The 130,140-nt window shown below is 38.7% G+C and overlaps 2 protein-coding genes across 2 annotated transcripts; one reads left to right on the top strand and one right to left on the bottom strand.

Annotated features, from left to right (window-relative positions):
- Positions 1–19,701: 19,701 nt before the first annotated feature.
- On the bottom strand, positions 19,702–38,215 carry LOC140236056 (NAD-dependent protein deacetylase sirtuin-2-like). The gene is made up of 9 exons (XM_072316029.1): positions 38,030–38,215; positions 36,580–36,826; positions 36,051–36,209; positions 34,758–34,993; positions 32,595–32,695; positions 31,961–32,011; positions 28,660–28,776; positions 26,106–26,345; positions 19,702–20,139 (listed from the first exon to the last, which is right to left on the bottom strand). Exons 1-9 carry the CDS (start codon positions 38,136–38,138, stop codon positions 19,702–19,704), a joined length of 1,698 nt encoding a protein of 565 aa, XP_072172130.1. The 5' UTR covers positions 38,139–38,215.
- Positions 38,216–49,938: 11,723 nt separating this feature from the next.
- LOC140236171 (low-density lipoprotein receptor-related protein 6-like) lies at positions 49,939–127,561 on the top strand. Its single transcript, XM_072316138.1, has 23 exons — positions 49,939–50,065; positions 71,012–71,414; positions 88,633–88,834; positions 89,108–89,303; positions 91,317–91,448; positions 105,823–106,023; positions 107,264–107,459; positions 108,084–108,334; positions 108,811–108,951; positions 109,861–110,150; positions 110,551–110,777; positions 111,434–111,615; positions 112,159–112,362; positions 112,992–113,132; positions 113,317–113,510; positions 114,094–114,299; positions 114,604–114,794; positions 115,750–115,947; positions 116,423–116,671; positions 118,706–118,936; positions 124,792–125,046; positions 125,409–125,694; positions 126,493–127,561. The coding sequence occupies exons 1-23, from the start codon at positions 50,011–50,013 to the stop codon at positions 126,830–126,832; spliced, it is 4,971 nt and encodes a 1,656-aa protein (XP_072172239.1). The 5' UTR covers positions 49,939–50,010; the 3' UTR covers positions 126,833–127,561.
- The last annotated feature ends 2,579 nt before the right edge of the window (positions 127,562–130,140 follow it).

Raw genomic sequence — 130,140 nt, 5'->3', positions numbered from 1 at the left:
TAAGTATCATGTATTATGGTACAGATTGTAAATTGTTTGTGACAATAGCAGTGGTGGTCAAATTTATCCCCTAGGGAGGTAAGGCCCCCATGCCATACAACGGAGAGCCTTGAGAGCCCACTGAGAGACCCAAAATTGGCAAGATTTTTCACAGAGATCTCTGTTGGACAGTGAAGATTGCTGAACGTTCATGGAGAGTACCAGTAAGACTACTGAGAGACCAATCAAGATCTCAGATAGACTAGTCTTTCAATGGTCCCTCAATGATCTCTCAATCATCTTTCAGTAATCTTCTTCAAAAAATGTGGCAGTTCTTGAGAGATTGCTGAAAGATGATTTAATGACTAGGAGACCCTTGAGCACTCATTGAGAGATTGCTGAAAGATAATTTAATGACTAGTAGACCCTTGAGCGCTGATTGAGAGATTGCTGAAAGATTACTGAAGGACCATCTTCATGAAAGACTGCCACAGACTGTTTTATACTATTTCAACAAAAATTGGAGACCATGAATTTACTGAAAGATCACTTGGGAATCAGGAAAGACCTTGGAGGTAATTGAAAGTCAGCTGAAAGATCATTGAGAGGTGTGTCAATTTTTATGGTCTTTCAGAGGTCTTGCCCCTATGTGGAAAAGGGGTGTAACATTGGTAGGGCTGAATGATAAATCCCTGTTTGATCTTTATAAAAAACATCCATATTCAGTCTTAATAAAAATGGTGGCATGGTCATAGTTGATCAGTGCTTGGAGGAGTCAAATTTTGTTTGAGCATTGGGGTGCACAAACTTGTTCAAATCCTGGAAATAGCACAGGAAAAGGGCCACAAAGTAATGTCTCAAAGACCTAAAGCGCTTATGATAGCAAGCACCTTCTCTAGATCAAGTAGTACCTTGCAGTAGTATTGTTTGTAGATACAAACCATACCTATTAAGGAGAAATAATAATTTCCGGCACTTCGTTATGGGACTCCCGAGGAAATATGAACCCTTTCATCATTTCTTTTTTCTTTTTTTTTCAAAATGAATTCTGATCAGATTTGACAAGAAGCTTCCCTCTGGATAAGGAATGCAGATTCACTGTATTCAACAGGTTCATGTTGATCCCTATTGAGATTAGGGTTAGTTTGCTGTGTGCCAAAACACTCAATATTTCAGTAAGGTGTCCAGTAGAACAGGAAAGGTGGTCTGGGTGTAGCTTCGATTCTCCAGTTAAAGAATAACACATTGTTATTGTAGGGCTCATGAAGAGGTTGTAAACAATATTATAGTCATTGATACACTCTCAGGGGCAACCACAAGGGGCTGCAGCAGGAAAGAGGTATGTTCACTATGGGCAGAACTAGTAAACACCTGTTAATATCTTGTGGAACTTTCCAAGCTGTATCCCAGACTTAAGTAACCATTTACTATCATGGCTATAATTGAAGGTGCTAATTCTGGTTAGATTGGGAAGATATAGAGAGATGGAGAGAGCGAGAGAGAGAGAGAGAGAGTGAGAGAGGAAGAGGAATAGGAATGAAAGGAAACATTTGTACGATTTGAGCTGATATATTGTAAATAAGTGATGATCAAGCTATCGCCTGGAAGAACTGAATGACATCATGGGGACGTACAACAGAGTAATCATTTTTTGAAGTTGTAATGATTAACTTTTGATTGTGACGATTTTCATTAAGAAAGAAGTTCATGTATCAGAGATATCTAATGCATGTCAACTTGGTCACCTGCCTTGGTTTGCTGAAATCATTTTCCCCAGCAATTCCCCCCCCCCCCCCAAAAAAAAAAAAAAAAAAAAAAAAAATAAAATGAATAAATAAAGGGAGATGGCTCAATGTAGATATAATATAGGAGAACACACTTCTTTTGTCTGGGATAGTTTGTCTTAGCATATTTGGACCATTTTGATATTTTTCATGCTGAATCTTAAAAAAAAAATAGAAAAGTTGAAAGGAGTGACCATGCACATATTTTATGAGGAATACATGTGCAACTCATTTGTCACATTGCCAGAATAGTGCAGTAATGTTTTTACAGTGGTCTAAGACCTGTGTTATAAATGTTTCTTCAAGTGTTCCAGTATGATTTCACACAAGATGTAATTTTTCTTGAACATTAAAGGTTAAAGGGTTAAAGGGATGGTACAGTATTGGTGGAGATGAGAATTGGGCTTTTAACTTTTTGCGAGATACCAAGAAAACACTTATGATATAGTACAGAGCGTACCATTTCTAGAGGAATTCAAAGTTTATTTCATGAAAATCAGGTTTGGAATGACTGAAACATCCAAAAACAAAGTAAAACAAGGCGATCGTTATAAAGTGTGGGTCCCACACTTTATTAGAATCGCTCTTTTTTGGATATCTCAGCCATTTCAAAACCAATTTTCATCTAATGAATGTTGAATTCCTCATAGAATTACATGCTCTTTCATATTTCATAAGAGGTTTCTCATTATTTCACCAAAAACGTTAGAAACCTGAAATTAGGTCTCAACCAAAACTGTATGATCCCTTTAAGATATAATATCATCAATAAAGGCTAACATAAATTTCTTTCAAATGTAGTCTCACCAATGTCATATGCACTTATTCTTAAACCATGCAGTCCTGTGGAATTTTGTTGCATATCCTATATAGGATTAGCTAGAACTCATTATATTTGCACAAAATCAGAAAAGAAGTATCGTTAAATAATTAAGAAATAACTTACGTAATTTCATTGATTGGTTCCAAAGTAAGCAGTTAATCTTTTAAAATGTGACAAAAACAAATAACTTAGCAACAAAGGGCACAATGATGATGTTTCTTTACTCTTCTTAATTAAACACTTACAATGAATAGTAAATAGTATAAAAAGATACACAACCAAAAAACAGAAATGTGGTTTTAGGCCATGATTGGAGATGAAAGAATAATGCCATATACCCTGAAGTGAAGTGATAAGGCAGATATATAGTGTAAATTATCTTATTAACAACCATGTATCTGTTACCAAAATTTGAACTAAGCATTATTCCCATATAGTTTTGGTCAAATTTTTGATTGTCTGTAGTGACAAAGCACAATGTATAATTTGGCTCTTTCAAGGCTTGCAGCTGATAATGGGCTAATGTTTAATTTCTTCCTAGCTGTCATGCATCTCCCCAATTAAAAAGAAATACACTGTAGTAGCAAAGGATTCTTGAATATTTCTCTCCTCTTTTTCACAAGTAAGATACCATTGCCCTTTGCCATGATGGGGTGTCAATGGGAAATCTAAATACTAATTGGTGAATATGCTGAATCTGTAATTGTAGGAGTGGTATTAAAGGCTAATTCCCACTAGGAATCTTGAGAGTCGCGTAAAGAAAGGCAGCAAATAAGTTGTGATGTCTTACATGATATTGACCAATCTGTAGGCCCTACATTAAACATGTCTTTACATGTAAATTGATTTCTTTGACATCTCACAACGTGCAAACACTGGTGAAATAGAAATTACTTGAATGATAGTGAAGTATGATGAGTTCATATTTTGAATAGGCACGGTTTCCAATACAGTCTATCTAAAAACACAAACAATCTGGATCTTCAATTAATATATTAAGATATATGATATGTCTTTGATTATTTTCATGCTCAAAACGTCAGACTTTTTTTGGGAGTAGTTATTAAGTAAATATGAATGGTAATTCAGCTTGATTTATATTTTGTTTTGAATATCATCTAGACTGACTTTTGATTTGTGCACTGGATACCCTGATTAGTGTCAGCCATCAGGAGGACTCTCATTCCATTATATTTATGCTGAGTTCAAATTCTGCTGGTTTAATCTCCCATTCTCACGCAGCATGTAAAAAATAAGATGGAAAGTTATATTTGCTAAATAAATGCATTGTTTTATTAGAAATCATAACTTGTATCAATTAAAGACCATATGACTAGTTTTACTATGTATTTTTGATATGCAAGGCAAGGCTTAATTTGAGCTCTTATGTTTGTATATGAAAAAAGCATTTGAATACTTAATGTTTATCAACTTTTAGGCTTAACTCAATCAACATGCAAATTAACAGTGGTTATCTTTTGTTTACATTGTTCTCACCATGTGTACTGAGTTTAGTGCAATATTTTTGTGAATGGAATATATATTTTAACTTGTTTACTATTTGTTGCTCTTTATTGCAGCTGTAGGAATGTTGTGTACCTCATTCACTATCAGTTTCTTCCGTTCTACTCTTTTTCAGTCTATGCCAGAATATGCCAAAATATGTGTGCACTAGTGAATGTTATTTTTCATGTGTATTTTTGTGATTGAGGGGAAACTTATAGTAATACAGTTGGTAATTTGTGAGGCTTTGCTATTAAACAGTGCATAAGTAGCTGTGGATGAGAGTAAATAACAGACCATCTTATTTCAAATGTCTTATAGAATAGTGCTTATATTGCTGGTCATTTCATTTTTCCCCTGTAAAATGAACTACAATATATTATGAAAGTGGATATTTCTGCACAAGTATTTTTTTTTTTTTTTGCACTCAGTCAGGAAACATGAATTTTGTGTTTTTAATTCAATGGTAACAAAGCATTAAAAATTGGAACATATTACAAGCAAAACTATTTGCATGCTTTTATTTTCATGCTAGCTTCTGGTTTCGTGAAATGCGCAAAAATTTCCACACCGCGAAAATTTCCACTTTTACAGTAAATGTCAAGTAGTAGATAGTGAAACAGTACACAGAAGGAAATGTTTTAGTGTAGATCCTGACAGATGAAGTAACCTGTAATACAACTCGTCCATTTATTCTTTCATTCTCATGCTGCTGTAGATTACAAATAAAGATAGAGTTAGAAGAGTTAGACTTGGTCCCATGCATTCACAGAGCTGGTATATTAAAAAATGCTCATACTGTGTCTGTGCATCTTCAGTGTAGGCTGTAAGTTTGAAATCCACATGCTAAGGAATTTGTATCACTGATATGCTAGTCAAATATCCAGACTCTTATATAGCTATACTTATTTTTTCACACAAATTCATAGAAAATATATGAGATTCCTCATTAGAAGTTCACATTATGTGTGATTGAAGTGATCTGAGATATTCAAACTGCTCTAGGCTCGTGTTTAAATAGATCAGCATGGTAGGCACGGAACATGCACTGAAATTTCTGCCTTGCAAAGCTGCACTGTTAATGTATTGTGTTTTACCAGGCACAAGCTATTTTGGTGATCTATGACTTGGTCTATTACTTCTTTGTGTATTAATTGCCATTTAGTCTCAACCCATGTCTAATCCCATTTTGTCTACAACCAGTCTGGCTAATGACTATCTAGTCCAGTTGCCACTTAGTCTCCTTACCACTGGTCTACTGATGGGCCATGCCCATTTTGTCTAATACTCAGTTTATTAGACAAAATGGGAAAAAATCCATGAGACAAAAATTGCAGTTAGACCATCTGGTCATTAGACGAAATGATAATTAGCCAGACTGGACATTAAACCAAGTGAGGATTAGACAAAAGGGACATTAGACAAAATTCATATATAGTAGACCAAAAGAGTTTAGCCGTAGTGGTGTTAGACGAACTGGGAAGTAGACCATCTGACATTCGACCAAGTGGCAATAAACCACTGTTTTGACTTTCTATCTCTATGGCAGCAGTCACTGGTATACAAATAGTGAATGGTCATGAGTGCGATGGTACAAGATGTCGCACAACATGAAAGATAGAAGCACTCTATTCAGTGAGGTGAAGCCGAGTTGAATAGTGCACCTCATCTTTCATCGAGTGTGTAATCTTGTTCCATTGCATGATTAAAGATCACACACTATTTGTTTGATACAACACCTTGGACGTCAACAGATGTGGTCCTCACACATTTTTTGATTTAGTACAGAAATGGCAACCATTTTTTTTTTGTGTGTGTGAAAGGGAAATGAGAAGCACAGTCACATTACATGCGAAGCCGCTTGGTTTAAGTTGTTTGCAGTAAAATGAGTGGCAGGATGCATGCTTGTAAATGTTGAATGTGCATGGCAACTGTTTGTTTATTGTGACATCAGAGGCGTGCAATGGAACAAAAACTCTCAGTCGATCGTGAGTTTAACACAGGAGTCAAAGGAAATTGGCGCCGTCAGCCATGTGATATCGATTACACACAACTTGTATTGCTCAAACAAAATTGCATGGATGCTGGCAACAGCATGCAGTGGTACATGTACTTTTAACTGTATGTCATGTCAAAATTGGATAGCTATGATCTTTTTACATGCAGGTGTTGTATAATGCCTGATAGCATTAACAGATATCCTATGGAGATATGTTCATTCCTTCCATCTGAATTTTACCAGCAAATGTCATCCTTGACAGGAGAGGGCGAGGTTCATGCCCGCACAAATCTTGTAACATGGCAAGAGATGATGTGGATACATTGGGCCATTTCTAGCCTTGGTATACACATGTCTGGTATTTAAGGCACTGGCCTATTTATTCTCACTTCATCTATCACATAACCTGTATAGATACATATTAATGACATTTTGTCAGTTTCTTGTTTATTCCCTTTCCACTCAAGTTTTTTTTATGTCAACCATTTGTGGCTGTTACATTTGCCAAATACTGAGTGCTACTTACGTGGAATAATACCATGCAGCCACTGGGCATTTCATATCTCTGCAACTCTGTTCATGAGAGCTTTGAACAGTGACAAAGATGACAGTCACTGTAAGATTATGAGTTTTGTACCCTTCCCTTTTGTGTGTACATAGTTTCCATCAGTTGAAAAGCAGTTTACTTTCCAGCAAGTAGGAACTACTCCATATTATGAAAAAAGGTGATACTAAACTTGTGTCGATGCAAGTTTAGGTATGTGAATGTAGCAACCGCTCATTGATTTTTGCGACCCTCTTCCTTTTCATGTTTAAATCACACACATCACTGTATCAAAAGTGGAGACTGTTTTCTCTGTATTTTTTCACATAAGGATTAAGTTACATTGGTTAGTCTCTTCTCTGTTGCTTTTAATCATAGATCCAGTTAATGAATGTTTTAACTCTTTATGTGCCACGTTCGCATGTCTGACTCAGTCGACAGCGTGCCAACTTAGCATATTCTGCTCAAACGCACTAATCTGCCTAATCCGATCGATAAATTGCCGAATGCTGCTGTACAATGAAAACGTTTCTCGCGCTTCCGTTCCTCTCACATATAGCTTGCATTTCATGTAGTGATTGACTATCAAGAGGTGTTTTCTACTGGATTTGAGAGTAATTTCTATGTTTCTGTCACTGTTTTGTGTGCAAAAGTCATGCCTTTGCAGTAATGTAGCTACTGGTCATGTGAAAGAAAAACAATCAGATTTGTCATACAATAATACATCAGTGCAAAGCTTGGCATTTTCTCTACAGCTTTACTCACTGTTTGCCCCAGCTTAATAGAAATCTAAAGAAGTTACATAGACTTGAAAAACAGAATGTTTTCTCAAAGCATGAAATCGTTAGTGTCTCAGAATAATGTGGCACAAAGGGGGTTTCCACCATGGCACATGAAGAGTTAATTATGACAATTATATGAAGTTTCTTCTTTTATAAGAAATTATTTTTTTCTTTTTGTTAGAGAAAGTTCTTTGATGACACAAAAATGTGCTGCCCATTTTTTTTTTTTTTTTTTTTATCTGGCTAATTTCTCTCCTCAATATCTGTTGTTTTGCTACCCCTCCTTGGTATATAACTACAGTTAAACTCGCCTAAGTCGACGTCGCATATGTCGAATAATCGCGTAAGTCGATGATTTTAAAAAGTCCCGATTTTTCCCCATTGACGTACGTGTATTAATTCACTCACAAGTCGAATTTTGTAAGTCGAATACTCGCCTAAGTCGATGAAATTCCAAGAACACTTTCACGGAAAAACCATTGAATTCACTGTGCCTAAGTCGAATAAGATTTTATTGTGTAATAAATCACTGTCATTTATTATTCATTATTTATTACTCATCATTATTTTGTTTGTCAGATGAGTTTGAGGTGACAAAAAAAAATGATCTAAAATCAAAATTCAAAGCGATCGCATGGGATCGTTTAACTCTCTTCGTATTTGGAGGTCCGCTGGTACAGCCCTGTCAGCTGTCGCGCTACGTACGTACAGCGTTCGTACAGTACACATGGGTTCATTTACATGTACAGTATTGAGCTTGCAGTGTACATGTAGCTTGGCACTTGCAGCGCTGTGCAGTGGAGTGGTATGGATGAAGCTGCTGAGTTTTCAAAGCGGAAAGTAGGGGGAACGTTACGGGCACGGGTAAATCAGAATTGCACCTCTACACGCATTTCAAGCCACGGTATGGTAAACTGGAATCAATCACTGCTCAAATATCGTTCATATTCACTTCCCCAAGGTTTAACAAGGGTGTAAAGTAACCGGACCTGTGCCAATACTAATGCACTGTCGCATGCAAAGTTAGCCGCGGCCCTGCTGGGCGACCCGTGCAGCGGCACACCGCTCCAGCTCTCGGCTCCAGAGTAGACAACATACATGTACATTAAACATACATGTATGTACCTGTGGTGAAACTGTAAGTCGATTTTTTTTCGACTTACGCACAAGTCGAAAATCGCCTAAGTCGATGTGTTTTGCTCAGTCCCGAGAAGATCGACTTATGCGAGTTTAACTGTAGTTTAAAGTCATGTTCTGTGAAACCAAACTTGTTATGCCACTTATGGAGTAGTCATGCTTGTGGCTGATGAATGACAATAATTTACAAAAGTGTTAGCTTTCGTGAGAATAATAAGATTTAATTTTTTTTTTTCTAATGAAAAATGATTTGCTCATGTCTAAATGGTGATCTTCCTGACCATTGTAAAGAATGCCTCTTCAAAAAGAAAAAGAAAAGGAAACTGACCATTTTGAACATTCCACATTGTCATGTAAAAATATGCAGATGATTGTGAATACAGAAATGAAGTTTATACAGAAATGTTTTTTTTTTTCTCTGACATTCTAGTTCACTTAAGATTTTTTAAATAGTCATCTATCTTGTATTTCCTCCTTATTTCCATGTCTCTTTCAGTCGAGATGAGTAAAATTACCCCAATGTTGAAAGAGCTATCTTTTTTCCCCAAGAAGTTTAGAAAATTTGTTCACTTACATACCTAGTTGTCACTACATTTCTTGTGTAACATGATCCAATACAAGTAGAGTCAACCTTGCTTTTAAAGTCAAAAGTATGTGGACTGAAGAAATAGCTTCCACTATAGAGAGAAAATTCAACTCTAATGAGGAATTAAAATCAACAGAATATAAAGAGAAGCGGACTTGAAAAGACCTTTGACTTGGGTGATTATTTGACTTATCGGCCGTAATCTGGCAGAACTCCCTAAGTTGATTTTGGTCGATTTTCAGGTTTTGAGTGTTTTGTGTGTTTTTTCTCATGCTCTTTCAAGTGGGCCAAAACATAAGTTGTGATTCGGTACAGAAAGTATTTTTAGAAAGTACTTTTGGCAAAATTCCTAAGGAGAGAGGGCAATTAATCTGGCAGAACTGCGTTAGGCGAGATACGAAATGAATTTTCCGATGTTAATCAGGCAGAACTGCGTAAGTCAACTTACGACAACGCTTGGACCAAGATGTTTCTGCATTCTGCATGGACATGGCATATCCTGACATGCGCGTGCGCGGCCTTGGTAGCGACGAACACGCTGCGCGTTGTTTTGAAGTTAACCATGCAGCAGTACAGTACAGTACAGACGTGACGACAGTCACGCTAAAGCAATGGATCTAAAAGCAATGACCCTCAACTCTTGGGGGAAATTGCCACTTTCTTTCCCTTTGTAGACTGGCAGGCTTCAAAACAGGTCAATATGCGGTATGCCTTACTGTTAAGTTTTGTTACAAGCTAGGGTTTATTAAGCCTAGAGCATTTCTAGATCTAACAAACGTTATAGTTTTCATCTTGTCTGACATCACGCTCCAGTCAACTTTAGGCCTAGGGTCTACTTAGCACTGCAGCACTTGTCCATTGTTAATGTACAAGTTTGTACGTGAAATCAATCAATGTACTGTGCGGTAGGTCACGCAAACAACAATATCTGTAATCCATAGCTTCTCATTTTGTTTTTCATTGTAATAAGCGGTTAGTTGTCTTGGATCTATGAGATTGATCTCGAGAAGTTTAATGAATATCTAGGATACCGTCCATAACAATGGCATTTTCGATCCAATCCTAAAGATGTCAGAAATTGGCCAACACTAACGCTTTTACAAGTTCACTTTCTATACCGGTACCGGTAGACTGGAGTTCACTAAGATTTAGGAAGATCTCATCATGCCGTTAGGCTGAATCGCCGGTTCTTCTGTTATACTTAGTTTTCTATTTAAGCCTGTAATATAAAGAATCTAGAATCTACAGGATAAAAGCTAAATTATATCCATAGATCTAAAAGACCTAGATCTGTGATCCATACGGCAGGTAGGTTAGGCAGGTTAGGCCTTACGTTGTTGTTAGATCTACTATCGTTAGTACTAGATCCCCAATAGACAGGCTAGCTCTAGATTTAGACCCTACCTAGTCTAGATGTAGATCTAGAGTCAAGACTAGATACTAATTTTCATTGATTTTAGTCTGTTAATGGTGCCCCAATATAGACATCTGGGTGTAACACTAATTAGACCTAGTGTAGACGATCTAGTAGAAAGAGTTCTAGAGTTCTAGTATGCTGTAGGCCTGCGTAGAGAGTAGAACACAACAACTAGGGCCTACCCTAAGTAGTACTGTAGTAGGATTGGCTAGTACAGTAGAAACTTTACTGCACAAACGAGACCTAGGGTCTATTTTCTATTTCTAATAGAGCTGTAAATAAACCTTGATACGTTAGTCAGGCCTAGTATTCTTCAGTTTAAATAGAGTTTAGGCCTACACATAGGGTCTAGGCCTACTCTTATGTTTGAGCATAGAGTAGGAACGATGAGATCTGTATCGTATGCATATCCCTCTACCACTCTACTAGTCTCTAGATAGTCTAGTGTAACGTTAGGCCTGAATAGACTACATATTTATGGTCTAGATGGTCTATAATGTAGTACTTGTAGTCTTGATGAACATATACCTTCACATCTAGTCTAATATTATTCTTAATCCAAACGTAATGCTTCATGAGATCGACAATGACCCAAGTTCCTGTAGCAGCCAGGCTTTTGATGTAGCGGTACTTCTTGTGCCACTAAATACGACTGAAACAGAATACAGAAGGACAATATTTGGGGAAAACAAGTTATTTTCCACATACGATTGAATGGATAAAATGAAATTAAATGTGAATCAGTAATGATGACTTTATACAATGTGAACAAATAATTCAAAACACTGTACTCGATCTAAAATATTCATTGTTTTGACACTGCATCTGCTGAATAGTAAGGGGGATGGATGGTAAAATCTGCTAGACAATCCGCAGAAAATACTGAGATAGTAGTTCTGGCTTATAAACCACATGTTTATCAGCCAGAACTGCGTATCTCTAGGAGATATGCACTTCTGGCTGATAAGCACGTGGTTAACCACAAAAAGAGATACGTACATATGTAGTTCTGCCTGATGAAACACGTGCTTACAGTGTATTATTAGGCAGAACTGCGTATCTCCTAGAGACACACAGTTCTGCCTGAAAAACCCCCTGCATGGTCAAAAACTGAACGCAGTTCTGGCTGATCAACCAGGGCACGTGACCAGAGATATGCAGTTCTGCCAGATTACGATCGCAAAAATTTGGCAGCGATTAATCTGGCAGAACTGTGTAAGTTTTTAAAATTGTTTATTTTTGGTACTAAAAAAAGGTCAATTGTCATTTTTTTTTGCTGGAAATCAATTCTTTAGACCAATTATGACCAAGAAAAGAAGAAATATGCAACTCATCACATTCCAGTCTAGAAAGGTGTAACATTGAATCTTTAAAGCCGATTTCTGGCGTAATGGGTTAAAGGAGATACGCAGTTCTGCCAGATTACGGCCGTTATGCGAAGTTGACTTGAGCAAGGTCGACTGTATGAAGGTATAGCTTCACACACAGTATTGCTGATGTAATTCGATGGACACTGGACAGCCAGTAGTCAAAGGTTTATTGGCTGCAAGCCTTTTGGTGCCACTTGGTTTCACATTATTGAGACTACCATGAGGAGATCAGGAATAATTTGTGCACAAGTACATGTAGGATCAAATGTGTACCATATTCTTACACATGGGGAAAACCATGTCTGTTATAAGTGCAGGGCTGCCAACTCTCACGCATTGAGTGTGAGACTCACGCAATTCAACCAATTTTTACTGTCTCACTCTGATAAACAAAATCTCATGCTAAACCCCCAAATGGAATGTACACGACTACAAAAATAAATATATCTCTAAATTCTCTGATATTCCGAATATCGATATGCCCAAGCCCAAAATTTCGAGATTTTCCCGCGCGGGTGTAAAGCTTAACCAATAATCGTTTTCGGTTCGTGCACAAAGACGAGCTATTGGATTACGATTGGTTTCTATCACGTGAGCGTAGCTTGTACTTTTGGCAAATTACAGTACATGTATGGCTATGACGTGTGCTTTACATACACTGACTGTGTACATAGTACATGCGTACATGTACGTACGGCCGCACAGCAGGCCGCCAGGCGCTAGCCAGGAGGTCGCTCCGCTCCCTCGCAGTATCTCACGCCAAACTCTCACTCAAGGTTGGCAGCCCTGTAAGTGCACTGCAGAGCATATTGTACAGCTTAAAGGTGAATGTACAGCCTGTGTAAAGTTGCAGCGTGGCCTTTTCATTCGCTAGTGCATAAGAATCCAAATGGATGTATATAAGCCATGTGTATGGATACAAAGTGTGAAAATGCAGGAGAGCAACACAAAGCAGTAAAGCCTCTAGAGGATGATATGTGTACACTAAATGTGAGCTCAATGTGTACCGTGATGCCTATCACCAATAGATAGTAATGAATGTCCAGTTTGTACATTATGAATGTGAGCTTAATGTGTACCGTAATGCCTATCACCAATAGATAGTAATGAATGTCCAGTTTGTACATTACATTGTGTAGACATGCAACTTACTTAGGCCTGTTGAATAAAAAACACTTTCACAATTCTGCACATCTGTAAGCTGTCCCTCTGCAAGTGCTTATGTGGTCTGAAGTCCTTGTCTTGTAAGGCACCCAGTATTTTTAGGTCGTAGATATCAATCAGTTGACAGATGATACAGTTCAACTACCGCATCTAACACATTGTAGTATGCCATAAATGGAAGTCTGCTGCATTCTTGGAGAGAACAGTTAAAGCCTTTTCCTTGCCAAAGTGGATTGATAGGCAGATCTCAAATTTTCCCTGGTCATGCCAATGTCAAATACCTCGTAGCTGGTCATGCAGAATAGTATTACTTTTATGGAAAAGAGATGACACACATGGACCTCTGAAAGGTACACAGTAAAACATCTCTACACTTTGCAGTCATCTCACAAAATACAGAGGACAGAAGAACTGCTCACAAAATCAAATAAATTCAAATCTTTTATTCCTCATTTTTTTTCCCTACAGCACATTCAGAAATAGAGGGATAACATTTTATCATGTTACGAGAAATAAACAAAACATACTCTAATGTACCTCATAATGTGAAAATTCAAATGACATTTAAAGTCATAATGTATTCAGCTTAAGGCCGAGTGACCGACAGGCATGGAAATTTATGGCAGTAACCTCCATACCCGAAGAAACAGTGTGTATTGGACAGAAGAAAGCTCACAGTATTAACTTCATTGAGCAAGCGATTCCAACTATTGTCACACTGTAATCTACGGGCAAATGTGTGCAGCTAAAATTTCGCTCAAAGGCACTTCAATAACTCAAGATACATGACAGTCTACACCATTGCCGCATTGTCAAACTTAATTCTGCAGTTTGACAATAGAGTGGTACAACTACAGCCGTACTACTAAGAGAAACTGCAATTCTTTTTTATTATTAAAAAAAAAAAAAAAGTCGTCTATTCAAAACTTGGCACTAAGCCAGCAGGAGGAATCACAGGGATACACAATGCATTGTGGGATAAGTATTATAAGCTCACCTGAGTCAAAGACTTAAGTGAGCTACAACCTGTATTGTCATCACTCATCATCCGCAGTGCATAAAGTTTTTACATTTTCATATTTTTCATGAAAACTCCATGACGGATTTCCACCAAACTTGGCAGGAAGCACCCGTAGGGGAATGGGATCTCATTTTATTTGAATGGGCATTATGCTCCCCTGGGGGCTCTTAGGAGAGGTGCAAACCCCCAAATTCAGGAATCTTTAAAGATCTTCTCTAGAATCAAAAGTGATAGAGCCAATTTAACAGTGTAAGTGAGTACATTGGTGACTAGTTTCAAGGTTGTTCTGGGGGTGCCCCCCCCCCCCCCCCCCCCCCCCCCCCCCCCGGGGGCCCAAATTCTACATTTTCATCTTCTTGAACATGATTGGTCAAATTTCCACCAAACTTGGCAGGTATCGTCGCTAGAGTGATAAATTATATTTGTACAAATGGTCACTGCTTCCCATTTGGGGATCCCAGGGGCAAAATGCCCCATGTGTGTGTGTGTGTGTGTGTGTGTGTGTGTTGGGGTGGGGTGGGGGGGGGGGGCGGGGAGACAAAACCCCCAAATGAAGAAATCTTACAAATCTCTCAAACCTTAAGTGATAAGCTACATGTAAGTGCTAGAAGTGAGTAGATTGGCAATTGCAGTTTCAAGTTTGTTCACACAGATCAGGGGATGTGTTAGGTTGGGGAGGGGCACCAAATTTGGGCCCAATTTTCAAATTTCTTCTTGAATATATATGCATAGTTAGATTTTCACCAAACTTGGTAGGTGCTATTGCTAAGGTGAAAGAATACATATCTGTACAAATGGGCACCATGGGGCCCCCCAGGGGAACAATGCGGGGGGGGGGGGGGGGGGGGGTGTTAAGTCCCCAAATTAAGGAACCTTTACAAAACTTTTCTCTAGAACCATAAGTAATGAGCTAAGTTAGTGTTATAAGTAAGTTGATTAGTCTATAGTTTCAAGTTTGTTCTCAGCAGAATGTGGGTGGGGAGAGGACCACACTGGGGCCTAATTTTCACATTTTCATCTTCTTCTTTAAATACTGGGTACATGTTTAAATTTGTCACAAAACTTGGCAGGCAGTATTGTAGCACTAGGGTGACAAAATACATAATGTATATACATTGTTCTTGCATGAATGGATATCCCCCCCCCCCCCCACACACACACCAGGGGACCCCAGAACCCCCAATTTATGGCACAGTTTACATTTACATCCAGGGGTTGCCTTATAAGGATCAGGACCGGATGAGAAGACAATTCTTACACTTTGATCTTCTTTTTGAAAATGCATGATCAGACTTTCTACATACTTGGCAGGTATTTTTGCCAATGTAGTAGAATATATACAAATGGACTCTATGCCCCTGGAGGCCCTCCTCAGAGCTGCCCTCCCTCCCATGTTTGATATGTTCTTAGGTAATAGTCTGCAAAAATACATGGAAGGTGAACTTGCGATACTCAGATGAGTGCAAGACTCCTGGCTCTCTTGTTACAATTCCACATCTGTATGAGATTTCAGTCACAACTAATGATCACAGAATTTATACATCAATACACAAAGCCAATGCAAAGCAATATTACAAATGTATATACTGCTTCCAGGTTGAGGTGTGTGCATGCACTGAGTTTTTAGTTCCCTGAATTGGGGAGCTAGATAAAATTAAAGCTACTACTATTACATGTAGTCGTCTATTTTTATTTTGCATTACTACCGGTATGATGTCTGGAGCAACCATCTGGCCTCAAAATGATCAAATCTTGTGGATGCACTCATATTGTGGGATTTTATACAGTGTATGCCACACTGATAGGAGTTTCACCCCCCCCCCCCTCCACTGGTTGAAGCCCTCTAATCCCCCAGATATCTAACCCTGCCTATTGTAAGCAACAAGAAATCATGGTGTCTGTCCAACAATATTGATTTCATGTGTGATAATTTTGAACACTTGCAATCTCCATGTACATATTCACATCATTATCACAACAAGTCAAGACGTGTTCAGAAATCACTTCTCTCACCTGAAGAGGTCAGAGGTCAGATGTCTGAGGTCATCATTTCATTCCAAACTGCTACAATACATGTATTTCAAAAATGAAGGCGATGGCATCAAGAATAACATTCTTCCTACAGCCATAGGTATCAGATGGCTATGCTGATAACACTACCACATAGAATAAGATTAAATGTTTTCCAACCTTTTTTTGCACCAATGTACACTTACAATGATATTTTAGTCTATACATTGTCAGTTCAGTAGAGTGTGGCAGTTGGCATATCGCCAACTCAATTTCTAAACAAACTCAACCCAACGCAAATACATATCTATGAGCAAAACATGCACACAATAGAATATACAGTCCATTCAAACCTGTTATTTTGTTCAGAGCTCCATGATTCTGATGCAGATTCAGAGTGAAAGTTGCACCTAGCATGTATCAGAATGAATCATATAGTCTGTAATGTGACTAACAAAAGTTAATTGAATATCATATATACAAAGACAGTCATGTCAACATGATGGTACACAACTACAGTATTTCTTGAGATAGCCAGAACATGGCAATGTATACCTACTGTCAAACAATGCCTTGAATACAACTTTCACCGAGTAGATTACTGTCAGTGCATTGAATCAAACTGCCGACATGAAGTTTGCCTCTTGCCGATTTTGAAAGCAGCTATCTAATTCAGATTTATGATGGTAGTCCATTAATACCTCCTTGAAGAGTTTCTTCTCCATATTGTGAAACAAATCATATTTCTGCAATTTTGTATACCCAAAGCTGCAACAGACTTTGTGATCACTTTCATGTGCATACCAAAGGGTATTATGAATGTCAAATGCCTTCAGCCAGTGAAGATGCATTCTGTAAAGATTATCATGGCCACAAAATTAGCACAAAATAGGGGGACTCTTATGTACATGAATATTAAGGCCGCACAAGATCTTCGCCATGATTTTATAGAATCATACGTGTATTAGCACCCATTTTCTTCTCAAACAACAAAAGCGTAGTATTATATCTTTCCACAAGAGAAAACTGTGCATCTATACCACCTGCAAACAAATGTACATGCTACTAAGACTCTGAGTCTTGACCAACATTTTCAAAAAGAAAAAGAAAAGAGGAATAAACTGTATTATACAACGTCCAAGTAGATCCTTGTAATTTGATTGGAGGATTGTTGGTGACATGATATTAAATAAGCACTCCATTCAACGCGCCGTGCAATTTTGGTTCTATTTTTGCGTGCAACTTGGTTCAATTTTTTCGTTCTATTCCATGGTTCGAGAAATTGTACGGTACTGCGTGTACTGTGTGTTGCATATTGAGGATTGCATGCAGCTAGCGCAGGTACGTGATGCGCGTACGTAGGCCTACGTAGTGCTAGTGTACGTGTGTATGAGCGCTAGTATAGCTGTGACCTGTATCTACACTGATTGCACAAGCCAGAAAGAGAATCGCAGTGGATCCACATGTAAGTATGGCTATATTTTTCATACATATAGGCCCTATAGACTTCTAGGCCTACTTAGACCAAAAAGATCTACTTGGACGTTGTATAAATCAAATAGTGTATGGTCTTTACTCGTGCAATGGAACGAGATTTCGCACTCGATGAAAGATGAGGCGCACTATTCAACTCGGCTTCGCCTCGTTGAATAGAGCGCCTCTATCTTTCACCTCGTGCGAAATCTCGTACCATTGCACTCGTGACCATTCACTATTTGTATACCATTCAATGTTTGTGTAGACACAGTAGTACACGCTATTGATCCATTAAGGTGGGATTTCACGGAGCACGCGAACGATTTGCGAAGGACGCGAATGACAAAATCCAACATTCGGAAAAGTTTTTCTCCGAACGTTTTCCGACAATGAAGCCGGAAACTATTCTTGCGCAATTTGTGCGAAGTTTCCATGACGTATGTGCGATTGTCGTATGTATCATTGCTAAAGTACAGCATGTTACGTACACGAAGAACACGCGACGGAAATGCGAACAACGAAAAATTTTCAATAATCATGAGAGAAAATGTAGCAAGGAGAGGTGGAAGCAATAAAAAAAAAATCAACTCAAATCAGCTTTCTTGAGTTGATTTTTTTTCTTTCCTCTATTTCTCTTTTCGTTTTCTCTCATTTCTCTATCGTGTGTTTGCCTACATTTTTTTTCCCCTAGGACGTATATCTCCACTAGTAAAGCATTTGATCTTTTTTTTTTTTTTTTTGCAGTTCCTCCAACACATAATCTCTATAGTTCAAATGAAATTTACATACTTAAGATTGATTTTAAGTATATTCTGCGATTTTTTTTTGTATATCAAATATTCTTTCTCTTTGCTAGTCTATAATTTCTTTTGTTACTATAGTTGTTACTAATTATTTGATGTTTAGATGTATGCTACGATTTCTATTTGCAGAAAACGTACAGGGCATACATCCCCCAAACGTGCGCTAAACGTTCGCGAGAATGTCTCAAAAGGTACGCGAACAGTTTGCGATTACGTCGTAAAATGATCGGAAAAACTTCGCAGATTTCGCGTAACATACGCGAGACATTCTCAGAAGTTTCGGAGTCTGTTTGGGGTTTCACGAACATTTTGCGAACATCGCGCGTGTCTTGCGAAGGTCTTGCGCATATGACGAAGCTTTAAAGACACTTTCGAGAACAATTCACGAGCAAATCCCGACTAAGTGTGCGGAAAAGGTTCGCGAAAAATTTCAAACTTTTTTTAAATTCTCGCCGAAGTAAAAACGACATTCGCGAACAATTGACGACGCTTCCGAACCCTCACGTTTGTTTGGCGATCTTTTGCAGACTAAAATGCGAATGTTGGATTTTGCCATTCGCGTCATTCGCAAATCGTTCGCGTGCTCTGTGAAATCCCACCCTAAATCCTATTTTTGTCCTGACTCTAACCTACAGTACCCACACTCATCCTTGTACTGACCCGATTCTCACTACTCACAGTGAAGATGTTCTCAATGTTCCATTTCTTTACATTGAACACTCCACTGCCTATTGTCAGATACTCATGAAACATAATACCATTACTCTCGCTACAAATTTTTTGTTTGGGTACTCAACAAAGTTGCATCATGAAAGAAATGTGTCTCCCACATGTGAAAAATCCCACTGCAGTACAGTTTAGGACAGACACATATAAAAAGCAAACAAAAAGAAAGCAGGAAGCACTCCTCAACCTTGCATGTAGCTTGACTGCTAATAACCCTCACATTCTTGTAACAATTTGTGAAATTTCCTAACCATGCTCTGTTGGATATCACTCCACACCTTAACTGGCAGAATATAAGGCATAGTTCAGATGACATCTTTACAAATAATAACAAGCACAATTACAGGCATACACACTGTTAAATATTCTATCCTCTTTTCACACTGAAAAATAATCCTACATCTTCCTACACTCCACAGAAATATTCAAAATACAGAACTCTTCCAATTCAGCATGCCTGTTTTGGTGTACTAATATTCCTTGCTAAGAATAAAACATTCAGAATTACTTGAAAGTCATGTGATTTCAGCTGCATACATGTTGATGCATTCAGGTGTGCATTGCCAATGCCTCAGCATCAACTGTCTGATGAGTCATCCTCTGAGCTTTCACTATATGACGTCTCACTACTATCTGATGACACAACTGTCTTTGTGCGATACACATTGCTTGTTTTCCTGTTTCTACTGCTGATTGTTGGTAGCGTAACTGAGGACCGCTGGCTTACTGAAGATTTTGATCTCTGATGCAAGGTCGGTTCCTTGATGGCATTGCTAGAAGAAGCAGATCGCACCGTTGAGTTTGCACGGTTGAGGCCATCTGGAGCAGTGTGGAGTCTGCGTGTGTTGCTGCCGTCTTGGTCACGCTGTAGATTTGTGAGTCGCTGTGGGCCTGAGTTCAGACTACCACCACTGATCCCATTTCCACTCAGGCTGTTGGTTTTGGGTGGTAATGACTCCTTTCTCTCCTGTTCTCGCTTTTCCTTCCTAGCCTCAGCTGCAGCTATCATTTCATCCTGGAAGTTGTCCAGAATTCAAACAGACAGCAAATAGCATACTAAATCATCATAATCATCATTGCTTAAGGTGACTTGGTTGAAGCCTTGATAAGACAGCAATCAATGCATTTATTTTGCTTCATATGCACTACCCACTAGTATTTCTATGCTTTCCACTCTACATATGGTACTTGTACTGAAACAGGCTCCTCCAATGATCATCAACATTTAATGATTGTATCCTTTTCCAGCTATTCACTAAATGAAGCTCTTGCTTTGATTTTCTAAGTACAGTACCAGCATTCAAACCATAGGAGTTTGAAAAACTCATTTAATGTTTAAGATTTCATGAGTTTTAACAAACTCAATGATATTCAAGATTCCATGCAAGTACCCTGATCAGAGCATTGAACTAAGCCACTAATATCTCCTTTAACGAGTCCTGAGTATACTCGGGCAAATGTCTATGGGAAATATGTGTTGTAGCAAAATCAGCCCGTCCTCAATGGGTTAAAAATTTGATTTTTATCAATTGTCATCAGGGATCTCGCCAGCGTATATCACCCTTGTCGCCGCCGACAAGCGTGCGCTTCGAAGAAACAATTGCCGACAAGGGTGATACAAGTGTACCACGCGTGAACTTGCTTGGACGAGCTAAGTTCTCGCCTTTTTTTCTCTTGATTATCTGGCTAGAAAAGAAGCTAGATGTTGAAAGGAGCAGCAGTTTACAAGCGCAAAAAGTTATCCACACAGTCACAGATCACAACAACGCGGCTCTACATAGCACACCACACACTCGCTCACTGACATATCTGATTCGGGATACACACACACAGCATGCAATTTGTGTGAAGTTGCACCTAGCCACATACAGCCGCCTGCATGCCTTGGCCCGCCACCCACCCCAGTACTCGCGTCTTGTGTGTACATGTGTATGCATGTGAGAGGGAGAGAGAGGTCAAAAAGTGAGGGTCGGAGGCCGAGGGAGGCCGACAAGTGCTCGCTTGTTGTCGGGTTACGCAAAAACAAACGATATGAAATGCATGCCCACCTCCGCCAAAGAAGGTTGTATTTTTTGCTGCTTTGGTTTGTTTGTTCGTTTGTCTGCCTGTCTATCTCTCTATTCGCAAAATAAGTCAAAATTTGGGAACAGATTAGGATGAAACAGTTGGTTGGTTTAATGGCGCAAGGAACAAATGATTAATTTAGGTAGTGATCAGGATTACCGCCGGGATTCACCGCCAGGATCCAGGATTTAAAAAAAACAAATTTATTACTTTGTTTCATATTTTTGAAAGGGTTTGTATCAATTCTTTTACATTTAGGAAGCTGGCCATCGGCAATGACATGAAATTAGATGCATTCAGAGCACTGCCGCTGAAAAAAAAAATACTTCCATCTTTCGTTAAAAAAGAAAAAAAAAAAAAGTGCGCTGGAGTAAGCAAATGCAAATTGTTTTTTTTTTTTTTTTTTTTGGGGGGGGGGGGTAGTTTCAGCGGGTTATTTTTTATTAAAAAAGCCATGCATTCCATTTGAGCCTTTTCACTTTCTAAGGATTCGTAATCATTCGTGAATATTCCATTTTCCTTCTCCTGGCCGAAATTAGTAATTCTGTCATGATGGTCTTTCAAGTTCAACATACGTAATGCTTTACATGCTTCTGGCTTTGTTTATTATTATCAACAGAGTTACGGGCCTGCATGGGCAGAAAATAAATGACTAATCATTCATGTTCATCGCTGTTCCCAGCTGGTTTCCATGCTATTTACACGCTGTTTACAACCACTGAAGTAATGTGGGAGTACGCGCGGCATTCCTCTGTCTGACACCTGGCTTTCGTGGAAATTTCCACAAGCCATGATATCAAGTTTCCCACTGCCTCTGGTCGTGTTTTTTGTTATTCTTCATTACGAACATTGATTTGCTTCAACTTGAAAAGTGTAGATAATTTGCTGCGAGCATGTGTTTCTTTTTTTTTTTTTCGCAGCGTCAGGAACCTTTCGTTTTGTTCATCGTCCGTGGCAGGGGTTCATGGGAGGAGAAAAAAACGAATGACAGGGGAGAAAATAAACTGAAAGAAGGAATCATCTGTTGAGAAAGCTGTCTTTGTTTTTTTTCTCTACACCAGCATCAGTTAACCCGTTGAGGACGGTTTGATTTTGCTACAACACGCATTTCCTAAAGACACCTGCCCAAGTATACTCGGGATTCGTCCTCAACGGGTTAATATCACCACCAAGGGGTTAATGTTTTGTTTTTGTTTTTTTTCGGTGAGATAACTCAAAAAAGTTATGTGCGGACTTGAATTCAATTTTCTAGGAAATTTTGATAATGCAAGGAATAGTTTAATTTAGGTATAATGATCCGTAGATGGGCGGAGTTCTGATCCCTCTCTCTCCCCTCCCTCTCTTTTCTAGTTCATTACTGAAATATTTGTCCTCCCTCACCGATATGATGTTTGCTCTCCTTTCCACTTCGTACTTCCATCCCTTCTCTGTCCCAATCACTGCAAATGTGTGAAAAATGAATTTGTGTGTGTGTGTGTTTATTCATTTTTTTTTATCACGCTCTTGCTTCAAGGAGCTACGCTTTCCCCGCGTAAAATTAATCATGGATACCGCACGCAGAGGCCCACGTTTTGACGTGAACAACCAAACATTCTTTGTTTATTCATAATAAGTTTTTAAGCAAAGTAATAAAGAATGTTTGGTTGTTCACGTAATGTAAAAAATATTATTTTGACATTTCATGCGCTTAACTGTCGAGCATTTTCTTCTTTTTTCATTTACGGGAGAGAGCGAAATGTTATTCTCTTTAGCAATGTCAGCCTAGGCATACATATCATATTTGTGATGCAGTTTTGATTTTCAGTAACATATGAATTGTTCTCCTTCCAGATCAGTTCTTGATTTAGTGAAAGTTAACAATGTTTTTCACATTCACAAAAGGCAGTTTGGTTAGCCAGTGTTCAGTTCACTGCCAGTGAAATTTCGGAATAAAGCGATGGCCCCAAAACGGTGTTACTCTGACGGTTCGTTCCTCCGAAAGAAATAATGATAGAATATTTTAAAAACTACATTCCTTATTCTGAAAGTTTGTTAATCGGAAAATAATTAAGAAACAATGTCCGTTAATTTCCAAACTAAATCAGTTTTGTCATTTCGAACGTTCTGCCAGTGAAATTTCGGAATAAAACAGTTACAGTTTTCTTACCCTGTCTGAGGGTTCGTTACCCTGACAGAAAAAAATAATAATGAAATAGTACTAGATTCTATATTCTGAAGGTTAGTTAACCGAAAAATAATGAAGAAAAAATGTCCGTAAATTTCAAAACGAATTCAATCAGTTTGTCATTTCGAACGTTCTGACAGTGAAATTTCGGAATAAAACGATTGCCCCAAAACAGTTACAGTTTTCTTACTCTGAGGGTTCGTTACTCCGACAGAAATATGATAAACTAATGCCTAATTCTTTATCCTGAAGGTTCATCAATCGAAAAATAATACAGAAAAAAAAAATGTCCGTTAATTTCACAACGAAATCAGTTTTGTTATTTCGAACGTTCTGCAAGTGAAATTTCGGAATAAAACGATGGCCCCAAAACAGTTAAAGTTTTCTTTTACTCTAAAAGTTTGTTACTCCGAAAGAATAATGATAAAATACTTGGATTCGTAATTCTGAACGATCATTAATCGGAAAACGCTAAAGAAAAAAAATGTTTCTTAATTTCAAAACGAAATCAGTTTTGTTATTTTGAACGTTCTGCCAGTGAAATGTCGGAATAAAACGACAGCTCCAAAATGGCTACCGTTTTCTTACTCTGAAGGTTTGTTTCTCCGAAAGAATAATGATGATAAATAATACTATAGATTCTTAATTCTACATGATTCTTAATCGGAAAATGATAAAGAAGAAATGTTTGTTTGTTTATTTCCAAACGAAATCAGTTTTTCAAATTCATGATTTTCTTCCGTCGAGATGTTTTCATTGCAACTGATTGACAAATTGCCCTACATCGACGTAAATAGACACTGAATTGATCAGTGTTTTTTAGTGGTAGCCATGATAAAAAATCATGGGCGTACCCGCTGCATGCTATAAGGATTAGAACCAACACTTGCTTTCGGGCGAAAGCTCGGTGGTCTAGTGGAGATGACGCCTGTCCGGTGATCAGGAGGTCGTGGGTTCAAATCCTGCTCGAGTATGTACGCCCATGATTTTTTTATCATGGCTACTACTAAAAAAAACACTGATCAATTCAGTGTCTATTTACGTCGATGTAGGGCAATTTGTCAATCAGTTGCAATGAAATCAGTTTTGTTATTTTGAACGTTCTGCCAGCATAATTTCGGAATATAACGACGGCCCCAAAACGGTTACAGGTTTCTTACTCTGAGGGTTCGTTACTCTCAAAGAATAATGATAAAATAATACTCTAGATTCTTCATTCTGAATGATCGTTAATCGGAAAATGATAAAGAAGAAATGTTCATTTATTTCCAAACAAAATCAGCTTTGTTATTTCGAACGTTCTGCCAGTATAATTTCGGAATAAAACGACGGCTCCAAAACGGTTACAGTTTTCTTACTCTGAGGGTTCGTTACTCCGAAACAATAACGATGATACTAGATTCTTTTCTGAAGGTTCGTTGATCGGAAAATAATAAAGAAAAAATGTTTGTTAATCTCCAAACGAAATCAGTTTAGTTTATTTTGAACATCCATTTACAGTATGGACCTTTGCTGTTGTTGTTGTTTTCGATGAATGAACCTTCGAAGTACTCAGTAATGAATCGTTTCACTTTATGATTAAACAAACCTTCGAAATAACGACCATCACTCGTGTAATCAGGGAGGTACATTTTTGTATGATATCTCTTTGATGTCATGGCCAAACTACCGTAGTATACCCAGAAAGGAAAGTGCAACGATGTCCCGAAAGTTCTCGCTTCTCGCGCATCTGCATGCAGTAGGCCTACCATGTGGTGGAGCAAAAACACTACACGGCGCGCGTTGTTGCGATGCAGAGACGGTTAATATTGTCATGCAGTGAAACAGGAAAGGCCTAAAAGAAAACGGAACCTTCACCATCGGCACCTACCTCTCTTTCATTTATCATTTACGAATTGCTGCCAACAAAAGGTATGGAGTTTCTGCATTGTTTCTGTGAGAATATGCCCCTCACAACGCTCATTACATCTCTGTGAAAATGTCGCATTTAGTGGCATTTTAGCGGCGATTTATCTGTGTTGTATCTGTGATGTATTGAAGGCTTCCGCGCTTCGCGTACCCGTACCCACCCCCAGAAAAGCGCTTATAAGTGCCGATATAAATATTAATCCCCGACAAGCGCGGAGAAATTCCTGGCGAGAACCCTGTGTCATCACCGTTGTCATCATCACATATTACATCATAATCCTCATCATCAGTAAGAACCTCACTTGTTTTCATCACCTTCATAATCTCTAGTCAAAATAAGTAAATCACCCTCACAGTCTCTACAATCATTCCTCACAACATAGTTTCAGTATCATCACAACTTCTCTGAATCCCAACCATACAAATCACCATCTTCAATACCATGACATTTATGATAATGATATGAAACATTTATATGGCGCTTACCACCAAAACGCTTCTAAGCCCTTTACAATTAACAAGAGACACAAAGATATAAATCGACTAGTACAAATAATCAATAAATTACAAAATACATATACTGTTGATCAAATAAGTTATTAAAGTCATCCTTTCTTAGTGACTAATTCTCTCTACTAGAGAAGAGAAAACTCTGTTGCCGTACAAGTAGCTGACTCAAGTGGTCTCATTATCAACAAGCCTGATGCAAAAGAAAGAGATGCTATTCACCAATAAGCCATATATTGGCTCACTCTAATGCACCATGGCTTCTGCTTCTTGCCATGGTGGCAACTTATCTCACCACATTTATCTCAGACATTGAGGACATTTTGTTGGAGACATACCAGTGCAGCTTCATTCTCTCTTATAAGGTCCTCCATTGCCTTTTTCCAGCCAAGGATGCGAGCAAACTTCTGCACACACTCAACGAGGTCACCTGTGACAGCCAGGTCATTGGTGAATCGGCCATTCATGGCAGATGAGGAAGAGGAAGGGCGCACAAATGACCCTACAGCCTCCCGGTTGATCAGCACACGGGGGATAAATGGCCTTACTGAGTCCATGATTCCTGCAAATGGATATACCTGGCAAGAAAGAGAATAGATATTGGGTAGTGGAAAAGTTCCTTGTAATATACATACAGCATCCGTTTATTAAACGTACATGTCGCATCTATCTTGAAGGAAATTTGTAAAACAAGAATTGATCAGGGAAGCTGAATTTAAAAGTATAGTAAAATAGAAAGTATCTTTGTGCAATTTCATGTGAACTACATGTATGTGCATGAGCGTTTTTGTGACACGTGTTTGTGTGATTGAATGTGTGTGTGTGTGTGTGCGTGTGTATGTGTGCTTGTGTTGCATCTGTCCTATGTAAATATGTTACTATTATACTTCTTATTAATATGCTTAAAACTTTAGTATGTTTTGTTTTATATGTTTATCCGGGACTCATTTTTTACAAGCTCTGCTTCTTTTGGGGTCCCAAACCATTCATTATTCTTAATGCTGTATCCTTTTGTAAAATGTCAAATGTTTAATGAATTGGTTAAATAAAACTTGAAACTTGAAACTATTCTTCACATGGGTTCCGTCTTGTCTGCAGATTCTCCTCTGGACAGGCCATACCCTCATCTTTACTTCTTCCCACATCTTGCCTCATTTACCCTCACTTCACCATTTCTTACAAATGAACTTTAATTTCATAACTTTTACTGTCATCCCCATCATTTACTTTTATTTCTCTTCTTTATGCATCATTCTTTTACTTTCATTTTCTTTTATTTCCATTTATTTTTTAGGGGGATTATTACAGTGATCAGAAATAGAAAAAAAAAATTATATGTGGCAAATCTTTATCACATATTGTCATCGCATCATCATGCCATATTTTTACTGCAGCAATGCTTTGTTCCTCATTAGGATCAGATAAATGATACAGTGGTCACTGCTATATCAGGAGGGGCTGGTGGACAGATTTTCTCCTGTTTAAGCAGGAGCCCCACATAAGCGGTGGCTGGTATTGGCCAGTGCAAACCATCCAACATGAAACCTAGTATGCGGGCATCACACTAAACCATATGCAGTTATGAAACTCATTCATATTCATGACATGTTTGTTAATTTACAGATCAGCAGTTGCGATCTTAACAAATTTGATTTGTACTGTAGAGGGAGACAAAGTGAAGAAACTCGCACCTGAACCTTCACCCCTCTGAATAATATCTTTCTTTCTTTCAAGTACACACATGCTACGACATGCATAAGATAAAAAGGACAAAGCAGTCTCATAGTATGGGCAACTGCATCACTAGAACAAACCTTTCTTCATTTGATCCAAAAAATAACCTTTTCAGAGTTCACAGTACAAATCAAGTAATGATGCCTATGACCCTGCCAATGTAGAGAATCCAGCAGCACTGCTTACTTGAATGTGTTTCCATTGAACAACATGCACATTATGACACTTTAATAGCGACAAACATATTTTCCTCATATATCATAAGCATCTTTCCTTCTTTCTCTGTCTGTTTGTGGACGCGTGCGTGTACACATGTCCACAAACACACACACACTACATGTACAGACGCACAAAAGGGACAGTATAGGTCATACTTGGGGGAAGGTGACTCTCCATACTCAATGAAGGGGTGGTACATGAGTGCATGTCAGTGCATGAGTTGAAGCTGATGCTGCTCATTATGACGGCCACAATTATGTCCTACTGCGCAACAGCAAATGTTTATACATGTACTGTGCAGTTCGCAGAATTTATCTGGGATTGATTAGAAAATATCAGTTCTAGAGAGGAAATGATATCACTGTGACTTTTTCTAAGGATTTAAATATCATTTTTAGACATTAATGGATGGAGAACAGAAGTGTTTCAACCAAAATATATCGTGATTTTATACATTGTAGGTCTGATTAAGTGGTCAAAATAACACATAAAAAAGTTTGTTACATTGAATTTTGTTGCATGTAAGCAAGGTTCCCACTAAAGTGATTCTGATTATTGGATGAGCACTGTATGACTTAATAATACAGACAAATTATAGCAATGAGATCTTATTTCCTGAAAATAATGGCTTTTTCCAAACACATCTCAGATAGCTTGAAAGATTGCCAATTGCAGAGTCTTAACATTTGCTGTTCAGTTGCCCTGTTGTGTTTGTGTGTTGCAGCAGGTGTTTACCTGTTGCCATGGACACTCAATATCACAATAATTGTGCATAATATGAGGAAATCTTGTTATTAACAAGGTCGTTTACAACCATGAGGTACTGCTTTTAACAAGGCAAATTTGGCAGTCATGATTTTCCATTTCTGTATTTGGGTGGTCTCTTTTTAGTATGTTTATGAGATAATGAGGTAATGAGTTTTCTAGCTAACATCTCACCTCCAGTGATGTGCCCATGATGATGAGAAGATCACACTGGGGCATGTCTTTCATGTAGTAGAAGAAACGCTTGGGGAGATCCTCACCAAAGAAGACAATGTTTGGTTTGACCACACCCTGCAGAATAGAGAAAAAGATGAACAATGGCAAATAATCATTGCAACAGGTGGAAGCAGAAATAAAAAGATGGAAGCAAAAAATTCAAAAACCTCAGAGTGCATTTCTCTGACTACTTTTAATGTGTCACTGGCAGCTGGTCATAGAGAAACAAATTCAATTTAAAAGTTACACCTGTTTCACTTCATCTAATGATCCAGAACTCAGTTCTATGATAGATCTTTTAAGGACTGAAATTGTCATCATGACAATAACAATAAAAGGACATTTATATGGCGCAGCTACTATAATGATATACTCTACTGCGCATTACAAAATGACATGCATACAAGAAATCCAAACAGAAAATACACTACTTAAGAGATGACCTCTGTAAACAGCCCTCTCATTTACAAGACTCCCCTAAAATGGTCGGGGGGGGGGGGGGGGGGGGGAGGGTTGAATCAACCCCTCCTTGACATTTTCCATGACTATTCTGCCAGGCAAAATTTTTTGACCGCGCCACTCACTGACCTTTTACTTTTAAGTCTCGCACATCTTTTGACACCATTTTTGCAAAAATCAGGAATGTTGATACCACATTGCACAAGCTTTTATACATGCTTCTCAGACCTAAAATGGCTCAAAAATGTGATTTTGTGTACAAAGTCTATGCAATGGAGTTTTCTCACCTTATTCAAAAAGATATGATTATTTTAACGTTCATTGGCTGAAATCAATTAATTTCAGTATAATTACTTACTAATGCTTGAAATAGGTTCTGTCATAAATTTTGCAAAAAAAAAAAAATGAAATAAAGAAATACATAAGAAATTCATAAAACAATACAATACATACGATATCAACTTCGATACCAGATTTCTTTTTCAAGTATATTGTCAGGAATGCTACAAAGAATGTTATCACCAAAAAATTAGGATTCTAGGAGCTTTATTTTCTGACTTAGAGCAAAATGTAAGATTCTATGCATATATCAGCATGATTAATTAATATAATGAAAATTTCACTGTCTTTTTTTATAGTTTGGTAGATTATGCCCCAGGTAACATAAGTGCCAATTTTCATGGCAACTGCACGATCGACAGTCAAGATCTCGGGGGTTGATTCAACCCTCCCCCGGCCACAGAAGAGCCAAAAAAGACCGGCCTGGTTAGGGTTAAGATTTGAAATAGAACCCTATCGCATTCAGAAGCCCCCAAATGATGTAGGCAATCCTGTTGCGTAAATAATACATCTTTATTTCAATTACATTTCTGACTCCAATTACATTCATTCCTGCAGCAACTGCTGACACCTTCAAGTTCTCTTTGTACCCAAGAATGATAAGGGTCTGGATCAACCTGCCCAGCTCAGCTGTCAATTCTAAAGTAACATCTAGTTTCAAGTAGGTTTCAAGGGGGATGCCCCCCCCCCCCCCTCCATCAAGAATGATGCAGCCACCAACAAGCAGGTTCCCATATGATTTGAATACATTGGATTGGTTTTTATTTGCACTTGACCTAACATTTTTTACTATGAATAACATTAACTGCTATGTCTATCCACCATTTCTGCACACTATGACACTCCTTCCGACAGCTCAGTTCATCCATCATCCCAGTATTGCCTTCTATGTGAGCTTCCAAAGGGACTACCTCATCAAGAATCAAGCATTCAAAGAGTCAAGACGAAATATGTTAAACCAACTACTGATGACCCTGTACCAAACAATTCCACTCATCTAACATACCTAAATCAACAAGGACAGTGTATGACATAATTTTCAGCAAATTATGATCCCCCCCCCCCCCCCGACTACACAGTCCTGAAATATCAGTGACCTTGCACATCATTTTCAACAACCAAACAAATAACTGAAGTTGGGAAACTCCTTTGAATAAGGGGAAGGGCAAGTGTACTTGTGACACTCAATAGGTACCCTACGTTAGCCTACTTTCAGACCTGCGTTTTTTTCTGAACATCTTGATCTGCACACACAACAAAATCAGTTCAACCATAAACCCTCTCCTAGTCAGCGATCTCATAGAGACCATCATTATTGAAGGCGTAGACATGTCAACGAAATCAAACACATCCCCAAATTCATACTGTACACCCTTTGACACAATCATACACTCATTTGTGCATGTGAGTTTTTACTTTGCAAGCACACGGTGGTATTTATTAAAACACACTGCTCAGCAATTTCTCCGAGTTTTTTTTTCTTGTTCTAAATCACAGTCAAACTATCTGCTGATTCACACAAGTCAATTAACAATGTTTTCCTCGATTGGGACTTTTAAATCATGTTGACATAGCACTTTGTTCTCCTATGGATGTTGCATTACACATAACAGTTTCATAAGAATTTTTACCGGACTTTTTCATTGTATCAATTTATGGTATACATTGTAAGCGTAATCAGCTTTGTTGTCTTCAGCAAGGTTTACAGCATAATAATCAGTACTTGCAAACTACAAGTCTTGTTATTTGCTATAATTACAAAATAGCCATGTCAGAGTAGGACTCTTAACATTGTGGTCTTTATGACTTTCCTGTCTTAATCTTGAACACAAAATTCTGGACTGGGTGCGTCCTTTCATGCACTGTAACAGCGAGACAATAGTGAAAATTGCATTATCATCATTATTTGTTTGTTTGTTTGTCTAGTAGTCTCCAAGAACCTGTTCTAAACTTATCATATTAGCATCATCAAGTTGCCTCTAAATAAAGCACCTTAACATCATGGAATAGCTAAAAAATTTACCATACACAGGATTTGTTGAAATTTATTTACCAGATGGAGTGCGCATTGAAACCTTTGTCTACATTTTGAAAATGATGGATACTGTGCTGTCCTTGATTCAGCCATCTGATAAGCAGCTTTTTTTTTTCTTCTAACATGTGGGTAGGGTGAATGGGTTGGGGCACAATTGTGAACATCAAAATTACTACGCTCAATGACAAATGTGGGGGGGGGGGGAATTTGGCATTTCATATCACAAATTAAAGGAGAATCATGTATTCACGATTTTTTCATAATTTGACAAATGTGTGATGTTCATAAATTTCAATTACCTTACCACTTTTTTCTCCTTCTTTCGTTTCCCTCTGTTCTAAGCAGTAGGTTGAGTGTTAATTAAAAAAAAGAAAAAAAGTTAGTGTTGTATTAGTGTTTTTTATGCTTTCACTGACGTTTACTCACCATACAGGTTTGCCTTTTGCACTTTGGTACTTTGTCAGCAAAAATCAAGTCCTGCAAAAAACAGGGATATTACATGCATTCACAGTAAAGAAGCTAAAATCATCATTAAAGCACTAAATGTTCTTAGAAAGTGTTACATCCTCAATTTACACAGTATTTTTACATTTATGACTGATCTACTTCACTGTTTTTCAGTTCAAGTCTGTTATGTTAAGTCTGTTATGCTAAGTTACAGATGATGGTGTTACATCACAAACAGATTTTCTCCATACAAAAATAATTGATGTGATAATGATGCATTTCTTTACAACCAAAAATGTAGATTTTTTTTTCTCTCAAATTGTTGCAATACACTTCATTACACAGCTAAAGAATAATACTGCCACAATAATGATGATGACAAAAAGTGATACTGATACTTACAAGCAAACAACAACAATAACAATGCTAATAAAGTTTTGCAAACACTAATATCATAATTACCATCTTCCTCTCTGTCTTCATCATTTTTGGACAAATAATATACTATGTGTATATCAATCATAGCAGACCGGCTGTATCAGTGTAGCAAAATGAATGAGAGGACAAAAGAACACATGTAGCAAAACATCATACTACCGATAAATGAGGTTACCTTCACTTCTTCCCCATCGTGTTCAAAGCCGCACTTGGTGCAAGTACAGGTGGTGAAAGTCCCATGGGCTTCAACCAGTTTTTCTCCTGGAATGCCTGCCACTAAAAACAACCCACATACACACAATTGAAAACGCAACACATTTGAAGCTGACCCTGCATATATGTGTATTTTTACAATACTGCAACCAAAAGTGTGACATTGTACTACAAATTAAATTCCACTAGAATGACCTCAAAATAAGCTTCATTTTAATGAATAGTGACTTCTTGATATTCAGGGTTGTACAGAGAGATAGTGCACAAAAAAGCTCTGTAAAAAATTAAATCAGAAAAATGTTATTTTGTGTACATTCCTATAGGGAAATCCATTGAAAATGCTTGGTGTCCTATGTAACATCCGTTACATAGAATATTGAAAATAATTTTAAACACATATTGTTGATCACAAAATATTTATAAACTTGATTTGTTGATAATGTAACTAATGTATTGTGATAACAGTGCAGAATTTTACTGTTTGTACTTATTTAGGCATTTTCCAAATATGCATAACGCGTGTCGCAACGCGCGTCGCGATTGGACACTAAAGAGAAAGAGGCAAATAGTTTCTTCCCAAATATTTTATATAATTTATATTCTTTTCTTTTGGATACCTATCCTGGAAAGGAACTCAGAAAAATCAGAAGGGCCAGTAAATAGTATTGGAAATGTACAAAATAAAAGATCAAATCTTCATGTGTAACGGTGGTTACATTGGACACCAAAAAATTGCTGATTTACCATTGTTAATTTTGACATAAAGATGTAAATATTTTGGAACAAAAGTCACATATTTTTCATCCCCCATTGAGCTCATTAAAACAGCAAAAATGCATTGATTTTCAGAATTCTGATCAACCTTTTCTAGGATCTCTGTGTAACGGTTGTCGCGTGGACACCAAGCGTAACACGCGTTACGCACTGTTTATAATGGCATTTTAGGAATGAAAAAGGTTTATTAACAGGGTTTTCTTTACATGTCATTCCAAATAGGCATGTTCTGGAATAAGATCAGTCAAAAACACTTATAGAAATATATAATTTAGTTGAGTATGATACATTTGATCTTAGGGGTACTTATCATGTCACAAATTTGGTGTCCTAAATTGGTCAATTTTTAAGGCATATTGTTTAAAATATACATGAAAAATGTAAGGTTTCATATGATTTTATCTCCACTATCTCTCATATATGTGGGCTACATATCCTGAAAGTTTTAAGTCTTAATTATGTTTAATTTTTGAATTAGGGCTAATCAAACTTAATCACCTTAAATCTCTGCAGTATTGTAAAAATACACATATACATAAAAGATTTTATCATATTCATCAATGTTACCAAAACAGAACTGAAAAGAGCACATCCTCTGCCCTCTAGCCTGCTTGAACAACATTGTTCCATTTGCATTTCATCAAAGAGTCTTCAAATGAATAAAGAATGAATAAGTTAACTGTTGCTAATAATGCAATCTCAAGGGATGAATGTATTGCTGCATGCAGTTAAGAGCCAAGAGTGCTCCATTTAACACCCAAAAACAGCTTCACATTAAAACAAAAATCTTGGACAGTACTTGGAGCATCATGGCAGAAGAAGCAGGTTACTGCTAATGAAACAGAATATTAGCTTGAGCTTCATAATTCACACTTTATTTTCAATACAATGTGATGTTTGTAAAACAAATTGTCTTAAGGACCATACTACTGTATTTTTCATGTAGAGAATCACTGACCATCATGTACCAAAAAATTGTGAGACGTTAACAACACATATTAGCATTTCAATTTGGTATGACAAATAAAATTTGATTGTAACCTATACACATGACTAACATTTGTGCTGCTTGTCTATCTGATTGAATGCCCTATTTGTATCACAGGAAAAAAAATCACGATTATAAATTGATCAACCTAGTTGTAGAGTCCATGATAGATGCCCATATTTTGATTACATGCAAAAATGACAAAAGATCTGCAGCCAGTTTGAACAGAAACAAAAATATCACAGAGAACACTGCTGCTTTTCTTGAAAGTAGGATGCATGAAACCGTAATGCACTTTTACTACAAAACTCTGGGAATACAGTCAGACAAAATATAATGTGGTTCACATTTTGAAGGACTCACGTCTCTCTAGTCCGTCAATATTCTGTGTGTACATGCGTAGCAGGATGCCTCGGTCATGCAGCATACGCACAAAGTAGTGGACGTAGTTCGGACGGTACTTGCCAGATGGGTAGAGCTCCTTCGCTAGTGTAAAGAATGGCTTTGGGTTCTTACGGAAGAAGCCTATGTCAAAAATAGCCTCTGGATATGGGATGTGGTATTGCTGCAGGTTGTCATAGAGTCCTGAACCAGGTGATCTGGTGAACACGCATATATAGAAAATCATATTGACAATGAGAACACAGATGCTGGATATTCTATGAACCTGCAGACACTTATTGGGCATTATAGAGCACACATGTACACTATGTATACTGCTGTTGGTCCCCTAGTCAGTCCCTCCATAATAATTATTTACCGATAGTCCCTTAATACAGTGCTTCTCAACCAGACTGCTGCGAAGTTCTTGTAGGTGGGCCCTGATGTCTTCCCGAGATAAAACTAAAAAACATTTGTATTTAATCTACATGTTATGTAACTGGGCCTCAACAAATTTACAGGAGCCGAAAGTGGGCATCGTAAATGTTGAGGAGCACGACTTCATACATTCCTTCGTTTGATTGTACACTCAGGCACTGCTTCATTCATTTCATTTCATTTCATTTATTTCATTCCTTCTTTCTTTTTCGTCAAACATAACACGAAATGAATCAGAAGATATAACATAGGCATGTATTCGACTTTACATGGTAGATAATGGTTAACAAATACGAAATTATACATGCATACCGGCAAATAACAAAGTTATGTTTGGAGGAAAACAAAAAGAAAGAACTGAGAGGTTCACTGAAAAGCATGCTTGTAAATTGTGAACCACTCAATGACATACTGGACACACTGTATTCAATGACATACTGGACATACTGAATTCTGAATGCCACTTTAATATGAGCTTCTTGCAGATTCATTTCCTCAAATATGCAAATCAAAATCTTTCATATATATACACAAAATCCATCCATATGCTCAGCTTTACATCCATTCATCTATGTAAAAACTTGTTTTATAGAACGGGTCAAGAAAAGCCTGCAATCTCATTTGCATGTTGATTTTTACTGGCCGAACCTTGCCTCGCTAACGATAATCACTAATTTGTATACTGTCATGCATGTCTTTGTTGACTCAATAGCTACTTGTAGTCCACTCATTCAAAAACTTGCATTTACTACTTGGTAGCAACTAGAGTCTGCATGTCAACCCCCCCCCCCCCCCCCCACCACACACACACACACACACACCCTTTCTCCCCTATACCTGAAGTCAGGAATGCCACTTGGAGTGCTGATGCCAGCTCCGGCCATCACTACTACATTCCTACTCTTCTTAAGGAGGATCCGTCTTGCCACATCCTCCAGGCTCTTACAGGCACCTCTACTCCCTGCAGATGTTGACTGACTTCTCTTGCCTGGTGTGCTAAGTATGACAACAAAAATTGGGAGTTCTGGCAGATGACACCACAAAGTATATTGATACAAAGCAGCATACATGTTACATTCCAATTGATTATTTCTCCACTTTGTACACAGAGGTGTCGTCATATTTTGCCTAAATTATACAGTAACTTGCACTGTAATAAACCACCCACATCTTGAATTTTTGAAAATTTTGTCAAACACATATTATACTGTATGTGCACAATTTATCTCGCACACTTCTAGGAAGACAACTTGATACATGGTGAGCCTTGTTCCAGTTTATTCACTAGTGACCCATTAAGAGAAATACAATAATTTCATTGCCAATGCCTTATGTGAAAAGAAGTATGTTATAAAGCCCATCTTACCTCTTTGCATTTTTCTTGTCATCAATAGAAAGTTTCTGAAATGCCTTGTTTAGACCTCTTGCAGATGAAGCATTTCCTACTGTGCGGAGAATGTTACGATTCACATTGACACTGCTCGCACTACTCGATGAAGTTGACTTCCGTGCTGCAAGAGAAGTCTGATTGGGTAGGCCAGGAGGAGGTAGCGTTGAGTGAACACGGACTCTAATCCTTCCTCCTGTCGAGTTTGGAGCTGATGATATGCCAGCTGTTTGAAAGTGGGTGAAAGAAGTGGGGCAATGGGGGTCAGAAAGTAAAACAGTATAGACAGATTTTGTGTCAATGGTTTATTTCATTAGTTTGATAGAATGATAGTCTTAGAAATAAGGCCAAGCACAAAAAAGAAAGCACTTTCTTTCCCTCCTGTGCATCTGATTTTGGACGCCGCATCATTTTTACTTTTTACTATTTTTCATGAAAATATGATAAATGACAAATTTGTGTTTCTCAACCCTGCTCACATAATTTTGTTTTGATGCATTTTTACAAAAACATTGTTCTTGTAAATCCTTAGATATCACTCTCTTATGGGATCCATGTTCTTAACTTTTATGTTAACATGCTCCTTGAATGTTCAGATGTTCTTTCACTCCAACATAAAGATATGTTCAGATGCTGTCTATGACATTGCTCATTACAACTCTAAGATGTTTTATTTCATCATTTTTCTCAAACAACCTTTATCTGCTCATGAACTCAGTCGCCACGTCTGCACTCAAGCATTGCCGCACCGCCGCGCCTGGCGACACTCACGCCAGTAATCGCTCGCATTTCAGCATTCGCATGGGTCGTTTGACATCGCATTTAAATCCATGATTTTAGATATGATGCCTCGAACCGATTTTGCTCAAATTTCGTAACTAGGAAACTTGTGAAGCTCAATTATGGACATAATCAAGCGAATTGCCGCAGTCCTTTCATTTTCGCGTTGCATTGCAAAGAAGCGTGGAGACTCCTTATAAGGGGTGCCCCGGGGGTTACTTATAAGGGGGACGGGGTTACTTATAAGGGGGACGGGTTACTTATAAGGAGGGGCCCCCCCTTGTGAGTGGGTTTCCCGAACTGATCTAACAGTTACACAGTCTAAAACTAGCCATGTCCGGCATATAGGCCTAGGTCAGTACACTTCACTAGACTAGTCTATAATCAAGTGATAATGATATCCTATGATTTTGTAGACAGAAAGATCCGTCTGTCCGGAGGAGTCTTTTATTTTTTGACGTTATCGCTCTCCTCCGTAAGGAGGGGATCCGTGACCATGAAGCCAGACGCAGTCTCCGCGGAACATTTCCCCGACGACCAGATACAGACCGATCTTTCGGTCAAATGATTTTGGTGCAATTTGGGTTTCTATAATTCGACATATTGCCCAACATGGATACTGAAAGCATATTAGCCCCAAGAAGTTTACCTCGTAATGCTGCCGCTTCATTTTGAAGTTTAGACCTTGTTTCTCTGGCCATGCTCCGCGGCAAGTTTCGGCTTTGCGTTGCCATCATCAACCACACTGTCCACAGCATACTTGCCCCAAGAAAGCCGCACGGAGCGTTGTCCCTATGCGAATACTACTCGGCATTCTACATAGTCCCAGCTTTTCACAGCTGTAGTCCTTGCTCTTCTAGTAAAAGTAAGGAAAACCGGCAAACATACGGTAGGAAGGGAATGGCATGATTCCCAAATTCCCGATGCAGAGATCTCAACGATAATCAACAAGAGGAGAAAACAAAATAAACAATCTTACTTCGTCAACCGACTCGCTTACTGCTAGCTAGCTATTTTACCACGAGCGAGATCGAGAACTCAGATCAGATTCATCATATCTCAGACGTTGAGGGCAGCATCTTTGAAGCGTATCCACTCTCTCCAAAGAGATTTTTTTTTCTCCTCGCAAGCTCTGATCTCATCACACATTGCATTCACCCATGTGCAATAAAACCATTTTGTGTATAATTGTGAATGCACATCTTTTTGGTAAGAGAAAGGAAATAACAAATGTCATTTAAAACAAAACAAAAAAACACGGAACAGCGCTGTGATCATGCTGATCTTACGAAGATCGTTCAATTTATTTCTTATACGCGTTCGGGTCGATACGGGGTGACTACAGTATATCTTACATGATGCTGGCATCGTTTCATGAAAGTTGTCAGCCCTGACAAGCTGTCAGTTTCTGACAATCATCATGGTAACAGTCAGACGCCAGAGCTTCTCAGCCAATCAAAACCAAGGATATTACTGAAGTTGCCAGAGACTGACAACTTTCATGAAACGGTGCCCAGAGGACTATACTCTGTCAATGAAATCGCAAATCACGATTTTATTTCAAAATATTTTTTATACTTTTGTGATAATTTAACATTTGTAAGGAAATGATAGGGAATAAGACAATTTCCAAGACATGGTATGAAATAAAACATTGATCATAAGACAAGACATTTTCTGTCAAATGTAGGTCTATTTTATACTTCATCAATCGGGGCCTACAAACCATGCATAACTAATGAAGACGTCGGGGATGGCGTACAGTTGTAGTTTTGGTATAGAATGGCCGGATTCAAGTTTTTGCGAGATTATAAACCGTTTGTATGAAATATTAAAGAGCATACTACTCCAAGAGGAATTAAAAAATCTATGTGATGGAAATTCGTTTTGAAATGGATGAGACATAAAAAACAACAACAAACAAACAAAATAAAATATAGTGGTCCTATAAGAAAAGACGGGTCCCACCGTTCATTAGGACCACTTTGTTTTGGGATATTATTATTATTATTATTATTATTATTATTATTTTTTTTTTTTTACTCCAGTAAACATTTGAGTCCTCTTAGAATTGTGGCCCTATGCTCTTTAATATTTCTTATAGGCCTAGGTGGTTTCTAATCATCTTGCCATGAGTTAAAACCTGAATCCCCATCTCAACCAAAATTACACTCCGGATATTTTATCTAAATTCTGAAAGATGTATATACAATATTGATCAAATATTTGGGAACATCCCACGAGACCAACACCCACGAGTCATACGGCCCACGAGACCGACACTGAAAATATGTCCATGAGTCATACAGCCCGCGAGTCTATACAGCCCATGAGTTCGATACTAGGCAAATAAAGTCCGTGAGTTCGACACTACCCCCCAAAAAGGCTCATAAGATCAACACTAGGCAAAGAAGACTCATGAGACCGACAAATCGCAAACAAAGCCCACGAGACCGACACTACTAGTACTTTGATGCAAAAGAGGCTCACGCGACTGACACTAGGTATAAAGAAGGCCCACGAGACCGACAGGATGAACAGCGCCATCTTGATATGTCAACGATATACAACTTAGTGTATTAATGTCATAAGAGGGGAAAGGGGGAAATACTGGGCTTCAAGTTCAGGCCTTTCATAATGACATCGTGCTAATTTTAATAGGCTTCCCCCAATTCTAACTAGAAGATACATGGGCATGGAGTGTAAGATTTCCCCCCCCCCCTTTTCTTCATCGCTCCTGTCCTCCTACCCGACTGATGAAAACTGTTAAATATCACAGCAGTGCATCCTCGATTAACATGTGGCTTGTGTTTGTACCACAATATTATTCCCCTCAAAACGGTATTAAAAAAAGGAATAAATCGCTGTTTTCATAGATGCATCTCCTTTTTCTGAATCATAATACAGTGCGTATAAAAAAAAAGTAATCCAACTTTGGAGGGCTAACATTTCTTAATATGTCGGCTATGGAGAACACAATGTTAGTTGTGAGGAAAGAACTCTTCCTCTTTCCGTTCGTACCTTATCTGTTGACAAATCTCACGCAAGACTGAGCACATGAACCTTAAAGACAACAATGACAAATTGCACTTTTTCCAAGTTTTGAGTGTCACATGAAGGAACAAGGAATGTCTCACTGAATGGATGAGATCTGTCAATGGAAGTGGCCAAATAAACAGGCCAGCCTGCACGAATGTACGTTGTGTTTAGGTTTGTGTTCAGGGTTTCTTCTGACATTTTATGGTCCATAACCTGCAGAATGACTATCAGTCAATAACTTGGTCACTCCCACAAGGCCAACCCAAGAGTTCATTTTTTCTCTGCTCATATTCAACACATACCTCGTAATAGCGACAAACCATGTTTTGAATATGAAGGGACAAAATCGATAACGGGTTAATCTTTGTGGGAGTGACCAAGTTATCGGCAACGTGTCCGTGTTGAAGGTTATGGACCATAATAGGAGAAACCCTAAACACAAACCTGCAGTCACACAGGCTGGCCTTTTCATTTTGCCACTTTCATTGACAGATCTCATCCATCCAGTGAGAAGTTCATTGTTCCTTTGACATGTGACACTCAAACTTGGAAAAAGGGCAATTTGTCATTGCTGTCTTAAAAGTTCATGTGCTCAGTCATGCATGTCATTTGTTAACATAATTAGGTATCACTGGAAAGAGGAAGAGTTCCTCTTTCCTTACAACTACCATTGAGCTCAGCCCTCCAAAGTTGGATTACTTTTTTTTATACGCACTGTAAATGCCTTGATAGACGATTACTTTTTTCCTGTGAATTCACACTAAATCCACACCTTCGCTGATGACTATACGTCCTCTCCAGATCATTGCAAAGCAGGTGTACGCTACGACATTGACCATGGTATTTGTGATATATTTCCTTGTAAACTTCATTTCACAACTGGATGTTTTCCTAGTACAGCCGATCTGAATATGCATATATTTCACATCTTTTTATTTTTGTATTTTTGAGTGAATGTATGTTCTGCAGGAAGGGACAGAACGGCTTCGGGGGATAAATTCCTCTATCTTCTTAAAAAAAAAGGAATAAAAATCGACGACGAAGGTTTTAATTATAATTATAATATAATTTTTTTTTTCTTTCATAAAGAACTGAAACCAGCACACCCAAAATCATTGTATCGAGGCAATATTAAAGAATTTGATATTTATAGCAGTCATATTCTCTCCGAAGATCTCACTAGACTGTAGGGCCTAATAACCATGGCCATACACATACATCTTTTTTAAGGGGGGGGGGGGAGGGAGCAAGAATACCTAAAAAGGTCCTGGAGTTAATACAGAAAGAAAACACACGGTGCTTTTGCATTTAGGGGATTGAAGTGGAAAGATCTGGTGCACACATTCTTTGAATTTCATTAATTTTTGCACAAACACTCACACACAAATAGGCCTAAAGGTCTTGAAATTTTCAGGCGGTGAAGGAAACTGACGCGGTAACACCCTGGCAACTCCCCTTTCCCCTCACTCATTTCTTCCTTATGCCACTGTCGGGACACCCTTACAATCACGCACTCTTCATTGGTTTACAGATGGCGTTGTTTATACTGTAGGTCCGAGTGTATGGGCCTTCATTGCGTAGTGTCGATCTCGTGAGCCCCCCTTTTTTGCCAAGTGTCGAACTCATGGGCTGTATAACTCGTGGACCTACTTTACTTGATGTCGAACTCGTGGGCTTTGTTCACCTAGTGTCGAACTCGTGAGCGTTTTCACCTAGTGTCGAACTCGTGGGCTATAACCAGTGGGCTGTATGACTCGTGGGCTGTATATGGATGTCGGTCTCGTAACGTGCACCCAATCTGTCAAGGGAGGATCTCCAATAATCAATCTTATGTATGCAGTGTCCATTGGATTCTAAATTGTTTTTTAATCTACAGTCAAAGTGGCCACATAGCGGCCACCCAAGGAAGACGAAAAAAGTTGTCGTTATTATAGACAGGTGGCCGCTATAGACAGGTTATCCAACTTTGTGTGCATTGCTTACATATATATACATGCATCATCGTTGTGTCTTAAAATCTATATAAGTACTTACATGTACATGTGTTTTACTTATGCACACGTGTGTTTCAGGCATTGAACAATGCCGGTGTTCATGAAATTGCTGCACAGTATAGCCTGTGTACAGTAGTGAAGAAAACTTAACACTAATAATAGTGCATTATTATAACTAAATGAGTGATGAACGTTGCCCATGTATGACTGGCACGGCTACAAAGCAGAAAAACACGCTAAATTATCTACTCGGCTACGGCTCCATCGGGTCTGTGGTCGCTATAGACAGGATACCGCGGGAAACAAACTTGTGGCCGCTGGCCGCGTTAGACAGGGGGCCGCTATACACAGGGTCTTTAACAGGGCTTTTCTCTCGAGGGTATTTTTCAGTGGCCGCTATAGACAGGTGGCCGCTAAGGCAGGTTTGACTGTATATTTAAAGGGATGGCACAGTTTCGGTTGAGACGGGGCTTCAGGTTTCCAACGTTTTTAAATTTTGATGATGATTTTTTGAGAAAATGGAAACCTCTCATGAAACATGAAAGAGCATATAATTCTAAGAGGAATTCAAAACAAAGCAATCCTAGTAAAAAACTGGGACCCACCTTTTATTGGGATCGCTTTGCTTTACATGTATTATACTTTCTTTTTGTTTATCTTGGCCAATTCAAACCGATTTTCATCAAAGAAACTTTGAATTCCCCTACGAATCATAATTATGCTCTTTAACATTTCATAAAGTGGTTTCTGCGTATCTCGCAAAAACTATATATATAGAAGCTGACTTTTACTTGCGATTCAAACTGAATTCAGAAACTGAATAGCATTTAAAATTACTAAGAATGTCAAGCTGTCAAGATTCTGATATCACGATATCAAAGTGATACAACTTACTTGAATACGTTTCAGACAGCTAGTGTAATTTATGTAGGTGTATACAAAATTATCATATGCATTTGCCCACCATTTCTTCACATACAGTGCAGTTTCACACCTTCAAGTAAAGTTAATCAAGTTCGATTGGACTTTCAATAATCGAGTCAATTCAAACAGAATGGCAGAAGTTTCATCGAACGCTGAAGAAAAAAACTTTTAAGATTCACATGCTTTAACAGAACAGTAATTTCAGTCGCAACCATTGTTTGCAAATTAGACGAGGTGATGTCATTGCCTTAATACATGTACTTACAAATCTCATTTTCTATATAACATGAAATAATATTCATATAATAGGGGAGTTGGAAGGTGATGACATCAAATCTGATCAAATCTGCATTGTGTTTATATCACTCTTCTACGTTGTTACGTATAGTACATGAACAACATATATTGACTTTTCTTCTCTTTTTGAAGACTCGGATGATGGTGAAATAGCCTCACACGGTTTTCTATGCACCAATCTGACGATCTTCAAAAATATAGAATAGTTGCCGTTACATCTGAGATCAATTAAACATTTATAGGACTATCCTCTAGTGATCATAATGCATGGCCTATAATGTATTTAAACTATTTCAGAATGTTGGCCTGTTTGACACCGCATGATACGTACTATTAAAAAAAAAATGACATAACTTTTTATGACAACATTCCCCGGGATATTTTCCAAGAAGCGTATGATTATGTAACCCTGTATTTGTGAAATTATGTCACAAAGCAATTGTGACATCGTGCATTACTTCGCAGACGATAACAATATTGTGACGATTATGTTTACATGCTATGAATCTTTAACAAAAAAAAAAAACCCAAAAAACAAAAAACAAAAACAAAAACAAAAACCCAAAGACGTCCTGCTTCGTACGGTCACTGTAAAATCTATCTACAACATCACATCCAACACACGACTTCTATAATGATTATCATAGCCTCATTTTCCCTACAGGCCCCTATTCTTTTGTCTAAAGTTTTGATCCAAACTATAAAACAAATACACTCTGCCTAATTTCGTTTCAGTAGCTAAAACTATGATATGGGCTTCGGTGCCTCCAAGCGAGTACTATCCCATTCGGGGCTGCGGCTCATAGGGCCTATAAGGTCCTATACTATTTTGGAGTCATCTCTACAAATTATGTTGTATTTAGGTCCTACCTCATTTGAAAACTCCTCGCGGATTCTGATTGGCTGAAATCGCGGGCATAAACCCGTGCCGCAGCTTTATATTAGGCCTACATCTACTCAAACTGTCCCTATTATGTGCTAAGCGGCCCTCATTAGTACCCTAACTACCCTCTTCCCCCCCCCCCTTTATTTGTGAGTACGTGCAAGGTTGAACGCGGACGTGTGTAACTATAGCGCATGGCCGGCGGAACCGTGGGGGCCGTGGGGACTCGGGCCCCCACACTTTTTTTGCACCATACAAAGGAATACATAAGGTGTCATCACTTTGGGCCCCACACTTTTTTTAACCCGGAAGTACATAAGTGGCACTAAATAGAAATGCCAGTAGAGTATAAGGTTATGATTGTCAACTGAAGAAACCCGGGAATGGAAGGGGAGAGATGAGGTAAGAACCTTTTTTTTTTCTCTTGTTAGCTCATGAAACCCGGAAGTGGCCCCCACACTTTTGAAAACGCTCCGCCGGTCCTGTAGCATTCTGTAAACGCCTGGCTTTCAAAGCGCGAGAGGTGATCCTTGGGCTTTGTGCTACGCGATCGCGTAGTCGTGCCTGACTTCCACAGCGCTAGATGATAGGCCGTTGTATATTGTCCAATGCGATCTCTATGCAAACGTTTTAGAACAAGCCATCAGACCAGTTTAATGCTGGAGGTCAGTGGAGCCATAGCGCCTGCGTGAACTGGGTGTGCCTATAACGCGATCGCGAGCCAAGAGAGCCCAAGATGAATTAGGCCTCAATAATATTATTCAATTTAAAGAGAAAATCCACCTCAAAGGTATATAGATAATTGAATAATCCAAAAGAAAGAGAAAAATCCCCACAGAAAGTTTAAAAAAATGACAAAAATCGGATAAGAAAGAAGGAAGATATGACATTTCGAAATTTCACCGTTTTTTTTTTCGGAAAACATTTTCTTGAACAGTCCTTATGAATATTCAAATGAGCGAGTTGATGATGTCATGTCCTCACAATTTTTCATGGTTGTCATAATATGAAATTCTGAAAAATTGCTATTTTCAGCTATTAGTGTATAGGCCTACATGTAATTATATTCCCATACCAAAATAATCTTATATCATCACCAGAATAACATTTCTTCTTTTTGATTTCGGGTGCATAGTTAAAAGCAGGTTTTATATTTATAAGCCTATTTATACAACTGAAATATGAGATTTTTGTCATGTATATGAATGAATAAGATTAATGAGAGCATGACATCATCAACCTGCTGATTTGAATATTCACAACGACAGGTCAAGAAGTGATTTTCGAAAAATTTTGAAATTTCAGTTCCATTCAATTCAATTCAAATGAGATTTTGGAATGTCAGAATTTAAGAATATCAAAACTTCGTTATTTTTCATAATTCTTTCCGATTTTGATCATTTTTACGCTGTCTACATGGATTTTTATCTTGCTTATGAAATTGATATAATTATGGAGTTGAATTTCTTCTTCAAAGGGGAATGAAACCCACCGGCGCTGATTGAGTGAATGCAGCAATATCAGTTGAACACATCAGCGAAGTTTGAGGAAACTTGGACGATCCGCATGTTCAAAAGTTATGAACTTTGAAATTGTTGGTGCAGTTATTGTCTCTTACATAAAGTGTTTGATGACAGGCAATAAACCGCTTTTGTCTGCGATTTAGGAGAATGAAAAGGGATAAAATATAATGACAGTCTAAACAAACAAATGAAACTCAGTACAGTGCCATTAGAAATTGTAATGGTTAGTCTTTCCTAAGCGCATATTGAGGTATAATACATCGTTGTTATGCGCTACTGAGTATAATAAGCGTTGTTAACTATGTATTCTTCTTCTTCCTTTTGATGTTATTATTATTATTATTACTTTCATAATAATTTTTATTATTACTATTACTATTTTGACATAACGATCACCCTTGGAAGAAAAGGGAAGATGATTAGGCCTAGCTTACTTGTAAAGAGGCAAGATTATCACATAGAAGTATGACCCGAACAACAATTATTTATATGACTTTGTATTCAATCAAGGGATGTCTCGTGTGTGTGACCATGTTACGGCACATTTTGGTAAATTACCAAAATGTGCAGTTACCAAAATGTGCAGTTACCAAAATGTGCGATAACTATGTTACGACACATTTTGGTAATTCATGTTACGACACATTTTGGTAACTGCACATTTTGGTAAATTTACCAAATATTAATGCAGGACATTTACTGCACATTTTGGTAACTTTCTGCTCATCCACAATCATCACAAAAACAATGTTGGTTTTTGTCCCCACCGAATGAGTTCGGCAGCCTAAAGGACGTGTCACACCTTTCCGGGCAAGCTACGCGGGCTTGTTGCGAGTAAGATTTTCCCTGCACGCAGGAAAATTATCTCGCCCTTACTTGCCCGGAGTTGCGCACGCAAGTCCGATTTACCCGCAGCCAAATTTTGAGCAGCACCTCGCAGGCAACTCCCACTCAGGTACTTCGGCAGTCCCCGTATGCGGTCAGTGCGGCCAAGATAATGACATTCTGTCATATCTGTTGGACTTCTACCACTCCATCAGATGAATTTCTGAGTTGTCAGCCCCCACGTGCCTGGCACGCAGGTCACACAGAATACCCGCAAGAAGAACATAAGTAGCGCGCATCCAACAAATAAGACACACATGCACAACTCGCGCAAATCCTTGTCCGCCCTCAGAAATTGTCCGGTATGCTGGAAAACCCTCACACGCAACAAGCCCGCATAACTTGCCCGGAAAGGTGTGACAAGGCCTTAACATGGTTACGGGTAAAAAGGATTTGCGTGCGCACCTCCGGGCGACTACGGGTGAGATACGTGCTAGGTACTGTTACGTGCAGGTCATCTGCGGGGACCTTTGTGTAGTAAAAATTGTTCTTCGCAAGTCGCACGCAAGGCTTGCCCGGAAAGATGTGACACCTTTCCGGGCAAGCTACGCGGGCTTGTTACCGAGTAAGGATCTTTTTTTTTTTTTCAGCACGCAGGAAAATTTTCTGCGGGCGGACAAGAATGTTTACGAGTTTCGCATTTGTGTCTTATTTGCTAGACGCGTGCTACTTACCTTCTACTTGCGTGTATTCCGTTTGACGTGAGAACTTTGAAACCGATCCGGTTTCTGTTACGAGCGACTTACGGGTACTGCGAAGTACCTGCGTTGGAGTTGTCTGCAAGGTGCTGCCGGTAAGGGTCTCCTACTGGCGTTCTGCGTGTACCCCCGCAACTCACTTGGAACATCATATATAATATATTTTGAACATGCTCAAGGCCTTGTCATACCGTGTCTGGGGAAGTTTGACTTGCGGGGAAGAAAATTTGCTACCCGGAGCTCTCCGCAGTTGGTCCGCACCTGACAGTACCTAGCGCGTATCTCGCCTGTATTTGCCCGGAGGTGCGCACGCAAGTCCGATTTACCCGCAGCCAAGTTTACAGCATGACCGAAACATTTTCCGGGTGAGTCGTGGGAAATGCCCGCAGAGGTACACGCAGTTCACAACGCTAGTAGGAGGCCCTTAGCTGCAGCACCTCGCAGGCAACTCCCACGCATGATTCGCAGTCCCCGTGTACTATAAATGCGGCCAAATTAATGACATTCTGTGGTACTTCTGCCATTCCTTCAGAGGAATTCCTTCACTGAGTTGTCAGCCCCACGCACCTGGCACGCAGGTCACACAGTATACCCGCACAAAAAGCAATCGCAATAGCTTACTCGAGCCTTCAGCTCGGGTGAGCTAAATACATGTATTAGTGTCTTGCCTGCCTTTACTGCTGCAGCAGGACCATATCATAAATCTCAAGCCCATCCATGGGGTTTTAGTTCAGTTACCAAAATGTGCAGGCAAATACACTTTTAACTGCACATTTTGGTAACAGTTGATCCCGTCAGGTATAGGTGCACTATCGGCACATTTTGGTGAATTACCAAAATGTGCAGTTACCAAAATGTGCCGTCACATAGTGACGGCACATTTTGGTAACTTGCACATTTTGGTAATGTGGCGATTTACCAAAATGTGCCATAACAGACCCTATTAAAATTGGCAAGCAGAATGTTTGCGGGAAATTCTAGATATGACGTACCTCACGCGGTTAACATATCAACACAAAGCTGTTATTTCTATCATTAGGAATAGGTTTTTTGCTTCCCGCGGCTTATATATACTGTATCATTTGAAGCTGCGCTGATCATTTACACTGTGTTGTGTTATCAGCACTAAATCCACTTATGGTATGGGTATAGGCCTATTTTGCCATGGCCTAGTAATATGTCGTCATTGCATTCTTACAACAATTATGATTATATGTTCAGTTTAAACCTTTAAAATTGTAGCAAAGGTACACTTATCATGCTTTCATTCAGTTACTAACACATACCAATGATACATGTACCATGTAGCCCCCTCTATCACAGAACAAAGGGGTTTACTCTGTGCGTGATCCAGGGTATCTGTTTTATTTGGCTACTTTTGATAAAGTGTGCCCTATCCCTCCTAACTATTCCCGGTGTGCAGTATACAGACCCTCTTTTTATACACATTGCCAAGGCCAGATATTCGAACAATACGTGAGGATTTCCACTTTTCCCCTTAAAAAATCTCTTCCGCTGCGTTTGATGCGATAAGAACGATTGATTCATTGCTCCAGGATCAAAACGTCTTTTGTTGACAAAAGTCCTGAGAATGCAGTCAAATGTGTTTATATGTCACCGTCTCGCAGACAGCAGTTCTCTCACATTTCATTTAAAATTTGCCACCCGAACAGTTCAACGATATTCACCAAGAAGGCACCGTGTTTAGTCGCCTTGGAAAAACAAACAAGCCAATCCTGTATTCTTTCCGCTTGACCAAATTTCTTTCCTTCGTTGTTGTTGTTATTGGCTTTTCATCTTGCATGGTATTTAGGATCGTGAGAGATTAACAAAAGATTCGTCTGTCAATCATGTTTTGGAAAAGGGTCCCTCAATCTTTAATTGACACATGGACTTTAACACCCTGTGCCAGTAGTGTATGTGCGACAAAAAAAGATAAACCCTACTTGGTGCCGAAGGAAATGTTCCTCTAAATCAAAGACAACGTGTTGCTTGTGTACTTTATACTATTTATAATTCGTTGAGTTTTAGAAGCTTTGCCTCGAATGGTGATTTATTGACAGAGGTCACTCGATATTCACTAAACATAAAAACTTCGTCTCGAGATTGCGATAGACGGCGCACATTTTTAACACTGCAAGGCGTATTGATACGCTGTGTTCCGCTGAAAGTAGTTCGGCCTGGTATGGTGACCCAGAGTTCATTTGTTGTGTGATAGCATTGATATGTGCGAAAGATTCGTGTACCCGGGCAAGTGCGTGAGGAGGTGCCCTCTGTATTGGAAATACCGTCTAAATCGCTGGATTTTTGTACTCTGAAAATCATAAGGCTGTGGAAGAGTGCAACAACCATGATGTGTTCGAGGTGATATTCAGCGATTGGCAGAAATGGGCTGCCTCGAAATTATTGTGGGAATTTTCGGCCTCTTGGCGTTTGTACGCGGTAAGTAGTGTCTCCTCGACTAGGATAGTGGCGATACAACCCTGCGGTAGTGAGTGGCGAGCGTTCCCAAGTGTATGTACTGTACGTAAAGCTAGCAGTGCATTCAATCACTGTGCGTATAGCAGTATGTATCGCGATGCTTTGTATCGTGTTTGGTGTACGGCGGTTATGACCCTTGTCCGAGTGTGGCTATCCATGAGCCACAACTTGTGCCAAATTTGACTCGATTTCCCTCCTGCATGATAAAGAATTGATCAGAGTGGGAATCTTTTAGTTACACTAGACACATCTTTGAATATTGAAATGTACTAGTTAAAATTCTGAGTCGACTAGATGTGATAAATACGTGACATATACAGGTCTAACCTTACGTGTTTTGGTATGGTTTCTTCCGTGGTCAAGCGGGCGAGCTGCCGGTGGAGACACCATTCAGACCGTGTATGGCTGCGTATGTAATACTAAAGGTGTATGTTGTTGTAAGAGGCCAGTCAGTGAGACCTATCTTCGCGGCATCAAGCGCACTGGCTTCATATCACTGGGCAAGGGGCACAGCATGCACTTGCAGAGTTTTGGCACTTCCCGGGCTCAATACCGAGCTGATCGTCACAATTCCTATATATTGCAGGGACCATTAGACACTAGGTTCTCATGATGATCTGTCAAGTGGTTTTCTTATCATGTTCAGCAAATTGAAAGTAAGAATAAAAGATCTTTGTAAAAAAAGAAAAGAAAAAGGAAGATATAAATTTAGAGGTCTAGCTCTCAATAGTCATAGTAAGGCCTACATGATGTAGGGTAATCTAGTCTAACATTAGAACTAGAAGTAGATCACCTAGATAACCTTTGTAGGTATTAAAAAAAATGCTGTGGCATCTGAATCAAAATGAGCTGAGTGGATACATTTATGCACTTATGTAGGCCCCTATGTTGTTTTTTTTGTGGGGGGGGGGGATATAAAGTGCACTAACTTGTAAGTTGTAGATACCTCTAGTCTTTATTTCCCTTTCTGGCTTTATTGGTGCTGTTCACTCAAAGCCTACTGCTGTATACTAGTAGTAGTAGCAGTCGGCTATCTGTCTTGGATCTCCTCTCCTGTGGAAGTTCATATCAGTGTACATTTGTGTACAAATACACATGTACTGTACGAGCTGAAATTTTCGTGGTGGTTTTATTTTCGCGAATTTCGCAAATCGCCTTTGAACCGCGAAAATAACAACGTGCGAACAGATAAGCATAGTTATAGTTAGACCTGGCAACCGCGAAATTAACACGTGAAAATGTTCTCCTAGGAGCAATTCGCGAAAATATCTGTACGCGAAAATTTCAGCTCGTACAGTAATACACAGGTGAGAGTGCATTTAGTGGAGATGCAGCGCACTCGAGGGTATTTACAAACATTTTGTGAAACGTGCACAAGGCGAAGCTGAGTGCATGTTGCACTACATTGTAAATACCCAAGAGTGAGCTGCACCTCCACTATCGTCACAAACTTAAACCTGTGTATTATTTGATTTATAAAATGGGTTGAAAATTAACGGCAAGATGTCCAAAGATGTTCGTTCGATCCAAACATAAATGCACAAGTTCTGAAAATCTGAGCTCTTCCTTTAAAGATGCATAGTCCCGGTAGTGTAGAAGGCGCCATTGATGATACTGCCGATCACCGTTAGCGTTGATACAAAGATTGCCGAAGTTGAGCTGTCATCAAGAGTAAAGCGCGTAGGTGTTGCTACCGAGTAACGTTGCCTTTGTTGTCTTCTCTGCGCATCACGCAGTCTGTAGTAATGCCAGGGTGCGTGCATATGTGTTTCTTATCATGACATCACAAAAGAAGTTTGCTAAAGCTGTCATCCCCTCAGCTGAATGATCATGAGCCGAACTGTGATCGGACTCGGGGAAGTGGGCCACAGCGTAAGCGCTAAAGAGGAGTCGATAGCGTAGGTCTCTATAGGAAACTTGTGCCTTGCGCCCGCATCTGCATTTGACTAAACCACTGGCACCATGTACCTTTAAAAAGACACTTCTATTTTCATACAATTGACGCACAGATGAAAGATACATATACAATGTGCAAAAAACAAACCCCCTCGAAATGCTATCACACACAGCCGTATTATACAAGATACTATATTGGTACTCAACTTTTAATCAAGATGTGTCGCTCGTTTTCCTCTGTATTGTGAACTGGTGGTGTAATTACCGTATACATGTAAAATTGCTAAAACTAGTGTACATGTACCTTAGATACATTTAAATATCAAACATCCAGATACAATATTGTATCTGTAAGGTACTCCTATGGAATATCTGTACAATTGTACAAACATTTGTAGGAAAAGTGGTCTCTCTGAGTTACACTTGGGATATTAATGTAGGCCTGAGTAGCAAAACCAGAGGGACTGGATTTTTCTGTGTAGTAACGACTTGTTGAAAAACATGAGATGACTAAAATGTACATGTACACTACAGTGTATAAAATTTCAGGTTTCATTTTCAAAACTTTGTTCGAAGGACTCACTTTCCTTTTGATATTGTCATTCCTTGTTGCTACAACTGTATGGTATACCACTTTATATTTTGTATCTACTACATAAAAGTACATCCTGTTTTGATAAATAAAACGAACTCTTGGTTTACATGGTCTTACAATGTACTAGTGTACAATGTATACATTGTACATAGGGAGCCTACAGTTTATCAAAACACATCAAGAAATGCACCAATGCAAAATTTGCCAATTCTAAATATTGATTGCATACATTTCCTTGCCCTCAAACAGTAATAGCTTTTTACAGTCCAAAGTATGGGTTTGAGATAGATCTGCATACATTGTACTATCTATACAGCTATATGTACTGTACATTATTGCTGCTACAGAAAGCAATGACAGGTTTCTATTGCAGTTTGAAACTACTGCACCATGATACCGTGTACATCTGCTTTGGTACAACACCCAAAAAGAATGTAGCCATCCAATTGGTCAATTGCCCATCACGTGACATGCAATTAAAAGTACCATCGCACGCTCTCTGGATATCGCACAGCTGACGTCACCAATTCCATGATTGACTCGGAAGTTTTTGTTCCATTGCACGACTCTGATGTCACAATAAACAAACCTTTGCCATGTGCACTCAACAAATACAAATGTGCTTTACACATGTATATTTTATCACTCATTTCTATAAACGACTTCAATCGGTTTTGCGTACATAAGTTCATGACTAGCTGACTTTGACTGTGCTACTCATTCACCTTTCATGGCAAATGATCGCCATTTCTGTGCTAAATTCAAGAATCTGTGTGGACCACATCTGTTGACGTCTGAGGTGTAGTATTAAAATAGTGTATGGTCTTTCCTTGTGCAATGGAACAAGATTTCGCACTCAGTGAAAGATGAGGCGCACTAGACAACTGTGCTTTGCCTTTTGGAATAGTGCGCCTCTATCTTTCACCTCGTGTGAAATCTTGTACCATCACACTCGTTACCATTCACTCTTTGTTTAGAAAAGTGTGTAGCAACCATGCTATCAGTAAAAGTGAAACTTAAAGTGTAGTGAGTCCAAATGTCTGCAGGATGAGAATATTGGCAGTCTGCTTTCCCTGTGATGTTTCATGAAGATGAGAACTGCAATTTGTACAATAATGTGTCCAATGTATGTGGAGAAATTACAAGATTCAGATTTCAGATTCAGATCGTTTATTGTCATGCACTACGGCATAAAAATCTTTGCAACAGTCTCCATTAAAAATTTCACATGTAAAGGAAAATTTTCATATAAAAAGGAAAATAAAATACAACTAAATATCTACAGTTGTATGACTTGTGAAATATTTACTACTGGAAATACTTGTGTTCCAGGTTCTTTGTGAAAAAATAAAGTAGAGTGTGTGCACAGTGCACATACAGTGCACATGTGGTTACAACAGATATCACTGTTGAATGTAGAAATCTGAAATGTGAAATTTGCATGACTTTTTTATTCTACATTGTATGTGTGATTGTATAAATTTTCTACCACATTGCTACATCTGATTTAAATGTAAGTATGAGTCTAACTACAAACTTGTGTTCATGCTGCTACAACTACAATGCTCTGAAGGAGGGAACGAATACTGGCCACTGGTGCAGTAAATTTTCGGATTTTATAACTCAAAATAAGTTAACTTTTGTGTACAGATGTTCGTGTGGGACTTAATGTACAGCTGTAAACTCTTGTGGGACTCATTCATCCTTGAAGTTAACCAACTACAAGTTATCTTCATGATGATTGGGCTTACAGTGTAGGATAAACTGAACATGTAAAGTACTACAACGTTTTGTACATTTATGGTGTAGTTAGGCCCCTAGAATGTGTATGAAATTAACAAAATATGTTCTTGGTATTGTTAGTAAAGATATGAGTCTCTTCTCCTATTAGCCCCTCAACTTCAAGCAAGAGAAAGTGACATCTCAGGTTGGGAAAAGTTTGACTACAGGTACTCTACAGTAATATTGGTTATGGATTTGGTTATTGATGAAATAACACATCAAGATTCAAGCGAACGATTACAATAATATGCAGTACATACATACATCTACTGTATAGCTTGTTTGGAAGGGAAACTGAATCTGTATTCTCAGGGCACACAGCAGCGGTATGTCATTGTACATGTATTAAAGCCTCTTGTGCATGGTAATCACAGGGGAAACATTTCTTGTTTGCTGATACCCATTCCAACTATTTCCAAGTAAAGGGGCAATACAGTGTACACTGCACACACAGTGAACAGAGGACTGAATAATCTGAATGATCGTACATGTTCGGATTTTGTGTATGTGAGCTGCACCACACATGTTGTGTACACATGTACTTGTCCATGTGCAATGAAATCAAGTGCACCACAAACTCCTGGTCAGAATTCACATAGATTTTGTGTTTTCTCACCAACTTGTCTCATTCCTTATGGTAATCCATACAAATGTACAGTTGTACGTCATAGGCAGAATGAATATGAACCCTTCTCCTGAACGTGCCTGCTGTATACATTATTCAGCTCATCTTATACTATAAAAAGACACAAAGTGAAAGAGTCGCATCGCAGCAGTTGTACAGAATACAATCATACATGTTTGACATGTACGCACAATTGTACACACTGTGTACACTTGTAAAAATGTACACACTATTAAAGACGAAGTGTAGGGCCTACTGTGCATACCGTACATGTACTGTTCAGCTAGAGTGTGGTAAAATAGCAGGCTCATTTGTAAAGTGCTGTATGTGTGTCGTTGTACACCAACAGGCAAACTGAAAATGATTCATTTCATTCTTGAACAATGCAGGCACGCTTGCAAGTCACTGTGTGACAGCAGTTAACAAAAATTTCTGGTTTAGCCCAATTTATAAGGCCTCAGGATTATCTCCAAAGTTGGTGAGAAATTTGCTGCATGTGAAGTGTATTGCCCTTGCTAATACGAGTAGTCTGACCAGGTATCAGCAAACAGGAAATGTTTCCTGTTTGATTATCATTCCTGTTTGATTATCATGCACGAGAGCCTTTAAGAGCTGGAGCTGCTATTGTTGGATATTTTCCTTTGCACGAACAATTAAGTGTTATTGTGAAAATTAAGTAAGATGGCTGTAACCAGTGGCTGTACTTATATTACTGTATAAGATGCATCTCTATAATGTAAAAAAAAAATGCAGTAAAGTTTGGAGAAGTTACATTTGTACATGTATGACAGAAACCATCGTATTTTGCCTTAAAAAAAGGACTTCTTTGTACAAGTGTTCAAATAAGGGTGGAGGATGACAGAAGTTTGTTTCTTTTAATCCTCAGTTGGCAGTATTGAGATACAGTGTAGGGCCCACCGGGTGCATGGCACTGTGCTACCTTTATGGCCCTGTGCATTAAATGCCATAATATTTCCCAAGGATTTGAATGGTCTGCATAAAATGATTATGATTCCATAAACTTAACTGCTCAGGAACTCTGGGCTTGAACCCAACTGACCTGCCTGGTCGTAAAATTTGGGTGATTGTCACCTCTGCAGTTGTTTATGACTCTCCGCCCTAGAACAGGTGTTAAAATATCATGAAATGTTTATATGAAAAAGAAAGAAAATCTTCTACATAGTCATAATCAGCCGGTCTAATTGTCTCCAGGAAAATACGGTAATCATTAACAGAAAAACCTCCCAAACAAACATGCAATCGATGTTCTGCATGTTCTGAATTAACCCTCTGCAACTGAGTGTTCATCAAGGGGCAAATCATAGTGTATTTGGTTTGACAGTTCTAAGTAAACTTCCATTTCCAATTTTCTATTTGTGTTTCACTCAACTTTATTCTTTTAATGCTTATGATCAGGAAAAAAAAAATCTCCTTTAAATCTTAATCAGTTAAAGTGTGAATTATAGAATTTGTAGCTCATACAAAGTCTTCAGAGACTACATGTACAACTGTAACTTCTTTTGTCTTAAATCTAAATGTATGCTGTAGGCCCTAGATACTTCATTCACTCTTCAGTTGTACATGCAAGTATACATTTTGTATGTTGATCTGTATCATTTTCCCTGTACTGTACGGTATGTATTCTGTTGATATCATCTTCGTGTCTGAGAAGACACTTATGGAATGATGATGGTAAACACAAAATCTGGAAAGGATTCTTGGTCCATGAGCAATGTGTAAAATAACATTACCATGAGAGCTAAGGCTACAGAGTAGTGCCCATACCTGTTTGCACATTATTATTTATGCCAGGTGCTCTTGCTTGAGTCCAGGGAGATTCTACACATTTGATTTATGGTTTTGTTTATCAGTGTGCTTGAGTGTGGTCCTGATAATTTTCAGATGTTGCATTCTGACTTTTTGGCCATTTTATGATGTTGGTATTGCTGTAAAATTTTCATTTGAAGAATTAAATGTGTAGTATGATATTTCAAACAATAGTAAGCCTGTTTATTTATAAAGGACAAGTTCATATTATTACAATTGTATGTGTGAATTGAATGAATGCAGCAATAACAGAACACATCAGTGAAAATTTGAGGAAACTTGGACAATCAGTTCAAAAGTTACAAATCTTTGAAGTTTCAGTGCTGCCATTGCTGGATGAGAAGACAACTACAGTTTGTGATGTTAGATTGTATATATATATGCGTAGAATGATACTTATAAAGAAAAAAAAAATCATCATATACAGTGTACACTGTATTCATTTTTCTCGCATAATTAAAGAGCACTTAATTTGGCTCTTTCAGAAGGCAGAGGGAATAATATCAACCTTAACATACATGTAGTCCTACACCTTGTACATGTCAGTGGCATATCCAGGGAATGTGTATTTTTTCAAAATGGAAATTTTGTGGAATTCTTGTTATATTTTCTTTATATTGTTCTACACTGTATGCATGTGACATCACAAACTGTAGTAGTCTTCTTATCCAGCAGTGACTGCACAGAAAAATTTAAAATTCATAACTTTTGAATGGACTGTTTGATGTTCCTTAAGCTTTCTGCTGATATAACTGCATTTGCTCAATCAACATTAAAATACAGCTGTAAACTTGTCCTAGGGGGATTACATGTACAAATCATACCCATGTGCAAAACTGTCTGCAAGTATAAATGAAAGACTGCTCCACAGTTACATTTTGTGCTTTCTCTTTCCTTTTTATGAACCGCAACAAGACAAAGATGGCTTGCTTCCTCTTGCTGTGTTGATTGACTTGAGTTTAACAAATGTTGTAAGCATACACTTGTACATCGTAATTTTCCAATTGCATGATGAGGAGATCCATGGAAGAATGCAGTCCTCCCCAAACGTCAGTATCAGAGTCAAAAGCTCACGTTTACTCCTGTGTGTGTGATATGATCTATACTTCTGTATTACAGTAGTCCTGTACATTAGTTCAGTTTACACTGTAAATTCTAGGAACAGGTACATGCACATGTATGTAGCCTAATATCTAACATCCCATCCAGTCTACTTTGCATACTTGTGTACAATGTAGCAACAACTGTATTTCAACATTCATGTGTTAAACAGTGTTTTTTTTTTTTTTTTTTTTTTTTTTTTTTTTTTAAACAGAGGTCAGCAATTTAGAAGTACATCTGTATTATTGTGGAAACGGAGTATGGGATACAATGAAACAATTATGATGTAACAGATGTGCATGTTAGTTTTGTTTAATAGTAACCTCAGGGAAAGTCAGGTAGATGGTTATCCAGTATTACTGATGTCATGATTGTAAATTTTAAAAGACAAGCATCTTGAAGTACATGTGCCACCTCCCATATTTAGTACCTTATTGTTCAGGAAAGCATCCTCCTTTTGCCTTCCCCTACATGTATGGTGCACTTTGTGATATGCTTCACAGTGAAAATAATGAAATTTATAAATGCTCCATTATTTTGACTGCTAACATTGGGGCCTGCATTTTGTAAGTGGCTGAATGAAAGGTTTCCCTGGATTCGTCCTGTCCCAATATGCCAGTAGGCCTGCAAACCATTTCTCCATAAAACTCTCGGCTCATGCTCATTTCCCAATTGTAGTTTCCCTCGCCTCTCACATTTCCCATTTCATTTTAGCCAGTCTTGTTTTATCCAATCCACTACCCTGTCGTCTCCTGCAAATCTAGACATGAGGTAAACTTTTTTTCCTTTTTTTCTTGTGTGTTTTGTATGCACATGGGGGGGGGGGGGAGGGGAGGATGGTTGAAAAGAGATATGGTATGACAACATATAAATAGACAAACAACAACCTAATTTTTTTTGTGCTGCTCATTATTCTGATGATACATGTACAAGGTGCATTACGCCAGCGTAAATGCGATATAATGGCTTATCCTGATGTATAGTGCATCATACCCTCATCTCTCCATTGTTGCGGATGATATTGCAGATTCTTCAGGTTGTGTATGTGCTTCTGCCTTGTGGACAAGCATCCCTTCTGTTTTTCCCCTTTCTGTATGTCTGCCCATCATCTTTTCCCCTCTCTGTCACTGTTTCTCTTTAGTGGCTTTTTTTCCTCTCTTGCCATCACACTCTCTTTCTCTCTGTCTCTGTCTTTCTCCTTCCTTCTCTTCACTCTCTCTTTTCTTGCCAATGTCATCTTTGTCTACGCACCTCCCTCATATTTTCCTTCTCCCCATTTCTCTCTCCGTCTCTCAGCCTGGCTCCACTTGTCTCTCCTGCCGATCTCCTCGACACATGTAATGCCGGGATAAATCATTTTTTAGATTGATCACGCACGATGGCGTACATGTGTATGATGTGTGTCTAGTACACAAACACACATGGCAAACCAGAGGTTCAATGCACTGTAGGAGTGGTAGATGAGGCAATATTTTGAGAATGACAGGCAGATGACTAAAAAGAGGGGGTAGAGGGATATTATTTTCTATTATCATTCTTGTGCTACTTTTACATGTACACGCTGGTACATCGTATACATTATATGAACATGCAGAATATGATATCATTGCATAGCTTGTGTGCGAGTAAGCCTTGTGACTTTTCATTAATTTGAGAGTGTGTTTTGCTATTTTTTCCCCTGCAATTGCTCAAAATTCTGCAATATCAAGGTCTGTATCGCGTTGAAGGGGTGGTACAGAATTTGTAAGTGCATGAGTAGAGGCTGACGATGCTTAGTATGACCACCTGCACTACATCGTATGTTTTACTGCGTATTAAATGGCGAATGTTTAGACTGTGCAATGGGCATAATCTATCTGTCGTTGGTTAGAAAATAACCTTTCTGGTAAGGAAATTAAATCCCCATTGTTATTTCTAAGGATTTACCTATTATTTTTAGACATTGATGAGGGACGAAGGAAGTTTTTCAGCCAGAACTTGTCCTGATAAAGTAGTTACAGGTTCTTATAAAGCAGTCTGTGGTTCCAATTAAGCGGTGGAAATAACACATGAAAAATATTTTACATCAAGGTTTGATTCGCTTCAGTGGGGTTCCTGCTAAAGTGGTTCCACATCTTGATTGTGTGTGCATTGTCATTGATTTTGATTGCATCAAACAATGGGCAAAAGCCTCAAAGATTAAAATGTGGCAGCAGGTTTGCATACTGGGTATTAGAAAAGTTCATATTGTCCTAAAAGATAGATTCTTTGTCTTTTGTGATGTACATGTATGTGGGCATTGTTATAAATCATACCCACAGACAGAGGAGACTCCTTGCTTGGTCCTCACACGTGTGCATTTTAATGTATGTAATGAGAAACTCACACTCAAGGAGGTATGACGGGCACTTTCAATAAAACTTGTTATCAGTGACAACTGCCACATTTCTGTGACAAATATGCTCTCAGCCAATCAGATGCAAGGATTTCAGTAGCTTGTCACATCTATATGACAACTTGTCACTGATGACAAGTTTTATGAAACGGGGCCCGGGCTGCATTTATCAACTCACTTCTGGCGCAGAATTATGGCAACTTCCATTAAAGTACAAGTTCACCTTCATTAACATAAGGATTGAGAGAATGTAGCAATATTAGTGGAACACATCATATAAAGAGAGTTTCACAAAATTTCATCTTTTGAAAAAAGTACACATTCCCTTGACTCGTTACTGACATATGTTATGGGTAATATTATTCCCATTGCCTTTAGAAAGAGGCAAGTCAAGTGCTCTTTTATTATGCGAAAAAAGTGAAAATATGTTGAATTTTCTTTACATTTTCTTTATACTGTTGTACTCATATGACATCACGAGCCTTAGTAGGCTCCTCATCCAGCGGTTCCAACACAAACATTTTAAAAATTCGTAACATTTGCATCGATTGTCCAATTTTCCTCAAACTTTCACTGATGTGTTCTACTAATAATGCTGCATTCTCTCAATCCTTATGTTTATGATGGTGAACTTGACCCCGTTTACAGTGCGAGGCTCGGCCGTGGCCGAGCCGCGGCCGAGTCCAGCCCCGCTTCAGTGTAAACGCGCAAAAGGCCAAATGCGAGGCCAAAATTGGCCTCGCATTTGGCCTCGCTCTGGAGGTGGTCTCGGCCGCGGCCGAGCCCTGCCTCTTCTTGGTGTAAACGCAAACTGGGCCAAATGCGCGGCCAATTGCACGGCCAATTTTAGTCTGGCTTCCAAACCCTCTGCCTGTATCTTTCGCTATTCAGGATATTAACCCCCTCAACGTCGAAAGCTAGTATAGTTTAAGGTGGTTTTGTCCTGCAAAGGATCTTTTTTCCTTCGGCAAAGGCCTTTGCCAGAACGGCGACTTCGTCGCCACGGAATTCATTTGGCAAAGGGTCTGAAAACCAGACAATACCAAATTGCGTTTGTTTACAAGCAGAGCGCCACTACGACAAAATATTGAAAGGTTTGAATCAAAAGCGCGGCCGAGCCCAGCAGTGTAAACGGACAAAATTGTGAGGCTCGGCCGCGCAATTGAGGCCGGACTCGGCCACGGCCGAGCCGCGGCCGAGCCCGGCCCCGCACTGTAAACGGGGTCCTTGTCCTTTAAAATTCCTGTCTGCTATAGATCAAACTTTGTATGAAATATACATGTACAATGGTACAAGTACAAATTGTACATGTGACTTTAGGATCCTTTTGTTGTAGCAGGTCACAAATATTAACCAACAGCATTGCAGTTGGACAGCTCTGAGAACATATCTGATTATCGTTGCTGCACGTACATGTACACATTGTACTTTAGGTACGTAATGTTTTATATTGCACATGATCATCGATAACTGGCAAATTGGGCCCTAGAAGTATCCATCAATCTTCCATGCAAAAATGAATCACATACAGCTTGTTGTGAAATTCAGGCTGCAAGGCCTAATTGATCATCATGTAACATTCCACCTACATTGTACTTCGTACCCACTACTGAATGGGGAGGTGCTGTAGGAATAAGAATCAGGTACTCTGGTCTATCTTTTTTTTTTTTTAACCTTCAAAATATTTAAAAACAACTCATTACTGTAAATGCAGAAATTCTCAGGCATTTTTGTTGAGCTCACCGGAGGTGAGGGGAGACTACATACTGTACATGTTAGGGATCGCCTGTGGCGTCTGTCCATCCGTCTGTCGTCTGTCCGTCCGTCGTCCGTCGGTAATGCTAAAAAAACTTGAATAACTCTCTGAGGACTTCAATTTCAATCAAACTTGGAGGGAAGAGTGTTTATACAAAGTTATCAGTACACATTTTACCAAACATGAAGGTCATCTCAAGGTCAAAGGTCACAGGCAGGGGTCAATGAACTTTATGGCCCAACGTTAAGTTTTTACGGGGCGTTTCGATTATGGCTCATAACTTTTGATGTATATGTCCATTTGTGACCAAACTTTGATGGTAGATGTCCCTTGGGGATTTGAAGGTCATCACAAGGTCAAAGGTCAAAGACAGGGGTCAACAAACTTTTAGGGCCCAATGTTAATTTTTTACGGCGTGTTTCGATTATGTCTCCTAACTTTTGATCCATATGTCTGTTTGTGACCAAACTTGGCTGGTAAATGTCCCTTGAGGAGTTGAAGGTCACCACAAGGTCAAAGGTGATAGGCGGGCTCAATGAACTTTTAGGAGTTAGAAAAACATTAATTTCTTCTACGCGAATAGGGGAGACACATTTTGGCACTTGCCGTGTTGTGTATTTTGTACTGCTTCTAGCTAGTGCAAACCTAAAACCTGCAAAAATATCCTCACAATTTTCTCTGCACATTTTGAATGGGTTGACACTTGTGCAGTGCGAATTCAAGAACCTGTGTAATGTGTTTTTGAGCTGCTTAGTGTAAAAAATTAATTGTGCTAAAATATCAACGTTTACAGTATCTTGACAAATTGCATCAGCCAGACAAGTCTCTTCGTAGAACCTTTCTATACACTATTACGACCAAAATCACACTGAGAATGATCGCACAAAAAGAATTAATATGTTCGGGCGGTTTAATTAACAGTAATATTGTCGGTACAGACAGCAAATGATTTCTCACCTCAGTACAATATTGATAATCAATAGAAACAATTATAAATGGGTGATTTAGTCACATGCATTACAGCCAAATCTTAAATCACAAAGTCCATGTACAGTGTAATCCCCTGGATATGTAGACCCACAGATGATGTTCAATGCACAAATGAATGATCCTTGATGCACTGATGAAATGATCCCTCATACGTAAATCACTTCGCACAGGTTACTGTAATCCAAGGTATAAATCCAAAGTATAAATCCACGGCAACATGTGTAGAATCCAGATGTTATGACGACTGGGTCCAGTCGATGCGTGAATGATAACCCAGCAAATAATATCCAGCTAGGAATCCAGCCCGTCACAGCTTCAATGTAGTAATGTCCATAGACATGAGAATGGAGTCTGTTAGCGATGTAGGCGAATCAATTCTCCACAGGCAGTATGTCTCCCAGGTCTTATCTCCAGAGATATAAGAAGTCAGGAGGTAACACAGGACTGACTGTAACAGTCGCTTCAGAGCTAGAAGTGACGTACATGTAACTCTCAGAGCAGAGATGTTGGGTAGTCTGCCTACTTCAGAATGTCTGTGGCTTATGTGTCCATTCACCCCTTCTGTAAATGTTCTATAATTTGCTCCAACTTGGGGCTATATATACTTGTACATATACACTTGTGATTTCAAGAGCCTTCCAGAACCCTGACTTCCTGTCTATACCTAAAAATTCTACCAATCATGCTACATAATATTGTAGGCTACAAGTACTTTGTATGTTTTGCATCACTCAATCAAATACATGTATGTTGGCACTTCGTAGAACATTCTAGATTGGGTGAGCTACTTCCTTTCACATACATGTACTGCAGCCGTACCAAATAGAAACTTCTGCACTAATATGGTCAACCTATATACATTAAAGCAACCATACAGTACATCATATTGTATATGGTACATTCATAATAACACACTCATTGCAAGCAAATTCCAAATAGTGGAAGATTAATTTTGATTATGAAAAACTATGATTTACATTGTACCTTTAAATGCCTTTTCTGTACCATATTCTTGTAATTGTACAATGTACAACGTGTGTACAAGTACATGCTGCAGAGTACCCAAGTCTGTGGTATCAATTATTTACATTGTATACACTGTAAAGGTGGCCTCACACTATGCGTTTTTTTTTTTATCACAGTGCTTGCGATCTGTTGCGGTTGCCAGATCGCAATCATCGAGTCACATAGTGTGAGCGCAATGACCGCAAGGCTTGCGAAATTTCAGCCGGTCGCAAGGGATCGCAGAGGCAACCGCAGACGATCGCAAGGTTTTAAACATGTTCAAAATTTGACAGCAGCCGCAAGGAGGTCGCAAGGCTTGCGGACGCCTCCAAGTCGCGAGAAGTCGCATGCGGTTAAGAACCGCGTGCGACTTCTCGAAACTGCAAGCAGTCGCAAGAAAAAAACCGCATAGTGTGAGGCCACCTTAACAGTGTTCATCTGCATACAGTTGTATTTAAACATGTAGGCCCTACATGTACTTTGCAGGGCTGACACTTTTTGTGAGATGATGAATGATTTTTATATCGTTCTCATGGAATTAAACATCACTATAAATACAACTACCACATTACATCGTAACTATATGCAGCACTGTTGCTGAACAGCAAGTCGCAACAGGGCTGTACCACTTGCGGTCAAAACACCGGTCTACTCAGTACAATGGCATGGATTTTTTAATTAATCCCATTATCTTTGCTACCTCAGATCTACATACATCAGATCTTAATCATTTTAGCTACATATTGGTGTTATTGATATTGACTTAATGCAATATGCATCCTGTCAAAATTAGGATTTATTGTGTCATCTGTGCACTGTAGGTCACCTTTCTCTTTAGTAAGGGCTGAATTAACCTGAAAGGGTTATCGCTGCATTTCAAACGGTTATGCTGTCAGCTGTGCGTTGGTACACTCAAGTAGCAGGCACCATTGATCTGTATAGAGATCACTGGCATGTGCACGGAAGCAATCGTGGCACAACTACGGAGCACTTTCAGTCATGCATGCACACAACCTTGCATCATTCAAAGCTAGTATTTTGAATTGTGCAGCGATAGATGGGCTTTGCGGTTAGAAATTTTAGATTTTGCTCTGTGGACATACACCGTAGTGTGATGGCTCGATATGGATTGATCTATCTTACTTAAGTCCAAGTAGCAAGTACAACGTACCACAGTACATTCATTCCTCACAGTGTACAGTAGGTTAGATATATACATGATGCAGCATCAGTGAACGGCAGCTCTGAAATACTGTATTCTACATTCATGTGTTACATTCACGTATCACACATGGTTACAACTGGACTGTCCTTAATGCAAGAACAGTGTGTAAATGAGTGAGGTAGGGTACTATGTACATACAGTATGTCTGGAACATCATACCATATATGTGTACTGTGTCTGTTGTTAATCATTTGTATGTCATCACACTGACACTGTGAAATTCCCATCAGTTCTGCCCTCACTTCTTCCATTGAAATAATTATGGTTACTAACATCTGGATTCCTCCTCTGAGAGATGTCATCTCCTCTGGAGAGGAGATAGCCTGGCATGATTTGTGTGATCATACACAACAATACATGGACAAAATGTCTCCTAGAGCCAAACAGCATAATTTGATTGATGGGTTTGTATTTGAATTACCTGCAGTGGGGAGGACATTTTCATCATATTAAAATGATGTAAATGAGACTTTTTCTTTAGTACAAGTGATCCATTTGTTATCTGTTGTCAAATAAAAAAGTCATACACTGAATTATGTTGTACATATTTCATGTACACCTATGGTTTGTATTGATTTATCACATTTATCTATTCCATAATTAAAATAACCTTTTGGGGATATATAGAACAGATGATGGTCACAGATCAGTAATGATCCCTGTCATCACTGTTTGTATAGTAAGATTCTGTCCAGGCCTTGGGTAAAGTCCACACTATCATCAGGTCTCACACACTAAAAACACAATCTACTTTTAGCTTTAGTAATTATATGAAAGCACAGTAGTGTTATGATATAGAGAAACAGTTTGATGTAATACGATTTTGCATAGTCATGACGTGGTGATACTCATTCAATTTTGTAATCATTGAGAATGGAAAGCATGTCAGAATTTAAACTTCATTTGTATTTCAACAATTTCTAAAAGACATTTTCTTTTTCTTTTCAGGAGAATACAATAGTCTATAGTGTAGAGGATGGTGTCCCAGTGCACTGCTATAACTATAGTCAGTAATTTGAATCAATATAAAACCATTTAGATATGTATACATACACTGTACCCTCCTTTTCCTCTGTAATAATTGCATGTACAGCTGTAATTCACCATGCATATGTTTCCTGATAAAAGACAGAATTCTGATTTACGAATTGGAAGGTCCCTTTAATTGATTGAGTGCATAGCTTTCAAATTTCTGGGAAGAATGGGAAGTCCATTTGCTGTGCCTCATTAGGCGGGAGTAATTGAAACACATACTTCAGCTGTACATTGGGCACCCCATGGACTTCACATCATGTTCAATTACAGTGAGGAGAAGGAAAAGTGCATCCCATCAAATACGGACATTGTAAATGAGTTGTGATCACCTTTCTCTACATCATTCTTCTCCTCCTCTTTTTTTTTTTCTCTCTCTCTATCTCTGTGTGGGAGATATTTTAGTTTTTTTTTTATGAATTAATCTTTCATGATCACAATGTACACTTTCATTTGCATACAGTACTTTGCATCAGTGTAAATTTCATTGGTGAGTATGTTTGTAAAGAGGCACCAGGAGAGAGAAGGCAAGAAAGAATTTTTTTTTTTTTTAATTCACACGATTTTTCCTCTCTTACCTTCTAGTATTTGGTCAGCTCAGGTTCCTCAAAAGTGCTGTATCAAGGCTTGTTTACACTGGACACACACACAAGAAATATATTTCTACATTTGTAAATTTAAGAGACCTTGTCATGAAGGTTTGCCGTACTGTATGAAACATTTTTTTTTTTTTTTTTTTTGGGGGGGGGGGTGTTTTTTGTGTTAAGTGGTGTGGATCTGTATGTGACGTATCATAATATTCTATGGTAGGGTATCCAGGATCCCCCAACACATGAAGGATGTACTATGTAAACAAATAACATTACCATTCCCATGTGATTCCAGAGGTACAAGATGAGGAGAGTCACATGACCCAGAAGTGGTATTCTCATTGTTCAGCAGTCATATTTGCAGTACCATTTACCCTGATATGGTGAATATCTCTCATCATATATTTTTATGCCTCCGCCATGAAGTGGTGCCGGAGGCATTATGTTTTCAGGTTGTCCGTCCGTCCTTCCGTCCATCCGTAATGAATTTTGTGGACAGCATAACTTAAAAACCTTTTGAGGTATCCTAATGAAACTTGGCATGTATACATGTGTATTAGGGGGTGAAGTTGTGCCTATCAACTTTTGGGTGCGCATGCTCAAGGTCAAATATGTATAATTTCACTATTTCCACCATATCTATGCAATGCCTGAAGATATTTTCTTTGAAACTTGGCATGTATGTGTATTAGAGGGTGAAGTTGTGCCTATCAAATTTTGGGTGCACATGCTCAAGGTCAGAGGTCAAAAGGTCAAGGTCAAATATGTATAATTTCACTATTCCACCATATCTATGCAATGCCTGACGATATTTTCTTGAAACTTAGTGTATACATGTATTACCCAATTTAGATTTTCTGGTGATAGTTTGGGGTCATGAGGTCAAAGGTCAAAGGTCAATCAAAAATATCAAAACTTCACTTTTTTCTCCCTACCTTGGAAATTGTTCGAGGTATCTTCATGGAACATACATGTAGTATATATATACATGCACTGACTGGCAGTGATTATCTAGAGAATTTAAGGGTTCATAGGGTCGAAGGTCAAAGGCAACACTTCAAAATTTTACTGTTTCCCTCATATTTATGCAATGCCGGCAGGATTATTATTTATTTTTTTTTACACTTGGTGTATGCATGTATAACCTAATAGATTCTCTGGAATGTTCCTTTTTTTTCTTTTTGCCTCAAAGGTCAGAAGGTCAAAGATCAAGTGAAAGTGCTGAACTAGCTTCTTCCTCCATATCTCGGAAGTGGCTCAAGTTTTCTTGAAATTTACATATTTATGCATGTTCTGCCTGACAGTAATTATTGTATGAATCTTAGGGTCAAAGGCCGGATGAAAATGGTAACAATTTACTATTCAATACAGAAATTGCACTTTTTCTCCCTACCTTGAAAATTACTCAATGCATAAACTTATGAATGGGTCAAAGTCAAGTTAAAGTCCTTAAATCCCCAAATACATGCTCTCCTATTCATCCAATTAGACCTAGGTCAAGGAAGGTGAACATTCAACACATTTGTGACAAACTTGTCATTTTTTTTTTTTTGGCCAATTTTGTGAAAATGTAATCACACATTGTCCACATTTACTGTAGACCTATTAGGAGAATCATGCATTATGGCGGAGACATACCAGTCGCCATAGCGACATTTCTAGTTTGTGATTTGTTTGATTGTTTTCTGATCTTTGATGCAGTTATGGACTAACCAACAAATAGTCATATAGGACATTTAATCTTCAGCTGATTATCTATCTCTCATCAATCATCACTGTGATACTCATATGGGCGTCTGTTTGGGAAGTGAGTTTAATATACAGGGATTTTGGCATAAACTTACATTCCACAGTCCCAAAGATTGAGTCTTCTTTCTCAGAAATTCAAAGTTGTTTCTATGAAAGCCCACAACAAAGCAGATACTTGGGCAACGGAAAAAAAAAATGTGAGTCATTAAACATACATCTGCTCCTTTCTTGATGTGAAATTATCTACATGTTGACACAGTGATATTAGGCACTTTTTGATTTGGACGTTAAGACCAGCGTCACCGTGCTATGACCTATTTTTTACGTACTGTGCGTGCATCAGTGTCGACCCCTTCTTCACCACCCAATTTTCGAACGTGTTAGCCCCAGTTATCACTGTCCACCCAAATTCACTCGCGCTGCACTCACACTACTCTGTCTATGACGTCATACTCCTCTTGCGATAGACGATACCGCGCAAAAGATGATGATGACTCTTGGCAAATTTGTGCTAAGTTCACCTGTTTTCCTATTTCTTTTGAGAGAATATTAATAATTCAATTACATGAAAGTTTATGAATTTGATACATAACAGCAGCACCGCTGACATACAAACTACAGCCTCTGGTACCTTGTTTATTTGCGTGCTTTCACTGTCCTGCAAATTGCAACTTCTTACCGTAGTCCCGCACATGCATGTACACGTAATGATGTATGCAATCATGTCCCAGTGTCCTGGTGCTTGGCCTGGTGCAGTGCATTGCACTTTGCAGCCTTACCATGCATCATGTTTTAAAATCCACATAATTCATCCCAGGATACTTATTCGACATCTAGTCAAAGACAAAGTCAATGTAAAAGTAAAATAACAAGTCAGAAATTCCGCATATCATGTACCCAAATCAGAGGTAGCCTACTGCACATACCACAAGACGTGATACCCCGAGACGTGACGCCCGAAATTGAAAAGTTTTTCAGTAGCAGGTCGACATGGGGATGTAATGCATTGACATACCTCTGCAGTTGGCGGCAAAACATTCTTGTTCACCCAATCGAAAAGTCCCTATTACCATACTTGTGCATGACATAAATCATATCTTAAATCTTCAATAAAATTCTCAACAAAATCCTGCAGGAATGACCCACAAGACAACAAGAAAGAAGAGCATGCTCTGTATTGTTCTTCTGTATGTTCAGAAACTTTCACAAGCATGACAGTACCCGGTACTTAAAAGCAAGTGGTACTTTCTCCTTTGGCACCAGTTAAAAGGGATACAATGTTTGACCCAAGGTACCTGATACGAGTTCCTCTTATTAAACCAAGGTGTGGATACTCTGTAGTAGGGAGCCTCTAGCACTAATGAGGCAGTTTTGGTCTTTGGCCTGCCTTTAGTTCCAGCCTCTTATAGGACTTACAGAGGGTATTCATTGTACCCTCTCCACTAATCACAGGCCTATTATTTTGGAGGTAGGGGATATCAGGGGACAGTATCAATAGAACTTCCACCAGGAGGGGGAACAAAAGCAAGAAAGGAGCTCAGCGTGTGTACTGTGCCACTGGGCCCACGGAAAACTTCTCCTTTTGTGTGGAGACAGTTGAGGTGGGGTATGATGTAAGATGAAGTGAAATTCTTGGGAAATCTTGCTTAGCAGGATTTTGAGTTTCCTATTCTCAGCTCTCAAGATTTTGCATGTTTGAAGAGATGACTTTATGAATAGGTAATAACACTCTTTTCCTCGAAAGGAAGACATGCCGAAGAATTTCTAATACTTGGAAGACAGACCTTACTTGAAGTCAGAGGGCGGTGGTAAACGCACATTAAGTGTGTTTTTCTCATATACAGGGGTTGTGTTTATCACTGTTTTGTGCACTATGTCAAGAACTTCTTGTTCTTGCTTTGCTTTGAAAAAAGAGGGCTGCTCATAATCTATTGCATCATGATGCCCAAGTGTGCATTGCAAATGTCCTTGCCCCATATTCCCTAATCTTTTCAAGTTGGTATTAAAGTGTGAAAGGTAAATATTTTCCAGTTGCATATGATCACATACACATGGTAGGTGTAAATATAAAGGTAAAGTGATGTACAATCTGTAGTAATGTGACTGCCTTGCACACCATTCTTCAGTCATATGCTATACATTTGCATTAAATTATTGCTCAGCTGAACAGATGATGGAGTTACTATCCTTGGAATTGCAGAATACCTTGGTAGGGACCAAGTGGATCAGGTTCACAGACACATGTGATGTTGAACAATGCCTTATTGTTGGCTCTTAGTGTTATTTTTTATATAATTGACATTACGGAAAGTTTATAGCAATGAAAACTTCCTATCTTATGTTCTTAATCTCCTTTGCAGCAAACACACAGCTCCTATTCGCAAATCGGCGAGATGTGCGCCTCATCACAGACCCTGTCTTCAATGAAACGCACACAACATCAACAGTGGTTGTTGGAGGCCTGGCAGATGCTGCTGCAGTGGACTTCCTGTACCAGGAGAACATTGTGTTTTGGACTGATGTTAGCTTGGAGTCCATCAAGAGAACGTTTTTCAATGGCTCGGATATCGTGGAGGACATAATCACTATGGGCCTGGTCGCCCCAGATGGGCTCGCGTGTGACTGGGTGGGAAGAAAACTATATTGGACTGACTCAGACAGACACCGAATAGAAGTCAGTGAGATCGATGGTCGATCAAGAACAGTTTTATTTTGGAAAAATTTGCACTTGCCTCGAGCGGTAGCATTAGATCCAGCAAATAGGTAAGTCTTGATGTGTACTTTTATGCAGCACAGTATGATTATAGAACAGTGTAAAAACCTGATATTTTCTGAATATTGTTTTTGAAGTCCTCTGATGAAGCTAATTGTTATCATGCTGAGCTGAAGGCCATCATAAACAAAGCAGTGATTTGGTTGAAGAGTTTAATAGGTACATCATGTATTTTGTCTTAATTTATACATGTTGTAGCATATATTTTATAACCAACTTTTGTTTTTCCCTATGTACATGTAGGTCATTGTAAACTGCATCATGAATTTATCACAGATATGATCTGTCAACCAGAATTCCATACCAGAGCAATATTTTCACTCATAGATGTTTGATCTGGAATTCACATAGGGCTTCTTATAGCGTGACCTGGGACTGAGAGTGGAGAGTGAAAACTCAAACTAATCACAGTTTTTAAAGGAGAATGAAAACCAAACTATACAATATAACAGTGTGTGGACTGAGTGAATGCAGAAATGTCTAGAGAGGAGTTTGAGGAAAGTTAGTCAATCCATTCAAAATTTTGAATTTAAATGTTTTGGTACCACCGTTGCTACTGTAGATATTAGAAGACTACAACAATTCATGGTGTCACAGTTGGATAATATAAGAAAATATAAAGAGAATTCTACAAAATAATGATTATTTGTTATTGAATTAAATCAAAAGTACACATTCCTTCCAGTATATTGACCTCTGAAGGTACTATTATTTCCCTGCCTTTTGAAAGAGATACAGTTGTAAGACAAGTGCTGTTTTATTATGTTCGAAAAATGAAAATTCTCCAGTATGTTGAATTCTCTTTATATTTTCTTTATATTGTCCAACTGTGACATCACAAATTGCTGTAGTGTTCTTATCCAGTGATGGCAGTACCAGAACTCTAAAAATTCATAACTTTTTGAAAGGGATTGTTGGATTTTCCTCAAACTTCACTGATTATTTGATATTCTGCTGGTATATCTGGGTTCAATCAATCCACTATACACTGTAACATTTGGGTTTCTTTCTCCCTTATTAAAAGGTGACATGATAGAGTCAGCCGCTTAACCAATTTTAAATTTTAGTATCAGCCTTTAGATTTATTATCATGACAATTATTACACCAAGAACAGTAGGCCCTACATATGCATGTATGGACAGTTGTGTAAAATCTGAGCTTATCCTTTTATAATGAAAGGAACAAACAAACTCTGCAATCCCTTTCCCAGTTTTCAAAAATACAGAAAGCAAACCCCCCCCCCCAAAAAAAAAAGCCACCCCAAAATGAAAAATACCCAGAAATGCGCGGACTTTTTGTGGGCCTGCATTCCAGTATATTTGTACATTGTACGTTGTGTGCAAGAATCCTCCATTTCAGGTTTTGTTGAGGCCATCCCTAATACAAGAGCAGATTTTTCTATATCCTTCTCACCGGGGATCAGCCCTCCTCTCCATGGGAACTCTGGCAGGATTTCTTCTAAGAAAAACATCCAATCGGGCATATCATTATTGATCCTTCACTATTTCCCTTACGGAGTTCCCTTTGAAGTTTAGCTTGGAGACAAGTGTTTGATAGGGGAAGTTGTCTGCTGTCTGCTTGAGGTACATGTACAGTATTATACAACTGCCCAGAGGAAAGGAATGTCCAGGTTTGGCTTGTTGAGGGAAAATGTACTTACTGTGCGTGCACGCCTCAAGATGTAAATGGAACTTTTCTTTTGAAGCATTACCATCTTTGCTGTTAAGAAATGCTAGAGTGCAAACTATGTGTAAATCAGTTGAATTCGTACTTCGAACAATTTGTACGATGTAGGCCTATTGCTGCCATTGTATACATGTGATTTTTAATGTGATTGTGAACATGCACAGGAGAGCAGGGTTTAGGCTCTAATTATTTGAAACACTTTGTATCTTAGTAGAGATTTTCTTTGTCATAGTCATCTTCCTGAAGAGTCAACTTGGCCATCCAGAATTGGTTTATTGAAGAGTTGTAACAGAGAAGAACAAGTTTTATTGGGTGACAAAATCATTGCCTTTGATAGTAACATTCAATGGGAAATATTGAAAGCCCTGTACAAGTTTACATAGATCTAGTAAAAGCTATAGTTATCATGAAGTGAATGAAGAGAAGTACAATATTGTAGTCTTTATTGCCTAACAAGTGGTAGAGACTATGAAACAGGCAAGGGGAGTCCACAGAAAGACATACAAAATGTACTGACTTGATATAAAATGCATTCAAGTGAACATCACATGAGAAAAAAAAAAAGTTTTGTAGTTAAGTAGAAAATATGAACAACCAGAGTATCAACTGTAAGTTTATCCATGAGTATTGTGATCAAGAGGCTTACTAAAATTTAAAATGTGAAGAGATGATTAGATAATGAAAAAATGCACATGTACAATATACACATAGTATGTAGGTTTCAGTCCTTGCTTATCCCCTAATGATTGAAGGATGGGAAGTGAACTCAACTTCACAAAAGGTGTGGTCAAGATGAGGCTGGAAGGTTTTACATAAGTCTCACTCTTACCTCTTTGGTATTCAGATGTTGAAAATAAAGAGTCAAACAATTCTAGAAATTGCATGAAAGATTCAATGTCTGTCATGTTTCATACACTACATTTACAATGTATGTAAGTAGGCCTACATTGTAAATCAACTTTTTTTTTTTTTTTTTTTTTTTTTGGGGGGGGGGGGCTAACTATTCGAAGTCAGAGGACCATTAAAGGTAGGGGAGACCTTTTACAGAACTCCTAAAATGCAGCAAAACATTAAATATGAACCTCAGGGGACTTGTTTAGGCCACTGCTTAGAAATTTGGAAGTCAACAGTTATCTACAATTTGAATAATGCACAAAACTCAACTACTCAGTAGTTCTGTGTGTCAGCCACACTTAAGCCTTTTTGTTGCAGTCTTCTGTATTTTTTATCTATAAACACAAATCTAAAAGTATAAGAGCTGATGTAATAACATATAGAGTGTGTGGCAAGAATGATATAGAAATGTTTGTAAGTTTTGATGAACTTTATTCACAAAATATACATGATGGACGCACATGCAGTGCATGGGTCTGCAAAGGTAGCCTAGTAATGTACTGGAATTTACGGTGAGCCCCGAAAAAAATTCAATTCAAAATCTAACGGTCAATAAAAATGTACTAAATGTTACCTTCCACTTTCAATACTTTATGGGACTTTCTAAAATGATACTCTCTTCAACATACCACTGTGTTTATACAACTCTTCATTTAAGGCATGCAAATGGGATTCCCTACCTTTAAAGGGAAGGTAAACCCAAAGAGCAATGTGGATTGAGTGAAAGCAGCAACATTAGTAGAACACATCAGTGAAAGTTTGAGAAAAATCGGACAATCGATGCAAAAGTTATGAATTTTTAAAGTTTTGGTGTTGGAACCGCTGGATGAGGAGACTACTAGAGGATATGACGTATGAGTGGACAACAATACAAAGAAAATATAAAGGATATTCAACAAAAATTCACTTTTCTAGAATTATGAAAAAGCAATGGACCAACCGCTTTCAGAAAGCAGGGGGAATAATTGCTATCCTTAACATATGTCAATATCAAGTTGATGGAATTTGTAATTTTCATGAAAAATTGATTTTTGTAGTATTTTCTTTATATTTTCTTGATATTGTAGTCCACTCATACGTCATAACCTCTAGTAGTCTCCTCATCCAGCGGTTCCAATACCAAAACTTTAAAAATTCATAACTTTTGCATCGATTGTCCGATTTTCTTCAAACTTTCACTGATGTGTTTTACTAATGTTGCTGCTTTCACTCAATCCACATTGTTCTTGGGGTTTATCTTCCCTTTAAGGAAGACTTAGTTTTGAATGGTTAGGCAATTGCAATGTATGTAAGCAAGTATGTGTAATGTCCCTGTGTTTAGAGCAAAAGCATGTCCAGCCTCCAAATGAAGTATATTTTGTGGAGAAAGTCATTCTGATCAGCTTATCAGTTCTGACCAAGCTGATATGGCTCATTTGTAGCTCACCTGAGCCGAAGGCTCAAGTGAGCTATTGCGATCGCTCTTCCTCCAGCGTCCGGCGTCCGTAGTCTGTCGTCCGTCGTGCGTCGTCTGTTGTGCGTAAACTTTTTACATTTTCATCTTCTTCTTGAGATCCCTATGACTGATTTTCACCAAACTTGGCAGGTAGCATCCCTAGAGGGATAGGATCTCAATTTGTTCAAATGGGCACCATGGCCCACCTGGGGGCCCCAGGGGGGCCCAAACCCCCTAAAATTATGGAATCCTTAAAAATCTTCTTCTCTAGAACCAGAAGTGATAGGGCTTAGTTAATACTATGAGTTAGTACATTGATGACTGTAGTTTCAAGTTTGTTCATGGGGGAATCAGGGGTGCCCCCCTTGGGACCCAGGGGAGGGGGGTGGGGAGGGGTCCTTATGGGACCTAAATTGTACATTTTCATCTTCACTTTGAGATCCCCATGTCTGATTTTCACCTTGGTAGCTAGCACCCTGAGGGGGATAGGATCTCAGTTTTTTCAAATGGGGCACCATGGCCTACCTGGGGTAAACCCCCTAAAATAAAGGAATCTTTAAAGATCTTCTCTAGAACCAGAAGTGATAGGGCTAAGATAATACTAGGAGTTAGTACATTGATAACTGAAGTTTCAAGTTTGTTCATGGGATTGGTGGAATCAGGGGTGCCCCCCTTGGGACCCAGGAGAGGGGATGGGGATGGGTCCTAGTTAACTTAGCAGGTAGCATCCTTAGGGGGATAGAATCTCAATTCCTTCAAATGGGCACCATGTCCCTCTTGGGGGGCCCCTAGGGGGCCCACCCCCCCCCTCCCATTAAGGAATATTTAAAATCTTCTACTCTACGTGTAGAACCAGAAATGATAAAGCAAAGGTAATACCATGAGTTTGTACACTGATGACTTTAGTTCCAAGTTTGTTCATTGCAGATCCAGGGCTGCCTGCCCACCCTGGAGTTGGGGGGGGGGGGGGATCCATATATGCAGACCTAAGTTTGCAATGTTCTCAGGTAAGAGTGTGCAAGAATGCATGAAAGGTGAAATTGCGATACTCAGGTGAGCTCGTGACCCCCGGGTCTCTTGTTAAAGAAGTTTTCCCTGATTTCCTTTGGTATAATTATTTAGTACAACAAAATGATAGGAATCAGGACGGTGCATTTGATGTACAGGTGTGAGACCTCTATACTGAGAGAAGAATGAAAGGGATCTTGACTTGTTTAATCTCAAACATTATGTTTAGCTTGCCAGTGGTGAGAATGATACAAAACATCCTACATTTGTTGAGGGTCTCTCACATTTGCCAATTGTACAGAGCAAAATCATGCTCTTTGTCAGTAATTCAGAAAGTTTATACAATTCCTCTCCATTTACAATGTACCTTGCATGATGTTTGAAGTCTAATGTTTATTGCGATGGTGAGCAGTGTTAGAGTGACTTTGATGGCATGTGGAATTCCACTCCCCCTGATATCATTCTCGCCTAATTGACTACTGTAGCTATGCAAACCCTGCAGCAGTACCATCCAAATGGCATGCATGTTTATTACACATCGTCATGCAGGGTATAGAGACACTGCCAATACACTCGAACTGGTATGGAATTTTTTAGACGTACATGTAAAGAAAAGGCCAGCCTATCTTCAGTTCGACATGTATCTCTGTGAACATACTTCATGCATGTATGAATTTTAAACAAAAAACACAACAACCTTTGTAATTGCCAATCTAAAAGAAAGATCAAATCACAGAAGGAGGACGGAAGTCTTGTTGCATACATGTAGCTCAGTAGAAGTCTAGAAATGTATATGGTACAGAGTTACAGTATTTCATGAATAGAAGTTTTTAAAGGACAAGTCCACCTTCATATACATAATGATTGTGAGAATGCAGCAATATTAGTAGGACACATCAGTGAAAGTTTGAGGAAAATCGGACTATCCGTTCAAAAGATATGAATTTTTAAAATATCTGCGCAGTCACTGCTGGGTAAGAAGATTACTACAGTGTATGATGTCACATGCGTACAACGATACACTGTATAAGGAAAATAAAAGAGAATTTCACAAATCTCTATTTTTTGAATAAAATGCAAATTTCTTTGACTTGTTAGTGACGTATGTTAAGGGTAATATTATTCCCCCTGCCTTCTGAAAGAGAGAAGTTGAGTATTCTTTTGTTATGTGAGAAAAATGAAAACATGTTGAATTTTCTTTATTCTTTCTTTATAACGTTGTACACATGTGACATCACAAGCTATAGTAGTCTTTTCATCCAGCTGTGACTGAGCAGAAACTTCAAAAATTCATAACTTTTGCGATTTTCCTCAAACTTTCACTGTGTGTTCTACTAATATTGCTGCATTCACTCAACCCACATGTCTATGAAGGTGAACTTGTCCTTTAAGGTTGACCACCAGAAACTTTTTTTCATGAGTCTTGTGATATAGGCCTACAGCAGCTTTGTTTCCTTTTGATATAAGGGACATGAAGGAAATTTGTGAATGTTAAAGTGTAAGTACAGAAAATAGAAACCGTTTAAAGTCAATGAAGTATACCCGATTTTCAAAAGAAAGAAAATGCACACCACCTAGAACATAAGCAGACCAAAGACTGTGTCGTGATATTTGAACTCGAACTCTAATATCTTCATCTTTCATATCTTCATGCTTTCATCCACAAATGTGCCTTGATCATTTCATGAATGAAAATGATGCAATGTAAATTATAATTAATTCATGATGATGATTATGATGATTGTTATTATTATCATTACTGGCTATTGCTATTATTACTTTTATCATATCATGCATTCAAAGTATTTTGCAACAACTCACACCAGCCTCCCTTAAACAATAAAAATGCTGCTGGTGTAAGCAGGTCATGCCACTGTAAATGATGTACTGTACATGTACACTTTACTTGCCTTGAAGTGAGACTATAGTGACCTGTGACCTTCACGAGTCTGCCAGACATGTCAATCAAGCATTATTAATCTGTCAACCTTTGTAATGTTGTCTTTGGCACCTTAGGTTGTCTGAGTTTGTACATTCCCAACCCTCCACTATTTTTTCTTTATACGTGTCTTTTCCTGGCAGCCTTGTTTCTTTTTGACCCAGTCTGTCTTTCTCCATGCTACTGATAAATGCCTCTGACGACATATTTGTTATGTCCGGAATGTGGCTGCCATTGTTCATTTCATTCTACATACATCACTGATTTGACAGATTTATGTGTTTTTTCTTCTTTAACATCCATGACCATCTTATTTCTATTTTTAATCACTCTTTCTGTGTGTATGTGAAGGATATGTCTTCTTTTTCTTTGCCTTGTTTTTATCTTGCCTGATTTCATCACATTCCTTCAAAACAGCATTTTCCTCAGAATTGCCACCCAATCTACAAATGTACACTTTGGTGATACTTTACTGGATTTGTTTTTGTTTTTGATATTTTTGATAAGTGTTAGTGCAGTATTGATGACTATACAAATGTATGGGCATTTCCCCAGTTAAAGGGTACTTTTCAGGAATGTCGCTTTATTTTTTGTTTTCAATGTGCATTACCCCAATACAATATGATCTTCTAGAACACTTTAAAGGGGTGGTACAGTATTGGTGGAGATGAGAATTTGGCTTTTAACTTTTTGCAAGATACCAAGAAAACACTTATGAAATAGTACAGAGCATATAGGTCCCTATCATTTTAAGAGGAATTCAAAGTTTATTTGATGAAAATTGGGTTTGGAATGACTGAAACATCCAAAAACAAAGTAAAACAAAGCAATTGTAATAAAAGGTGGGTCCCACACTTAATTAGAATTGCTCTGTTTTGGATATCTCAGCCATTTCAAAACCAATTTTCATTAAATAAACTTTGAATTCCTCATGGAATTACATGCTCTTTCCTATTTCATAAGAAGTTTCTTATTATCTCACCAAAAAATGTTAGAAATCTGGAATTAGGTCTCAACCAAAACTATATGATCCCTTTGATGAGAGATAACTTCGCCCCCAAATTGCTTCAAACAAACAATCTATTAGAATTTATGCGAAAATGAAAAATTTTTGGTGAAACTACATAACACTGGACAGATACATGTATTATTTTATATACACTGTAGGCCTATGTTTTAACATAGGAAGATCAAATTATGAATGCTTAATGAAACTTTGTTTTTTTTTTCAATTGAATGGCCTAATATTTATTAGAAAAGATAATAACAGCTCTATAATTTTATTGAACATTGTGTTTTATACCATTTCTAGACTTAGTTGTGAACGTAACATGGGCAGACCAAAATGTGACAAGTTGGTTTACATACAAGTTAAAATTGTACCTTCCACTAGTGACTTGGTCTGTTTTCCTTTGAGCAACATTATTTTGGTTGGTATACACTGTAATTATAGGCCTACATTGTATCATAGTGATCAACCTTTTTTCTCCAAAATTTCCCATTTTCCTTTATCTGCAAAAGAATCATTACTTTGAGTAAAGTTTTGTACTGAAAATGCAACTTAGACAATCATGTGCCAGTGCATATCTGGATAGTAGAGAGATTCAGAAAAGTGATAGCCAGATTTACAGAGGTTGGACTGTAGTACATGTACAACGAGAGCTGCCAGTTGGACAGTGACTTTCTTTAATACTGTATACGTCGTTATTTTCGCGTACAGATATTTTCGCGAATGACGAGGTCATAGACATTTATGCAAGATGTTGTTTTCGCGAATCGACGCCGGCACTTGCGTTAATGCTCTATCAACAAAGTGCATGGAGACAATTTCGCATGTTGTTAAATTCGCGATCCAACTGCAATTCATGAAATTCGCAAAAATTAAACCCTCGCAAAAATAACAGCTTATACAGTAATACTTGTTCACTTTGCTGTTCAAGATTTTGCTGCATCGAGAGTTCAAACTTAAAAAAAAATTTGTTCGTCTTTAACTCCCATCATTTTTAAAGAAAGCGGAGAACTGATATGGACCAGTCAAAATCAATGGTGATGGATCTACAGTTTGTTAGAAAACAAAAGAAGAAAATATGGTAGAGCATATCCTGTTAAAGATGTAATGATAATCATACTAAATAAAAGAACAAGTAGGTTTTACTCATACTGGTGGCACAGACTCTGTTTGCCACCTTTAACCTAGTGTCAGAAGGAGATTTAGAACATTTACTCATCCTGTAAGTACTTCACACATGTCATGGACAAATGGAAGGTCTCTAGTGCCTTTTAAATGTATCCAGACTGTCAGTCATGTGTAACTCAGTTAAACATAATTCCATTAGGTGGGCATGGATATCTGGCCAGCCCTCCTTACCAAAAAATTACAGCCTAATTCAATTAGAGCACTCTTACCCCATGGGTCTGGTGAGAGGAAGCATTGAGGAAAAAGAAAAGAAAAATGCACCTAGCTGAGAGATACATTATATGTAGAAATCATTTCCTTGTGGAGCTCATAACTTCTCCAGGGCTCAGGAGGACCAAGGTTTAGCTGCTACGGGTTTGCAGTGATTTAATGGAGACATTGAATCTAATTTTGTTCGTTGTCCTTGTCAGGACACATTACTTGTCATTGCCAGGGTGCTGACCTAACTCTCTCTGTCAGTGTCACACCTTTTTTACTTTCTCCAAGTCTCCTTTTGCCCATCATGCTGTTCCCTTTGTGTTCTTCCTCCCCATCTCTCTGATTCTCTGTCTTTCCTTCTTTCCTTTTTGCAGTCTCTGTCTTCCCATCCCCATTTCCATACGTATTTCCTGATATTCAGTTTGTTCCCCTCCCCCTCTCTTTCTGGACTGATACACTTATAGCTATATATCCCAGCTATGTGTATGTGCAGTAGTTCTTGTGTTTAATTTTTTGGAAGCCATTTTCACACGTGCTTCACCCATTTCATTGTTCATTGTAAAGCAAGATATTTTCGCGAATTGGAGCCGACGGTTTTTTTCGCGACATTTAATTTTCCCGAATTGCCACTGGCATTCAATGCATCTAGTGTAGAAAAGAACTTTTGCATGCACGCATTTTAATTTTGTGAATCTTGGCTCTTGCGAAATTTGCAAAATTGAAATGTACAGGAACGTTTGTGGTTTCACAGTAGTGCCCTGTTAGGAGCAATTGGAAGAACTCTCTGTTGTTAGCAATAAATTTCTTCATTCATAATTTACACATTTTGCAGACCAAAAGGTGATGAAACCTGATATAATACTATGTAAATAACAAACATGAAAACATCAATCCTCATTGATAGTAGCCAGTGTGTGCATCACCTATGTTGTATGGTAGATAGACCTCATGGCAGCACTTTATGTTTTATTGTAGCAATCAAGAATTTCCCTGGAATGAGAATGGAAGCAAATTTTTAACATTTTAGTATTGCAGTAAAGTCCTTTACTTACAACATGCTTAAAGAAAAAAAAAAGTCGGGGGGGGGGGAATGTGAATATGTGCCCACATGCATACAATACAAGTTTTCTAGCAGCAGGGTGCCACAAACCTGACTGGCTTGCTTGCATGGGGCAATCACAACTTACTGACTTGCAAACAGTATCTGCCTGTTAAAATACTGAAAGTCCATTCACAAGGCAAGAGGGAGCTATACATACATGATGTAAAACCTTCTATCTAGCAGTGTGAAGTGATCCTGACAACTAGTTGTAGAGGTGTAAATCCACACTTGGTTGCTAGTATCATTTATTCATGGGAAAAGCCAATTTTTTTTTTTTGTCTCCATACATAGGCCTGAATGAAATAACTTAAATGTGGAAAGTATTGCTGACATGTACGTTTGTACATTGTAGGAATTGATAATTTTACATGTATGATGATCTTCATGGAAATTGGAAATACTCATTGCTGCTTCACTGCATGAGGTAGCTCTCTCTATTGCCAGCAGAGTTTGTTGAGCCCAGTGTGTCTCCCTTTGTCCCATTTGCTGAAACTTTGTGCATGTTCTCATTCAGAAGATCACAGCAAACAGAAACTTAATTTTTTCCCTCAATTAACAAGATTGAAATGAGAAAATTCAACATAGGAACACAAATGAAAATTATGTTACATACTCTGAAAGTTAAAATACAAATTTTGAACAGGGTTTATTTTGTGCTTGATACTGAAATATAACAGACAGGTTACATGTATGACAGTTTCCTATGTTATACTATAAAAGCAAAGATTCCATTATCCAAGGATTCCTTTAGTTGAAGTCACATCACTTATAACTGTAGATCACTTTTGTCTCTCTGATTGACCTGTGGTGAAATCCCTGTCAGAACATCTCTCCCATCTCCCAAGACTGTCTCACACACTGTTTCTCCCTCTCTCCTGGCTTGCTGAAGCTTTTATGCAGGAATGCTCTGCTGTCCAACTCACTTTGCCCAAAGACCAGAAGATCCATGCACTTAGTATCATGCATCAAAGCCATTCCTTTCCTTTTCTATGTATCTGTTTATGTCATGCTTGACAAGATGTCACTTAGTCTGGCTTTTATGTTTGCAATACACTTGTTTTTGGTTTCTTTGATTGTCAGTGGTCTTGAGAATCATAAGGAAGACATCAGGGTTAATGTTCATGGAAAATTTACTCCTGAAAAGAAATTGCTTAAAACACACAAAAAAGTAGCAGACCACCAATGATAAAGCAACTTAGAGAAATGACAAAAGTTACAACGTATCTGCCTAATGTTTGTATTCATCAAATGTGTCATCCTGTGGGCATTTCCAAGCAGTTATCATGGTTGTACATGTACATGTATGATGGTGAGGTAACTTGCACTCTACTGCTTTTTCGCTGTTGTAAATCCAGACTCTTTGGAATTGTGCATTACATGTACATACATGTACATTATACATGTAGGTAGTGACTTCTGTTATTTCTTAACATTTCATTTTGCATACATGTACAAATGTAATTGTAAATGCTGGATGCATTTGTTAATAGTAGGGTACTTGAATATTCTATGTACTTTTCATGACTTTTAGACTAATGTTTCTACAGTGCATTAAATAAGTTATGTGACATGAAGTGTAAATTTTATAAAGAAATATGAAAGAAAGTTTATTCTACTTTCAAGATGCAATGAATACAAGGTAATAAAATAATATTGCATGTAAAAGTAGTTTTTGTACATGCCACATTTAATTTACAAACTAGGACAGTACATAAGGTAATGTGTGTGTGTGTGTGTGTGTGTGTGTGATTTTATATTATTTGTATACAAAAACCAAGTGGTCACTTGAATAACTGTACAAGTGTAATCCTCGGCTCCCTGGAAAACCACTGGATTCTTGGAAAGTGACCATTCAATGTAGGCCTACTATTAAACTAAGCCTCAGTGTTATAGATAGTCATTATGAAAAAGATACTGTAGCCAGTTTTATCCCCTTGTCAAGAATGGGTAGTAAGAGAATGATAATAACATACATTTGTATGCCAGGATTATGTTAAAAGTAAGATAATCTCTTCCCTTGTACAAATGTACATACAGGTGTATGCCTAGGCATACTAGAAAAGAAAGTAGAGGGTCTAGTTCCAAGCTATAACTGTACAAATGTACATCATTGTATGTTTCCTGCCGTTTATTTGGCAGCTTTGTGACTCTCATGCAACTGTACTTGTACAGTAAAGTGAGAATGACATGTGTACACTGACTGATCGACCAGATATTTGTGCTGCTCTGCTTTTAACAATGGGCTTTGAGTTTTGTAGGTGTCACTGTCAATGAGTCACATGTAAACACATACAACCTAGAAAAAAAAGTGCAAGTGGTAAAAATTATACAGGCTGTTTTGACCATCTCATGATGCTCATGAAGTGCTTCTGACTGCCTTTGAGTGTCCACTTCAAGAACTTGGAAAGATGAGAAAAGCATTGAACACTGAATGGCTGTGTGGGGATGGAGCTGCCATGTCTATCCATCTATACAGAATTACTCTGTAGTAACACTGATCACAGAGCCTGTAACTTTTTTACAACATTGTAGCTCATAGATTGTTACATTGACAAGTAGGCTATGTTTTTCAATATTGGTTCAGTTGTTTTCTTTTTGTTTTTTGTTTTTATTTTTTGTTATTAAAAGTACATGGATTGGCTAAAAGAGATCATGTTTTAAGATGGAAAATGTTTCTTTTAATCAATTTTGCCTCAGCATGTTTGATGCATGGGATTTTCCTGTTTATGAACAGGAATGTAATTTTCCTCTATTTTTTTATTGTTTACAATTTCTTTTTTTTTGGGGGGGGGGGGGTGAGAAAATGTTAGCAGCCAAGCATTGATGCTACAAATCCACTTTCCCAGTTTCCTAGGACAAGTTCATTTCTTGACAAATAAAGTATATTATAGCAACATTTGTTTGGCTGGAGCAGTCACTCAATGTTTTACCATGACATACTCTGCTCAAGTCAAAGAAATATGACTTAACTAAGCCCATTTAATAAGCTGAAGCAGCTACTGGTAGTGGATAGTCTTATTGACAATGAAGAGAGAGCTTGCTTGAAGTGATTGATATAGACTATCCTTTATTTATATAATTACTTGTGTGTTTTTTGACATAATTTAGACTTAAGTATAGAAATTTAGTACATTTTTCTAGGCCTGGATACAATGTACATGTAAGTCACAGAATTTTTTTTTATAGTGTAGGCCCATGTTTTCAATACATTGTTCTCCCAATTTTTTAATGAAAATACTGTCACGGAGAAGAAATTAATTTCTAATTCCTGTTGAAAAGTTGTGAATAAGTACTTGAATTTATTCTAGTAGAATGTGCAGGAAATCTAGGTTTGTAAAATTAATTGGTCATGGCATGGACGAACAAAACCAGCTTTAGTCTGGGAATCAGGCTACACAGTATTGCCTACTCAATGTTCCTTGCATTCCAATGGGGCACATACCTCAGCGTCACATTGGTGGATGATTGACAGTTATGATTGGCAGCTGGGGGTGGGGGGTGGGGTGGAGGGGTGCCAATAGATGAATGCAAACAACATAAATGGTATTCATGTCTGTCCTAGATTTCATTTCTTTCTCTCTCTTCCCCTACATTCATGTCAGGCCAAGGTCTTCCGCCATAAGATTTAGAGGGGCATTAAATGCCCATCATTCCATGCCTCCACAGCTTTTTTTCTCTTGTTTGCAGGCTCTGTCCATGACCCATTTATTTTATCCTACCAAAGATGTTTAGTTTTGACAGACAGCAGTGTTTTCCCCTTTTCCCTTTCCTGCCCATCAGAATATCGTAGATGTATTCTTACATGTACTGTAAAAAACTTACCTATTGCTGCACATAGCTTTGCACCTTTTTGCTTTCTGAAAAAAAAAAATGGCAGAATTATGCCATGAATCCAGTAGTCAGAAATAAGTTGTAATATATTTGAAGTACATTTTTCTTGAAGCAATATTATGTGTAGGCCTATAGTGTGTGAGTTTGTAACCACACCAGAAAGATGTAACTTGTTCAAAAAAATAGCAGGAGCCCTTGTTTTTTTTTTTTTTTTTTTTTTTTTTTTTTCAGTATCATGTAGGCAATAACCCAGTATATGAGAAACACTTGAACTGAGTATGGCAACAGAAACAATCTCTGGGAGAAAGAGATCTGAGAATAGAAGGGAAAGGCAAGAGCCAGGCTAGGATCCAAGACCCCTACTGCACACACCATCCAACTTAGCAGGCAATCTCATGTCACATGCTGATGGCCAGCTCAGTGACCATTTACCATTGTACAGTTGTATATTTCCATCTCTGGCTGTTTCAGTGCCCACTGTGCGTGGACGTACCTCTTTATATAACCTGGCGTTAAGCAGCATTTCATGCTACAAATTGTATATGTGTATCCCTCTGTGCGTACAGTTGCAGCAGCATGCAATAGCTCATTCAAATGAGAAAAGATTGTTTTATTTCCCCCTTCTGCAATTTACATGTGTATTTACTGAAGAAGACATCAACTGTCCAGAAATGTATGGGCCATTCAGAGTGTGTTCAGCATCCATATTTGTTGAAAACATGTAAACCTTATAAGAGTCCAAAGTTGATGTTAAAACTGTCATTTTTTAAATTTAAATGGATGTGGAATCATACTTTCAGCTCTTACAAATGATCATATGGGGGATCTCATTGTATGAATGGCAAATATCAAGGACAGATGCAAGATAATACCTTTATGCTTGTATTACAGATACAGTATTTCCCTCTGAAGAGCAATCAACTCAAAACACTGCATGGCACATTTTTCTTCTTCAATTGTTAAACCTCTGTTAATTATTATGCATTGTAATGACTATAAATTATATTGACATTAGTCCTTGACAAAGTATACCAGTAATCATTGAAATAGCTGATAATAGCTCAAGCTGTGCATGTACCGGTACATTCAGTTCTAGGTGATGTGCATGACAGCTGAAACATTCCATAGACATCACACACTCAAAATAAGTGGGAGAAATGGAAATACATGCAGTGTTCAAATGCCAATTAGTATTGAACAATCAACCACATAAAAAGGTGAAGTGGACCATATCATGATGTCCTTCTGGATGACATTCTCACTCTTTTCTATTGAAAAAAATTAAATAAAAGAAAAGGCCAAAGATCAAAGCTCAAATCGCTGCACATACAGATTTATCATGTACTGTACATGTGTAGAATGATTTGGAATGATTACACTATGCAGACAAAAAAAAAAAAATCTCTCTAGAGCCCTTCATTGAAAGTGGAGTTATAATATATCTCTTCCTTTCCTTCCTGAAACATTGTCCCTCCAGATTTCTACATAAAAATGCTCATAAACATTTACTTGAAAAAATTACCATTACCTATGATCTTTTTTTTTTAAAATGTCAATGTAACTGTACAGCTTTACAATTAAAAGGGAAAAAGTAACTTCAGGGGTATATGCCTTCCTGTAGGATTGTGATTTAACTGATTTATGTCTGAAGGCAAGGGTTTTAAAGTGAAAACTGATCTCACACTAACATATTATTGATTGATTATAGAGAATGTGTTTTTGATTTACTCAAATTCAGAATGTAAAAACGTGATATGCAGGATTTCTCAATCTGAAGGCATGTGGTTAGTTATAGTAGCATTGTTTGCAGACATGTTGTATTGAGTTGTAACATACTGATTCTATTTCATAGATTGTTTCATGCCTTAAGATCTCAGGATGCCACTGGCACTTTTCCACTGGCACCATTACAAAAAAACTTCACACAGACTTCATTGTCCATTTGCTGGAAATATAGATCAATATCTAACTAGTGAGATTACAAAGTTCTAATGCGTGTGACAGCAAAAGTGAAATGTTAAAAGTTGACAATCTCAGTCTTATGTATTCATCATATTGCAACGCTGTGCACTGGCAGTGATCCAACGGTCCCTGACCGGTAAAAATCACTGTCGGACCAGTAACCAGTAAAAAGGATGGAAAAAACTGGGTACTGGTCAGACCAGTAGAAAAAATGGGATAGTGTGCAGCCCTGTATTGTGAATCTAGAAATGTTTGCATGCACTTAAATTTTGTGAATTTTGCGAGAGCCACGAGTCGTGAAATTAAAATGCATGTGACAGTTCTTGTCTTCACTGTATGTATTGAAATGCCAATGACAATTTGCAAAAATTTTGTGTTATGAAAAAAGTGGTCCGCTCCAATTTCCAAAAATTTTGTGCTGTGAACATTTCTTGTTTTACAATAACCTCCATTCAGCAAGCCATGGTATTAATGACTAAACTCCTAGCCAAGGAGACTACTGCGTACAATCTGTAGGTAAAGAGAAATTTCAGACCAATTAAAAGTTAATCTGAAACTTTTTATTAGAATAATAAAAGTTAAGTATGAGTACTCATCTACTTTTGAAAGCTGTTTGTTCAAATGATTTGTACATATTTTTGTTGTTGTTCTTGCTTATCATACAACATGCATATATTGATGCTTGAAAAGATTTGAGTTAACAATTCTCATGACAAATGACATAGCACAATACATTGCCTCTTCTCTCTCAGCACAGCAATATGACAAACCTATGGTAACGATTGCCTGTACCTACTTGTGCAAACATCCTTGCCTAACTTGCTCACATGCTTGCTGTAGTCATATCAAGTTAGAGGATGCAAGTAGCATTCTGTGATGATCACATAGACATCTGTCTGTTTGAGAATTCCTTTTAATGTGAATGTTTTCTCCCTTCTGTTCTTTCCTCTTCCAGGTATATATATTGGACGGACTGGGGGGAAGTCCCAAAGATTGAACGGGCAGGGATGGATGGGACAGAGCGAGAAGTCATCGTAAGGGATGATATTTTTTGGCCCAATGGGCTAACCATTGACTACTCCAGTGGACGCCTGTATTGGGTAGATGCCAAATATAATCTCATCAAGAGCAGTGACATGAATGGAAGACATCAGAGAGTAAGTAGCATTGCACTGATGTTTGTTTATTATACTTAATCATTTATCTCTTTTTTTTTTCTTTAGGGAGAATCCTCCTGTATTTTAGGACTTATACACATCTTTAAATAAACCTTTACAGTTGTACATAGTCATAACACCTTTGACAAAAAGCTCCAGAACTGTTATTTGTTGATGGTAGCAAGGATAATAATTTCATTTTATTTGATTTGTACATACCGCTAACTGTTACATATCTGCACTTGTTTATTTCTTCATTTATCTAATGTTCAGATCATCTTAGAAGGAGTGTTGGAGCACCCTTTTGCTCTGACAGTCCATGGAGGCTGGCTCTACTGGACAGACTGGGAGACTCAGTCCATACACGCATGCAATAAAACCAGTGGCAAGGAGCAGTGGGTGGTCCATGAAGACCTCTACTCACCAATGGACATCCATGTCTTCAGCCAAGACCGGCAGTCCCCAGAGTGTTAGTATTCTCATAAAGAGACATGCCTGTATGTCCGTCTTTCGCAGGGGAGATGATTTCTGCCAGTGCAACATTAAAAAATCAGTTGTTACTTTTATAGTCTTAACTGTTGACAAGATCTGATTAGATGTGTCATTGTTTGTAGTCTTCAAAATGTCAAACATGGGAGAACAGATTGATTGCTATAGATATGATAACTGAATAGATATTTTTGATTACTGATATCGGGAAAGTTGCTTGATTCCATGTTGGACATCAATTATGCATTTGTATGAATCAGTGGTTTTTGGACTTGATGCCAAAGACATCACACCCTTCCACAATTGATGATATGAAATCAACACTGTTCACTGCGTGAAAGGTAAAGGTCCTCTCCGTGCAAGCCTGTTCAAATCTATTAAAGCTCAGAATATAACAGGAGCTGTAGAAAATTTTTCAGGATGATGGTTGTCAAGGTCAGTGGTTTCAATGCAGGTAGAAAAATGTACATGCAGAGACTCCAACCTCAAGCACCTTCTGATCTGGAGATTCTCCCGCCTGAAACCACTAGCAAACGGGAGACTCCAAATGATGTGTGTGACGAGTGTGAAGCACAAAGTTCCTTGTGGCCGGGGTCCAGGGCCCACTTTAGGGCCCTGGAAGCTCTAGGGTTCTGGATGCTCTCTCATGCTATCTAAGGCTTATTTTTCAACATACGATGATACGAAGAAAGAAATCATTTCAAACGGGAGACACAGACCCCATTTACAGTGCGGGGCTGGGCCGAGCCGCGGCCGAGCCCAGCCTCAATTGCAGGGCCGAGCCCCGCAATTTTGTCCATTTACACTGCGGGGCCTGGCCGCGCTTTTAATTCAAACCTTTCGATATTTTGTCGTAGTGGCGCTCTGCTTGTAAACAAACGCAATTGGGTATAGTCAGTTTTTCAGACCCTTTGCCATCTGGCTTCCGTGGCGACGAAGTCGCTGTTCGGGCAAGGGCCTTTGCCGAAGGAAAAATCCTTTGCAGGACAAAACTACCTTAAACTATACTAGTTTTCGACGTTGAGGGGGTTGATATCCTGCATAGCAAAATAGTACGGGCAAAGGGTTTGGAAGCCAGACAAAAATTGGCCGCGCATTTGGCCCAATTTGCGTTTACACTGAGAAAAGGTCGGGCTCGGCTGCGGCCGAGACCACCTCCAGAGCGTGGCCAAATGTGCGGCCAATTTTGGCCCCGCATTTGGCCTTTTGCGTGTTTACACTGAAATGAAGGTGGGCTCGGCCATGGCCGAGCAGCGGCCGAGCCTCGCACTGGGGTCACAGAGGCAGGGTGGGAGAAATTGAATCTCAAGTGGGAGAATGGGAGATTTTGCAAAAATGGGCTTTCGGCAGGAGATTTCCTGTCGAAAGCAAGAGAGTTGGAGTCTCTGTACATGATGGCTGCTAAAATTATGGCTGCGTTTATCTAAAAAATTTCTAAGGCAGAATCATGATCCTAAACGTGTTTGAGCCATTTTCAGGGGTTAGACAAATGCAACCGTGTTTTCAAACGCGTTTAGAGACGGCATTTTGAAATGCGTTTGAGACCACGATCGCCATTCTGTGAGTAGATAAACGCAATGCCGTGTTGAAACGCGTTCATATCTCAGGGTCAAATCCAGGCTGTTTCCGGTTGTGCTCTCTACCAATTAGTTGTGTGTGACTGGTGAGGCATGTTTGCTGCTAGGCAGTTGACCTTTACTTTCCAGGTTGAATGGCGCAAAGAAGCTGCGCAGTGACAACACTCGAATCGCCATTGTATGGTGGTTAGATAAACGCGGCACCCCCAGAATAGCGTGTAAAACCACCTGCGCAAACACCACTCAAAACGCGTTTTGAAAAGTGATTCTCTCTCTGAAGTTAATGAACGCAGCCTATGCTTGACTCTCAGGTAGCACAAATTTGTATGTTCTATGCACTTCAGGGTCAAGATTTATTCATAGCTCAAGTAACAGAATAATTATACAGTTCTTATCTCACTCCACTCTCTGAACAGACTCTAATCCTTGTGGAACCAACAATGGAGGCTGTTCACACCTCTGTCTCCTAGCACCAACCAGACAAGGCTATAGCTGTGCTTGCCCCACAGGAGTACGATTACTGGAGGATGAGCTTACATGTGCCAATGGTAAGCCAGAATATTAAGCATTTCTATTTTCCTTGATGTCATGAGTAGAGAGTGCACATAGAAAATAGCATTTTACCTGTCTTCTGTTCTTTCCATCTCTTTCACTACTTGTGTATTTGGTTTGATGTGCTATGTCTACCTGTTTGTCTGAAGCACAGTGATACCTTTCCTGTGAATGTGTTGAGAGTGCTGTATCCATCCTTCAAATAGTAGTTTAGGAAGGCTCTGCTCTAGTAGCTCTCTTTTGCAACTCTATTGAATTTTAGCCTAATTTTGTGTTCAAATGAAATTTGACTTCACAGTACCATGTACATCTAATTGTCACCATTTTAAGCTTATGGCCAAAAAATAAAAGTGTTCCTTTAGGCTGATTTTCATTATACCCCTGCCAAACGAAGTTTGAAGGGGGTATATAGGAATCAGCGGACGGTCGGGCGGTCGGGCGGTCGGTCGGGCGGTCGGTCGGGCGGTCGGGCGGTCGGGCGGTCGGGCGGTCGGTCCGTTGCAAATCTTGCGTCGCGAACTGCTTCCTCAGTTTTCAACCGATTCCCATAAAACTTGGCACAGATGTGTGCCTTGGGTTGTAGATGTGCAAGACGTATTTTTTGACAGTACCCAAAAGTACGTTGCCACGGTAACGGCATATTATGGGCAAAAATGGGTACAAATCTTGCGTCGCGAACTCCTCCCACAGTTTTTGATCAATTTTTATGAAATTAGGTACAGATGTTCATCTGAATATGTTGATGTGCAAGACACATATTTCCGCAGTGGCAAAAAGTGCGTTGCCATGGTAACGGCATGTTATTGGTAAAATATAGGGCAAAATGCTTCATGGCAAAACTGCTTCATCAGTGTTCTTCCAATTCTCATGGAATTCATATTGAATGTTTGTCTTAGGATATAGGTCAGCATGACACATTTCTTGACAGTGACAAAAAGTATGTTGCCATGGTAACAGCTCACATATTATGAGCCAAAATGATGGAAAATTTTGTGTTGCAAACTACTTCCTCAGTTTTTGCCCAATTTCCATGAAACTTGGTACAGATGTGTGCCTTTGGTTGTAGATGTGCAAGATGCATTCTTTGACAGTACCCAAAAGTACGTTGCCATGGTAACGGCATATTAATGGCAGAAGATCAAGGAAAGATCTTGCGGATTTAACTACTTCCTCAGTTTTTTGACCAAAGCTTATGAAATGTGGCACACACCTTGATCTTGGTGGGAAGATGTAGAAGACATATTTTTCGGACATGTCGGAAGCTGCGTTGCCATGGTAACGGCATATAAATGGCAGAAGATCAAGGAAAGATCTTGCGGATTGAACTACTTCCTCTGTATTCGACTGAAGCTCATGAAATGTGGCACACACATTGGTCTTGGTGGGAAGATGTGCAAGACATATTTTTTGGACGTGTCGGAAGCTGCGTTGCCATGGTAACGGCATATTAATGGCGGAAGATCAAGGAAAGATCTTGTGGATTGAACTACTTCCTCAGTTTTTGACAAAAGCTTATGAAATGTGGCACACACAATAGTCTTGGTGGGAAGATGTGCAAGACATATTTTTCGGACATGTCGGAAGCTGCGTTGCCATGGTAACGGCATCTAAATGGCAGAAGATCAAGGAAAGATCATTCCTTGGGTAAGACTGTCGTCACGGGGCGGGGGTATTAATCACCTTAAGTGATATTTCTAGTTTATTCTGTTTAGATGGTTAATTGCCGAACATTTCATGATAGAAGGATCAATGTAATCAGCTAGGATGAGACAAAATTAGATGCCAGTGATAGTTGCAACAACTGTGTCATATTAGGTGAAGTTTGAAGCTAAGACTAAGCAGGGAGGTGTAAGAAAAGGAGAGACAACTCCCTCGTAATTCATGCAAACACATGTTTGGGTTCAAAGCGTTACAGTGGGATGTCTAGCATTCCACTGTACGCTTTGAAGTCATGCTCTGCACCGCTCTAGTTGCAAGGCGAAGTTCGGAGACAAAAAACGCATTTCACCTTTCGTTGAATTACAAGCTTTATTTCCCCGTAAAATTTTAAATCGAATACTCGAATTGATTAAGAGTAGTTTAGGAAAGAATTCAATATTATAAACATGTATTTCTAGTTTCTTCGTAATGCGCAAATCGAAATGAAATGAAAATTGGGCCCTCTTAAAAACCTAATATTTTTCTATAATGCGCACATTTCCGCATGTTAGTTTTCTATCCTTTAATCTGGGATGTTTTGATCTTTCAAATAAAGTACTCCGCTAAAGCGTGCTCCAGCGTGCTTTTAAACTATTTGCTGTTAAAATTGTCAGTTGTACACTGCATTTTGATTCGCTGCTCCAATTCAAGGTACACAAATTCATTGTTGCCATCACATTGAAAGAGAGAGAGCGAAATACAGTAGGGGCAAGTATTTCTAGATGTGAGAGCGCTAGTCCCGATTATTTATGCTCTCTTTTGTCAAAGCACCTAATTTCCACCTGTAGTTAAGCGCAGAACTTCTCGGCGGTGCCGCGCATCCTTCAAAGGAGAGCAGGAGTTGTCTCTCCTTTTCTTACACCTCCCTGGACTAAGTAATTTTTGGCCTAAACTTCTTTTACTGTTGGTATTAATGTTGCCTGACTGTTCCATCATCTCATTTGTAGTTTGAAATAAAGAGGCTGTATGACTCATACATGTACAATGAACACTAGTTGTTATCATTGCGTGTTATAAGATAAAGTTAATGTGCTGCAAAATAAAATGTAAAGCTGGAGCGAGATGCTTTCACTTTAAATCAGTGCATAATTATTTGTTTTGTAAAGGTTACTGGCCTTGCAGGGTTCGAAATTGGCGATGGTCCGCTGGCCATTGGCCACCCAAAATCACGTCGGACTAGCTAAAAATCATAAAATTCTGAAGTTACTAGTCCATCTGGCTAGCCAAAATATTGCTTCAGTGTTAAAATTGATTCTAAGTAGTCCGCCTGGCTAGTTAAAAAAAAAAGTTAAGTGCGACCCCTGCCTTGTACAGTGTTATTGTAGAAGATGCCTATATATCTGAAATAACTGGTTAGATATCATAATATGAAACTCCATGTACATTTAATTCATTGTCAGAATGGAAAAGTACTTGACACAAAATTTGACCCTTGGTCTTATACTGCCAATAATTGTTCATGTGCTTTCCTATTTGAAGTGTACTTAAATAAGAGAGACATACAATGCACTACTGTAAAATAAAAGCAGAAGTTAGTTGATCTATTATACAAATTACATTTTCACCCTGAAGTGACCAAAGAAAACTAGAAGTAGGAGGTACCACCACAAAGGAACTTAGTGATTTGTCAATGTCTTGGTGGGTCAAAGGTTGCACTCTCAGCTCTTGTAGTTGAGTGATGACCTGAGCCCCAGTGTGCAGACAAGAAGCCCAGTGTGGATTTAACCTTTGACCTCTGCACTCTGCCACAACCCCTCTCTGGGGTGCCTTTTAGTCTTGGAAGATCAGACCCAGTTTAAAAAATTCTCAAATTTAGTAGCCTTTGATAGGATTAGTACTATATGTATTGTACATGAACATTTTTAATACTTTTCTACAAGATGGGTTTGGAACAAGGGTTGGCAAAAGTTTAAGGCCATGTTACCTGAAAGACTTGACCAAGCTGTACTGTGCAGGAACAGGTCATTACAAAAGATATTTCATCCTCTTGCCTGAATGCCATCCCATTTCCAAGGACAAGTGCAGATTCATTGGACTTGTCCAACAGCAAGTTTTGTTTGCCCCAGACAAATGGATAGATTCATTTCTGGCACTCTGTGGTAATGCTCTCTACTGTGGCAACAGCTGAATTTCGTGCTTGATTTCTTCTTGTTGCCATTGTAGTAGCAGTTGTGGTATGTCGCAAGTTAATCACTGCATACTGAATATATCAGGTAGTTGTAGCTTCTGGTGTCTATCACAACATGCACTTACTGCACTTAGACATTAAAGGGATTGTATAGTTTTGGTTGAGGCCTAACTTCAGGTTTTCTAACATTCTTTTTTTTTTTTTTTGTAAGAATTGAGAAAGCCCATATGAAATATGAAAGAGCATGTAATTCCAAGAGGGATTCATAAATTGGTTTTGAAATGGCTGAGGTATCCAAAACAGAGCAGTCCTGGTAAATGGTGGGACCCAGCTTTTATCAGGATCACTTTGTTTTACTTTGTTTTTGAATTTCTTAGCAAACCCAAAGCTGATTTTCATCTAATAAACTTTGAATTCCCTTCAGAATGGCATGCACTGTGTTCATTTATAAGTGGTTTCTTGGTATCTCTCAAAAACTGAAGCCCAATCCTCATCTCCACCAATACTATACCACCCCTTTAATATACAATGCTAAACACATAATGAAATCATTAGATGCAACATGACAATAATCTCCACACTGCAAGATACAAAGAGTACATCAGGTAGAACAAGGTGCTCAAGACTTGAGAGTAGACTGCTCTGGGCTTCTTGAAAGATTTGTTTTCAGATGGATTCATTGGAAGTCATGGTGATACGTGATCAGTTTGTGTAAATTGCCATCATTTTAAACCCATGCCTGCCAATTTCAATGCTGCTGCTGGAATGGATATACCGTGCTACTGACTGCTTGCAAGGAGTACAGCACAGAGCTTTCAATTCAAGTGATCCAGTTGTACCAACTGTTGTCTTAAGATGTCTTCAACTGGATTTTGGAAATTCAGAAGCAAGTGTATTAGGGTGTGGAATATTTACAGTGAGTTTGCACATGCACATACGAGGTGGTAGAAAACCACACCAGTGTCTTTTATAGCCAGCATGGTATAGCAGGCAAAAGTACACTTCTGAAAACATTGGCTTATTATATGCCTACATGATGTGCGAAGACATTTACATTCATGATGTGCAAACGTACACAAGCTGTTATGCTTTCTTAAAGCAATAACGTGCTGTCTGCGAGCAGCGGCCTACAGTACAGTTGTGGGTGGGTTATAGACCACCCTCGCCCAGCAGTACAATGGTGGATATGTATTACTAAAGATGATTTCATTGCATCATGATCGGTTGATGAATTTCCATTTTTTTTTTCATCTTCTGCAAAGTAGTAGATATAAAAAAAAAAAGTTGGTGTGGAAACTCCTAAAAAGATGTGGACAAGGTCGAGGAACACAAATTTTGTATATTTTTATCGGGATTTTGAAAAAAAAAGAGTAAATAGTAAAGAAAAAAAATGAGGCACCAAAATTGGATGCCCACAAAGACAGGATACTACTTTCTTTTTTATGCCCCCACCACGAAGTGTCGCCAGAGGCATTATATTTTCGGGTTGTACGTCCTTCCATCCGTCCTTCCATCCATCCGTCCGTTCATTCTCAATAAAACCCAAAATAACTAACATTGCGAGTTAGAGAAAAATTTCTCCTTCAATTTGCTGTATAGATTTTACCATTTGATGGCTTCTGGGGTAAAATATTGCGATTGTCCTGCAACACTTCCCCAGCGGTTTTGCGTAAGCATGCTGTTTACTTTATGTGCGTACACATGCTGTTTACTTTATGCAAATTAGGCAGGGAGGTTAAAAGCTTTTGCCGAGTTAATTGCACGGTATTGCCGAGCCTGATTAAACCTACTTCAAGGAAAGTGAACAATCACCACATTTGTGACAAACATTTCATTTAAATTTTTTGCCAATTACGTGAAACTGTCATCACACATTATCATGGCGTACTATGGACTATTGGGAGAACCATGCATTATGGCGGAGGCATACCAGTTGCCATAGCGACATTTCCAGTTTACTTTAACATTTCTAACTTCCTTTCAATGTGATGCCATAAAACTGAATGCTGAAGATGGGGCGGGGCAGCATGAGGCACAGGGACATCAGCTCCTATCCTGGCTTCAAGGTCAAAGTATGTGGGGAAGGGTTTGGCAGGAAAGAAGAAATTCAGTTCTTCTCTGGCTTTGAAAAATACATGTTAATATGTTGGTGGGTAGACAGTAAAGAAAATTCACTTCTCTCCAAGGAAGAAGGATTTTTTCTTCTTTTTCTTGGGGGGGGGGGGGAGAGGAAAAGATGGTGGAGATGGTGAGAGAAAGAAAACAGAGTTTAGTTCTTGACTTTATTGAAGGATGAAGGATTTTTCGAGGGGGGCAGGATGGAAAGGGGATGATGATGAGGGAAAGTCAAAGAGAAAGGAAGAGAATTCAGTTCTTCTTTGTGTTCTTATATGAAATGCCAGGGTAGGTAGATTGAGAAAGAAAGAATGACTTCAGATCGCTGTGCTTTGAGGTAGAATGATTTGGGAGGGAGGGAGAAAGAGGATAGGCTGAGAGAGGGAGAGCATTTACTTCTTCTATGTGCCTTAGAATGATGGGGGAGGGAGATCGAGAAAGAAAGAATTCAGTTCTTCTCTTTACTCCAAAGAGGAAGGATTTGTTTGGGCGAGGGTGGGGGGGGGGGGGTAGTGGAGTCGGTTGTGATGAGCCTTAAATTGCCAGAAAGCCTAGAAAAGCTGCTGCACCTAGTGAATAGCCTAGTCCCTAAGCATGATAAATGACTTCATAAATCAAGTGGAAAAATAATGAGAAACCATTTGTTCCCATGAATTCAGAATAGGTATAGACTTTTTCTTCTACTTACCTCTTCTATGCCTGTATCATTAGAGGAAGCTAAAAGATGCAGGTGGGTATTTTGTGTACCCTCATTTTCCCTCCTTTTGTTTGGGTGGAATGACTTATTTTTGTATTGCAATGTCTACAAGATAGTTGTACATTAATTTATCTCTCCTTCTGTTAGAACTGGCTTGGAGGATTGTTCTGCCCTTTGCTTCCAGAGTCATAATAGATTCTGAATTTTGTCTGCCTGAAAAGAGATAGCAGCTTCCATGGGCCAGCCCTCATTGGGGCCTCAAGATGAAATGAGCTGATTGCATTTTAAAATTTAGTGAACTCCAAATTCTTAGGATCACAACTCTCAATTTACAATCAAATTGTGAAATATACCCTGTGGGTCCAAAGACAACCAGCAGACACCACATGTATTGAAAGAGAGAGGAAAAAATTAAAATTGTCCGTATATCCTTGCCATATTTAGAATAACCTACAAGTATTATGAGCTGTAATTTAATGTACTGGTATGCTATTTCTTACCAATTGTCAGTAAGATTAGATCATTATATACATGTTATGCAAATTGTATTCAGATTTACTAGATCATGGTTTAAATTGATGCAAATCTGTAGTCTAGAAGACAATGTTGTGATTATTAATTACTCCAATCATTTATTTCGTAGTTGATACTTAATCTCATGAAGACTATTTGCATGCATAATTTGTATACTGACACCTGAAAAGAGAAAAAATCCAGAAAACATACAGTTAGGTGCCCTCCTGTTTGTATAGTAGGCCTGTGCCCTAAGCAAGTGGGCTAGCAGGCTTTACTGCTCTACTAACTAACATTTCTTCATTGCAGAATTACATGGTCTAACATAATCATGCATCCTGTGAAGAAGGACATGGAGAAATCTTACATGATCAATTAATTCTAAATGACAGGATTGATACAAGCCCAAAATGGCTCAAAAATACTTATCAGTAAGACAGTACAGTACATGTAAGTTAAAAACCAATAAGTAAAATAGAATTGACATTGTTGATGTTGTCTTTTAATATGCATATTGTTCCATGTATTTTCACCACTCTTCCTTCTCCCCTCCTTTCCTATTTTGTATCCTAATTGACAAATTTTAAATGGATAAAAGCATATCTCATGAAGGGTGCTGCTCTGTTTTTGTGTGTACACTGTTTTTCTCCTTTTCAGTCAGTATTTGAGACCAGTAAAATGTGTAGTCAAATATTAATTTGCCCTTGAGTGGTAAGTATTTATAATCTGTTCATTAGGTCATAACATGTATCACTCAGGAGTGGGGGAAACATTATGAAAAGTTAGCATACATTGTAAATTTTACTATGGAGCATTTAGTTTGGAATTCATCATCTATTTGCCACAATGTGTTGTTCCTCACAACATTGGGCATAATAATCATACAGTATCTGTACCAGTATGTACAAGAGTTGTGCTGAAAGTTATCCGGAGATGAAATTTGTGAACATTGCCCAAGTTTACCCTTACTTACAAGCTACCACAGTATATTTCACAAAGATCCACATGTCCATGTGTTATCATTATCAGTAACTAAAACATTATGTTCCAATTACCAAATGTGATATGCTTGCAGCATTGTTATTGAAATGTTGATTAGGCCTCGTGACATTATAGTTGAATTGTTTATGTAGCCTCAAGAAAAAACAAAACTTTTGCAATGCAGAGCAAAGTTTTATAATGTACTTGGGTCCTGCCTCTTGGGTTTGCTTGTGTATTATGAAGACAGCAGTGATGAGAATACGGGTACAATTGTTTGAGAATATGAACCCTATCCATCATGTAGACAGGTGCAACAAAGGAAGCTGAGCATTGGGTTCCAGTATGGTTGGCTGCTTCCATAAAGCCACTTTTCTCTCTCCCTCTCTTCCTTCTCTCTCTCTTTTTCTCACAAATTAAAAAAAAAAAAAGAGATAACATTTTTGTTATTTCTTTTGAACTGCTCACGATATCTGAAGGACTATGCCTTGTTTATCAACTTGTTCACCCATGATCACCCATCAATTACAAGTTTGTTGAAATCGTACAATACCAGTCATACAGGAGGAGGACAAATTATTGTCAGTGTAATTATTTACTGACTGCAAATAGTCAGGAGATCCATGTTGTTTTTTTTTTCTTCCCAAGTTTGTTTTCAAGCCTTTTTTTTATTTGTGTTTATGTATTAACTATTTTCAAGCCCATCGGTTTTATTGCACATTGTATAGTAGAATGTGATTGTCTGTCTACTCACGCCCCCCCCCCCCCCCAATCAAACAAGGAGAAATTCTCATTTTGTCAACACCATGTTTTTAAACATCATACGTTAAGTGGTGAGATTATGGGGGATTTAGCTACCTGGATTTGTTTTAATTTGGTCTGTGTATCTGGCAGACAACATGCATACAAATAGGCCTATAGGACAACATAGTAAATATACCTTACTATGGCTCTGAATGTCATTTTCTAGCCACATCTATGGATAGGATTAGAATATCATATGATAAAAATGATTTGGTTGGAATTCATTATTTAAGATAAATGAACATTTGTTCCAAAGTCAAAATACAAGGTCATAAAATTTCTAGGAATGTCACTTTCCTAATTTAGCTTCACTTGGTGCATACCTGTGTGAGAATGCAGTGATTGCGGGAGTGGGGGTGATTTGTTATAGTCAGCAGTAATTAAATCGCTTTCATTTTGATTTGGAAAATATATTAGTTATGATTATCATTCTCGCAGTTCCATAGCAACTTGTGTTGAAAATGAGCATGCGAACATACAGTATGTGTACTCTTATGTTCTTTGAGACCTATGTGAAATGAGAGGAAACCTGGACGAGATGTAATGTGGCTTCTTGAACAAATGCCTTGACTCGAGGGAGGTGGGAGCTATGTCAAGAGAAGTTAGTCTCTCTTCACCTTGTCAAGAAAAACATCAATAATCTTTCATTCAGAATCACAAAAGAAAGTCAACATTATGCTGACTGTGGTGATGATTGGTTAAAGGAGCTGTGAACATAGAGAGGAGTCAGGGAGAAAAAGGAGGAAAATGGGCTTTGGGGAGACATTACTATTCCTGTGTTGATTTATCTGACATGCCTCCAGTTCCTGCATGAAGGGAAATACCTTTTATACAGAGGAAATGACAGATGGGCTTCCCCTTCCCACTTTACCCTCATGAAGAGAGTTTGTGCAGGTCACAAGGCTCTTGTCAGACTGTGCTGTTTGCTCTCAGTATCCCCCTGCCTGCTGCTCCCCACCACCCCTCCTTTGCACTCTGTAACCTGACCCTCTGACCCTACACCTTTTGTTCTCTGTTTGCTTCTATTGTCATCTCTCCTTCACTTTTGTGCTGTTGTTGCTCCAGCATCCCTTTTGATTGATGGGTGCAGAAACCGTGTCTACTACCCAGAAACAGACAAAACTCTGCCTGTCCTGTTCCCAATACTGTCTATTCATAGCCTGCAGCTGTAGTGAAGTAGACAGCATTATGTGATTCACATTGTTTTCTCTTCTTTCTTTTTTTTTAATGGCTGATGTGATAGGTTGTCTTCTGTTCTTGTTTTCATGTTTTAAAGGGAGGCGGAAGGATGTATAACTTACTCATCTAGAAGATATGATATAGGCCTACACTATACAATGTAAATCACAAATAAATTATTAAATAGAACCATTTTGAAACCTTCAAACTTCATCACTTATTAGTCACAGTCACACTGGCAAAAGATCAAGAAGTTTAAGATCGCAATCTTTAACCCGTTGAGGATGAGTCCCGAGTATACTTGGGCAAGTGTCTATGGGAAATGTGTGTTTTAGCAAAATTAAACCATCCTCAACGGGTTAAGATCTCACAGTTTTACCAGTGTGACTGCAAATTTCCCATGGAACTTCTCATGAAACTTCCCACTCAAACTAAGGATATTTCCCCCACCCCCGCCACGCTTCTCGATCTTTTGCCAGTACGAACGCTAGAAACTGAAACCTTGTGAAGATTGTCACGTGACCAGTCCACCACCTGTTTGCTGGTTGTGCTTCCGAAGTGCTTGACCACTGTGATGTACAGGTGTTCATTGTTACGTCACAATCACTAGCCATCAGATTGCATACTCTATCTTCTTCCTTGCGCACACTCTCTAATGTTCCAAACTTCTTGATCCAGAGACGGAGAAGTTTGACTGCCAGTGTGGACGGATAACAAAAGATCGTGTAGGCTTCGCGATCTTATATTAAACTTTGCAATCCTTCGCCAGTCTGAACTATTTTCTGTGTATTTTTTGTTGTTGTTGTTATAATTGAGTAGTGACATTGATTGCAACTGTACATAGAAATTTTTATAAGATAATGACATTACCTCCTACTCCGCCCATTGACATGTACACAAACACATTCAAATTATATCATAGTTTAGTAACTACCACCCCTTTGAGTCAATAGGGAGCTTTAGATTTTAGACGCGCGGACGTTCAGAGGGAAAAAACATCTTCTGAGCGTGCGCAGAAGCGCGCGTCAAGTCGATCTATTTTTAGCTTGCGTCGCCTGAGTTTTTCACTACGTGTACCGGGCTATTTTTACGTCCGCACAGTTTGCAATGTAGAGAGCTACTTCATGCACCGATCATATGGGGGTGCGATTTTATCTTTTATACGTTGCGTCCCAGCGTAATCTAAAGCTACTTTTCAACGCGACGCAGGGGAGAGGAGAACGTCCAGCGCACTCGTCTCAAACGTCCGCGCGTCAAAATCTAAAGCTCCCTATTGTTGTAAAGTTATTACAAAACTTCAGTAGTATGGTAACACCAATTTTTTTTTAATTTTATGTCAAAGAAAATGGTTAGAAGGTGAAGGATTTACGTAGAGGTTAGTAAGAGACTTAGTTAGCTTGATGATAATATTACCTGCTCCAATTTGCATAATATGTGGTTGCGGCAAATTCTGTAGAATCACAGAGGCATGGTATTTTGTGACATCATAAGTTACTTATTTAAGTTCTGATTTTTTATAAACCTCTACCATTCTGTTGGTCTCACATATTAAAACAATTTGAATATACTGTAAAACCAGGTACATTCGTCTTATGAAACTTCCGCGAATTTGAGCTGTTGGCCTTTTTTGCGGTATGAAACTTTTGTGATTTGCTGACCATGAAAAAAAATTATGCGTACTCAGTACCTGTAGATTTATATAAAATCTTTGTAGTACTCCATATTTTGGGGCTTTTATTAAATGAATTATGACATTGTCAGAGAAGACCAGTATTTGATGTGATGCCTACTAAACACAGTTGCATTAAATTTGGAAGTGCACTTGCCATCATATTTGATTACATGCTAGGTCTACCGGTAAATGCTACAGCATCGGTACAAGTCAACTTACTTGTATGGTGTATAGTCTTGTACTGGCTTTTGAATAATGCATTGTGTGGACAAAACCTTGTGTGAACAAAACCTTGTGTGAATCATGCAAAAATTTCTGGTTTTACAGTTGTATGCAATTCAACAGACTTGTCACATGTCAGTTTTTGTAGAAAGACAAGTTTCAAAGCATCCTAGAGGCAGTACTTGGAAAAAACAAAAACAAAAAACAACAACAACAACAACAACAACAACAACAAAAAAGAAGAAGGAAAGAAACAGCATGTAATGCTTCTATTACATCTGTGAGTATATTTGGTATGCTGATTTGGTATTGGCTGAAATAATTACAGTTGGCATTATGGACAACTTACAAAGCAAAGTGATTTTATGGAGTTATTAGGCAAACATATGGTGGGCCACCCATAGATGCATGTGATGAGTATAGATGGAGAGCATGATAAAAAAAGAATGTGTGTGTGTGTGGGGGGGGGGGGAGGGGTGAATGTGCAAATTAAGGAGAAGAAGGAGACTAAGTCTAATCTGAATTTGAAACAATGAGATAAAAATAAAGGGGCAGAAAGTAGGAAAAAGAAAAGCGACACTAAAAGAAGGGAAAGAAGGGATTTGAGAAAAGAGAAAAAGGGGCCTGGCAAAGTGATATGGAAGATACTTGCAATCATGTTTACAAAGAGAGAAAATGAAGCAAAGGGAGAAAAATCATGGACTCCATGTAGCCATCTGAGAAGAAAGGAGGGGTAAGAATATCATGAAAATGAGAAAATGCATTTTAAAGCCATTGTTGGTTTGTGACTGCTGCGTACATTAAGTCCTAACGAGATAACATAAATCACAACAAGCTTCTGGGTAACTTTGCCTGTGTTATGAATTGATGCTAATTGAAAGCGACACAATTGAATCTTCCTTTCAAATTTGTATGTATCGCATGATGTGATCTGAATGTATTTTGTTCCTCTCTTTTCTATCTAGGTGGTTTATGGTGAATGTACTCTGTAATCTAAGATGCAATGAAAGACAGCAAGGCATATGATGAGTAATGCACATAAAAATTGTGCACATATTATGGAAAAAAAATTTACGTAAATCTGCGTATATGAGCAAGTATAGTACAGATGTGTTTTGATTAATCAGAGGAAATAAGTCTTGAGATTGATGCTCGTCTCTGTGTTTTGCTCATGAGTGGGAGCATTCCACATTTCTTTGATTTGCGTGGAAAACCTCTGTCTTTGTCTTTTAAAGTTTTCATTTCCTATCTTAACTAAAAAGAACTGATTTTCAGTAATAGTTTGACAATACAATGTGCTTTGTCGAATTATTCACAAAACAAGAATGATCTAAAAACTTGAGAGTGCAGTACAATGTACATGAACCTCTTTGATCAAAGAGATCACTGTGTGTCCGTGTTGTTACCCCTGTATCCCTTATGCGGGGGGGGGGGGGGGGGGGTATATTTATTAGGAATTGTAACATGTATGATGCACCCTGAAACAGTATGTGATGAGTTGAACACAAAGTAATTTGAAATGACAGTTTAAATTCAGTGATATTGTAATGTCCTTGAAATTCCAGAGGAATGGCCTCATGGTCTTTTATTTCTAATTTGCTTTTTTCAGCTCCTAATTTAGTTCAATAATTTGTTGTTTTCTAAAACATTGCCATTGCCCATATGGTATTGGCATTCAATCAAGTATTATTGTAGTTATGGCTACTATGGTTTTCACCTTGGGATACAATGCTTAGTTGATGTTTAAGCCAAATGCTCAGACTGGCAACTTCATGTAAATTTTTGAATGAAAATTAGTCTATTATTGCCATGAAACGATTATATTGCAACAAGATGCAGGTATACCTTTCAGCAATATATTAGTCTCCTCAAAATGTTTTAATTGAAGTCGAGTTGTGCTCATTTTCAGCAGCATCAATATCAAGCAAAATTGGACATAAAGATGACTTTTGTCTTTGTCTATTAAGTATTTACAAGCATATTTATAGATTACTGAGATGTTACAAACTTATATCCACCCATTTTACACTTGCCATTATCATATCGTGACATTCTTGCGTATTGTATTTTTTACAAACTCTCTTGTGAAATAGCATTATGTGTATTTTGATTTTTTTTTCAAGCGTCAGGAATGTCTTCATCAGAGACGAAATTACTTTGTGGAGGATTCATCAATAATTATGATTATAATAATAATGGCCATGATGATGCAGGTAAAATATCATCAACATTGTCATTGCTATCATTATCATTTCCATCATGAAGATGACCATTACGATATATGTTATCACAGTTTGTATTGTTATCACTTCTTGTGTCCTCATTATCAAATATCTGTTTCAATTTTACCCCTGCTATGTCCAGGCCCCCAGGAGCTGCTGCTGCTGGCGCGTCGTAAGGATATCAGGAGGATATCCCTGGACACGCCCGACTACACTGACATCAAGCTCCCACTTGAGGACATCGAACATGCCATCGCTATTGACTATGACCCTGTTGAGGGTTACATCTACTGGACGGATGATGTGGTGCAGGCAATACGCAGAGCAAAGTTGGATGGATCAGGTCAGCTGTCATGAATAGTGATTCACTGTGTTGTTTTTAAGCTGCATACTTCTCCTTGAGAAGAAAAAGAAAAATACCTTTGCCTTATCATTTCCCGGCTTAAGCCTATCCCTGTTTCTCTCTTCTCATGGGCTGTTGTGGAAAGTTGGCTAACCTGCCCATTGTTCAGGGCTTTCTAGTACTGCAATTTGGAAGGGTTAGTATTGGCAGTTGCATTTCTTAGCAGTAAAAGGTGAGGTTGAGCATGCCAAGAATAACAGAAAATGAGACCCTGATGTTAATTAGTGTGAGATTTTGCAGTCCTCATGAATTTTCATTCCTTTCTCACCTGACTAGGTCAGGTACACTTAGTTTGTTAAAAGCATCGTGTCATGTCTGTTGTATTGAAGACTTGTCCCATGAATATCCACTACTCAATGTATAGTATGGGGTTAAAACACTGCAAGTGAGAAAAGAGGCAATTTATTAGCCTCTGTTTTACAGTTCATTTGAGACCAAGAATACAAGTGAGGAAAAGGCCAATGAAATCCATGGCAAAGGATGTTTTCAGGCAAATGAAAAGGGTCTAGAAAACCTAGTGAGAAAAAAAGGCTTTGGTAAATAGAGAAATAGTTATATACAATTTTGTAGCCATCTTGCATAATGCTTGCCTGTGTGTATGCACAGATGCTAATTTAGCTTGAATAAAGTAAATGGCTTTGTTTTATACCCCTTTCATAAACTCAATTATGCGGATAATATCCGCATCATTTGGTCGTAAAATCGGAGCGGGGGAAGAATTATCCGCTTTTTTTCGACCCTTCTATTATCCGCATAATAGCAGCATCGGGACCAGATTTGGAGTTTGTGAACGCAAATCCAAAGTTATGCGGATAATTGCCGGGGTGCGGTCAAAACGTCACCTGTCTTTCCCGCAGGAGGGACGTGTGCAGTCACCATGATGATTATCCGCCTTTTTCAGGACGGGCGCTCGTAAAAATAATGCGGATAATTTTCAGAGTTTGTGAACGCATTTTTTATTGAAATGTCCGCATAATTCTTAGGCGGATAATTGGAGGATGAGTTTATGGAAGGGGTATTAGAAGCTCTTGCCCAGAGACTTCAAACGAAAATATATGATGCCAGTATGGATCATGTAACATAGTAGTGGGAAAGAAAGTTTGGCAAAGTATTCTATAAAGTGCAGATGCTGTCATATCCCTTGTCAGTTGACATATGTTTTTTTGTAAAAACTTTACAGAGAGTGAGTATGTTATCCAGGGTGATATCGTCCATCCTGATGGTATTGCTGTTGACTGGGTGGCACGTAATCTTTACTGGACTGACACGGGTACAGACCGCATAGAGGTCTCCCGGCTGAATGGCACATCACGCAAGATGCTGATTGCCGAGGTCTTAGATGAACCAAGAGACATTGCTGTTGATCCAGCTAAAGGGTAAGTGTTAGTGATGACACGAACTACCACATTTTCCCTCCACCTCTCAGTTAGGAGATGATCTCACAGTTCTTCTTGTGGATGGCTCTTTCATGTGGTGGCCTGATTTAATTCATTCAAGTTCCTAAAGCTCCTACAGTACTCATGTTGTACAGATCATTCAAGATGTAGCAGATATGCTGCTGTTGCATGAGATGAACTCAATGTTTGATATTGTATAGTGAGTATTGACTTGTGCAAAACTGTATGTGCTTTTGAGCATGTGATTTTGTAGTATCAAATGAGGACTTTTACAGAGCAGCAATCATCAATTCTGTTGTAATGGGAGCCTCGTTCATAAGAAAACGGCAATAAACGGCAAATGGCGTAGAATGCACTTCCTGCAGCCCGTCCAGGAAAGTGTTGATAATTCAAATTCTTGTTCATATGTGGTAACCAAAAAGACATACTTGTATCAAGCTTCAAAATATTCTGCATGGAACTTTTTCTTCTTTGTGACCCCCTGCCCCATCCTCTCCCCTTCCAGAATTTCATTTGTGTCAGTTTAATGAAATTATGTGTTTTTATAGAGGAATGAATAAATACCCAGATTAATCCACACTTCTCAATGTTTTACTTTGACAGCTATATGTACTGGACAGACTGGGGCATTGAGTCAAAGATTGAGAGGGCTAACCTTGATGGCACAAACCGTACAGTTCTTGTGAACACCTCCCTCATGTGGCCAAACGGCATAGCCATTGACTATGCTGAACAGAAGATCTACTGGGGAGATGGGTCAGAGGACAGGATTGAGGTTATCGACGCAGATGGCTCTAATCGGAGGGTTATCGTCGACCAAGAAATCCCCCACATATTTGGGTTCAGTTTGCTTGGTAAGTCAGGAGTTGGAAGTATTCCTGATTTGTCTCAGGTGGCATAAGTTGGTCCCTCACATAATTGATGTAGCAAAAATGTGCTTTTTATGTTGGAGGAACATGAGAGAAATGTCATGTTGTTCATATTGTGGTTTGAATTAATGTCTTCTTTTATCTAGAATTAGCAACTTTTTCTCAGGAAATGATGGAATTTTTAAAATTTATTCATTGTCTACAACAGTGTCTGTGAAGTTTAAACTGTTATTCCCATATTACTGCTTGATCACATATATCTCTTGTGTGTAGTACCTCTTAAGTAATAGTAATTGAAATTCTGAGCAATTGCTGGAGTAGATACAACATGTTTGATTTTTTTTATTTTTTTTTTATTTTGGAAAACAAGTTCCTAAGCTGGTAGAGTTGAATGTGAAGTTGAACAAGTTTGTATTCAAATGCCATCTGCTTGTTTTGTGTGTTTGGGGTTGTGCTTCTAGGTGATTATATTTACTGGACAGACTGGCAGAAACGGACAATAGAGCGTGTGGACAAGCACACGGGTGAGAACAGGGAGCTAATCATCGAGAGTCTGTCTGAGCTGATGGGACTGAAAGCTGTCAGCATGACACAGCTACCAGGTATGATATCAGTTTCTTCCCACCCACTCCGTTCTCCAATGAGAGTAGATTAACTCCTTGCCTTAAACCAGGGTGTAGTGATATGGAAATACTACTCGTTTATTTGAATGAAAAAGAATACTAATGTCCCACCTGAACAATGAATCCACCTGCATTTCTTTTCAAAGTTAAACTGTAATACTAACACTACCCTATCTCAAAATGGAAAAAAAAGTGTATTAAATCAGATTTGTTCTGTCTTGGTCTATGTGTGCCAATCACAGAGTACCTTACAATGTCCCAAAGTAATGTGGTGAGATTATCATTTTTCCTTAATAATAATAATAATAGTGAGACTCGTATAAAGCGCACATTTCTACCTAAAAAAGATGCCAATATGATTCTTGCCAGTCAATGCAAAGCAAACACTGATATCACGATATTTTGTTGCACTTGTTGAAGAAGATAGATTAATGCCCTGTTTGGTACTACGTCAGACTCATTCAAATTTGATTTTCTGGTATCTCTCATTTGTGCCATCAGAATAGATATATCATGCCTCTGCCCTGAAGGATGCTGCAGGCATTATTGTTTTAGTCTTAACACCTGGCTCCAGGCAGGTGTTATGCATTGCCTATTTATTTAATGAAATTATTGAAAGTTTCCATGGTATCTTGTACCTAATGATACTAAACTTGCACATGGTATGAATGCCAATGATGTATCCCATAATTTTGTATTCAGGATAGTTCCTAGATGTTTGATTATCATTGGTGATATGGCACAGTCAGGGCACTGTATTGTCCTTGATATATCAAAGAAAGATGTGCGATATATGTATAGATTGGGGCAACATTGATGCAATTTTCAAGGGTGAGTCAGATCTTGCAAATGTTAACCTTTGACATTTGACTTTTGCTGATCCTACAGGTACTAATCCATGTGGTGTCAACAATGGTGGCTGCAGCCATCTGTGCCTGTACTGCCCCCGTGGGCCTGTGTGCTCCTGTCCTATGGGCCTGGAGCTCCTTGCTGATGGACACACATGCATTGTGCCAGAAGCCTTCCTCCTCTTCCTCATGAAGGATGACATCCGACGCATCTCTTTGGAGACGACCTTCAAGGATGTGGAGATCCCACTTAGTGGCATTGAGCAGGCAACTGCACTGGATTTTGACATCCTGGATAATCGTATCTACTGGTCAGACTCTAAAGTTGGGGTAAGCACTAGCTTAGACCTATTTTTCCTGGATAGAGTTAATAAGATGTGCAAGGCTATTTGTCGATGTGGTACTGATGACTTTATGCAGAGGAAACTGAAACAGATTTTCAGACCAGGTCATATGCAACTTTTGTTTTGTTTTTGTTTAAATTGTGATTCTGTTATGTGCAAGCTCATTGTCTCAATAGGGTAATATTGAAATCTTTAGTAAGAATGTTGTGTAGGCTCATGTTTCACGGAGAAAGGGAATAAAATATTTGTATGTTTGTCTATATATATCTATATCTTTGTATTTTGGGTTTGCTGTGTTATTTTCTAGTGTAGATCTGCCCACAGACTGCCACGGTGATTTTTCATTGATAGTGATGTTCTGTCAACCTCTCTTGTTTTTTTTGCAGAAAATCAGTCGAGCCTTTATGAATGGGACTCACCGTGAGGATGTCATTGAGTTTGGTCTAGAGATGCCAGAAGGCCTTGCAGTTGACTGGCTTGCCCACAACATCTACTTCGCTGATGTACGGCGAGGTCGTATTGAGGTCGCCCGTCTGGATGGCTCATCCCGTCGTGTAATTGTGTGGAAGAATATTCACAGTCCACGGTCCCTGGCACTTGATCCAACAGAAGGGTAAGGAAGACTTCACCAGGAGAGATGCATTGTCAAGAGTGATGTTATCTTGTTGATTTCAAAAGATTCAGGATTGATCTTGTGTTTCTAGGAAGGAGTCAATAAGGTTGCAAAGGTTGAACAGTGTGTTAAAATTACATGATTTGGTTAAGAACCAGAACCATAGTAAAATATGCAAATAAAAAAAGAATGATATCGTTACTTTGAAATTGGATTCTCGTTCAGTTTTTAGCATCGTGAATTATCTATATTACTGCTTCTTGTACGTTTGAGATATCATATTGATTGTGTTCAGTTTTCTTTCTAATTGAAATACCAATAACATTAACAACACCCTTGATCCAGAATAGTACTACAGTGAGTGGCATGGGTAGAGAAAGGGCGACAATATAAAAAAAATGTTCTGATGACTTCTCCAAATGAAACAGCCAAATTTAGAGAAGTACCTGCATACAAATGTGGACTAAAGATTGAAATATGACATACTGGAGGTGTCTTTGACCCACCACCCTTTGGCTTCCAACAATTAGAATGCTTCCCTAATATTTCTCCAGAGATGTTTCCTAACATATCTCTAGAGATAAAAATCTTTATCATGTTGCAATGTAGGTGCCTGCACTGGTTAAATCTTTGTCATGTTGTAATGTACATTGTAGGTACCTGTACTGGTGTGAATGGGAAAGGGATGCATACATAGAGAGAGCCTACATGGACGGCTCAAACAGAGAGATCATATTCCGGGGTGGCAGAGCAACTGGTTTGACCATTGACTATGAGGATCGGCGTTTGTACTGGGCATCATTTGACACCAAAGGAGTAGAATCAACCAATATGATTGGTGAGTCATTTGTCTGACATGACTGTCAACTTGATCTTTTACAATGTACAAGCGACAGCCAATCAGATCAAACTCTCTGAATACAGCTGCAAGAGGTAGTTGTGTTAGTTGCTGTGGTACAGTAAAATAAAATCATCATATTAGCCCCCCCCCCCCAAAAAAAAAAAGAATGAAAAAACCCAAGCAACTAAGAATTAATATAAAGTAAATGAAAGTGGAAATCTTAATCATATTATGATAGTATTGATGTCAGTAAAATCATCTAAGATATTGTCTTCCTGGAAATTTTTATTTTTATTTTTTTTTTTTTATTCTATTTTATAGCATCTGTAGATTCACAGTGTCCTTGATATTGGAAGTGTTTCAAAATGATTAATTAGTGGCAGTATTATTCAATTTAGTCATACTCTATTTTTCTTTAATGGAAGGGAATGACTAGTTATTTCTCACTAGTAGCCATTGCTTTGTTACTTCTGCATTTTAATGATGCTGGATCTGTTGTACAAATACTGGACTGCATATATTTATCAAATGTCTTCACAGGTCAAGATCATCGACGGCTGATCTCCGATGAGCTGCCATACCCGTTTGGGGTCACCCAGTTCCGAGACTTTGTGTACTGGTCCGATTGGTCATCTAAGACCATTGAACGCTGCAATAAGACCAGTGGTGCCAATAGAACTAGGATCCAAGGGGGACTGACTGATGTCATGGACATCTTGGTCTTTCATTCCTCGAGACAATCTGGTAAGATGCCATCATGAAAAATATCTGTCATATAGATGATGGTAGCACCAACAAAAAAAACATTGAGTGGATTCATACTTACCTGTATGTCTACTCTTGACAAATATGTGACTAATCCAGAGACTCCAACCCCAAGCAACTTCTGATCTGGAGATTCTCCTGCCTGAAACCCCTAGCAAATGGGAGACTCCAACTTGATGTGCGCAAAGCGCACATCACGAGTGCGAAGTTCCTTGCGGCCGTGGTCCAGCTCTAGGGTTCTAGATGCTCTCTCGTACCATCTAAGTCTTATTTTTCAACATACGATGACACTAAGTAAGAAATCATTTCAAGCGGGAGACACAGAGCCAGGGCGGGACAAATTAAATCTCAAGCGGGAGAACAGGAGATTTTGCAAAGATGGGCTTTCGGCGGGAGATCTCCTGTCAAAAGCAGGAGAGTTGGAGTCTCTGCTAATCACCTTAAAACCACCAAATATTTGGCAGTTTTCACTTCTTTGGAAATTATCAAATTAGACTTAGAGATTCTGTTGAAGTAAATTCAGTTGTTTGTTCAAATTTTGTTTACAGTTGTGAACATATTCTGCTCTTCAATGTGAATGAATACATTGCTCTTGTATCCCTCCCTAGGCTGGAATCCATGTGCAGTGAACAATGGAGGATGTGAGCAGCTCTGCTTGTCTAGACCCAACGTAACAAGCAATGACTGGGACTATGTGTGTGGCTGTAGTACCCACTACACACTTAACTCAGACAATGTAACATGTTCACGTAAGTACTCTGAATATCATCCCCTTGGCAAACACAAGTAGAAAACTTTTCATGATGCTATTCATAAGGACATTATTAGTGCCACTGTTGTTTTAGTCATGACAAGTTTGGTTTGGTTTGTTTAGTTTTGTTCTCATTGTAAATTGAGATTTGATCATCTTCATTGATGTTCTGCTACCTCCAGCCCCAGAGTCATTTCTCCTGTTCAGTGTGCGGACGTCCATCAGCCGCTGGATGCCAGAGCACCCTGATATCGTCCTTCCCATCCACAATGTGCGCAACATTCGTCGCATTGCCTATGACTTTGATGAGAAGCGTGTCTACTGGATTGACCGTCCGTCCAATGACATCAAACGGGCCTATGACAACGGTGTTGCAGTGAGTTTGCTCCAAATTTGGTTTCCTTTATGTTTGTGTCAGAGTGTGATATGTGATCGTTCTCTTTGTCATGCTCTTTTGTTACGTGTGGTTTCTCAACCTGAAGTAGGCTCACTGAAACTTCAGTAAAGACTCAAATTGTAAACTAATTATATTTTATGGTCGTAACATAACACTGACCCTATATTTGTCTCTAGTTACCATATGGCATTATGTACCACTGCTGTGTCTTCTCTCTCTCTCTCTCTCTCTCTTTGTTAATCACAATTTTGATTTACTTTGTTTGTATATGTACTGTATTATTCCTCTTCCCAATGTTTAATACTTTTGTATTTACTTTGTGAATTTGTTATACTTAACTTGTATGGACTCACTGAAAACCAGCTTTTTAGCTGAAAGCAAGTCCCCCCCCCCCCCCCTGTGCTTAAATAAATACAAGTACAAATACAAATCTACAAGTTGTAGTTTTTGATGAAAGTGTCACGACCTTCAGTGATATAATGTGTAAGTGGTTACTACCAGTGCTAAATATGAATGAGATGTGTTAAATAGCAGACTCTCATTGTTGTGTCACCCATTGTAGCCATTGCCATTCATCACCAACCCAAGGGGACCATCTTCTTTTGAACCCATGGACATGGCCATTGACCCATACAGCCGCCTTCTCTTTTGGACCTGTGCCAACCAGAGCACAATCAATGTCACACGTCTTGATGGCACCAAAGTGGGTGTGGTCATCAGTGACCGCTTGCAGAAGCCCCGCCTCCTTGCACTGATGCCTGAGAAAGGGTAAGAAATAATTCACAAATCACAAGTTTCAAAAGCAGCACAAAGCTAATGGCAAGCTGGCACAGGCCAAAGTCTGTATTGTATGTTACAGAATATTGATCGCGCAAACCTGGCGTGGAAATGAAACTGGAAATTTGTCTAAAAATATGGAAAAACAATCCGAATAGGTATCAGAAAATAGTTGTAAACATCAGTTTTCAAAGGTTTTTCCGTATGCGTGAATAGTGTCATCGTAAGTTTCAAGGCTTCTCACCAACAAAGGTATTTGTATGGTCTTTTTGCAAACCCCTGTCACCTCCAACAGGCTGATGTTTTGGACCAATCACCGCGATGCACCCAAGATTGAGCGTGCTGCTCTCGACGGCACTGACAACATGGTCATCGTCAGTAAGGGCCTTGGCCGTTTACAGGCTCTGACCGGTGATCATCGCAGTGAGCGTATCTTCTGGGTCAGTCAGGAACTGGAAGGGAAGATCATCAGTACCACTATCACAGGTGAGACTGAGAACTAATGCTCAGGATTAAGCTTCTATTCTGAAGTCTTGTTATAGCAGTGCTAAACCAGTACTGTGAGGCCATGAGTGTTTTATGTCACTGTATGCCGGTATTCTCTGCTTTGGTGAAGGGAGTATATATTTGTGTATTTGTTGCTTTTCATATATCAGCTGTGTGTGATTCAGTTTCACCCTTTCAAAATCTCACTTTTTCTCCATATCTTGGAAATAGCTCAAGGTATCTTCATGAAACTTAAGACATATGCATATACTGCCTGATAATGATTCTCTTGGAAATTCGGGTGTCATGGGGTTAAAGTTCAAGCATCAAAGGTCAGGTAAAATTCTACTATTTAATGCTGAAATACACCCATACATTGGAGATTACTCAATGCATAAACTTAATCAAACTAGAAATATGCATGCATTACTGCACAATGATTCTGTAGGGGAAGATTTTGGCCAGGTCAAGTGAAAGTTTTGATATGTCACAATTTACTTCCCGTATTTTGAAAATAGCTCAAAGTATTGTCATGAAAGTGGATATTATCAGTTAATGATTATTTGAAGAATTGTGGGCTGTAGGGTCAAAGGGCAAGGGTCCAAGGTCAAGTGAAAATGCTCAAATTCTGGAATACTTGCTCTCTCTCAAACAATTCAGCCATCCATCCAAATGAAACCTAGTTCAAGATAAATTCACACTCACACATTTTTGACAAACATGTCATTTTAATTTTTTGCCAATTATGTGAAGCTGTCGTCTCACATTTTCAAGACGTACTAAAGACCTATAGGGAGAGCCGTGCATTAACGCGGAGACATACCAGTCACCATAGCGACTTTTCTAGTTCAAATATGAGATATACGCATGGATCATAATTGCCTTGCTGATGTTCATATGCTGATCTTTGAAAAGCAAGCCTTATTTTGATTTGTGCCTTCTCTTGTGTCTGCAGGCATGGACCTCCGAGAGCTGATTGTTGACCTTGCCAACCCTGTGGGACTAACAGTCATGGGTGACTTCCTCTACTGGGTAGAACGTAAGGCCATGGTCATCAAACGCGTAGACAAACTGACCGGCCAGCGTCCCTCACGCATCCGGAGTGCCATTAATGGTCTGACCGACATTCTGGCTGTTGATGGCAACCTCATTGGTAAATATTTAATGAAGATGCTTGGTAGTGATAGTACTTTCCATAACAACAAATTGTTCACTCCTTCTTCATTTAATATCCAGCTATTCTTAGTGAAAGCAATATCAACCATGGAATATCAGATGGTCACCTTAAACCCTATGATCTACTAGATATGTGTCTCTATGCAAATTGTCAAGATGGTGTATTTTAGTTAGGAGACATGATAGTATTAATTCTTGTCACATCAATGTGCAATGACCAATGTAGAAAATATCTTAACATAACAACAGAGTTGCCACTGTGGAAAGCCGCAAGTAACAAGGACATGAGGGATTTCCTCCTAGTTATTGTGTGTTGCATGAGGCCATATGCATTATATCAATCAGACAAGAGGTAAATCTTTTGAAATGGATTGTTGTAAGGATGAAGTCACAGATGTTTCCTATGTGGATTTTCATTTGAGTTTGTTATTTTTCTCTTTCTCCCTCAACAGATGACCATCCTTGCCTGATTGATAACAATGGTTGCTCCCATCTTTGCATCATCCGTGAGGATGGGACCAGCCGGTGCTCCTGCCCACTTGATCTTGTTCTGGATAGTGATGAGCGGACTTGTGTTGAACCACCTACCTGCAGCCCTAAGGAGTTTACCTGTGTCTCAGGGAACGTTGCCTGCATTCCCATAACGTGGAGATGTGATGAGTCCAACGAGTGTGATGATATGAGTGATGAGACAGACTGTGGTGAGTAGAGCCACTTGAGATGGTGGAGGGAGTAAGCAGCAGGAGAAAAAAGTGACAGATTAAACCTTCAGTGGTTGAAGGATGAAAGAAAGAATAGGATATGAAATAAGAAGTGATGTTAGGGGAAGATCAGTGAAAATTAGAGCAGTGATACATAGAGACAAAGATATATGACATATAGTTAACCATCGGTTTTGAACTCATTCATAAAGAGGCTCCATTAATGAACTGCTCCATACCTGTTCATGTATGTACCACCTAATACCCCTTTCCCGCTGAAGAAAATCTTCCCCGGGGGCACCTGGGGGCACCCGGGGAACCCCGCAGTGTGAAAGGTCACTCGGTTGAAACCTAGGGGAAGCCTAGGTGAAACACCAATGAAATTTTGGGCAATTTTTACCCGAGAAGCGTCCTGGGTAAACACCGATAGTTCAACGGGAAATCACCCGGTGGTTCACCGAGAGCGCCCAGCGTGAAAGGTTGTCTCGGTGAAACACCGGGGAAAATATGCAGATTATGTCAAAGGTCATGTCTTGTTTCTGGTCATGCATACGTTTTCAGCTAGCTAGCGCGCACTCGACCTCCCAAATCCACACGTACAGGGTACTAGCAAGGAGGTATGAGAGAACGCTACCTCCTTTTTTGGTACTAGTAATTCGTGTTTGTAAACATACACACGACACTACATAGTATGTCATTTCGTGTGCAATGTGGCGTTCACAGTGCGACAGCATTGTTTTCCATCGTGCTGTGCATTGTATTGTTTAATTAGCACGCCGTGTATACAAAGCTGATATAGGTTTACAATGTACTTGATCGCTTTGATGCTTCCTCCTTCTTCGTCTTCCTCTAGTGTCTAGCTCTTAACTCTTCCAGTAAAGTCTGATAGTGATACAGTCCGCCTCTTGCTTGATTTTTTTCGTATTTTGTGCTTTTCTCGTCAAGTGCTGGGTTTACAGTGTGCAGGAGAAATCCGTTGACGTTTTGTACTGTTGAAATTTGAGGGAATTTTGCAAATGGCTGGAGCATGGACCAAAGACGAAGAGAAATTGTTACTTCAATTACGTAGCGAGGCAGCAGTGAACGAAGAACTGAGCGGGACGTCGGCTGACGCTGGCACCGCGTACGAGTCCCTCCTCCGAAAACTTGCTGAACATGGGATCGAAAAAACCAAATCGCAGATGCACAACAAACTCAAGTACATAAGATCACCCACGTTGTGAGCAGAAAACCCGTCTAGGGGAAAGTTTCACCGAGAGCAGTGTGAAACGACGGCACTGAAACTTTCACCGAGAGGTTCCCCGGTGAATTCACCGGGGAACCTCTCGGTGGTTCACCGAGACGGGCAGCGGGAAAGGGGTATTAGATCTTGTAAGCAAATTTCCCTAAGTCATTCCAAAGACCCACAAAAGTGCTGGGGATCCCTCTTTCTCATACATTGCCCCTAAACTTTTGAATTCATTACCCCCTTCATTCAACTTACTGTTTTGCAAGCATTTAAAATTGCATTTATTACAGTCATATCATATGATAATTCACACTGCTATTCTTCTGTGTTTGTATATTGTAAGTTAATCATGTCTGATACAGAACTGCTATTTACATATAAAGCACTTGGTACCCTATAGAAAAGGTATGATACCAATGTAACAATGTATGTGTGTACGTAAAGGTGGAAGTCAGAGAATAATTAAATTCAGAAACTGAGAAAAAGGGTAGGGAAAATTATATAAGTGATAAAGATGTAATGAGGAGGAAGAGATTAATGAGAGAAATTAGAAATTTAATAGTTTTTATAATAACTACAGGAAAAAAAAAAGGAAGTTTGATCACAGTAACACAGAAAGGGAGTTAAAGTTACTGAAAGTCAGGAAAGGGAGTCATTAACATTAGACAAGTGAATCACTTTACATAAACTCACCACTTGTCTCCTACACTTCTCTTTCTGTCTGTGTTGTCTCACCCACCCTCTGTCCATTTCTCTATTCATTTTCACCTCCTCACGCTCGGGACTGACTGTGATGAAACCTATAGTTCCGTGCATGGTGGATGAGTTCCGGTGTGCAGGTGGCCAGTGCATTGACCGCTCACTGCGCTGCGATGGGAAAGTGGATTGCCTGTACGGGGACAGTGATGAGATGCAGTGTCCACAGTGTATTAATCCCCACTGGTTTCAGTGCACCAATGGCCAGTGTGTGGTGAAGCTCCATGCTGTCTGTGATGGGATTCCAGACTGCCATGATGGTAGTGATGAGGAGGAATGTGGTAAGTAGTGAAAGGAAGAGGAAGAAAACATTCTCTCTACCAGCTAATGATTCAACTCACAAACATATCAGTAGCAACAATGCATACATTCAAATTCATTTCTATTTCATTTGAAGTCATACCAATATCTCCAGTAATACAATGATTAGAAATGAAATGCTTCTGAATTTCCTTCCAGTTAGATGACAGGAATGTGATGTGGTAGTTGTCATGAAGTGCAGTCTGTCATCCATACTTAACCCGTTTAGGACGGTTTGATTTTGCTACAACATGCATTTCCCATAGACACCTGCCCGAGTATACTCGGGACTCGTCCTCAACGGGTTAACACATTTACAGACTCACAGTCTTCTCAAGATTCTGTCTTGTATTCTTGTTTTCGCTGCCCCTTTTCCATTTTTGTAAAAGAGTAACATGGGGTTAAGAATTTGTTTCAAAGAGAAATCTTCTTGTAGGATAAAGAGAATTATATAATAGATCAATAAAACTGCAATTGCCAAAGGACAGATACTCAAGATGTTGTGACTATGAATATCACTTTCTCATCTACCATGTCATTGCATAGGTTTCTCAGTTATGACACAAGAAATTGGATTTTATCTTTTGAGTTGAGTATAAACACAAAAACCTGGATTTATATTGAATCAAATCATAGTGAAGGTGCTTGTGGTGACTGTGAAATTCATTACACTGTAAACTTATGTAACACAATGTACGGAACTCAATATAGTACATGAGATGTCAGTATGAGGGGACCAAGGTAGTATACATTTATCAAATGATGTCCTGTAAGGTTGGTCGTCAGAAGTTTGTAACTTCCTTGATGTTCATACATTATTTCTCAGCTTTTTGCTGATCTGTTGCAGTTGTGTTACTTCTAAGAATTTATACAGCTTTCTGTGATACAGATATGCTTTTAACAAGATGTTAGATGTGAAGAACTAATCAACAATTTGTCAGAGCAAGCACTAGGGTATAAAACAGAAAATGCTGCAAAGGATATGATGATGCTGGAGGAGTAGCAGCCAGCTGTTGAGATTCTTTTCCTCTGAAGTTTGTTTTCTCTTTGTCATAGTAAAACTAAGTAAAAACTCATGGGATTGATTGACAGATCATACAGACAAAAAGCAAGCGTAGTGTTTAAATGTTTGATACAAGTTAACTCGACTGTAACCTTATGACAGTCATGGGGGAGGTTTCTTATTGACTTACCTCACATGGATGGAATCAGGAAACTAAGGTCATAGATCACATTATCCTTTGTATGCTATTTCACAAGATCAAACATGCAGCCATCCATTCAGCATCATACATGCCCTGTGATTATAAGTAGAAAATCACACACAGTGGGCTACTAGGCCATCACAGTCCTGTCTGTAAAGGCCTTGTCTTTGATTACTGGTATTTCTATGGTACATATGTATGCACTGATAAATCCATTATTACTGGAAAGCTTGAGCAAACCAAATTGAAATCAGTAATACTTGGCTGGAATACTTTCCTTTTTTCATACTGAGAAAGCAGGACAAAAAAGTACTGTACTGATAATTCAAAAGCAATACTTGTACTGCACTGACACACACTTACAATGAAGTCACCCAGATAGGTCAAAGTGCTTCATTATTAGAAGACTACACACATGGCTACTGACAATGAAAACTACACCAGCGGAATCAAATCTTTCAACTTAAGCAATCTAGATGTGTCCATGTTATTTTTTTTTTCCTTACGAAGTCTTTTCTAACATAGATTTGTATTTGCCTCTCCCCATGTGGGATGCCAGTGCAATATGATTTGGGTTGTTTACCTCGGATCTCATGAACATAATTTAAGAAAAACATTTTATTCAATTCTAAGGATACTTGCAGGGCTGCTAAGTCTCCTTGATTCTACAGGAAGCTCCCTGAAAACTTTTCTGATATGGCAATGCTTAAACTTGTAAAGTTTGAATTTGTTGTTAATTCCTTTTGTTTTCTGCAATATTTTTATAATCTTTTTATTTCCTCTTTCCTTAAAGGGATTGTACAGTTTTGTTTGTGACCTAATTTCAGGTTTTTAACATTTTTAGTGAGATAATGAGAAACCTCTTATGAAATATGAAAGAGCATGTATTTCTATGAGGAATTCAACGTTTATTTGATGAAAATTGGTTTTGAAATGGCTGAGATATTAAAAAAGGGGCGATTCTATTAAAGTGTGGGACCCACACTTTATTACGATCGCTGTTTTTTACTTTGTTCTTGGATGTTTCAGTCATTCCAAACTTGATTTTCATCAAATAAACTTTGAATTCCTCTTAAAATGATATGCTCTGTACTATATCATGAGTGCTTTCTTGGTATCTCGCAAAAAGTTAAAAGCCCAATTCTCATCGCCACCTATACTGTACCATCCCTTTAAATGAGTTGTATGTTTGTTTTTCTTCCAGTGGGAAATAATGAAGAAGAATGCTGAATATGTAGTTTAAGATTTTACTGCAATATCATTCACAAATTATCACAGATTCAGCTCTCCAGATATCTTCAAGAAAAAAAAAAGTATGAGGAAAGAGGTAGTAGATGTTATTACAAGTTCATAATGAGACAAAAACAGAAACACAGAAAACCCATCAATGATTTCATAGCATTGCAATGTCTTATTTCTGAACCTTTTTAGAAACTACTGATGTACAATTGACTAGTACTTCACATACACCAACAACTCAGTATAGTGAAGTCACCAGGACCTGTCAAGGTACTTCTTATAAGTGGAGCATACACATTATTTCCACAAGCATCAATTCTAGCAACTGCTGCTTTTCCAGTGCGAGAAAGCTATTTGCGACATTACTCCATTGTTCTCTTTTCTTTTTAGCTGCCAAATTAGATGTTTTCAAAGAAAAAAAAATCACAAACAACAGCAAATTAGCAAGCTTTGGGAAGAGCTATCACCTGAAAGCATTCATTTGGTCGGTGGCTTCAAGAAATTTGTCAGCTGTGGAGAATCTCACCTTTGTTCACTCTGACTGCAACCAAACCATCATTAGCATCCTGGCTGAAGCTTGAACTATGATCCCATCATTCAATCACCTCATCAACATTACTGGTCACCATACACCACTAAATCAGGGAAGTTTTCAGAAACCATCAGAAAAATGAAACACCATGCTTTGCTTGTGTACCTCAGTGACTTGAGAGACAAAAAACATGGCCATTTTTGCAAGCACATTTGGTTCACATTATTATGGTGGTGTACCATAGTCAATTTTTGACACCTGTTTGGGGATGAACTTGGACCAAGGTCAAAAGGTCCATGAAATTTCCATTATAAGCAATATAATCCCATCAGCTTCAGACAACTTGAGATAAAATTGCTTAAATCACATAACATATTCATCTCGTACAGACACAAGTCAAGTTTGAATATGACTTAAAGCTTACAGAGGCTGAAGGTCAAAAAGTCTATGAACTTTCTTGAAAAATGACTGTAGGTTGCAATAACTTCATAGGATTAAGCAAGGATCACAGAAGTCATGCAGTTTAGATGGGTACACAGTCAGCAAGAAAACCACCTGATGTCCATAGGTCAGTTACCTTTCCCAAACAACAGAACAAAAAGAAAAGCAAAACAAACAACACATAAGAACCCACTTTTTACCTTTCTTTTTAGGTTGGATGGTTTATGCCATAAGTATTTGGTCTCCTAAATGACATACATACATTTTATGGTGGTCACAGGGAGATACATTTGTACTGTGGTGCAATGAACATTTCTAGTTGTAAGGCTATTGGTTTAAACTATGACCTGGCCCATGGTAATTCTCTTGATTGAGAGACTTCTGTCATGCTTGTCTTGCCCATCTGGAAAGTAGAAGGTATGGAGGATTAGGGGGTTATGGAGAAAGTCACTCACTCTCAATCCATTCATACCACAGACACCATAGTAGTGTTTTATGTTTAGGCTTCTTGGATTATCAGACAGACTTTGGAATGATATCTTGTACCATGTTTTTAGATAGAGAGAACAAAGAGTCATTGGCCAACCAGCTTGCAGTAAGCACATTATACTGATCTTCTTCGAGTCTTCTTCTTAGCACACAAAATCTGTGATACAGAGTAGTAAAGTGGCTTGAAGGGAAGTGTAGAATCACACTGTTTATTTTGTTTTTGTTTTTATACCAAAGACTTTTCCCGGGTTTTTGTGTTCAGACATATCATACAAATATATCAGTTGTTGTTGTTAGTGCAGACACACAATATGCACGTATGTAACTGTACAAGGAATGTGTGCTAATGTCCTTGTTGCAATGAACATGATCATCCTACTTCCTTAGTATTTCATATTAGTTTATATAAACATGGCTTTCTGTTCTGATTGTGACTGGTATCCCAGGTGTCTGAGTAGGCAAAGTGCTTCTGTCTGCATGTCTTAATGCAGGCATTCAAAATTGGTGTTCAAAACATTTTGGAGGGTGATTTTGGAATGTAGCTGCATAGAAGCAGTGAAGTTACTCATTTCAGTTGTCAGTGCCATAAGTGCTTCATATCATAAGCTTTGATCATCCAAACAGTCACAGAGCCAAGGATCCTTAAGTTGAAACTCTGATCTTTACTCCAAGCCTGATGAAATCAAGGGGACATTTTAAGCAGTGACTTCACAAGTCTGCCTTCACTGATTATTTTGTGGTTTATGAGTAATGCTCTTCTTGTGTGCTCTGTTTACACATGTCCATGGTTACACTCTGTAGGGTATACCTCTTGACTTATCATCTCACTAAGTATAGGTCTGACTGTACTATGTATTTGGATACCTTTTACCATAATCAATTTAATCCCTGCTATTTTTTAGTCTCAATGCATATAGGTGATGTAATACATGAATATAAAGATGTAAAGGGAAAGAAAAAGCAAAAGGAAACAAAAAAATAAAGATGAATTGTGTTAACTATCTAGATACTACTGGGATCTGTAGAAATATGTTCAGTATTGTGAGTATATCGAAGTTGCATATCCAGGATCCTGAGGCATAGATTATTGATCGATTCCGCATGGAATAATAAATTACAACTTGGTTGTAGTTTATTAGATTCATGGTTTTGGAGACTCATTTGATTATAAAGTTGAGTCCCAATTAATCCACACTTTTGAATGTTGTTAGATTATGGTTTCATGACTTCCAAATCATAGACAAAAAATATTATGCACTTGTATGTTTATTCAAAGCAAAGACATATAGACAGGCCCCAATGTCTCCGACGCCTGTTTTAAGAGTACGTGAGGATTAATCTAATCCTTTGTGACATTTTTAAAAAAATTCTCTTTTGGGTAGAGAGAAATGTTGACATCATTTATTGAAAAAAGCAGGAAAGAAATGATTTACAGTGCTCCCAGAGAAATCTGTTCATGATATTAAAACATACTTGAATGAGCAGATTTCCCGAGTATGCACTATGCCAATCACAAGGTCTTGGACCTCCGCTTGAACAATTTCCTTTGAACTTTAACCTCTTAATGAACACTGACTTAGCTTCCATTCAAGAGCAAATCAGATATAAGTAGTTACTCCCTTTCAGCCTATCCGAGGGACCCACATTGGTTTGTTTGTTTTCTTTAAAAGTCCCATTACCACTATATCATGTTACATCATGAGAGTCGTAGTGGAAGACATCCCAACCTACCACTTTATGTAAATGTGATTTTGATGCCCGGGTCCATGTGTAGATTTCCTGAAGATGCTCCATGTTTGATTTACCCCAGATAGTAGGAGCACAGATGAGAGACAAGCAAAGTAGGTGATGTGCAAGGATGGCAGGGAGTGTCCAGTGTATCCCATAGAGACATTCAACAAGGTTTCTTTTCTCCTCTTTCTCCTGACAGTCCCCATGAGCCCCATACCCCCAGCGAGCCCCATTACACATGGCGGGATGAACAAAGCCCTGGTCGGCACCCTTGTCACTGCTCTCTCACTTGGTGTCATGGTGGTGGGAACCATTTTCCTCTGCCGGCGCTGGGGCATTGGGCAGGCTCGTGGTGAGGATGACTACAGCACCCCAGCTGAGCAGAACAACTACTCTACCGTACTCATGCTGAATCAGCTAGGCAAGGACCATGTGCCCCACAAGTACCTCTCAAGTAAGCCTACTGGGTGCCTTCCTGTCAGTTTTTGTGTTTGGTTTGGATAGAATGCATGGAGGAATGGTAACAAGATGTGTGCTGTGCTGTGATAAGTCATGAATGGCTCAATGAATGAATAGAAGTGTAATATGATTGTCATGAAGTAATATACTGAATGGATAACTAAAGAAATAATGTTGAAGAGCAATTTCTGATGTGACGTAATGATGGTATGAATGATAAATGTCTATGTGAATGAACGACTGCATGAAGGACAAGATAATCATGTAGTTATAACAAAATTGAATATTGGAAGCTATAGGCAGCATCCTGAAAGTTTGATTACTTATCCCGAATTCTGAATGTGTCCTTTACTTTAGATAACACGCGACCACACCCGAAGACCACAAACCTGAACTCATGCTCTTCTAAGATCTCACCAAAGAGTGGGAGTGGTGGCAGCAGTGCTGGACCCTTAGAGAGGATTCTGCCAACGGGGGCGTCGTCATGCAGCTCTGAGATGGTCAGCTCAATGGGCACCAGCAACTACCCAAAGGAGACCCTGAATCCACCACCCAGCCCAGTCACAGAGCGCTCTCAGGGCACTGCTGAATTGTACTATGCTGCAGCAGCCCAGAATCCCTCCAGCACAAGCAGATCTTACAAGTAAGTCTTTAAAATGACCAGAAGTAAGCTAGACACTGAGCCCTCAATGGCACAGGCTTCTAGTATCCAAGCCTATATCAACAGTGATACAATTGACACCAGCATTGACCATATGAAATGCTTCAGAGCAAATTTGTCTCATGATTGTGAGTGCTAAAGGCTTCTACCAGTCATCCTCAAAATATTATTTTGAAATACCTTTGCCACTATCATGTAATAGATATTGCCATGTTTACATGTAGTGTCTGTATCAAATGTTTATTAGCAGTTAATACATAATGTACTAAAAGTTCTGCCTTTTATAGTCAACTTCTGTGACGTTCTTAATTGGTCATTATTTGAAACAGGCATAGACATGACCCTTCTGAGAAGCATGTGCTATAAGCAAAGGAAACATCTATTAATCTTAACAAATTAATCTGAACTCCTTTAGGTTGTAGCATTGGAAATCAGTTTGACGATTTTGTTGTGTGTTTGTGTAAATGCAAGCTTAGAATACTGTATGTTTCCATGATGGGAGCCCAAGATTGTTTTAAAGCAGTACCTCATGTGCATGCGTCTCTGAACACTCAATGAATTGTAAGCTTTGAGCATGTATACAGAAATGTATCTCTTTCACTTTTTCCCTACATGATTAGCATGAAGAGATGTGTTCTTGACGTTTTTTGAAAATTCAGTTTCGTTTTGTCATCAGTCTTCTGCAATAAGGGTATTAGCACAGTGAGCATATTAACATGTTTTGACCCTGAGATATGATTTGTGACAATTTTTCCTGTCTTTTCAATTTTCAACCTGCAGACATCATAAATTAAGATACTTCCCTCCTCCGCCTACGCCTTGCTCAACAGACGTGTGTGAGGACAGCGAGCCTTACTGCATGGCCACAGCAGCATCGGTGCCACACCACAAATACGCTAACATTTCAAAGTCACGACGGAAAAAGTTTAAGTATAACCACTCAAATATTCTGAATCCAGAGGCAGTGAACTATGACTCGGACCCTTACCCACCACCTCCTACACCTCACAGCCAGTACATGAGTGACAATTATGATAGCTGTCCTCCATCACCGTCAACTGAGCGGAGTTTTTTCAATCCATACCCACCTCCGCCATCACCAGCGACAGACTCCACATAGCAAAGCAAGGAGAGCACAAAGTGTGTTAGCATGATGCAGTGGGACAAACATTTCATGTTGAACGTTTCCAGGAGGATTTCCATTTCATGTGGAGCAGTCACCTATTGCTGTCATTTGTCACCAACTCTCATTATATTTTTGTGACCATGTTTATATTGAAACTTATATCAGGGATATATATGTATATGTACATACGTATATATATTATATATATATATTTTTCGTTTTATATTGTTCATTGTAACTGTTATAAACGATATATGTTGAAGAGGTATTATTCATCAGTTGTCACTATCATCTCAAGAAAGAGTGATGACAAAGAGAGCTGGTGGTCTTGTGAAGTGAAGAGGCAGCATTTACTACTATCCCACAGTCTTCTCTCATTGTCCAAGTCTTTAGTAAGAAGCTGTGGATACAGTCTTGTCACCCAACCTTTTGGAAGAACATGTTTTAAACCTCCTGGAGGAAATTAACCTGTGCAGGAACCAAGCAACAAGCATGAAATATACTCATCTGGACTAAAGGGGCATTTAAGAATGTATATGTTGTGCACATCTTTGAGTAGAGTTAGTGTAGCTGCTAACATAGTTCCCCCCCCCCCCTGCATCTCACCTGCCCATCATTGTTACCTCAAGCATGCTGCATCATCTAGCCATGAGCACAGCAGAGAAGCACTGTTGGTCTTCTCCTCATCTCTGCTTTCTCTGTGTGGAACAATGCACTTGGAGTCACCCGTTCTGCAATCTGTTATTTGTGGCTCATCACTTTATGGCCAGTGTGATTATTTGTTAGCAAAATGGATTGTGAGTCCTTGCTTTGAGAGATTGCTGCCATAATGGTCTCCTCAAAACAAACCAAAGTGTCAGAGAAGTTAGAACATGAGCTTTGTGAATGTGCATGCTGGTATCTTGAAACAATAATTTATGAAGTATTCTTCTTTTATTCAAGGAAGTTGTATTCACCTTTTAGTTCATTTCATTCTGCAAAAAGTGTTCACAGCATCGTCCTAGGCATAGTGTTGATGCAACATACTGTTTCACTGCCTAGTGATACCTCTAAAGTTTTATGTGTGCCAGTGTAATGGGAAGTCACACAGAACTAGTAAGGCTTCCTTGTGTTTCGACAGAACTATTTAGTCATTAACTGTGTAGTTTTCAAAATGATGATTCTCAAACTGTAGAGGTGCTCTCAAAATAGTTACTCTTGTCTTAATAAGATGTACTGCTACAGCATGCTTAGAGTTAAGGGTGATTATGCCTGGTGTGACCTCTGTTACCATTAGCAATATTCTGTTGTATTTATGATTTATACTCACACATTGGTCTCTTTGACTGAAGAAATTTTCATATGAGATAGCAAATTCAAAACAAACACTGAAGAAAAATTCATATTCATATTCTTGTAAAAGTACTGAAATGGGTATACTGGCAACTAGTATAATTATTGTTGGTTTTGTGAATGTTAAAAAAGTCACAAATTTGATTGTTGATTCAGTGAACAATCTTCTTATCTTTTTAGTTCATATTGTGTAATGGTTTTCTTATGGTGATCATGATATGGAAAACATCAATGAAGAAGGGAAAAAAAAAATATTTCTTGGGATTTCTTGGAATGATACTTGGATGTAGTATTCATTTTGTGTATCCACCACCCTCCCCCTTCCTACAAATTATGTCTATGGTTAGAAATAAACACCATAATGGCACACGATACAACGCAGAGGTCTGCCGTGCAAAACAAAGGAGGAATTAATTCTCTCCATAGTCTCCCTGAATTATTAAGGTGCCTTGCAGTGCTATGACATTTTCTTATCAAAATTGGAAGACCTCAGGACAATACATGTGATGTTGCTCTGATTAATGCATGAATTGGCACTTCTGGCTGTATCAAACTTTTATCAGTAGAGCTCTCAACACTGTTGTGTTTATTTGGCTTTTTGATTTTGATTCATGCTCATATCTGGTTATAAAAAGTTTGCAATACAGATTCCTTTTTTGTCTTTCCTTCTTTTTTTCAACGCAGAATTTTGAGAAAAATTAATGGGCTGGAAACTGCCTTCCCATCAATGACAGTCTACTTTAGGTTCATATGACATTGAGATGGTAGTAAAACTTTTATGGAACTGAGCGTAGTAGTCTTTAATGTAAGCATCACAGTATTTAATCCATCATGAAAATAAGATTTATGCTCAGTGTTCATTGTCTTCCTCTTTAACGGCTATTCGAATGTAAAGAAAATTAGGATTGAAAAAATAATAGGAGCAGCATTTCAATGTGTCCTGCAGACTGATTGGCTTATTGTCATGAGAGTCATTGAAGTCGAGGGTCGAAACATAATGGTGTATTCTGATTTTTTTTTTTCCACCACTATACTGTCATTTCCAAGGAGTGTCACCTCTCCAAAGCTGATCACATTTTCCCAGACGTACAGTTGCCTTTGCAGTTGTTTTAGACCATACCATGGAACTAAAGTTTGTCATCATCAAAGATTCATTGCAAAAATCTACTTGTATCTCTAGCATGACAAGGAGATCCCTAGTAAAAGCGTGGTAAAGTTGGTATATTCTGTTCTTTCATGAGTCTGTAGAAAATTCTTCCACAGGTTTTAACACTTGATGTTGACTTCCTTTTTGGGGGGTTTGGGGGTTGGGGAGGGTATTCGTGGCTTTATATCAGATCCAACCACAAAGAGTTCCCCGGACCATATTTGTTTGTGTACTTTAAACTGTTATATCACTGTTGTTTGTTTTTGACACCCAGCATGTTTTTCCATCATTTTCCTTTGCTTTCAAGGTATTCTGATTTCTTCCAATCATTTGAGTCTCTCCCATTATTTTCCTTCTTTTGCCAACTTCTTTCAACATACCTCTTCCTGATGTAGCCTTGCCTGTTTTCCAGATATGACAGCATGTGTTACGCCAACTGCATTGCTTGCTATTAGTTTTATATTGACATCTGTCATTTAATCATTTGCAAATATCTTTTTGTTACATGAGTTTTTGCTATGTCTTCATTATTTGCATTCAATTCCAACTGAAACATGTTTTGTGGGCTGTATTTAGCAAGGCTTGTATTTGAAGTCTTCTGTAAGCTTGCTATTGGGTAGAGGAAGGAGAGTTGAATGTGCCACCAACGATGGGAAGTATATAAAGAGTTTGTTCGCAAAAACCGATAAGTCCATTTTTGAAGATTTTGAAGTACGGTCTTTGTCGTAAAGTACAAAATAATACCTTTTAAATGATATATTGGTCACTACATATAAAGGTACATTATTGAAGTTATGGTCAAAAGAAGCAACAATTTTCTTAT

This window comes from Diadema setosum, chromosome 12, assembly GCF_964275005.1.
Source record: "Diadema setosum chromosome 12, eeDiaSeto1, whole genome shotgun sequence".
NCBI lineage: Eukaryota > Metazoa > Echinodermata > Echinoidea > Diadematoida > Diadematidae > Diadema > Diadema setosum.
This window is presented reverse-complemented; position numbering and strand designations above follow the sequence as displayed.

Bases quoted from the DNA above. Each gene is read 5' to 3' on its own strand.
- LOC140236056 (XM_072316029.1), bottom strand. From the start codon at position 38,138: ATGCTGTGGACAGTGTGGTTGATGATGGCAACGCAAAGCCGAAACTTG. The intron at 32,012-32,594 runs GTAACCTCATTT...TGTTTTTTGCAG, and splicing joins ACGATGGGGAAGAAGTGAAG to GACTTGATTTTTGCTGACAA. The intron at 26,346-28,659 runs GTGAGATGTTAG...CTTTCTTGCCAG, and splicing joins TCATGGGCACATCACTGGAG to GTATATCCATTTGCAGGAAT.
- LOC140236171 (XM_072316138.1), top strand. From the start codon at position 50,011: ATGGGCTGCCTCGAAATTATTGTGGGAATTTTCGGCCTCTTGGCGTTT. The intron at 111,616-112,158 runs GTGAGTCATTTG...ATGTCTTCACAG, and splicing joins AGAATCAACCAATATGATTG to GTCAAGATCATCGACGGCTG. The intron at 113,511-114,093 runs GTGAGTTTGCTC...CACCCATTGTAG, and splicing joins CCTATGACAACGGTGTTGCA to CCATTGCCATTCATCACCAA.